Source organism: Zalophus californianus, chromosome 2 (assembly GCF_009762305.2).
Source record: "Zalophus californianus isolate mZalCal1 chromosome 2, mZalCal1.pri.v2, whole genome shotgun sequence".
Lineage (NCBI taxonomy): Eukaryota > Metazoa > Chordata > Mammalia > Carnivora > Otariidae > Zalophus > Zalophus californianus.
Window position 1 is genome coordinate 183,798,299 of NC_045596.1, and position 144,179 is coordinate 183,942,477.

The 144,179-nt window shown below is 36.1% G+C and overlaps 1 long non-coding RNA gene across 1 annotated transcript; it reads left to right on the forward strand.

Annotated features, from left to right (window-relative positions):
• The first annotated feature begins 62,071 nt into the window (after positions 1-62,071).
• On the forward strand, positions 62,072-113,450 carry LOC113925646. Its single transcript, XR_003521013.1, has 5 exons — positions 62,072-62,266; positions 107,045-107,265; positions 109,957-110,087; positions 111,287-111,422; positions 113,243-113,450. It is a non-coding gene; the product is annotated as an uncharacterized LOC113925646 (long non-coding RNA).
• The last annotated feature ends 30,729 nt before the right edge of the window (positions 113,451-144,179 follow it).

Consider the following 144,179-nt stretch of genomic DNA (forward strand, 5'->3'; position numbering starts at 1 on the left):
TTCATTCCAAATTTTTGTTCATACATGCAATATGCAAATAAATACACATTAATAAAGTTGTAGTTGATGAAATCTTTCAGAGTACTTTAAGAAGAAGAGAGTGATTATCCTGGGCTGGCTAATTTAAGCTGTATGCTAAAGGGCCAGTGTTCTGTATAGAACAAAGTTTAAAAAGAATAACAAGGATTTCTTTAAAAATAAAAGTGAACACTGTGTAGAGGGTCCACCATCTATCTTAATTTCTGAGGTCAGAAGCTAAATTCAGTTGTAATTCAAGATTTGGCAATAGAATGACCTTATAGGTGAGCTGCTCCAGTCTCTAACATAGCCTTGTATGTTTCTTAGTCTAAATGTTAACACTTTAAGTAATAAAATCTTTTTTGTTAGACATTTGTTACAATAATTACTTCTCAAAAAATAAATTCATATTCATTTTGGATATGGGGAACTTTTAAAAAGTAATATCTGTTTTTTATTCTAGTTTATAGTTTATGGCACATAGAGTAAGCTTAAATGTCATTGGACATATATTTACATAAGATGCAGTCATATTTCTTTGGGGAAATGTGAGTGATTCGTTGGGTCTTAAATTTGCACAAGATGCTGGTTCCCCAAGACAACAGTAATAGCAGATAAATTGGGTTTTCTCCTCTGGAACTCCCCATAGGCTCCTGCTATAATGCAGAGTAGAATGGCTGCCTTGGAGAATTTTCTTGCTAAAGGGCTTATATCTACACTTAGTTACTTGTAGGAAACTCTGCCATGAATCATGGAATATAGAAACTTAAAAGAATATCCTAACGTGTAACTATATTTTGAAGATTTAGCAATATATAAATATAGAAAGAAGCATGTTTTATACAAAAATTAGTCATTGAGAAAAGCAAAAATGTGCAATGGCTTAAATATGGACATATACTTAGAATATTTCCAATAAAAATTACCTTTTAGTGGCAACAAATAAGTTACTATTTAACTCGATGGAAACTTGAAGAGCCAATGTACATACCTTTAAAACTATCCAGGACTCAGGGGCACCTGAGTGGCTTAGTTAAGTGTCTGCCTTTGGCTCAGGTCATGATCCCAGGGTCTGGTCAGGCTCTGTGCTCAGCGGGGAGCCTGCTTGTCTCTCAACCTCTGCCTGCCGCTCCCCCTGCTTGTATGCGTGTGTGTTTTCTCTCTCTCTCTCTCTGTCAAATAAAATCTTTAAAAAGGAAAAAGAAAAAAACACCTTCTAGGACTCAATGGAACCTGAGGTAGAAGAATAAGTAATGACCATTTATTGCTTTGCTATTGATTGGCAGGTCTGGAGAGAAACAAATACAACTGATTTTAAATGAATATTGGTTTTTATTACATTCTAAGACATTGTAATCTAATAATTAGCTAATTGAACTTTACATTTTATTCAGTTGTGGCTCAATGCCAAATTCTTGAGGATAATCAGTTCTTTGAGTAGGCAGCAAGCATAGACAATTGAAAGTATCATTTTAATGATTGTAAAATAATCAGTTTTTTATTTCTAACTTTTATTTAGGCAGAAAATCTCACTGGGCTTCAAGAACATATTCCTATTCAGTTCCTATTTATTGACACATAGGTCACTTAGCTCTATGCTATATGATCAGTGTCAAAATGAGAGGTGCTGCTTTACCTTATTTCCATTTACAAAAAAGGAAAATACATTCATGATAATGGCATCATTATTGGACTCTCAAAGAGTGTAGCTTTTAAAAGTTATCGTTCTATTTATTTTTCCAAGCATTTAACTCTTTTGTGCTGTTCCTTCCTCCCCCTTTCCTCTACTATATATATATATATATATATATATATATATATGCGCTCACATAAATATGGTCTATACCTTATCTACCAAAAGCAAATAGCTTCCTCTTTATACCAATTAACCACAGATTCACAAACGGAATATTTGTTGTTCAGTGGGTTTATTCTGGAAAGTCATTTTATCATTAACATGCATCAAATTCTGTATTTCAGTTTTTCTCCTTAAGATGTTTTTATTTCAAAACTTAAGTAATGTTCGAGGTTTCATCCTAATACCCCAATTGTCTCAGTCAAGCCTGAATCTCACCGTTATGTCCCATAAGTACCAAAAGCTTATCTTTAGCAGTCAGTCTGGCCACGGTGTCTGTTTGTACCAGAAGAGTCAACAAAACTCAGTCCATCTTTTCTACCTCTTCCATATTCTAGGCCTAATGTTGGTGTGGAGAAAAACTTTTTTTTTTTTTTTTTTTTTAAATAACATCCATGCATGCTAAACAAAGAAATTCTTGCTCAACCTATGAGGTATTTGCCAACAGTTCTCTCTCTGCTTTTGATACCTGGTTCTGCTTAAGCTACTTTCCTCTCAAAAATTCTGCTATGTAGTGTGATTCTTTTCCAGAAATGCTATTGCAGTTTATGTTTGCTGTAGCTTAGGTAAAATTAACTTTGAAAGACTCATCCCATAAATGTCCTTTTCTAAATACTCTGGTCCTTATCACAGACATTGAAAGAGACAGGGAGTCAGGCCAGAGGGAATTGTCACTTGGATAAACACGTCTAAAACATTTCTTTCTTTAGACACATTTGTGGCTTTGTTCAGCATATAAATGTGACTTATTACTATGGGCTCAGAATATATATCACATTTGAAATTTGAAAGTACTTATCAGCCCATAGTCTGCTTCATCCAATATCCATGTAATAGCCAAGGAAGCTTAGAGCAGTCATTTTGAAATTTGCTGTCACCATTTACAGATCAAGTGACTGCGTGAAAGTAGGTTTTAATTCTGAATATCAGATCTGTAAGCTTGAATGAAATTCTGTAGTACCTGAACAACACTGACCATTTATGTAGCCTCAGGACATTGCTAAATATGCTGACTTAAGAAAGGCACAAAGTTATCCTCTGGTATTTCCAGGGTCTGAAAGTCCCTCTTAGTCAGTTTTTTGTATTAAGCCCCTGACTTTAGGAGATTATTATTAAAATATGTTCTTATGTAAGTAGAAGGAGAAAGACATAAAAGAAAAAGAGCATAGATTTTTTTAATGATGAAAGTAGTGGTAGAAGACCTGAAATCTGAGTTATTACACAGGGAAAAAGCATAATGGGGTAATAAAGGGAGAGAGAGGAGCAAAAAGGAGCCAGGACATTGGGTCTGGCTAAAGATGGGGTGGAGCTGGAAAGAAATGGACAAAGATCTTTCCAAAGGATGAGGGACATTCAGTGTCTCAGGTCAGTAATTATCCAAATCCATGATCCAACTTTTATAATTCTCCCCAACCCTGACAACACAATTTAATCCTTTCAAATAGTATTATTTTAAAGAGAGGAAAACCAACTTAGAAGGTTCTTTTTTTGAGATCAGTGTGTTTTATTTACATCAGTGTGTTTTTGAAAATGTATGGTCCATCGTCTCATCATCTTCATTACTATTTGTCCTTTCTAAGATCCAAGAGTGTAAATATCTCAAGGTAATTGTTAAAAAAAAATAAGCATCAGTGCAAAGATTGAAATAATCTATGTGGAAATAAGAGCCTAAAGAATTAGTCTCAGCAACATGTTTTTGAAAACGTTCCAATTCGGGACTTCACAGGCAAAATCACGGTGTCATTTTTGCTTAAGTAAAAGTACATGGAGGCTACGACAGATAAAAATACACTAAATAAAAAGATACCCTGTGAAGGTCAATTGAACAAATCAGTCAAAAGTATATTTCTCAAAGAATACTCTAATACCAAATGTCTGAAAGAGGTTGAGACCTGAGTATTGTTTTTTAAGGAGTCCAGAGGACAGAAGAACGTGTTAAAAACATGCAGACTGAAATTACAAAACAGAAGATTCAATGTCTTCAACAAACACATTGCAGGAGGGGATTGGGAGGGGAGAGAGAAGGAAGGAAGGGGGTGGAGGAGAGAAAGGGACCTATAGAAAGACTTAATAATAATTACACTGTGTGGATTTTAGTTTGATTCTGATTCCAAAGGACAAACTGAACGTTGTATGTGAAGGAATGTATATAAAATAAAATCTATGAAATAATTATTAGAAACTTGAACACTGATTGCATGCTTATTAAGAAATCACTTTTAATGCCTTTTCAATATGACAGTGGTTGTGTGTGTGTGTGTGTGAAGTTTTCATCTTTTCAGAGGTAGTCAATGAATAAGCCAGATTTTCCATGAGTTGGAACTATTCAAAGATGGGTAAAAGGTAGATGGAATTTCATTATACTATTCGGCTTACTTTTGTATTTGTTCGAAATTTTCCAGAATACCGAAGTCAAAATATATATGCCCATTGTAGAGTATATGAAACACTATAAAAATGAAACCTATTTTATTTTTTGGTGGCAGGGAGAATCACATATTCTCTAACTCCTTTTTTTTTTTAAAGTGTTTATTTCCAGTTAGCATATAGGGTTATATTAGTTTCAGTGTAGGATATAGTGATTCAACAATTCCATACATCCCCTGGTGCACATCACAGCAAGTGCCCTCCTTAATCCCTAATACCTGTTTCACTCATCCCCCGCCCCCCTCCCTCCCTTCTGGTAACCATCAGTTCTCTATAGTTAAGAGTCTATTTCTTGGTTTGCCTTTCTTTTTTTTTTTTTTCCTTTACTCATTTTTTCCCCTTAAATTCCATGTATGAGTGTGGTATTTTATTTGTCTTTCTCTGATGGACTTATTTCGCTTGATGTTATACTCTCTAACTGCATCCATATCCTTGCAAATGGGAAGATTTCATTATTTGTTATGGCTGAATAATATCCTCTTGGATATATATACAGCATTTTCTTTATCCATTCATCAATCTATGGACACTTGGGCTGCTTCCATATCTTGTATTGTAATTAATGCTGCTATAAACATTGGGTTGCGTGTATCCCTTTGAATTAGGGTTCTTGTATTCTTTGGGTAAATACCCAGTAGTGTGATTGCTGGATAATAAGGTAGTTATATTTTTAACTTTTTGAGGAACCTCCACACTGTTTTCCACAATGGCTGCACCAGTTTGCATTCCCACCAACAGTGCAAGGGGGTTCCTTTTTCTCCACATCTTCACCGACACCTGTTGTTTCTTGTGTTGTTGATTTTAGCCATCCTGACAGGTGTGAGGTGATGCCTCATTGTAGTTTTGATTTGCATTTCCCTGATGGTAAGTGATAACATGTGTCTGTTGTCCATCTGTATGTCGTCTTTGGAGAAATGTCTCTTCATGTCTTCTGCCCAGGAAAATACAACCTATTTTAGAATCATCATTTTCCTAAGGACAGTCCCTTTATAAAAGAAAAAAAAGTGATTTGAGAATTCATAAATCCTCTCCCCTCAATTCTTCTTTGACAAATAATCTTTATAACAAGGTATTTATTGACTAAAGATACACATTACATGGAGATACATGCATTATAGAACAGTCTCTAACCATTAAAAATTATCTTGGAGAAGAAAAAAAATAGAAAACTTTAATGATGTTGAACTCCTCCCAAGGAGATAGAGTATTTCATGCTTATGTCAAGAGAATAATCACAGTATACAATGTCTTTAATATCTGATAATTATAAAATCTCAGATATTTTTAAGTGAACATATTAAATGCATTTAATGTATTCTAACTTAATTTCTTGGTCCTCAATTTTATATTTTCTGTTCTTTGTTTAAACTTCTTTGTGTCCAAATCCTGGAACACTTGCAGTGCAATGCTCATGAGCTTCACAAGACCTCATTCTTGATAAAGCAGTATATAATACAATAAAAATCATGTCTCATTTATTTCTTTCTGTACTTAGCTATGTTTTGTACATTTTCATAATCTTTCTAAGGCTTAGTTATTTTTGTATTTATGTATTGGAAAAACAAAACAAGGACAAAAAGGTTCCCAAGAAAATGAGTGTGCACATTCATTGTCCTCACCCGGAAACATTTTGAGGATCGATATAGAACTTTAAAAGAAGGATCCGAGAAATGTGCTTCAAGTATAAAATGATAATAACAATCTTGGTATAGAAGCTTCATTTGCTTCGTCTTTTAGTCATGAAAAATCCCTTTATATATATAATTGTGTATTTACCAAGTTGATCAAAGATAACAGATTAGTAAAGATTGCAGATTCTGAACAAATAATTAATAGAACTATTTTGGCATTATATTTTCAGAACAGTTCCTGGATAGTGCTGATAGAATGCTACTTAATCTTATCAGAGTTTGACATTTGTAATTTGCAATACAATGGTATACTCTTTAATCTCTAAGTTAAATATAATATTTAATGTACCATCCCAATTTGAGGACACCAAAAAGGAATAATTAAGTTGGAACTGTGCAGGAGGCTTGTCCCCAGAGGCTTGGATAAGAGGACCAGATTGGCTCTGGACTAGAGAGAAATGATAATACATTCAAGTAACAGCGTTGTTGTTTGATGCACTATTAACTGATGCAGAGAGGTACAATAGAATTCCAGAACATTCTTAGTCATATACTTAGAAAATAATTTCTTCTCCTTGAGCATTTATTGTCTGACAGTTTTTGTGCTATCTTCTATCAATGAGAAAGACCTATTTGCATGCCACTATTTGTCTTAATGTGTGTCTTTATGGCTTTTGCATTTTACATGTTGCTTAAGAATGTTTTGCCTATTTCAAAGTATCATAAGTGTTTTCATATATTTTCTTTTATATATTTTTTGTTTCCAAAATACTTAGCTCTTTAAACTTTTGGTGGGAGGGGCTCATTTTCAAAGTAGCATGATAAGATGACTTGGAAAGAGAAGATAAAATGAAGGAGATGACATTTTATGAAATTCTATCTGGAGCCCAGTATTTTGAGATTGTCTCTATATGAAAACACTTACTGATGATTGGAACATGCTAGGACAGCACCATGCACTGGAGAGGGAAACTCAAGATGGCTAGGGAGCTGAAGTTTGGGTAAGGGGGCACAATATGCTACAGTAGTAGCAGATCTCCCCACAAGATGGCGTTCATGGTTTAGCAGTTGGTTTAATTAGTATGTTCAAAATCTACACTGTTGACACTACCAAAGACAAAACAGATACAGGAAAGCTGCGTATATGAGTGTGATTTAATTTTCTGCAGTGTTTCAAAATCTAGTGTGTTTTCAACAGATACATACCTTTTTTCCACCTCTGTGACACTGAAACATTAAATTACAGTATTTAAGGAGTATATTATGCAGGCAGTGTACACTCCTGTAGTCTCTTCTTGATTGCGTACTGTTGGGCAGGTACTACCACCCCAGTCAAAGAAATGGAATGAATGGCAAGTGGGTCACTGATTCTAATCTTGAAAGTGGAAAGGGAGAGAAGATAGGCAAGATCACCTAACAATCAGAATATGAATCAGGGGCACCTGGGTGGCTCAGTCTTTCGGCTCAGGTCATGATCCCAGAGTCCTGGGATGAGCCCCACATCGGGCTCCCTTGGCGGGAAGCCTGCTTCTCCCTCTCCCACTCCCCCTGCTCGTGTTCCCTCTCTCACCGTCTCTCTCTCTCTCTGTCAAAAGATAAATAAAATCTTAAAAAAAAAAAAAGAGAATATGAATCAAACCTAGGCAAGACCTAAGCCCTTAAAATAATCGGTGGTAGAGCTCACTCCTGAGCAATGGTTTTTAGCTCTGATTATTAATAAGACTTGGAGGACAAAACTAGGACAATACTGTTCTTAGATCCTTTGTAATCATTGTTTATTCCAAGTTATCCTATGTTCTACTTCTGACTGACAAGATTGACTCACATATAAAAGTAACCTGTGCCTGACAGTTGACGTGAATCATCACATGGGGTTGATGGCAAAGGAAATTAATCAGGAGCTGATATTAAATCTGACTACAATTGATTGGAATCCCCAATGAGAGATAAATATGGATCTACATCATGTTCTATTGTAATAAATTAATGTGAAAACCATGAAATTTGTCTCGAATTTGACAAAATTTGGGTATTTTTATATTATTTCTTAAACTTCTAATTTTTCCTTCCTATAAAATAATGGGACTATATTAAATGGCAGCTATTCATAAAGTTTGAAATTCTCCAATCTATATGTAAAATAACATTTTAAGAAATTTTATTAGAGAATAGCATCCCAATGAGTACTGTTTCAGAAGTTGATAGTTAATGATGATGTTAGTAATTTCCATCAAATTTACTCATAGTTATAATATCTAAAGAAGATTGATTTTCAATAAATATATCTAATGTATATGCATATGAAAATGCAATCTATACAGCACATTAAACTGTGAAAATGCATTTTCTTTTTTTGAAAATGCATTTCCTAGATTTGAAAAGTTCCTGAAGAGATCAAGAAATGCATTGATCTTCCCTCTTTTGCGCTTATTATCTGGCAAAGCCTGTATCTAATACATTTACAGTATACTTAACTACAGGATATTTTCTCTAACCAAATCTCAGTTTTAGAAATTGCTTAAATTTTAATTAACAAATCTCTTATCCTATGCTCATTAATTCTACACAGAGAATCTTACATACTGAACAAAACACTTACCTCTTACACTAAAATTTAAGGTCACTTCTAAATCTTTCATTCTAAAACAACGTTCTACTGCTTGTTCTCCAGTCAATTTGTTTTTTTTTTTTTTTTTTTTTTGACTGAGCTCTGGCTTATTGACAGAGCTAAATACTACTAACCTTTCTATCCTTGCTATTTTGTATGTTTGCCTATTTTTTGTTTGTTTAATGCTTCTCTGGAGTCTCCTTATATTAGTTTTTTAAATATATAGACATGCACATGCTAATAAGGTTCTGACCAAAGCCAGGGGCAGTATAATAAATAGATCACTGGTTTTTAATTAAAACTAGATATAGATATGTATAAAAATTAAATTGCTTTTTGTATAAGTGCCCTAAATAAAATTCTTCTCCCATAAATAGTCCTCTTTCCCACCAAGACCAGAAATATGCAAAGCAGATCATCATTCCCCTAGAATATTCATTAAATTTCCCTTTTACCAACCCTCAGATCTTTGGCTCTAGTATTTTTTCAGGCTCTCTGTATTCCCTTAATGACTTTAAAATTAGTCTCCTGTTTTCCCAGTCTAACTGTCCCTGCCTTAATCAAGTCTTTCAACATCCCTTTTTTAATTTTTACAGGCATTTTGCATTGTTGACTACCAGGTTTTTATTCGTAATCTAGGCCAGATGAACTCCATTTTCCATATATTCACATAAGAGTATATTTTCCAGAATAGAAATATCATATTACATTAAAATTATTCAATAAAACCCCATTCATTTTTGCTGTAACCTCCAAATGTTTTAGCATGGAGTAAAGTCAATTCATTCAGTTTTAGAACTTAATCTGTCAACATTCATGCATCCTCTCAGAGAGAAATATCTTCAGTGCTTTGACTATTCTTTACCTCCAAGATTTCACACCTACTATTGCCCTATTTTTCACTGCCTTATCCTCTGTCAGATTGATAAACTAAATTAGTGTTCGCTAAACATCATTTGTTTATATTAACTTAGCAATTACTTTATTTTATATGAGTAACACCAACATTCTTATTAACACTTTTCTTGGAATATGTTCACTCTTTTAAATTTAGTCTTATTCTAAACAAAACACACTGAAACTAATGGGTTAAAATAAAATAGAAACTTCTGGTCATATTGGAGAAACTGGTGCTATACTGGAATTTAAATAAAAACTTGAAATTAAAAAAAAATAGCTACTGTAAATATACCCAAAGACTTAGATGTAAGTATAGATTAAAGAAATGGAAGATAATGTAAGTATGGATTAAAGAAGTGGAATTTCTAGAGTTTGAAAACATAATACCTGAAATAAATTCACTGAATGGGTCAAATAGTAGATTAGACTCTACAGGAAGTAAAGATCAGTTAACTTAAGGATATAAGAATAGAAACTATTCAAACTGTAGCACAGAGAGGAAAAAAAAGATAAGGAAAACCATTTTAAAAATCTCAGTGAACTGTGGGAAAATATTGAGCATTTCCATATTTCATGTAATTGAAGTCCCAGAAGGAAAAGAAAGAGTAAGGGAGTGGGGCAAAAGGAAATACTTCAAGAAATAATGCTGTTGTTTTTTTTTTTTTTCCAAATTTGACAAAAAAACTAAACTCAAGGATCTGAAGATATTAATGAAATCAAAGGAAATAAGTATGAAGCAAACCACACCTAAATACACCATAATAAAAACTTGTGAAAAAAGATGATTAAAAAAATCATAAAAGCAATAAAGGAAGAAAAGACAACCTTCCTATAGGGAAACAAATAAGCAAATTGCAGACCCTTGATCAGAAATAACGAAATTCTGAAGTCAGAGGAGTGGGATCTCCAAGGTGCTGAGAGAAAAATAAAAATTGATAACCTAGAATTCTCTATCCAGTAAACTACAGAAATGAAAAAAAATAAAAATTTGAGGGCACATGATAACAGAGAATTTGTCTCTAATGGATCTATACAATATAAAATGTTAATGATACTTCTTCAAGCTGAAAAGAAATGAAAAATAAGAGTTGGAACAGAAATAGCATAGATAATGTAAAGTATTTTATAATTTTAGAAGTCCATTTCCTTATTCTTGAAATTTCTTTAATTGAAAGCAAACATAACAATATATTTTAGTTTCTGACATAGGTAAAGGTAAAAGTATAACAAAAGTTAAACACAGAAGATGAAATGGAATTATGCTATTTGTAGATCTCTTACATGTATATGCAAAATAGTATAGATAATATGCAAATATTTGGAAGTATACTATGTAATGTAAAAATGCAGACAGTAAAGTCTAGAGCAATCATTAGAAAATTAAAATAGGATAAACCAATACTAGAGATAAAATGGAATCCTAAAATATTTTCAATTGCCAAAAAAGGAAAGTAGGAAAAAAAAAAGAGTATATGAGAAAACATAGAAAACAAAATAGCAAAATGATAAGGCAAAATGTAACATAAGTAAGTGGAGATGATCTAAATCCAATTAAAATATAGAAATTCAGACTAGATATAAAATAAGACCAATTACAGGCTATCGAAAATAAATAGCATTTCAATATAAAGATAGTGATAATTAAAAAGTAAAAGGATTAAAAAGGTATATCATGAAATATTGATCAAATACAGTGATATAGCTAAGATCAAAGTAGACTTCATAAAAAGCAATATTACCAGCAATAGCCATATAAAATGTTTATACCGTTCAGACTTGCTAAGATTTTTGAAATGTAAATACATATCTTACAAAAATTTGAGAGAATTTTTGGCCATATTTATACATGTTTTGTCTGTCTCATTCTCTTTCCATTTGGGAATCCAATTATACATATGTTAGACTTTTTGTTCCATAGGTTTCTGAATCTGTCTTTAAGTTTTTCTGTTTTCTACAGATCTAGTAATATCTTTTAAACCATGTTCATATTTGCTGATACACTCCTTTGTTATCTCCATTTTGATCTTGACTTCAGTGGAAATTTAATTTCAAGTGTCCTATTTTTCAGTGCTAAAATTTTCCATACAGTTCTTTTTAAATTTTGTGTTCTCTCCTGAGATTTTTCTATAATCTTCATTGTGAGCATATTTTCTTTTATGTCTTTTATGTTTTTTTTTTATCATGGACATCATGAATAATGTGGAGAATCTGGGTTTTGCTATATTCACAAAAGAATCTTGATGTTTTGTTTTAGGAAGCAACCAGCTTGTGTAGAGTGAAACCACAAACTCTATTGCTTGGAAAGGAGTTTAAATCTCTGTTCATTAATTTTTCACTGCTCTCAGTCTGTCTTGCAATTCTATGATGTGAGAGTCAGCCAAAAATTGGAAAGATTTCCTAAGTGGAATATATAGCTCCTTATCAGGGTCTTTTCTTTCTGGGACTTGCTCCTTCCTTTCCAGAGCTGGCTCAGGTCCTTATAATTACATTATGAGGTAGTTATTATTTTCCCTTTTTACAGAGCAATAAACTGAAGCATGTAGTAATTAAGTCATTTGTCTGTGTTAACACAAGTAAAACAACAGTTTTTAAATTTAGGTTTTTGTGATTTCACAAGGCCCCCAGGCATCTAACCACAGTATTTTACAGTTTAATGTACCTGAACAGTAGATAAATGTTTTGAATTCTAGGATTAGAAATTTCCCAAAAATATTTTGAGAAAATATATTTTATCAATATGAGAAATTCCAAAATTTAGGAACTTCAAAATTAACTTCTATTTGAAGGCAGACTGACTTTCTACATTTTGTAAGATTCTAATTATCTGAAATACTGAATTGAACATGACAAAGGCCTAGGAAAGCAATATATTAAATATAAAAATCATAAAACTGTATAATCCTCTGTAAAAGACCAATGTTTCATGAAAAGATCTTGGGTTTTAAGATCTATCGTTTCCTAAGCATGTGGGGCATTGAATAGCACATAAAATCCTCCATTTTTTGAGGTAAATACAAAGACTTAGTAAAATAACATAAGAAGAACCAAATGTCAAGGAAATTGGTCTCAATAAATAGATTTTCCAAATCTGTCATAAACGAAATTTTCCACCAAACTGCTTCCTTCCTGCAATTTATATAGGAGAGAGAAATCTTGAATTAATCACCAACTGATTCCTTTCTCAATACCACTTCTGGAGCAATTTTGATCCATTCCTCTTGCATCTGTGTCTGGAGACTAAGTGATAGTAGTTTCCTGAATACTTGGTGGGCTATGCAGCAAAGTCGGGTAAAAATAAGATCAGAGAAAAGAAGAATGAAAGTTGAAATGCAATCGGTGTTCCATGATTAGAACTCATTGAGTATAACAACAGCTTTGAGAATAAAAAGACGGAGACTGAAAGCACAAAGAATTTTTATTTTAAATAGAAAAGACAAATGAAGAAAATGAATACAGTGTTAACAAGGGAAGAGTGTGTGTTTTGTGGAGGTAGATTAAATTATATAACTCCAAAAAATAAGTAATTATTTTTTATAATGAATTACTTTTATATATTATTTTAAACCTTATAATTATTATAAGGTTTCTGCCTTCCATGTGTGGTTTTCCTGTTTTGGTTCTTAGATATCTATTGACCTGTAATATATTTGAAAATCACAATAAATCATTACTGTTCTCTTTACCTTCCTGCTAATATAACTTCCCTCCTCTTAAAAGCTCCTACTATATATTTTTAAAAATACAAGTTGAAAAATACGTGTCACTATGTACAATAGCCTTAGGGAGACTAGTGTAAAATATAATTTTTTAAATTTTTTCCTCATTTAAAACCATATTTTGAGTGTTTCTATGGCCTACTACTGGTATAGTTGTTTGGAATAGATGGACACATTATATCTTATTGCCAAATAAAATTTGCTCCTGTTGTCTACAAGTATTTTAACATTCTTGAACAATTTTATTATCTGGTATAATCACTATTATACTCTAGACATAAGTATATTTTTTTCAAAAAAATCTGAAAAGATATATTTCTATAAAATCCTTGTATGGTTATCCCTCTAAGTCATGAGTTAGGCAAATAGTCATATTTCCTCCCATGGTTTTCCTAATATCAAAACAGAAATTTTTTACATGCAGGGATGCCTGGGTGGCTCAGTCGGTTAAACATCTGCCTTTGGCTCAGGTCATGATCCCAGGGGAGTGGCAGGCAGAGGGAGAAGCAGGCTCCTTGCTCTCTCTCTCTGACAGATGAATAAATTAAAAAAAAATTTTTTTACATGCATACAACATTTTAAAAAATATATGTATTGACACTAATTTTTTTTAGAAAAAATTTTTTTTTAGATTTTATTTATTTGACAGAATGAGAGAGAGAGAGAGCACACAAGTAGGCAGAAGAGCAGTGAGAGGGAGAATCAGGCTCCCTGCCGAGCAGAGAGCCCAATGTCAGCCTTGATGTACTGCTCAATCCCAGGACCCTGGGATCATGACCTGAGCCAAAGACAGATGCTTAACTGACTGAGCCACCCACGTGTCCCTGATACTAATTAATTTTAATCTACAAAGGGAATGGCTGACTTACAAGTTGTTTTAATTGATTTAATTTCTCATTGAAAGTTTTATAATTAAAAATAGATTTTCTTGAAGACACAAAATTTCATTTTCTTAACATGAAAAATTAATTTTAAGCATTCAATAAATTAGTATTATAGGAAGCATTAATTCAGTGAACCCGAAGCTTATTAGAAATCTTTTGCCTAGACTTCTACTTACTGAACCACCAGGGATATTTAAGTTCTAATTTAACAGTTTGGGCATATTTTTACAAAGTATAAGTGATGATAAATTAGAAGATATAAGAAGGGGTACTCTGGGGAGAACAGAATAGATGAAAATTCTGAGAAGCAAATATTTCTACTTTCAGGTAGATACGAAGAATTACCAGTTGAGATGATTACAGCCGTAAGATTACTTTAAATTTCAAAGACTACCTTGTAATAAACAATATTGTAAAGATGCCCCTGTTTTGTTTCAGTGAGCAGAAGTATCTACTAAAAAAGACTTTCTGGGTTTTTTATTGTTCTTTTGTGGGTGTTGTGGGGATGGTGGTAAGTTGCCTTAATAAATTTGTATACACTATTGTTTTTTTTGAAAAATGACCTAATTTCAAACCAAAAGGAACTATGAAAGTGAAAGGTTTAAGAAAAAAATTGAAGTTTTAGAAAACATAGCTGTTTTTTAGGCAAATACATAAAACAGTTACATGTTCACCATCTTGATTGTGGTGGTGGTTTTACTAGTGTACAAATATACTCAAACATCAAATTGTACACTTTAAATATGTGTGGTTTAATGTTTATCAATTGTATCTCAATGCAACTATTAAGAAAACAACAGGCACAGTGGAGTCTCACTTTAATATAAAAGTTTCCTGAGGTCTTGGCCATTAAAAAGGCCCTTTGGTGCCTTTTTAAAAAAAACCTCACCAGTCACTCACTTATAAAAATCCCTTGACCAGTTTTATTCAGAATTACACACTGTAATAAATAGTTTTGTAGTGAAGTTGCAGTGAATGAATGAATGCTCATGTTAATTTTAGTATATTTTCATACAATGTGTAATTGTCTTTGGGGTAAGTCAGGAATTTTAAAGATCTTATTAACAAGTTCATGTTCATTGAAATAATTTATAATTATCTGGATAATGTAAAATCAAATATGTACAAATTGATAATAAAACAGTAAAAGTATTTCATTTGTGAAAATATTTTAAATTATTAAATGCAAGTGGAAATAATTAGTAAAAGGACTCTGTTGTGGGGAATTAAACAAATCTGGAGAATAAGAATATTCCTTGTGAATGTTCCTTGAGATGACAAATTAACATAGGACTACAGGCAACTCTTGATTAGTTTTCTCCTCTTATGTGGGAGATTCATAAAGAGCTGGTCTTAATGTACCACCTAGTTTAGGAAACTATTATACTTACATACAAGGTCTCATACGGTTATTAGAGAAAATGGGAATATAAAAAAAAAGGGGGTCTCAAAGACCATAACTCTGTTTACAGTTTATAGATCCAAGAATAGGTAAGTCTTGCCTTAAAATAATTTATACAATTGACACCTTAAATAAATGTTAGAAAAATAATTTCTGAGATTGTTAATGGAAATAATTGAATAGTTAAACTATGTATTAGATTTAACTTCCCATTTTATTATACTAAAAATGGGTATATATCGGTCATTTCATATGGCTTCGTGTGACATTTGAGAGTAGGGTTTGGACCACTGAATTAATGACACAATGGGTCCCGACAGAAAACCAAGTGGATTAAACAGAACTATAGACCAAACAGACCTAATAGACCAGCCCAAAACATTCTGTCCAAGAGCAACAGGTACACATTTTTCTCAAGCACACACAAAACTTTCTCCTGAATAGATTACAAGCTAGGTGACAAAACAAGTCTTAACAAACTTAAGAAGTTGGAAATCATTCCAAGTATCTTTCCTAATTATAATGGAATAAAACTAGAAATCAACAATAAAATGAACATGAGACATATCATGAATATATGAAAATTAAATACACTCTTGAACACTGGACCAAAGAAGACCTCAAATGGAAATTAGAGTATATCTTGTGACAAATTGAAATGAAAATATAGCTTATCAAAACTTATGGGATACAGCAAAAGCAGAATAAGAATTTTATAGGACTAAGTCCCTACATTAAAAAGGAAGACAAATCTCAAATTACAACCTAACTTTACACTTCAGGGAACTTGAAAATAAACCAAAGCGTAAGCCCAAATTAGGAAAAGGAAGGAAATACTGAAGATTAAAGTAGGAATAAATGAAATAGATAATGTAAAACTGAAGGAGAAAGTTGTCAAAAGAAAGTTGGGTTTTGGGGAAAATAAGCAAAATCAACAAGCACTTGACCAAATATTTTTTTTAAACAAGAGAACTCAAATATGTAAAAATCAGAAATGAAAGAGGAGACACTGAAAATAATGCTACAGAAATTTTAAAAAATGAGGGATTGTTGAGAATAATTATACATCAATAAATTAGAAAGTCTAGAAGAAATGGATAAACTCCTAGAAATACACAACCTCCCAAAAATGAATCACAAAAAAATAGTCTGAAGAGTGACAAGGAGATTGAATCAGTAATCAAAAACTTTCCAACAGGGGCACCTATGTGGCTCAGTCAGTTAAGAGTCTGTCTTCGGCTCAGGTCATAATCCCAGGGTCCTGGGATTGAGCCCCACATCAGGCTCCCTGCTCAGCCTCTGCCTACTGCTCCCCCTGCTTGTGTGCTCGCTCGCTCGCGCTCTCTCTGAAAGCTAAAAAATAAAATAAAGTCTTAAAAAAAAAAAAACTTTCCAACAAAGAAAATCCTAGTACCAGATGGCTTCGAGATTAATTATATCAAATATTTAAAGAATTAATGCCAGTTCTTGTTAAAATTTTCCCCAAAATATAAGACACTGAGGCCAGTATCATCTTGCTATCAAAGATAGACAAAGACCTCATAAGAAAACTATCGGCCAATATGCTTGATGACCATGGTGCAAAAATTCTCAATATATTAACAAACCTAATTCTACAGCATATTAAAAGAATTGTATGGTTTAACATATGCTAGACAAGCAATGTGTTACACCACAGTAACAGAACATAGGACAAAAATCACAGGATCGTTTCAATAGGTGCAGAAAAACATGAAAAAGTTCAACACCATTTCAGGATAAAAACTCGGGGGGGGGGGGCGGAAATTCAGCCTAGAAGAAACTTACCTAAACACAATAGAGGTCTTATGTAAAACCTGCATTAATATCATACTGAATTATAAAAAGCTGACAGCTTTTCCTCTGAGAAGCAGGGATGCCTACCCTGACCACATCTGTTCAAAAAGTGCTGGAAGTCCTATACAGAGCAATTAAATAAGAAAAATAAACAAAAGACATCCAAATCAGACAGGAAGAAGTAAAAGGATCTCTGTTAAAAAATGCATGATTTGATATGTACAAAACCGTAAAAATTCCACAAAAATATTAATAGTTTTCTAATAAAATTTTTTTATTAGTACTAATAAGCCTGTTAGGTCACATAATACAAAATCAATATACAAACATCAGTTGTATATTACCATATGTTACCATGTTACCATATGTTAACCATGAACTATGTGAAAAGAAAATTGTTAGCATATAGTTTGAAAATGTTTTTTATAATAGCATCAAAAACAAATACTTAGAAATAAACTTAACCAAAAAGGTGAATTACCTGTACACCAGAAACTATAAAACATTGATGAAAGAAATAAAAGTAGACACAAATAAATGGATTGGCATGCCATGTCGTGGATTAGAAGAATTAATATTGTAACAATGAACATACTAAAACCAGTCTTCAGATTCTGTTCAACCTCTATCCAAAACCAGTGGCATATTTTACAAAAATAAAAAAATATTCATATAGAAGCACAAAATACCTAGATTAGTCAAAACAATTTTGAGAAAGAACAAAGGTAGTGTCCTTATGTTTCCTTATTTCAATATATATTACGAAGCTAAGTAATCCAAGCAGTAAGATACTGGAATTAAAAAAAAAGACTATATATAGACTAATGGAATGAAATAGAGCCCAGAAATAAACCCACACATATATGGTGATGAGAGTGCTAAGAATACACAATGGGAAAAAGACAGTCTTCAACAAATGATGTTGAGAAAGCTGGATATTCACATGCAATAGAATGTAATTGAAACTTCATCTTATATGCAAAAATTAACTTGAAGTGGATTAAAGAATTACATGCAAGATCAGAAACTGTAAAACTCCTAGAAGAAAAGAAAAAGTAAAACACTGGTGTTGGGAGCGGAGCAAGATGGCGGAGGAGTAGGAGACCTAGATTTCGTCTGGTCTCAGGAATTCAGCTGAATAGGGATCAAAACCATTCTGAACACCTACGAACTCAACAGGAGATCGAACAGGAGAGTAGCAACAACTTCTCTGAACAGAGAAGCGACCACTTACTGGAAGGTAGGGCGTGCGGAGAAGTGAATCCGAGGCGATATTCGGGAGGATAGACAGCGGGGGAGGGGCCTCCGCCAGCCGCTTCTGGAAAGTGATAGAGCCGCGGAGCACAAAATCCGACCTTTTAGAAGTTGGCTCGGCGGAGGGACGTTGCTGCAGTGGCTAAGCGGGGGGTGGAATCCTCCCGGGACAGTGTGGTCTCAGGACCCTTGGGGTCACAGAGAGACCAGGGGTGCCTGAGTGCGCCAGAGCTCCCAGGTCTCAGAGCGGGGAAGCCGGCTGCAGAGACGGAGCCGAGGCGCGGGCTCTCAGCTCGGGGTTGCCATAAACTGTGATCTGCGGCCCAGTCGGGGCACGGCTCCCCCAGCAGGGACCCAACAAGCAGCAGATCCGGGGAGACTCCCCTTCCTTCCCGGGGAGGAGCGGTGCGGGAACGCACTGCAGGGATCTGCTGGGTTTGGAGACTCCGCGCGGGGTCGGGTGCCAGAGATAGCAACGCTCGATCACAGGCCGGGTGAGCACAGAGTGCGGCCGGAGACCGGGGACACGGGAGTGACTGCTTTTCTCTGGGGGCACACTGAGGAGCGGGGCCCCGAGTTCTCAGCTCCTCCGGGTGGAGATTGAGAGGCCACCATTTCTGCCCTGGTCCTCCAAAGCTGTACCCAGAGCTTGCAGGGAACAAAAGCTCCTGAGAGCAAACCAGAGCAGCTTCCTTAGCCCAGACCGACAAGGGCGGGGCAATTCCGCCTCCGGCAAAGACATTTGGAAACCACAGCAACAGGCCCCTCCCCCAGGAGATCAGCACAAGCAGCCAGCAAGCCAAGACCAAGTTGATCGATCAAGGAGAATGGGAGAACTCCAGCGCTAGGGGAATACTGCACATAGATTCATGGCTTTTTTTTTTTTTTTTTACCATGATTCATTATTTCATCAAAGTTAATTTTTGTTGACTATTTTTTTTTATTTTTCTTTTTCCCTTTTTCAACCAACATCTTATCAATCCCCTTTTAAAAAAAAAAAAACATTTTTTATTTTTCATTTTTAGAGTCATATTTTATCCCTTCATAGTAGTTACCCTTATTTTTGGCATATATATATAAGTTGTTCTCTCTTTAAAATTTTGAGGTACAGTTTCTTCTAACAGATCAAAATATACCCTAAATCACTAGTGTATGGCTTTGTTCTAGTCTCCTGCCTGATCACATTCTCTCCCTTTTTCTTTTTTTTTTTCTTAAATCTTCTTTCCTTTTTCAAACAACTTATCTTACCAAGTCCTTTTATAAAATCTTTTATAATTTTCATCTTTACAGTCATCTTCCATCCCTTCATTGTATCAACCCTTTTTTTGTACATATATGTCTTTCTTCCTTTAAAATTTTAGGAGGCACTTTTTTCTAACAGACCAAAATACGCCCAAAATCTAGTGTGTGACACTGATCTATGCACTAGCCTGATCATATTTGATCATATTCTGCTTTTTTTGTATTGTTTTGTTTTTGTTTTTATCTTTTTTTTTTCTTTTTTCTCTTTCTTTTTTCTTTCTTTCCCTTTCTTTTCCCCTGGTTTGAGGTCTTTTCTGATTTGTATAGAGTATATTTGCTGGGGACGTTGTAAACCTGTTAGCATTTTGTTCTCTCATTCATCTATTCTCCTCTGGACAAAATGACAAGATGAAAGAAATCACCTCAGCAAAAAGAACAAGAGGTAGTACCGTCAGCCAGGGACCTACTCAATACGGACATTAGTACGATGTCGGACCTAGAGTTCAGAATCATGACTTTAAAGATACTAGCTGGGCTTGAAAAAAGCGTGGAAGTTATTAGAGAAACCCTTTCTGGAGAAATAAAAGAACTAAAATCTAACCAAATCGAAATCAAAAAGGCTATTGATGAGGTGCAATCAAAAATGGGGGCACTAAATGCTAGGATAAATGAGGCAGAAGAGAGAATCAGCGATATAGAAGACCAAATGATGGAAAATAAAGAGGCTGAGAAAAAGAGAGAGAAACAACTACAGGATCACGAGGGCAGAATTCAAGAGATAAGTGATACGATAAGACGAAACAACATTAGAATAATTGGGATCCCAGAAGAAGAAGAGAGAGAGAGAGAGGGGCAGAAGGTATATTGGAGCAAATTATAGCAGAGAACTTCCCTAATGTGAGGAAGGAAACAGGCATTAAAATCCAGGAGGCACAGAGAACCCCTCTCAAAATCAATAATAATAGGTCAACACCCCGACATCTAATAGTAAAACTTATGAGTCTCAGAGACAAAGAAAATCCTGAAAGCAGCTCGGGAGAAGAGATATGTAACTTACAATGGTAGAAACATTAGATTGGCAACAGACCTATCCACAGAGACCTGGCAGGCCAGAAAGGACTGGCAAGATATCTTCAGAGCACTAAACGAGAAAAATATGCAGCCAAGAATACTATATCCAGCTAGGCTATCATTGAAAATAGAAGGAGAGATAAAAGCTTCCAGAACAAACAAAAACTAAAGGAATTTGCAAACACGAAACCAGCCCTCCAAGAAATATTGAGAGGGGTCCTCTAAGCAAAGAGAGAACCTAAAAGCAGCAAAGAGCAGAAACGAACACAGACAACAGACAGTTAACAGTCACCTTACAGGTAATACAATGGCACGAAATTCATACCTTTCAATAGTTACCCTGAATGTAAATGGGCTAAATGCCCCAATCAAAAGACACAGGCTATCAGATTGGATTAAAAAACAAGACCCATCCATATGCTGTCTGCAAGAGACTCATTTTAGACCCAAAGACACCCCCAGATTGAAAGTGAGGGGGTGGAAAACCATTTACCATGCTAATGGACACCAAAAGAAAGCTGGGGTGGCAATCCTTATATCAGACAAACTAGATTTTAAAACAAAGACTGTAATAAGAGATGAGGAAGGACACTATATCCTACTTAAAGGGTCTATCCAACAAGAAGATCTAACAATTGTAAATATCTATGCCCCGAAATGGGAGCAGCCAATTATATAAGGCGATTAATAACAAAAGCAAAGAAACACATTGACAACAATACAATAATAGTGGGGGACTTTAACACCCCCCTCACTGAAATGGACAGATCATCTAAGCAAAAGATCAACAAGGAAATAAAGACTTTAAATGACACACTGGACCAAATGGACTTCACGGACATATTCAGAACATTCCATCCCAAAGCAACGGAATACACATTCTTCTCTAGTGCCCATGGAACATTCTCCAGAATTGATCATATCCTAGGTCACAAATCAGGTCTCAACCGGTACCAAAAGATTGGGATCATTCCCTGCATATTTTCAGACCACAATGCTTTGAAACTAGAACTCAACCACAAGAGGAAAGTCGGAAAGAACTCAAATACATGGAGGCTAAAGAGCATCCTACTAAAGAATGAATGGGTCAACCAAGAAATTAAAGAAGAATTAAAAAAATTCATGGAAACCAATGAAAATGAAAACACAACTGTTCAAAATCTTTGGGATACAGCAAAGGCAGTCCTGAGAGGAAAGTATATAGCAATACAAGCCTTTCTCAAGAAACAAGAAAGGTCTCAAATACAACCTAACCCTACACCTAAAGGAGCTGGAGAAAGAACAGCAAATAAAGCCTAAACCTAGCAGGAGAAGGGAAATCATTAAGATCAGAGCAGAAATCAATGAACTAGAAACCAAAAGAACAGTAGAACAGATCAACGAAACTAGGAGCTGGTTCTTTGAAAGAATTAACAAGATTGATAAACCCCTGGCCAGACTGATCAAAAAGAAAAGAGAAATGACCCAAATCAACAAAATCATGAATGAAAGAGGAGAGATCACAACCAACACCAAAGAAATACAAACAATTATAAGAACATATTATGAGCAACTCTATGCCAGCAAATTAGATAACCTGGAAGAAATGGGTGCATTCCTAGAGATGTATCAACTACCAAAATTGAACCAGGAAGAAATAGAAAACCTGAACAGACCTATAACCACTAAGGAAATTGAAACAGTCATCAAAAATCTCCCAAGAAAAAAAAGCCCAGGGCCAGATGGTTTCCCAGGGGAATTCTATCAGACATTTCAAGAAGAATTAATACCTATTCTCCTGAAACTGTTCCAAAAAATAGAAATGGAAGGGAAACTTCCAAACTCATTTTATGAGGCCAGCATTACCTTGATCCCAAAACCAGACAAAGACCCCATCAAAAAAGAGAATTACAGACCAATATCCTTGATGAACATGGATGCAGAAATTCTCACCAAAATACTAGCCAATAGGATCCAACAGTACATTAAAAGGATTATTCACCATGACCAAGTGGGATTTATTCCTGGGCTGCAAGGCTGGTTCAACATCCGCAAATCAATCAACGTGATACGATACATTAACAAAAGAAAGAACAAGAATCATATGATCCTCTCAATAGATGCAGAAAAAGCATTTGACAAAGTACAACATCCTTTCTTGATCAAAACTCTTCAGAGTATAGGGATAGAGGGTACATACCTCAATATCATAAAAGCCATCTATGAAAAACCTACAGCGAATATCATTCTCAATGGGGAAAGGCTGAGAGCTTTTCCCCTAAGGTCAGGAACGCGGCAGGGATGTCCACTCTCACCACTGCTATTCAACATAGTATTAGAAGTCCTAGCCACAGCAATCAGATAACAAAAAGAAATCCAAGGCATCCAAATCGGCAAAGAGGAAGTCAAACTCTCACTCTTTGCAGATGATATGATACTGTATGTGGAAAACCCAAAAGACTCCACCCCAAAACTGCTAGAACTCATACAGGAATTCAGTCAAGTAGCAGGATATAAAATCAATGCACAGAAATCAGTGGCATTCCTATACACCAACAACAAGACAGGAGAGAGACAAATCAAGGAGTCTGTCCCATTTTCAACTGCACCCAAAACCATAAGATACCTAGGAATAAATCTAACCAAAGAGGCAAAGGATCTGTACTCAGAAAACTATAAAATACTCATGAAAGAAATTGAAGAAGACACAAAGAAATGGAAAAACGTTCCATGCTCATGGATTGGGAGAATCAACATTGTGAAGATGTCAATGCTATCTAGAGCAATCTACACATTCAGTGCAATCCCCATCAAAATATCATCCACTTTTTTCAAAGAAATGGAACAAATAATCCTAAAATTTGTATGGAACCAGAAGAGACCCAGAATAGCCAGAGGAATACTGAAAAAGAAAAGCAAAGCTGGCGGCATCACAATTCCGGACTTTCAGCTCTATTACAAAGCTGTCATCATCAAGACAGTATGGTACTGGCACAAAATAGACACATCGATCAATGGAACAGAATCGAGAGCCCAGAAATGGACCCTCAACTCTATGGTCAACTTATTTTTGACAAAGCAGGAAAGAATGTCCAATGGCAAAAAGACAGTCTTTTCAACAAATGGTGTTGGGAAAATTGGACAGCCGCATGCAGAAGAATGAAACTGGACCATTTCCTTACACCACACACAAAAATAGACTCCAAATGGTTGAAAGACCTAAACGTGAGACAGGAGTCCATCCAAATCCTAAAGGAGAACACAGGTAGCAACCTTTTCGACCTTAGCCGCAGCAACTTCTTCCTAGAAACATCGCCAAAGGCACGGGAAGCCAGGGCAAAAATGAACTTTTGCGATTTCATCAAGATAAAAAGCTTTTGCACAGCAAAAGAAACAGTCCACAAAACCAAAAGACAACCGACAGAATGGGAGAAGATATTTGCAAATGACATATCAGATAAAGGGCTAGTATCCAAAATCTATAAAGAACTTATCAAACTCAACACCCAAAGAACAAATAATCCAATCAAGAAATGGGCAGAAGACATGAACAGACATTTCTCCAAAGAAGACATCCAAATGGCCAACAGGCACATGAAAAAGTGCTCAACATCGCTCGGCATCAGGGAAATCCAAATCAAAACCTCAATGAGATACCACCTCACACCCGTCAGAATGGCTAAAATTAACAAGTCAGGGAACGACAGATGTTGGCGGGGATGTGGAGAAAGGGGAACCCTCCTCCACTGTTGGTGGGAATGCAAGCTGGTGCAGCCACTCTGGAAAACAGTATGGAGGTTCCTCAAACAGTTGAAAACAGAGCTACCGTTCGATCCAGCAATTGCACTACTGGGTATTTACCACAAAGATACAAATGTAGGGACCCGAAGGGGTACGTGTACCCCAATGTTTATAGCAGCAAGTTCCACCATAGCCAAACTGTGGAAAGAGCCAAGATGCCCATCGACAGATGAATGGATAAAGAAGATGTGGTATATATACACAATGGAATATTATGCAGCCATCAAAAGGAATGAGATCTTGTCATTTGCAACGACGTGGATGGAACTGGAGGGTGTTATGCTGAGTGAAATAAGTCAGTCAGAGAAAGACATGTATCACATGACCTCACTGATATGAGGAATTCTTAATCTCAGGAAACAAACTGAGTGTTACTGGAGTGTTTGGGGGTGGGAGGGATGGGTTGGCTGGGTGATAGACATTGGGGAGGGTATGTGCTACGGTGAGCGCTGTGAATTGTGCAAGACTGTTGAATCACAGATCTGTACTTCTGAAACAAATAATGCAACATATTTTAAGAAAAAAGAAAAAGAAGAAGATAACAGGAGAGGAAGAAAAGGGGAGTATGTCAGAGGGGGAGACGAACCATGAGAGATGATGGACTCTGAAAAACAAACTGAGGGTTCTAGAGGGGAGGGGGTAGGGGAATGGGTTAGCCTGGTGATGGGTATTGAGGAGGGCACGTTCTGCATGGAGCACTGGGTTTTATGAACAAACAATGAATCATGGAACACTGCATCAAAAACTAATGATGTAATATATGGTGATTAACATAACAATAAAAAAGTTAAAAAAAAAACAAAAAAAAAAACACTGGTGTTGGCAATGATTTCTTGTAGGTAACACCAAAGGCATGGGCAACAAAAGCAAAAATATGCAAGTGTGACTGCATCAAACTAAAAAGATTCTGCAAAGCAAAAAAAAAAAAAAAAAAAAAAATGAGAAGGTAGTATATGGAATGGGAGAAAATATCCACACAGCATACATCTGTTAAAAGATTAATATCCAAAATATATAGGAAACTCCTACAAGTTAAGGGCAAAAAAAAAAAAAAAATTTAAAAAGGGGCAAAGATACTGAATAGACTTTTTTTCCAAAAAGGCATACAATGGCCAACACATAGATGAAAAAGTTCTCAGCATCATTAATCATTAGGGAAATGCAAATCTAAACCACAATGAGATATCCCTTGTTAAGATGGCTATTAAAAAAAGAAAAGAAAAAGTAACAAATGCTGTGGACTAAATGTTTGTATCCCTCTAAATCTGTATGTTGCAATCTAATCCCCAGTAGATGGTATTTAATGGTGGAGCCTCTGGAAAGTGATTGGGTCATGAATGTAGAGCTCTCATGAATGGAAATTGTGAAGGGAAAAAAAAAAAAAAGACCTCAGAAAACCCCCTTGCTTTTTCCACTATAAGTGTACAGCAAGAAAACAGCATCTTTGAACCAGGAAGCAGGCTCTTACCCCAGTCTGAATCAGCCAGCCCCCTGATCACCTTGCAGAAGCATGAGAAATAAATGTTTATTGTTTAAATCACCCACTCTATGGTATTTTTGTTACAGCAACCCAACCTGATAGACAATAAATGATGCCAAGGTTTTGTAGACAAGGGAACATTTATACACTTCATAAGAATGTATGTTGGTGCAGCCACTCTGGAAATTCAAGAAATTAAAGTTGTGCCATATGATACAGCAATTCCACTTCTGGGTCTATATCCAAAGGAATTGAAAAAAGGATCTCAAAGTGATAATCTGCATTTTCATGTTTATTGCAGAATTAGTCACAGTAAGCAATAAGCATGGAAATAACCTCAGTGTATGGAAGAGTAAAGAAAATGTGGTATTTATATAAAATGGAGTATTATTCATTCTTTAAAAAGAAGGAAATTCTGACATTTGTGACAACATGGATTAACTTGAAGTAAATTATGATAAATAAAATATGCCAGTAACAGAAGGACAGATAGTACATGATGGCACTTATATGACAAATCTAAAATAGTCAAACTCATAAAAGAGAAGTAGAGTGGTGGTTGCCAGGGGCTGTATACAGAGAGCAGAAAACAGGGAGCTATTACTCAAAGGCTACTAAGTTTAGCTGTACAATATGAATAAGTTGGAGAGATCTATTGTCCAGCATAGTGCCTGTAGTTTAAACACTGTATTACAGGGTGCCTGGGTGGCTCAGTTGGTTAAGTGACTGCCTTCGGCTCAGGTCATGATCCTGGAGTCCTGGGATCGAGTCCCACATTGGGCTTCCTGCTCAGCAGGGAGTCTGCTTCTCCCTCTGACCCTCTTCCCTCTCGTGCTTTCTATCTCTCATTCTCTCTCTCTCAAATAAATAAATAAAATCTTTAAAAAAATAAAAATAAGAAAATAAATAAACATTGTATTACATACTTAAAAGTTAGCTAAGAGGGTAGGTAGAACTTATGTTAAGTGTTCTTAAACACCAAATAATAATAATAATAAAGAGGGTAGGAGAAAATTTTTGGTGGTGATGGATACATGTATGGCATACGTAAATATATATAGCTTTTTGTATGTCAATCATAATTTAATAAAGTGGTTTAAAAATTTCTTTGTCCCTAGGGGCACCTGGGTGACTCAGTTGGTTAAGGGTTTACCTTCAGCTGAGGTCATGATCCCATGGTCCTGGAATCGAGTCCCACATCGGGCTCCCTCTGTGGGGAGCCTGTTTCTCACGCTCCCTCTGCCCCTACCCTTGCTTGTGTGCTCTCTCTCACTCTCTCTCTCTCTCTCTCAAATAAATACAACTTTTTTTTAAGATTTTATTTATCAGAGAGACAGAGAGACAGAACACAAGCAGGGGGAGCAGCAGAGGGAGACGCAGACTGCAGGACTCGATCCTGGGACTCCAGGATCATGACCTGAGCTGAAGGCAGTCACTTAACCAACTAAGCCACCCAGGCACCCAATAAATAAAACCTTTAAAAAAAAATTCCCTTGTCCTGAACGTGAACCATGAAATTGTGATAATTTCCATTTGTCTCAAATTAACATATAAATACAAACCTCAAAAACCTACCTTATGGTGCTTTTTAAAAAGTATTACAGAATGGTTCCAAAGTTGATCCACAGGAGCAAACAGGCAAGAATAACTAGAAAATTATTTGTAAAACATAAAGCTATGGAGGAGACATGAGTCCAGATGGTAAAAGATATCGTAAAGGCCCCATATGAAGAGGCTACTCAGAATGGAACAATGAGCAGAACAGAACATTGAACCCTGCTATAAAGCTACTATGTAAAAGTGATGCATTCTGAAATTAAGAAGGCTTACAGATCAATGGGGGTACTGATGCATTATGCATCCATTATGTTTGGAAATTGGCTAATTGAAAATTTTCTAAGGGATTCTTTACTCCACAAAATAGCATTATTGACCTTTTTTTTAATGTAGAAAATACCAGTATTGAATATGAATAAAGCTTACATGAATTAACTCCTATAAAACATGATGAAAAATTTAATACTTATCTAGTGATAGATAGAAGAGCTGCATTCCTAAATAACTATCAGAACTAGAGAAAGAAATACAATAAATAGATATTTACTAGAATAGGTAATAGGGTGATTTTGCTATGAAAACAATAAGTAATTTCCATTTATGATTATGAAAAATATCATTAATACTTACAGAACATAATTATCCTGATAGGTAACCTATGAGGTCCTAGTTATATTCGTTAGAACATCATAATTTATCTCAGTAATCACACATTAGTGTCAAATCCAGTCTTACAAATGGGCCTCATAAAGCAAGGTGCTTTCTATTGGAGCATTTTAATTAGAAATATGATGGACTACTTCTCCTTATCCCTTGGTATATATAATAGAACTGCAGTATGTTAGGCTTTTTTTTTTAAATCTCTAGAGAATTTTAATATGCATTTTTGAAAAAGTTTCTCAATGATTAAAGTTTAAAGCACGACAATTGAAGGCAATGTATTAAGTGTCTTATCTCAATGAGAAGTGAAATCAACACTTTCAAAATTCTAGGTAATTGGAATATATTTTGCTTTTTCCCCTCTAATATGAGAAACATTGGGTAACTCACTTAAAATAAATTGGGTAACTCACTTAAAATAGCAGCTTTTGTTGTTACTTGAAATTATTAGTCTAGATAAGTGGCAGATATTATCATACTGCTAAGGTAATTACAGAGTGTATTCAATTTTAACTTGTCGCTAATAACAGCCTTGTATTACATGGGTCAGTGTTGAGATGCATAAAAGATTTTTCTCTCTGCTTTCAAAATTGCCAAATGCACACACACAAAAATACAAAAAAATAAAAATTTATATTCTTTTATTTTCTTCCTCTTTTTTTCTGGTAAATATTGAGAGCACAGAGTATGTTGTAGCTGGAAAGAACATCTCAGGAAAGTGGCAATAGAATTCCTTAGAATTAACTTTCTATTTACAGGGAAAGAGTGTGAATTCATTTGTCTCAGGAAGATTTTTTTTAATTGAAATTTTAAATTATCTTAATGGTTTCCTGCTTGAAAAGTTAATGAGTTTGATGGATTAAGAATAATAGTGATTTTGTCCTGAAAGTGAAATAATAGATTTTCCATGTTTTGATGGAACTTGGTTTTGGCAGAGGGGTTAAGTGAGTATAGCATTGATCTGAAGAAAAGCAAAGAAAGAAGCTAATGCATTAGCTTTGTGTATTTGCCCTAAGCCTTTCTTCCCCATTACTAAAATGAAATGGAATAAGAACTCAAAACACACAGCCTGTGAGTTTGGATGGACTTGCTCTATTACCCAAATTAGTTCTCTTTATTTCCTTTGGTTTCGTATTTTAGAATAGCTTTAAGGGCCACTGGAAACTCCTGTCGGCCACATGTATTCTTCTACAGCACTTGAATAACTTATATTCTCAAACAGCAACGGATCTCCTATTAGGGACTTTGTGAACTAGCAAAAGATTTCCCTGGCTTATGAGAATGAGAGAACTTTCTTAAAACTGACTGAGAGTTTTGGCTTGCTCTGACTTAGACCCACCCTAGGGTAGTTCTTAGGGTCTAGAGACCATCAGGATATAGTGATCTGAACCACTGTTTTACCTCCAATGAGAATTGAGATACTTGGCTTAGACTATGTCAGTAATGTTAGTACTAAACAAGCTACAAAAATGGTAGTTGTATCATTCTGCTTCTTTCCCACCCATATCAGACTGTTAAAATTAGCTTTTACATTTTATTTAATAAAAAACTAGTAGTACTTTCTTGGGACACCTGGGTGGCTCAGCTGGTTAAGTGGCTGCCTTCTGCTCAGGTCATGACACCAGGGTACTGGGATGAAGTCCCCCATCAGGTTCCTTGCTCCGTGAGGAGTCTGCTTCTCCCTCTGCCTGCCGCTCCCCATGCTTGTGCGTGCTCTCTCTCTGACAAATAAATAAATAAAATCTTAAAAAAAAAAAAAACAGTACTTTCTGATTAAATGAAAGTCATAGTCATAACAGATTAGGATACTTAATGTGTATATAAGTATAATTTACTAGATTACCATTACCTGAATCTCAACACATTCCACATCCAGATTTTTAATCGCAGTTTGCCCCAAGATAACTCTCTTCTAATATTGGAAATGTTAACCCTCGACAATCTCTCTCATCCTAACACCAAGTCCTATATATTTTTTCCTGCTAACATATTCTAGGTAAAATATTTTAAAATATACCAATATCCCATTAAAATGGAAAAATCTATGTAACTGAAAAAAAGTAGAGTTTTAGGATAACAGAGTATAGTATGAAACAGAATTTTGTTAATTTGTTAACGTTTATATTTTTCTCAGAAGGGAAACCCTTATAAGCCAAAGTGAGAGCCAGAATTTCGCCAGCCACATGGTACAACAGGGCACAAAGAAATCTGACTGGATTGATAGGCCCCGTATCACTGGTGTGGTCAGACCTGTGTACTAGCTGAGTATCATCCCAACTTATGAATTATATAGTATACCATACTTTCAAGTGAGGTGTTTTGTCTCATTTTTGTTTGTTATTTTAAGCAGGCTACTTCTCCCCTACTCCTGTTAATTGCAGTTATTTTAATTAACTCATTTCTTCTCCCGCATTCCTTTATTAGGGATATGCTGTGTGATAAAAGCAAATGGAAGTGACTTTCCTGAAGTCTTACAGAAAAATGGATATACAAGTGCATGTAAATCTGTTAGACACCGTGTGTAAGAGAGGTGTGCAAAGGTTGTCATGCTGATAGATCAATCGAGAAAACATTCTGAGGGAGGGTCGGTCTTCCAGTAAATATTTGCAATACTTGCTACTACCTACTTCTCTAGAACATAAATACAAGTAAAGCATCTGAGGTTTAGTGATTCTGAGAGTAAAAGAATAACAATAACAGCTGTGAGCATTTAAAAAATTCCATTCTTTTTTTTATTATGTTAGTCACCATACAGTACATCATTAGTTTCTGAAGTACTGTTCCATGATTCATTGTTTGTGTATAACACCCAGTGCTCCATGCAGTACGTGCCATCCTTAATACCCATCACCAGGTCTTGGCTGCATGAGAAGAAATGCAAAATATAATGCAGGACAGCCATATGAAATCCTTCCAAGCAAGTGGAGTATTAATAAATATATCAGTAACAGAAACAAAATAGCTAAGATGTTGTTTATAAGCACTTATTGCTAGACTTTTTTCTCTTTCTCTTGATTCATAAAATTTACATTTCTCCTCTACAGCATTTGTTGGATTGTGAGTGAACAATGTTCAAAAAAGAAAACAGGCCTATCTGTGTAACGATAAGCTAGAACAATCAAGTGATTTTTTTTGTTTTCAAAGAAATGTGAGTCACTGATCAAGTGGCTAAGAGAATAGGGGAGCAGATGCTGAAATAATAAACATCTTGCATTATTTCATTTAGAGAAAGCTGTATAAATACCATCATAAAATAAAGTACTTGGTGCACTCTGAGAAATATGTCATCATCAAACAAATGCCATTTTTATTACTAGCAGGAAGAACACAGATGGCTTGGTCTGCTCATTTTGGTATTTATTAAAACAAATTCACTAAAGAGCAGGTAGGTGCCTCATTATTTTCAAGATACATTCAGTGTTGTGAAACATACTGAAATGTCTTTCAGAAAGGCTGTCCAGGACCCATATGACATTGTCATCTATTATGAAGATGTTGGAAAAAAAATTTTTTTTCCAAGTAATTCTAATAATCAGTATGGTTAAAATATTTTGACATTTTCAAATGGCACCAAGGTGAGAAGTACTAGGAAAAGTTTAAGGAATAAGTCACCTTACCATTCATTTTTTATTGCAAAAAAAAAAAAAAAAAGACAGGAGTATTTATCTTATAATTTTCATAGCCACAGCTCTTTTTAAACAGAATCACGGGCTGGAAAGAGGATTGCTTTCAGTTTTTACAAGGAAACCAACTCTGGAGGAAAAGAAAAAATACTTCCCATGCCTTTCTGGCTTGTCAGTGTTTCAGTATTGCTGCAACTAATTACCTTGGTTAAAAAAAAAATTCCTTCATTTCTATCATATTTTGTATCTTTCAATATTATATGATCATATCTTTGATTTTTAATGTTATATCTAGGCACCTTTAATCATTTTATTTTAAAAAATGCCTCTTTTGAAAATAAATGTCCAAAAAAAATACAAGCTGATTGCTTCAGAGTTTTAATCTGTAAAGTTATCCATTTCTATCCTGGGGGAAAATACAGCAATAGTTGATAAAAATGCACTGTTGAAAATAAGAATAGTTGAATAATGAATCACAAATATACTTTGGTTTGAATTTTTTAGATAATTGCCTTTATTCCCTGTTTCCCTGAAGCAAAAGTACATAGTCAAAAACAGACTCTACATTTTATGCCTCATGGGATTTAAAATGCAGTAGTCACTAAGAAAAATATTTCAATTGCATATTAGAGAGCATTTGTAATACAAATAATTCTGTATAATTATCATTGGTTTTGTAATTATTTTTTTGAGCCAAGGATTATATTTAATCATTTGTATATTAATAATTAAATCTGATGCAGTGTAAATTCAATTTCTTCTTGTCTATGAAATAGAACAATCATTCTTTTTTTCTTTAAATTTTTTTATTGTTATATTAATCACCATATATTACATCATTAGTTTTTGATGTAGTGTTCCATGATTCATTGTTTGTGCATAACACCCAGTGCTCTACGGAGAACGTGCCCTTTTTAATACCCATCACCAGGCTAACCCATCCCCCCACACCCCTCCCCTCTAGAACCCTAGGTTTGCTTTTCAGAGTCCATCGTCTCTCATGGTTCGTCTCCCCCTCTGATTTACCCCCCTTCATTCTTCCCCTCCTACTATCTTCTTTTTTTCCTCAACATATATTGCATTATTGTTTCAGAGGTACAGATCTGTGATTCAACAGTCTTGCACAATTCACAGCACTCACCATAGCACATACCCTCCCCAATGTCTATCACCCAGCCACCCCATCCCTCCCACCCCCCACCACTCCAGCAACCCACAGTTTCTTTCCTGAGATTAAGAATTCCTCATATCAGTGAGGTCATATGATACATGTCTTTCTCTGATTGACTTATTTCACTCAGCATAACACCCTCCAGTTCCATCCACATTGTTACAAATGGCAAGACCTCATTCCTTTTGATCGCTGCATAATATTCCATTCTGTATATATACCAATTCTTCTTTATCCATTTGTCTGTCGATGGACATCTTGGCTCTTTACACAGTTTGGCTAGTGTGGACATTGCTGCTATAAACATTGGGGTGCACATACCCCTTCGGATCCCTACGTTTCTATTTTTGTGGTAAATACCCAGGAGTGCAACTGCTGGATCGTATGGTAGCTCTATTTTCAACTGTTTGAGGAACCTCCATACTGTTTTCCAGAGTGGCTGCACCAGCTTGCATTCCCACCAACAGTGGAGGAGGGTTCCCCTTTCTCCAATCCCCGCCAACATCTGTCGTTTCCTGACTTGTTAATTTTAGCGATTCTGACTGGTGTGACGTGGTATCTCATTGAGGTTTTGACCTGGATTTCCCTGATGCCGAGCGATGTTGAGCACTTTTTCGTGTGTCTGTTGGCCATTTGGATGTCTTCTTTGGAAAAATGTCTGTTCATGTCTTCTGCCCATTTCTTGATTGGATTATTCTTTGGGTGTTGAGTTTGGTAAATTCTTTATAGATTTTGGATACTAGCCCTTTATCTGATATGTCATTTGCAAATATTTTCTCCCATTCTGTCGGTTGTCTTTTGGTTTTGTGGACTGTTTCTTTTGCTGTGCAAAAGCCTTTTATCTTGATGAAATCCCAATAGTTCATTTTTGCCCTTGCTTCCCTTGCCTTTGGCGATGTTTCTAGGAAGAAGTTGCTGCGGGTGAGATCGAAGAGGTTGCTGCCTGTGTTCTCCTTTAGGCTTTTGATGGACTCCTGTCTCATGTTTAGGTCTTTCAACCATTTGGAGTCTATTTTTGTATGTGGTGTAAGGAAATGGTCCAGTTTCATTCTCCTGCATGTGGCTGTCCAATTTTCCCAACACCATTTGTTGAAGAGACTGTCTTTTTGCCATTGGACATTCTTTCTTGCTTTGTCGAAGGTTAGTTGACCATAGAGTTGAGGGTCCATTTCTGGGGCCTCGATTCTGTTCCATTGATCGATGTGTCTGTTTTTGTGCCAGTACCATACTGTCTTGATGATGACAGCTTTGTAATAGAGCTGGAAGTCCGGAATTGTGATGCCGCCAGCTTTGCTTTTCTTTTTCAAGATTCCTCTGGCTATTCGGGGTCTCTTCCGGTTCCATACAAATTTTAGGATTATTTGTTCCATTTCTTTGAAAAAAGTGGTTGGTATTTTGATGGGGATTGCATTGAATGTGTAGATTGCTCTAGGGAGCATTGACATCTTCACAATGTTGGTTCTTCCAATCCATGAGCATGGAACCTTTTTCCATTTCTTTGTGTCTTCCTCAATTTCTTTCATGAGTATTTTATAGTTTTCTGAGTACAGATCCTTTGCCTCTTTGGTTAGATTTATTCCTAGGTATCTTATGGTTTTGGGTGCAGTTGTAAATGGGATCAACTCCTTAATTTCTCTCTCTCCTGTCTTGTTGTTGGTGTATAGGAATGCCACTGATTTCTGTGCATTGATTTTATATCCTGCTACTTTACTGAATTCCTGTATGAGTTCTAGCAGTTTTGGGGTGGAGTCTTTCGGGTTTTCCACATACAATATCATATCATCTGCAAAGAGTGAGAATTTGACTTCCTCTTTGCCGATTTGGATGCCTCTGATTTCTTTTTGTTGTCTGATTGCTGTGGCTAGGACTTCTAATACTATTTTGAAGAGCAGTGATGATAGTGGACATCCCTGCCACGTTCCTGACCTTAGGGGAAAGGCTCTCAGCTTTTCCCCATTGAGAATGATATTCTCTGTAGGTTTTTCATAGATGGCTTTTATTGTATTGAGGTATGTACGCTCTATCCCTATAGTCTGAAGAGTTTTGATCAAGAAAAGATGCTGTACTTTGTCAAATGCTTTTTCTACATCTATTGAGAGGATCATATGATTCTTGTTCTTTCTTTTGTTAATGTATTGTATCACGTTGATTGATTTGCGGATGTTGAACCAACCTTTCAGCCCAGGGATAAATCCCACTTGGTCACGGTGAATAATCCTTTTAATGTACTGTTGGATCCGATTGGTTAGTAGTTTGGTGAGAATTTTTGCATCCATGTTCATCAAGGATATTGGTCTGTAATTCTCCTTTTTGATGGGGTCTTTGTCTGGTTTGGGGATCAAGGTAATGGTGGCCTCATTATATGAGTTTGGAAGTTTTCCTTCCATTTCTATTTTTGGAACAGTTTCAGGAGAATAGGTATTAATTCTTTGTTAAATGTCTGTTAGAATTCCCCTGGGAAGCCATCTGACCCTGGGCTTTTGTTTTTTGGGCGATTTTTGATGACTGCTTCAATTTCCTTAGTGGTTATAGGTCTGTTCGGGATTTCTATTTCTTCCTGGTTCAATTTTGGTAGTTGAGACATGTCTAGGAATGTACCCATTTCTTCCAGGTTATCTGATTTGCTGGCATAGAGTTGCTCATAATATGTTCTTATAATTGTTTGTATTTCTTTGGTGTTGGTTGTGATCTCTCCTTTTTCATTCATGATTTTGTTGATTTGGGTCCTTTCTCTTTTCGTTTTGATAAGTCTGGCCAGGGGTTTATGAATCTTGTTAATTCTTTCAAAGAACCAGCTCCTAGTTTCATTGATCTGTAGAACAATCATTCCTAACAGTCGAAATATATGCATTTATTCTCTTTATTTAATGTATTTATTGAGCAAATAGCACAATTTTGAAAGAATTATAAGGTGCTTCTGATTATTTTTTAAAAATCTTATAGAACTTTCTCACTTCCCTCAAGGTTTTCATTTCTGAGATCAGTGCTTTTCCCTTTTAATAATACCACCAAATGTATATTTGATGAATTGCTCATAATATCTTTCCAGTGATGGTAACATGGCTTTTGATGATTGAATGTATATTCAAAAATATCTGTTCTGAGGTAGAAGGTATACATTACTGAGCAGTTTTAATCCATTGTTAATTCAGAAACTCCCCGTATAGCCTTTAGGTTTAGAAATGCATGGTCACGAAAGAAGATTTAATGTAACTTTGGTATCTGTCTGCTCTGGTGTTTATGTACTCGCAGCTCTAAATGTCCACTCTATAATACAGAGTATTGTATTATAAAATGTTAAATGTCATCCCTTAGAGGTGAAAGTAAAGGTTTATTTAAGATACCTTTTCTAAATTTAAGTTAAAAAAAAATGTAAAGCCTTTCTCTGGAAGACAGATGAAATGTAAGGGTGTTTTTTTCCCCCCACTGATTTTTTTATTCTTATATAAAAGTTTTTTTCCTTTTATTTATTTAAATTCCAATATAACTAATGTATATTATATTAGCTTCAGATGTACAGTATAGTCATTCAATAATTCTATGTTACTCAGTGCTTATCACAATAAGTGTACTCCTAATCCCCTTTACCTGTTTCACCCATTCCCCCCACCCACCTACTCTATGCTAACAACGAATTCTCTAGTTATGAGTCTTTTTTTCTTTGCTTGTTTGTTTTGTTTCTTAAATTCTAAATATGAGTGAAATCATGTGGTATTTGTCTTTCTCTGACTTACTTTACTTAGCATTATGCTCTCTATTTTTACCATGTTGTTACAAATGGCAAGATTTCATTCTTTTATATGGCTGAGTAGTATTCCATTATGTATGCGTCACCTCTTCTTTATCCATTCATCTATCGATGGACACTTGGGCTGCTTCTCTGTTTTGGCTCTCATAAATAATACTGCAATAAACATTAGGGTGCACAGATCTTTTTGAATTAGTGTTTTCATATTCTTTGTGTAAATACCCAGTGTAAAAATGCACGTTATGGTAATTCTATTTTTAATTTTTTGAGAAATCACCATACTGTTTTCCACAGTACAACAGTTTGCATTCCCATAAGCAGGCAAGGGTTCTTTTTCTCTACAGCCTCACCAACACTTGTTATTTGTGTTTTTGATTTTCACCATTCTGAGAGGGATGAGGTGATATGTCATTGTGGTTTCTATTGGCATTTCCCTGATGATAAATGATGATGAACATCTTTTCATATGTCTGATGGGCCATCTGGATGTCTTCTTTGGAGAAATATCTGTTCATGTCTTCCCATTTTTAATGGGATTATTTGGGGATTTTGGTGTTGAGTTGTATAAGTTCTTTATATATTTTGGATATTAACCCATTATCAGATACATCATTTGCAAATAACTTCTCCCAGTTAGTAGGTTCTCTTTTTGTTTTATTGATTGTTTCTTTTGCTGGCATAAGCTTTTTATTTTGATGTAGTCCCAATAATTTAGTTTTGCTTTTATTTGTTTTGCCTTAGGAGACATACTAGAAACAATTTTGCTACGGCTGGTAACAGAGAAATCACTGGCTCTGCTCTCTTTAAGGATTTTTATGGTTTCAGATCTCATATTTAATCCATTTTGAATTTACTTCTGTGTATGGTATGAGAAAGTGATCTCATTTCATTCTTTTGCATGTAGCTGTCCAGTTTTTCCAACACCATTTGTTCAAGAGATTTTTTCCCATTGTATGTTCTTGCCTCCTTTTTCGAAGATTAATTGACCATATAATCATAAGATTATTTTTGAGCTCTGTACTCTGTTTCATTGATCTTTATGTCTCTTTTGTGCCAATCCTGTACTGTTTTGATCCCAACAGCTTTGTAGTATATCTTGAAATCTGGGATTATGATACCTCCAGTTTTGGTCCTTTTCAAGTTTGCTTTGAGTATTCAGAGTCTTGTGGTTCCACACAAATTTTAGGATCATTTGTTGTAGTCCTGTGAAAAATGCTGCTGGTATATTAATAGGGATTGCATTAAATGTGTATATTGCTTTTTAGTAGTATGGACATTTTAACAATATTTGTTCTTCCAATGTATGACCGTGGAATCATTTTCCACTTGTTTGTGTCTCCTCAATTGTTTCATCACATTTATAGTTTTCAGAGTACATGTCTTTCACCTCCTCGGTTAAGTTTATTCCTGCCTATTTTATTATTTTGGATACAATTGTAAAAGGGATTATGTTCTAAATTTCTCTTTCTGCTACCTCATAGAAATGTAACCAATTTCTGTATATTGATATTGACATATATGGATTTTGTATCCTGTGACTTTATGGACGTCATGTATCAGTTCTAGTAGTTTTTTGGTGGAGTCTTTAGATTTTTCCATATGTAGTATGTTATCGGCAAAAGGTGAAAATTTTACTTTTTCTATACCAATTTAGATGCCTTTATTCCTTTTCCTTTTTTTTTTTCTTTCTTTTTCCTGTCTGATTGCTATGGCTAGGACTTCGAACACTATGTTGAATAAAATTGGTTAGAGTGCATGTCCTTGTCTTGTTCCTGATCTTAGGGAAAAGCTCTCAGTTTTTCACCATTGATGATGATATTAGCTGTGAGTTTTTCATAGGTGGCCTGTTTTATATTGAGATAGTTCCCTCTAAACCTACTCTGTTGAAGATTTTTATCTGGATTTGTACATTGCCAAGAGCTTTTTCTGCATCTATTGACATGATCGTATATGATGTATCACACTGATTGATTTGTGAATATTGAACCACCTTTGTATTCCAGGAATAAATCCCACTTGATCATGGTAAATAATTTTTTTAAATGTATTGTTGGATTTGGTTTGGGACTATATTGTTGAGGAGTTTTGTATCTATGTTCATCAGAGATATTGGCTAGCAATTCTCTTTTTGTAGTTTCTCTATCTGGTTTTGGTATCAGGGTGATGCTGGCCTCATAGGATGAATTTGGAAGCTTTTACTCCTCTTTTATTTTTTAGAATAGTTTGAAAATAATAGGTATTAACTGTTCTTTAATGGTTTGGTTGAATTCACCTGTGAAGCCATCTGGTCCAGGACTTTTGTTTTTGGGGAGTTTTTTGTTGTTTTGTTGTTGTTGTTGTTTAAAAACTTCAGTTATATATTTGACAGAGACACAGCGAGAGGAGGAACACAGCAGGGGGAGTGGGAGAGGGAGAAGCAGGCCTCCCGCTGAGAAAGGAGCCCGATGCGGGGCTCAATCCCAGGACCCTGGGATCATGACCTGAGCTGAAGGCAGACGCTTAGCGATTGAGCCACCCAGGTACCCCTGTTTGGGGAGAATTTTTAAATTACTGATTCAATTTCATTGCTGGTTATCAGTCTGTTCAAGTTTTCTATTTCTTTCTGCTTCAGTTTTGGGAGGTTATATGTTTCTAGGAATTTATACATTTCTTCTAGGTTATCCAATTTGTTGGAATATAATTTTTCATAATCTCATATAATTCTTGGTATTTCTGTGGTGTCGGTTGTTTCTCCTCTTTTATTTTTGGGATTTTGTTTGAGTCTTCTCTCTCTCTCTCTCCCCCCTTTTTTAATGAGTCTGTCTTAATGTTTCTCAGTTTTGTTGATCTTATCAAAGAACCAGCTCCTGGTTTCATTGATCTGTTATAATGTTTTTGTTTTTGTTTTGATTTTCTACTTCCTTTCATTCTACTCTAATATTTATTATTTCCTTTCTTCTGCTGGTTTGAGTTTTGTTTTTTTTCTTTTTCTAGCTCCTTTTAGCTGTAACATTATGTTGTTTATTTGAGATTTTTCTTCTTGAGGTAAGCCTGTATTGCTATAGACTTCTCTCTTAGAACAGCTTTTGCTGCATTACAAGGATTTTGGATTGTTGTGTTTTCATTTTCATTTGTGTTCAGGTATCTCCTGATTTGCTCTTGATTTCTTGATTGACCCATCCATTGTTTAGTAGCATGTTATTTAACCTCCATGTATTTTTCTTCTTTCTTGATTTTTTTTCTTGTGGTTGATTTCTAGTTACATAACATTGTGGTTGGAAAAGATGCACAGTATTTATTATTTGCCTTGTGACCTAACGTGATCTATTCTGGAGAATATTCCAATGCATTTAAAAAGAATATGTGGTCTGCTGTTTTAGGATGGAATGTTCTCAATACATCTGTTAGATCCATCTGGTCCAGTGTGTCATTCAAAACTACTGCTCCCTTGTAGATTTTCTGTGTGGAAGATCTATCCACTGATGTAAATGGGGTGTTAAAATCTCCTACTATTATTGTATTACTATCAGTTATTTCCTTGTTAAGAGTTGCTTTATATATTTGATTGTTCCCATGTTGAGCACATAAATGTTTATAGATGTTATAGGCTTTCCTTGGATTGCTTCCTTTTTGATTATGTAGTGTCCTTCTCTGTCTCTTGTTACAATCTTTGTTTAAAGTCTATTTTTTTCCAATATAAGTATTGGTACCCCACCTTTCTTTTTACTTCCAGTTGCACGATAAATGCTTTTCTATACTTTTACTTTTAGTCTGCATGTATCTTTAGGTCTGAAATGAGTCTCTTCTAGGCAGCATATAGATGGGTCTTGGTCTTTTATCCATTCACTTACCCTATGTGTTTCGATTAGAGCATTTATCCATTCACATTCAAAGTAATTATTGATAGGTATGTGCTCGTTGCCATTTTGTTACTTGTTTTATGGTTGTTTTTGTGTTCCCTGTTCCCTTTTTTCTTGGTTTCTTCTTTAATAATTTAATTGCATTTTTTTTAGTGACATAGTCAGATTGCTTTCTGTTTTTCACGTGTCCATTACTGCTTTTTAATTTGTGATTACCATTAGGGTTTATATATAACATCTTATACATACAGCAGTCTATATTAAGTTGATAGCCACTTAAGTTTGCACACATTCTAATAGCACTAAATTATTACTCCCACCCCCGAAGTTTTAGGTATATCATGTCATCCTTTACATTCTTTTTATTTTGTGAGTTCCTTGACTGATTTTTATAGATATACTTGATTTTACTGCTTTTGTGCTTCCTACTTTTCTTACTTCTACTTACAGTCTTCCTTTCCACTCAGAGAATCCCCTTTAACATTTCTCACAAGCCTGGCTTAGTGGTGATAAATTCCTTTAATTTTAGTTGTCTGTGAAAGTCTTCATCTCTCCTTCTACTCTGAAATAGCCTTGCTGGATAGAATATTCTTGGTTGAAGGGTCTTTGTTTTTGTTTTTCTCTTTCTCTCAGAACTTAGAATATATTATGCCATTTTCTTCTAGCCTGCAAGGTTTCTGCTGAAATATCAGCTGATAGCCTTATGGGGTTTCCATCGTATGTAACCATTTTCTTTTCTCTTGCTGCTTTTATCAGTACATTTTGCTATTTTCATTACTATGTGTCTTGGTATGGACCACCTTTGGCTGATTTTTGGGGAGCCTTATTGTGCCTCCTGGATCTGGATTTCTTTCCCAAATTTGTGATGTTTTAGCTTTTATTTCTTCAATAAGAAATTTTTCAATAAATTCAATAATTTTCAATAATTTATTCTTCAAATAAATTTTCTGTCCCCTTCTCTCTCTTTTCCTTCTGGGACCCCTATAATGCAAATGTTTTTATGTTTGATGGTATCACTGAGTTCGCCTAATCTAAACTCATTTTTTATTCCTCTCTTTTCTCCTCTGTTTACCTTGGTTGCTTTCCATTATTTTATCCTCTGGGTGCTGATCCATTCTTCTGTTCCTCTAGTCTACTATTTATTTCAGCTGGTGTATTTTTAATTTGATTGAACCTAATTTTAATTTAAGATGCATGTCCCTCCAGCACATGTTCTGAGATTCATAAATAAATCTTCCCATATATTCTGGGCATTTTTCAAACTGATTCTCCTATGCGTCTCAATGGGTTTGTTATGCTATTTCTTTAAGAGTGGAGAATCAGTTTCCTATTGCCTTCAACTCTCCCAGAACAGAGCAGAATTTTAAATTTCCTTGTGTCAAGCGTCACTTGTAAAAACTCACAGAGTTAAACCCCTCTGGTTATCAAAGCCAAATGTTAGAGGGATTCATCCTCCCAGTGCAGGTCCCCTGTGCCTGAGGTATTGGAGGTGTGGTCTGCTCATCTCCCTTCCCCATGCTTTGGTGTCCCTCCTTCCTAGGGACAATCTCATGTGTCATTTTGATTTCTGACCATCTCCACCCTCCTTACCTTTTTTCCAACATAGCCTCTTGTCTATGACTAGCTGTGGAGAGTTTGTTCTGCCAGTCTTTGGGTTATTTTCTTGGTTATTTACACCATGTGTAAATATGGTGTAAAATGATGTGGGGGTGTTATCTAGGTGTATCCATGGGAAGAGGTGAGCTTAGGATTCTACTACTCTGTCATCTTCCCAGAAGCCTTTCCACTCCTTTTGAGGTTCCAAACATTTTCTTTCCACAAAAAATGTCTTCATTGAATAGACAAAGGTATTTCCTCATTCATTTGCATTTTCATAAGACTTGGAAAAATTCTTTATAGAGGAAAGTCCTTTACTAGGTTTATTTAACCAATAAGCTAGCAAAAAAAAAGGGACTTAATAATTAGTAACAAAGAGGTCCTAATAGTTCCAATGTATTGCACAATTCATTTCATTAAAATAAAGGTAAAATGAGAAGTTTTACTCAAATTGAAGCATCTCAAATATTTAAAAAAATAAACTTTAAATATAATTATAAAAGGAAGTATAATAGCATTAAATAAAATTGAAAAAGTGAAGACAAAAGTAATAATCCAAATCTTATTTCCCTGAATGCCACATAACATATGGATAAGGACTCTACAAATTTGCATTGATATCAACTCTAAATGGTACTTAACCGTACACCTTTATTAGCACTGTGAAGCATTTTTTTTAAGTTAGCACATTTAATGGCTGTAAAAATAATCTATCACTTATATATTTATTTAGCAACTACTATGGGTGAGGCATTGTGGATAGTAAAGTAAAATATATTCTTAGGAAGCTTTGTATGTTCTTTGGTCAGAACTATTTTTTTCTTGATAAAAATTTCTGCAAATATTTTTACTTCACTTTTTTAAAAGTAATTATGTTGAGATAATTATAAATTCACATGAGAAAGAAGAAATAATATGGAAATCCTGTATACCCTTTACCCAGTTTCTTATAGTGATAACATCTTATAATACCAGGACATTGATATAGTCAGGATAAAGAACAATTTCCTCACCACCACAGGATCCCTCACATTGCCCTTGAGTAACTACACCTACTTCCTTCCCATGACAACTCCTTTATTAACCCCTGGGAAAAATTAACCTGTTCTGCATTTCTACAGTTTTGCTATTTCAGGAATGTGGTATAAGTGGAATCATATAGTAGGAAATACTTTGTGATTGGCCTTGTTTTTCCCACTCAGCTTAATTCTCTGTAGACTTATCTGGAGTGCTTTATGTTTTTATTTCATTCACTAATAGTATTCCATGGTTTAGATGTACCAACATTTTTTAAGCATTGACTCATTAAAGGACATCTGAATTTATTCTAGATTTGGACCATTACAAATAGTAGATATAAACGAAACAAAGACTAGAAAAACAATACAGAGAATCAATGAAATCTAAAGCTATTTGAAAACATTAACATAATTGACAATGTTCAGATAGACAGATTAAGAAAAAAAGAAGATTCAAATTATTAAAATCAGAAATTAAAGAGGGGACATCACTATGAACCTTACAGAAATAAAAAGGATAAGAGAATACTATGAACAATTAATATGCCAACAAATTAGATAACATTAATGAAAAGGACAATTTCCTACAAACAAACTACCAAAATGACTGAGGAGGAAATAGGATATTAGAACATATATTTAATAAGCAAAGAGATTGAATCAGTAATTTAAAAACCTGACAAAGAAAAGGCCAGTGTCAGATATTTCCCTGGTGAATTCGACCAAACATTAAAAGAAGAATTAAGAGCTTTTCTTCTCAAACTTCTCCAAGAAATTAAAAAGTATGTAATAATTTTTCTTTTTATTCTATGAGGTCAGCATTACCCTGATATCAAACCCAAAGACATCACAAGAAAACACACAATCACATATAATAAACTGTAGTCCAATATCCCTAATGAATGTAGACAAAATTCCTCAACAAGTTAAGAATGAATTGTATACGATGATCAAACAGGATTTATTACAGAAATGCAATGTTGGGAAAACATACAGAAATCAATGTAATATGCCACATTAACAGAATTAAGGTGAAAACTCACATTTATCTCAGTTGCAGAAAAGGCATTTGAAAAATCCAACATCTTTTGTGTAAAAAACACCCAAATCTAAAACACAAAGGAACTTATTCAACTTAATAAAGGATATTTATGAAATATTCACAGCTAAGATCATCCTCAGTGGCAAAAGACTGGATGTTTTCCTCCTAAGATAAGGAATAAGACAAGGATGCTCTTTTTTATCACTTTTATTCAACATCGTATTGGACAATTTAGCCAGAGCAATTAGATAAGAAAAAATTAAAGACATCTAAGTTGGAAATAAGAAAGTAAAACTAATTTTAACTAATTGTATTCTCACACGATATGATCAGTGTATTGTGCAATACATTGGAAGAATCTATGTAAACTATTAACATTCATAAATGAATTCAGCAAAATTGCAGGATACAAGATAAGTGTAAAAATTCTACTTCTACACACTAACAATTAAAATCAAAAAAGGAAATTAAGAAAAGAATTCCATTGATAATATTAAAAATAATAAAACCCTGAGGGGGTGGGGACATGGGAAAAATGGGTGAAAGGGAGGGGGAGCTACAGGCTTCAGTTATGGAATAAGTCATGGGAATAAAAGGTACAGCATAGGGAATATAGGCAATGGTAATATAATAGCATTGTATGTTGACAGATGGTATACACACTTGCAAGCATAGCATAATATATAAACTTGCCAAATCACTATGTTGTAACCTGAAAGTAATGTAGCTTTGTGTGTCAACTATATTTTAATAAAGTAATCAAAAAATAACCAATTCCGGACTTCCAGCTCTATTACAAAGCTGTCATCATCAAGACAGTATGGTACTGGCACAAAAACAGACACATAGATCAATGGAACAGAATCGAGAGCCCAGAAATGGACCCTCAACTCTATGGTCAACTTATCTTTGACAAAGCAGGAAAGAATGACCAATGGCAAAAAGACAGTCTCTTCAACAAATGGTGTTGGGAAAATTGGACAGCCACATGCAGGAGAATGAAACTGGACCATTTCCTTACACCACACACAAAAATAGACTCCAAATGGTTGAAAGACCTAAACATGAGACAGGAGTCCATCCAAAGCCTAAAGGAGAACACAGGCAGCAACCTCTTCGACCTCAGCCAGAGCAACTTCTTCCTAGAAACATCGCCAAAGGCACGGGAAGCCAGGGCAAAAATGAACTCTTGGGATTTCATCAAGATAAAAAGCTTTTGCACAGCAAAAGAAACAGTCCACAAAACCAAAAGACAACCGACAGAATGGGAGAAAATATTTGCAAATGACATATCAGATAAAGGGCTAGTATCCAAAATCTATAAAGAACTTATCAAACTCAACCCCCAAAGAACAAATAATCCAATCAAGAAATGGGCAGAAGACATGAACAGACATTTCTCCAAAGAAGACATCCAAATGGCCAACAGACACATGAAAAAGTGCTCAACATCACTCAGCATCAGGGAAATCCAGGTCAAAACCTCAATGAGATACCACCTCACACCCGTCAGAATGGCCAATATTAACAAGTCAGGGAATGACAGATGTTGGCGGGGATGTGGAGAAAGGGGAACCCTCCTCCACTGTTGGTGGGAATGCAAGCTGGTGCACCCACTCTGGAAAACAGTATGGACGTTCCTCAAACAGTTGAAATTAGAGCTACCATTCGATCCAGCAATTGCACTACTGGGTATTTACCCCAAAGATACAAATGTAGGGACCCTAAGGGGTACATGCACCCCAATGTTTATAGCAGCAATGTCCACACTAGCCAAACTGTGGAAGTCAAACACGAGCCAAGATGTCCATCGACAGATGAATGGATAAAGAAGAAGTGGTATATATACACAATGGAATATTATGCGGCCATCAAAAAGAATGAGATCTTGCCATTTGCAACGACGTGGATGGAACTGGAGGGTGTTATGCTGAGTGAAATAAGTCAAACAGAGAAAGACATGTATCATATGACCTCACTGATATGAGGAATTCTTAATCTCAGGAAACAAACTGAGGGTTGCTGGAGTGGAGGGGGCTGGGAGGGAGGGGGTGGCTGGGTGATAGGCATTGGGGAGGGTATGTGCTATGGTGAGCGCTGTGAATTGTGCAAGACTGTTGAATCACAGATCTGTACTTCTGAAACAAATAACGCAACATATTTTAAGAAAAAAGAAAAAGAAGAAGATAACAGGAGAGGAAGAATGAAGGGGAGTAAGTCAGAGGGGGAGGCAAACCATGAGAGATGATGGACTCTGAAAAACAAACTGAGGGTTCTAGAGGGGAGGAGGGGAGGAGGATGGGTTAGCCTGGTGATGGGTATTAAAGAGGGCACATTCTGCATGGAGCACTGGGTGTTATGAACAAACAATGAATCATGGAACACTACATCAAAAACTAATGATGTAATATATGGTGATTAACATAACAATAAAAAAATAAAAAAAATAACCTATACAACTTTTAGAAAAAAACAAATCTTCATGATGTGTTTGCCAATAGTTTTTTAGATATGACACTGAAAGCACAGAAACAAAAGAAAAATAACTTGGATGTTAAATTAAATATGCTTGTGCCCCAAAGGATAATAGCAAGAAAGTGAAAAAGTGCACAGAATGGAATAGAAAGATTTATAAATCATGTATTTGATAAGAGTCTAGTATCCAGAATTTGTAAATAACTCTTAAAACCAATTTAAAAAAAGACAATCTAATTTTTAAATGATCAAAGGATCTGGATAGCCATCTCTCCAAAAAAACATGCAAATGGTCGATAAGCACATGAAAGATCTTCAAAGGTAGTCATTAGGGAAAGACAATTCAAAAGCACAAGGAAATACCACTCATTAAGATGGCTAAAGTCAAAAATAAAAATGGAAAATAACAATTGTTGGTGAGGATGTAACGAAGTAAGCATCCTCATATATTGCTGGTTGGAATATAAAGTGGCACATAAAGTGTGCAAAACAGTTTGATGTTTCTCATTAAGTTCAACACAGAATACCATATGACCCAACAATTCCACTCCTAGGTATATACTCTGGAGAAGTAAAAATGGGTGTTCAAAAAAACTGTACATGAATGTTTACTGCAGTATTCCCAACAGCCAAAAAGTAAAAACTTACTAACTGTACATAAATAAATAAATGAATAAAATGTGATTTAATTAATACAGTGGAATAGTTTTTCAGCATTTAAAAGGAATGAATTCTAATACAACATGGATGACTCTTAAAAATATATGGTAAATGAAAGAAGCCAGACACAAAAGGTCAAATGTAAAATTCGTTTCAAGAACTATCTAGGATAAGTAAATCCAAACAGAAAGAAGCAGATTAGTGTTGCCAGAGGCTATGGTAAGGAAAAATGGGGAGTGACCGCCTAATGAATATGAAGTTTCCTGTTGGGGTGATGAAAATGTTATGGAAGTGGATAGTGGTGAAGTTGTACAGAACTGTGAATGTCCTAAATACAATAGAACTGTACATTTTAAAATTATTAAAATGGTGAATTTTGTGTATTATAATATTTTTTGAATATATTTGTAAGTCTATATTTGGATTTTCTGTTCTGTTCCATTGATCAATTGCCTATTCCTAGTCTAGATTATTATAGCTATATAAAAATCTTGATATAGAATATACTGATTTCTCCTACTTTATAATTCTTCTTCAAAATTGCTTCAGATATTCTGAAGGTTTCTTGATCTCCCCATTTACTTGGTAGAGTAATCTTGTCTATAGATCGAGAAATCTTACTGGAACATTGAATATCTTAACAGATGCAGAAAAGCATATGACAAAGTTCAACATCTTTCCATGATAAAAATTCTTACCAAATTGGATAAGGAAGAAATGTACTTTAGCATAATAAAGGCCATACATGGCAAGCCCAAAGCTAACATCATACTCAACAGTTAAAGGTTGAAAGCCTTTTCTTTAAGATCAGGAATAAGACAAAGGTATTCTCTGACATCATTCCTATTCTACATAGTGCTGAAAATCCTAGCTAGAGCAATTAGGCTTGAAAAAGAAATAAAAGGCATCTATATTGGAAAGGAAGAAGCAAAACTGTCTGTTTGAAGATGACATAACCTTATATATAGAAAACCCTAAAAAAATCCATTAGAAAAGTTAGAACTAATAAACAAATTTAGTAAAGTTGCAGGACACAAAATCAACTAACAAAAATTAATTGCATTTCTATACACTAACAGTGATTATCTGAAAAAGAAATAAAACAATCTCATTTACAATTGCATCAAAAACAATAAAATACTTAGGAATAAATTTAACCAAGAAGATGAAAGATCTGTACATGGAAAACCATGACACTGATGGAAGAAACTGACGAAGATATGGACAAATGGAAAGATACCCTGTATTCATGGGTCAGAAAAATTAATATTGTTAAAATGTGCATAATTCCCCAATCTGTAGAGTCAATGCAATCCCTATCAAAGTTCCAATGACATTATTCACAAAATAGAAAAAAAAATCTTAAAATTTGTATGGAACCACAAAAGATTCTAGATAGACAAGTTCTTAAGAAAGAACAAAGCTAGAGGCATCACACTTCCTGATTTTAAACTGTATTACAAAGGTACCAAAACAGTATGGTGCTATGGTCATAAAATCAGGCACATAGTCTGTTGGAATAGAATTGAGAGGCCAGAAATAAACCCATGCATTTATGATCAACTAGTATTTGACAAGGGAGTCAAGGACACTCAGTAAGGAAAAGATAGTCTTTTCAGTAAGTGACCCTGGGTTAAACTGGATATTCATACGTAAAAGAATGAAACTAGAGCCCTGTTTTACACTACTCATAGTAATTAAAATGAATTAAAGACTTAAATACAAGACCTAGAAGAAACCATAGGAAAAAAGTCCTTGACATTGGTTTTGGCAATGATTTTTTTTTTTTTGGATAGGACACCAAAACCCACAAGTAACAAAAGAAAAAAAATGGTGGCAAGTAGTTTCTGAGTCATATATATTTATCTTTTAAAGACCCTGTTTTTATCATTAATTCTGTGCGTTTATTAGCTGACAATTTAAGCTTTATAGCTATATATTGCTGAAAATGACAAATTTGTCTCATTTTCAAAACTCCTATCTTTTAGTTCTTTATCTCATTTTATTAAAATGTCAATATTGTGACAATTGTGAAGGTTTATATTCTTTTTGTATTCCTCATTTGTTGAGGAAAGTTATCTAAAAATTATTTGTGAATATAATGATGGCTATTGTTTTGAGGTCACCATTGTGTTAAATTAAGACATTTTCTAGTCCCATTTTATCATATTTATTATATGGAAAGAGTAAAATAGATATACAGACATATTTCAGCTGAGACTGGAACTAGAAGCCCTTTGACATTAAAGTCCACGCTGTAAAAACTTTACAATATGGTCACTTCTAATTATCTTTCAGTATATTAAAATATATTCTTTTAAAACATAATTATGTCATATAAACTGTGATGGCTATTTTTAACCTTTACTGATAGATCTAACTATGATATTACAGAATGTCTTATCTATAGTTGGGATGAAAGAGCAGCAAACAAGCCATTAAAAATAATTTGGACAACATGTGCATGTTTTTAATGGGGAAAACATCTTAGATTTAGAATTAGTTGTATATTTTCCTCATAAAATGAGCAGCTTTCAGTATGTTTCTAGGCTTTGGAAAATATTCATAATAGTCTATTACACTAGGGACTAACAAAAACTCTTTATTGGCCTTCTCATGAGAGTGGCCCAGATCTAGTCCTGTGAAAAGCATAGGTAATCTATGTGGAAGAATTGTGCCCCCAGAGTGGTTCTTCTATTGCTGGGGAGCCATATACCCAAAGTATATCACTGATCCAGAGCTGTTTTGTGTTAATTTTCTTAGTGTTAAGAATTTCCGTACCATGCAGGTAGTGTAAATTCATATTTCATAGCCAGCATATCATATTCCCAGTCCTAAGCACAGGGTGGGGCTTTGAATTATCATAGAACTATTAATATTTCCCCTACTCAGAGCCTAAAGGAAAGATAAGCATTTTGTCATCTCTCAGGCAGTTAACCAATATTTTCTGTTGTCCCTTTCATAGAAAAAGGAACACTTCAAACGCTCTCTTTTTAAGCAAGAGATGGCTTACAACTCTGCTTTAAATGGTCCCAAGAGCTTCCTGTCTATCTGTGGGCATAAAAAACAAAGCCCATAGCTATTAGGGTATATTTCTAGGTCCAATTTCCACCAAACTGCCTCCAACTGCCATAGTGTTTGATCAAATTCTTTGCAATTCATGCCCCCTTTGCATTCATTCCATAGAGATTTCACTTTTTTTTTTTTTTTGGAAGCAAGAACTATGATTTAAAATGCTTTGTTGTTATTATTCAGTTTTATCCAGAAGTTTATAGGAACAGAATTTATTTTTTTAGCATCTGATGCTATTTAGCTAGAAAAAAATATTCTATCTCATTATTTGTTGCATTTATTGTAGTGAGTTACAATTTTAGAAGTATAACAGACATAAAAAATACTATACTGCATGATACTAGTATAACTTAAAAGTTACTATGATATTATAGAAATTTAAATATATAATGAAAAGAGAATAGAAAACTCAAAGATCACACTGTATACATAAAAAAGGTAGTAGCTCAATAAATTAGGGAAAAAAGAGTAAGAGGTGATGGGCAACCTGAAATATTTAGAAGGAAATAAAAATGGATACTCATGTTATACTATAAGGAAAACTAAAATTCCAATAGGTGAGATTTTTAAATGTAAACAAAATAAAAATTATTACAGAACAATCTAAGAAATCACATCAGGGGAAGCTGGGTGACTCAACTGGTTAAGTGTTCAACTCTTCATTTCTGCTCAGGTCATGATCTCAGGGTCATAGGATTGGGCCCCATGTTAGGCTCCCCACTCAGCGAAGAGTCTGCTGGAGCTTCTCTCTACTTTTCCATCTCTCTCTGCCTCTCTCCCAACTCATGCTCTCTCTTTCAAAAATAAATAAATCTTAAAAAAAAAAAAACAACACATCATTTTAGAAGTGGTCCACCTGAATAATTCTAGGAAAGTATGAAAGAAATGGTAGGTAGTTTATAATATATTTCTTAAAAATTGAATTGTTAAAAGGCATCATATGCTCAGTAAATAGACAAACATTATTTGGGGATTATATAACAAAAAGAGAAAGGATGCGCATTTGTACATATGTATATGTACATATAAAGATCTCATACAATTGTGGAAATATCAGTCATCCAACAGATAAAGTTAATATATGTGACTTTTAAATTTATAAAAGCACAAATGGAAATGGTCAGCAATCATATGCAAATATATTTAAATTCATTTGTAAATCAGAAAATGCAAATTAGAGTAACAATGAAATACTACTTTATGCCCATCAGAGTGGTAAAATTAAGGGGAATTAAAATACTTTCTGTCATTGAGGATGTGTGGAAAGGGACAATATCAGTCATTACTATTTTTTTTTAAATTCAAACAGGCAAAATCAAGTACAATGAAAATAACTTTGTTCATATTTTGCCTATCTTGACATGTTTAAGCATATATGAATTTTTATTGAAGCATATTTATAGTGGTGAAAAATAAAACTGCAATAATATGATCATTGGCTAAAATACAGTCTCATTCATTTGTAAGAAGGTTAGGCAATAGCTCGTAGTCATTACATACCTAGGATAATGGTGAGATGGAAATGGGAAAAATTAGCACTACACTCACCATGTATGATGTCATCAGGTTTAAGTTTAGTGTGTGTGTATAAATGCATGTGCATAGATGTGTATAGCTACATGTAATTGACAAAACAATTTTACTTCAAGCAATCTACTGCACAAGTGCAAAATATACTTTTAAAAGTGTAAAAATACAAATGTAAAAGTTTATTCTGATGTTGAATTAAAAAGTGGAGAAAAAGCAAGTGGCCAACAGTAGGGAAATGATTGAATTGATTGTATTCATTCCTAAGAGAGAATTTTACAAGAAAAGCTATTCTAGATTAAGTTAATTACTAGTTTCAGAACTATATCCAAAATATTAATCATTTATGAAATAGGGAGATGCATATTAATATTCAACTGTTTAAAGACAGAAATTAGGCAAATAGAAAATGATGGTATTTTGATATATCTACAATTCACATGCAGGTTTACAAAACTAAAAGTAGATAGGAACTGTTTCCTTTTTCCCAGGAAAACATGAGGGAATCCAGGTTCTTCCAATTGCCAGTGATGTTCCAGTGCAGAAAGAATAATATGTCCAGGCAGATGGGCCTGTGGTTGCTCCTCAGGGCACTCTGCACTCTAACATGATATGGGGAAATGGAAGAATGATCTCCTCTGCATTTTTCTTTTTTCTTTTTTTTTTTTCAGATTTTATTTATTTGAGAGAATGAGAGCATAGAGAGAGAGAACATGAGTTGGGGGGAAAGGCAGAGGGAGAGTGAGAAGCAAGAGCCTGAGATCATGACCTGAGTTGAAGGCAGACACTTAACTGACTGAGCCACCCAGGCGCCCCATCCTTTGCATTTTTTTATTTTTATTTTTTTAAGATTTTATTTCTTTGAGAAAGAGAGCACATGGGAGGGAGGAGGGTCAGAGGAAGAAGCAGACTCCCTGCTGAGCAGGGAATCCGATATGGGACTTGATCCCAGGACTCCAGGGTCATGACCTGAGTTGAAGGCAGACACTTAACCGACTGAGCCACCCAGGTGCCCCATCCTTTGCATTTTTGAGAGAACATATGTGGACAAGAGAGCTCAGAGGCCAGGACATAACCTGTGGCCTTGTGAGGGAGGAAACAGCAATAGCCCCTCTCTGATCCATGGCCAATACTTGGGCAAAAATGAAGGCATTGCAATGTGACTGTGAGGGCTAGGTTTCAATGGCCGATGAGGAGTCCTGCTACACTTTCATCTCCAGCCATGTCCTGAAACTCTTTTCAGGGCCAAGGTGGACTCATTCCCTTTTGCAACTCTACCAACACAGAATATGACTCAAGGGAAGGGCTGCCATAGAGTTGACCTTTGTTCTAGCCTCAGATATCTAAGGATTTGGTCTTTGGTCAAATCCTTCCTGTAACACTCAGAAAATTAACACAAGATGCAGGATAAATGAGAATCCAAACAAGATCACCTGTACCTAATTGCTGCAATTATTTATCAAATAACAGCTAGAGCTGTTAAGAGTCCAGCTCCTCCCAGAGCTAATCACTACTTTGTACTGGATTACTCCACGTCTTTGTAGCCTCATCTCCCGTTTTTGCATTTGTCCTAATGTGGAATTACTAAGATATTTAGAAGTCAGACCTAACGCTACTAACACCTCTGATATATTTTCATTCATGTTGTGTTTCTGGTCTTGTATTCTTTCTTACAGTTAAGTAAATTAGTGCTGGGTTGAGCCTAAAATGTCTCATGAACCCAAGGCAGGCATATCACTTCTCCACCTTCCGGCTAGGATCAAGTGAAGCTGAGACCACCCAGTACTATTTGAGCAGATTAGTCATTTCCAGGAGTTATTTATTTTTTTAAAGGTGTTATTTATTTGAGAGAGAGAGAATGAGAGAGAGAGAGAGAGAGAGAATGAGAGGGGGGAGGGTCAGAGGGGAAGTAGACTCCCTGCTGAGCAGGGAGCCCGATGCGGGACTCGATCCAGGGACTCCAGGATCATGACCTGAGCCGAAGGCAGTCGCTCAACCGACTGAGCCATCCAGGTGCCCAGGACTTATTTATTTTTAATACATTGAGTGATAATTCTAAATATTAATTATACATCGGTTATGGCATTTTTTATATTTATTGTAATATCTCTATTAAATGGCTCTGTTTTATAAAATTCTCTTTCTCATTATTAAACATTTTGTTCTCTTTTTATACTACTGGGGAAATATCTTCTAAAAAATATTTTTGAGACCCAAGTACTTAGAGAATTGCGTGTAATGAAAAAGTAGTGTGGTTCTGTGAATGTTTTCTGTTAGTGAAGTACATATGGTCATGTACAACAAAACACTTTGACTACATTGAGGGTGTTTGTTCTTTGGTTTTACAGTTGAGTTATAGATGATTACATTTCCTTAAAAATTGTCAACCTCATATTTTCTGTTTTCTCTTACTAGTTTGATTAAAATGAAAATGCAAGAGATCATTTAAAGGTGTGAATTTTGAATGCTGATTGCATAGCTGGTAAGGCTTTAATATGTTAGCTTCCAGTACTGTGGTTTAATATGGAAACATAGAAAATAAACATAATGTGTTCAGGTTATAAAACAGTAAAACAAAAATTTCTTGTTAGCCCTTTGGAGATGTCCAAGATTATGGTTTCTAATTGGAAATGTGTGTGTATAATAGAGTTAAAATAGAGATTTGTCAATAATAGGCAGTATTCTCTAAAAATATCTAAAATAGGCTTGGGAATCATTGAGATAGTATACAGACATTGTTCAAATTAAAAACAGTCCACAGTCCATTTTTTTTATAAATTCTTATTCTAAAGCCATTAATTTTACTTTTTTTAATCCCACCAAAATTATCATATGGTTTTATACTACTTTCAGGTGTACATTATACTGATTCAACAATTCTTTTTTTTTTTTAAGATTTTATTTATTTATTTGACAGAGAAAGAGACAGCAAGAGAGGGAACACAAGCAGGCGGAGTGGGAGAGGGAGAAGCAGGCTTCCCGCTGAGCAGGGAGCCCGATGCAGGGCTCGATCCCAGGACTCTGGGATCATGACCTGAGCTGAAGGCAGATGCTTAATGACTGAGCCACCCAGGCGCCCTGTGATTCAACAGTTCTATATGTTACTCAGTACTTGTCATGATGTGTACCCTTAATCCCCTTCACCTATTTCACCCATTCGCCCACTAACCTCTCCTCTGGTAACCACCAGTTTGCTATCTATAGTTAAGGGTCTGTTTTTTTTTTATGTCTCCTTTTTTGTTTTCTCTTTTTTAAATTCCACATATCATTGAAATCATATGATTTTTGTCTTTCTATGACTGACTTATTTCAATTAGCATTATACCCCCTAGATCCATCCATGTTGTTGCAAATGGCAGGACTTCATTCTTTTTTATGGCTGAGTAATATCCATTATGGTTATAGATACATCTATATATCTATCTATGTAGATATAGATGTATATCTATATATATCTATATATATGCATTTATCTGTGCATAGACACTTCTTTATCCATTCATCTATGGATAGACACTTGGGCTTCTTCCTGACTTGGATATTGTAAATAATGCTGCAATAAACATAGGGGTACATATATCTTTTTTTTTTTATTTTTTACTTTTTTTATTGTTATGTTAATCACCATACATTACATCGTTAGTTCTTGATGTAGTGTTCCATGATTCATTGTTTGTGCATAACACCCAGTGCTCCACGCAGAACGTGCCCTCCTCAATACCCATCACCAGGCTAACCCGTCCCCCCACCCCCCTCCCCTCTAGAACCCTCAGTTTGTTTTTCAGAGTCCATCGTCTCTCATATATCTTTTTAGATTAGTGTTTTCAGGGACACCTAGGTGGCTCAGGTAGTTGAGTGGCCAACTCTGGATTTCAGCTCAGGTCATGATCTCAGGTTCTGGGATACACATAGATATAGATGGTATAGAGATACTGGCCTCTCTGTCCTCATTTTTTAAGTGTCTTTATCTGGTTTAGGTATCTGGGCAACACTGGCCTCAGAGAATGAATTTGGAAGCTTTCCTTCCTCTTCTATATTTTGGAATAGTTTGAGAAGAATAGGTATCAACTCCTCTTTAAATGTTTTGTTGAATTCACCTGTGGAAGCCATCTGGTCCTGGACTTCACTGGGATTTTTTTGATTACTGATTCAATTTCATTGCTGATAATCAATCTGTTCAAATTTTCTGTTTCTTACTGACAGTTTTAGGAGCCTATATGTTTTTAAGAATTTATCCATTTTTTTCTAGGTTGTCCAATTTTTTTGGCATCTTTTTCATAATTTTCATAATCCTTCAAATTTCTATGGTATTGGTTGTTATTTCTCCTCTTTCATTTCTGATTTTGTTTATTTGAGTCTCCTCTCCCCCTACTCTTTTTTTTTTTTTTTTTTTGAGCCTGACAAAAGGTTTTTCAATTTTGTTGTTTTTCTTTTCAAATAAATAGCTCCTGGTTTCATTGATCTGTTCTATTTTTTTTAATTTTGTTTTTTTTCTGCTCTAATCTTATTTCCTTTATTCTACTGGTTTTGGGTTCTGCTTATTTTTTTCTAGATCCTTTAGGTATAATTGTTGGTTCCTTATTTGAGATTTTTCTTCTTGAGGTAGGCTTATATTGCTGTTAACTTCTCTCTTGGAACATCTTTTGCTGCATCCCAAATATTTTGGACCATTGTATTTTCATTTTCATTTGTCTCCATGTAATTTTTATTTCCTTTTTGATTGCTTGGTTGTCCCATTCATTGTTTAGTAGCATGTTATTTAAGCTTCATGTATTTGTGTTATTTCCACATTTTATCTTGTGGTTGATTTCTAGTTTCATAGCATTGTTGAAACAGATGGATGATAGGACTTCAACTCTGAATTTGTTGAGACTTATTTTGTGGCCTAACGTGTGGTTTATTCTGGAGAATGTTCCATGTGCATTTCTAAATACTTTATTCTGCTATTTTAGGATGGAATGTTCTGAATATATCTGTTAGATCCAACTGGTCCAATGTGTCATTCAGAGCCACTGTTTTGCTGTTGCTTTTCTGTTTGGATGACTTATCCATTGTTGTAGGTGGCGTGTTAAAATCCCTTACTATTATTGTATTACTGTCAATTACTTCTTGTATGTTTGTTAATAGCTGCTTCATGTATTTGGGTCCTCCCATGTTGGGTGCATTGATATTTATAATTGTTATAACTTTTTTTTTTTTTTTTGAAAGAGTCTCCATGCCTAGCATGGAGCCCAGTGCTGGGCTTGAACTCATGACTGTGAGATCAAGACCTGAGCCAAGATCAAGAGTTGGACACAACCGACTGAGCCATCCAGGTGCCCCCAGTTGTTATAACTTTTGTTGGATTTTTCCCTTTATGATAATATAGTGCCCTTATTTGTCTCTTGATATTGTCTTTGTTTTTAAAGTCTATTTTGTCTGATATAAGTATGGCTATCCTGGCTTTCTTCTCACTTAACCTTATCATAATAAAGCCTTTTCTATCCCTTTCAGTCTGCATGTGTTTTAGATCTGAAATGAACCTCTTGTGGGCAGCATATAGATGGGTCTTGCTTTTGTATCCATTCTGTCACCCTATGTCTTTTGTTTGGAATGTTTAATCCATTAACATTCAAAGTGATTATTGATAGGTATATACTTACTGCCATTTTGTTGCTTGTTTTATGCTTTTTGTTTGTTTGCTTTTGTAGTTCTCTCTTCCTTTTTTCTCTTGCTTACTGATCTCACCATTTTCTGGCTTCCTTTAGTGATATATTTGGATTTTTTTATCTTTATTTTTTGCATATCCATTACCAGATTTTGATTTGTGGTTACCATTAGGTCTATATAGAACGTGCATATAGCAGTCTCTATTAAGTTGATAGTTGCTTAAGTTTGCATCCCTTCTAAAAGCACTAAATTTTTATTCCCCTCCCCTCCATGTTTTATGCATATGGTATCAAAATTTATATTATTATTTTGTGAATCCCTTGACTGATTTTTATAAATATACTTGATTTTACTGCTTTTGTACTTCCTGCTTTTCTTAGTCCTACTTATGGTATTTCCTTTCCATTTAAAGAATCCCCTTTAACATTTTTGTAAGTTTGGTTTCGTGGTGATGAATTCATTTAAGTTTTATTTGTTAGGAAACTCTTTTTCTCTTTTTAATGGTAGCCCTATAAGTATAAGCAATACTTATAGAATATTCTTGGCCACAGTCTTTTTGCTTGCAGCACCTTGAATATATCATGTCACTGCCTTCTGGACTGGAAAATTTCTGCTAAAAAATCAGCTAATAGCCTAGTTGGTTTCCCTTGTTTGGTAACTGTTTTCTTTTCTCTTGCTGCTTTTAGAGTTCTCTCTTTATCACTACATTTTGCCATTTTCATTACTGTGTGTCTTGGTGTGGACCTCCTTGGGTTGATTTTATTGGGGGTTCTCTGTGCCTCCTGGACCAACGTTTCTGTTCCATTCCCCAGGGTGGAACATTTTCAGCTATCATTTCTTTGAATGAATTTTATGCCCCTTTTGCTCTCTCCTTCTGGGATCTCTGTAATGTGAATATTCTAATGCTTGGTGGTGTCACTGAGTTCCCTTAATCTATTCTCATTGTTTATTATTCTTTCTTCTCTCTCCTTTTCGCTTAATTGCTTTCCATTACTTTGTCCTCTAGGTCACTGATTCATTCTACTGCTTTTCCTAGTCTTCTATTTATTCCCTATAGTGTGTTTTTAATTTCATTTATGTAGTTCTTCATCTTTTTTTTTTTTATGTTTTATATCTCTTTGTTGAGGGTCTCACTGAGGGCCTCCACTCTCTTCTGAAGTCCAATGAGTATCTTTATGACCATTTCATTAACTTCTCTATTGGGCATATTACTGATCTCTGTGTCATTTAACTCTCTTGCTGTGATTTTGTCCTATTTTTTCATTTGGGACATATTCCTTTGTCTTGTTAGTTTGTCTAACTCTCAATATATGTTTGTAGGTGTTAGGAGAGTTAGCCATGTTTTCTGCTGTTGAAAGAAGTGACCTTATGAAGAAGAGGTCCTTTAGTGCCCTGCAGTTCAATGTCCCCTTTTCATCATAATCTGGCACTTCAGATGTGCCTCCCATGTGTGTTGTGTGCACCCTACTGTTGTGACTGAGACAAATTTTCCTTCAGTCTAGTCATCTGCAATGGCTCTTTGACTGTTGTGGGCAGAGTTTGGTGCCAGTTAGTGGACCAGTCTGGGGCCACCCTGGGCTTGAGTTGGGTCACACAGGCATTTGCCAGAGTTGGAGTCCCATTGAACTCCAGGGAACTCTCCCTGTGTTTTCCCCTGAGAGGCTTTTGTTGGTAGGTGTGGCTTGCTGTCAGGCCAGGTATCTGCCTCCAGCCAAGTGATGGGTCCACATTCAGATTGGTATGTGTGATTATCTTCTCTTTCTAGTAGTCACTTTGGAGTAATTCCGGCTCCTGTCAAGCCTGCTTGCACAATGCTGTGTTTGGATGGACTCATGCCAAGGGTAGGTCGGTTGGGGTGGTTTGCAAGGTGTTAGCAATGTTTGCACTAGTCTGCTGTGGTAGGAGACCTACAGCTGCTTTGGAGAACTACAGTGGTAGGGTTGGAGGAGTCATCCACAGGAGACTGCTGTTAGCAAACTAGGTGGAGAGTATGCTGTGCTGTGCTGGTTCCCACAGTTGTCATTTTGTCTCAGATGGAGGGCAAGGGAAATGGCACCCAACAGCTCTTTGTTCTTGGAGAAGCTTCCTAAAGATCCCTTTCCCTGCAGCACATATTCTGAGATTAGTAAATAAATTTCATTCCCATATACCCCAGGTGTTTTTCAAACTGCTTAATGTATGCTGTTTCTCAGTGGAATTGTTTGTTTTGCTGTCTTTTTATGCGGAGGAGGGGAACTCAGCTTTTATTGCCCTCAGCTCTCCCAGAGCAGAGTAAAGTGCAGATTTTTAAAGTTTCAGGTGTTAAGGCCCACTTATTGTAAGAACTCACAAAGTTAAGCCCCTTGGTTTTCAAAGCCAAATGTTATGGGGATTTGTCTTCCCAATGTGGGTCCGCCATGCTTGGGTTGCCTCCTGTGGGGTCTATTCCTTTTCTGTCTCAATACTTGTGGTGTTCCTCCATCCTATGGAGGTTTCATGGGTCACTTTGGTTCCCAGCTGTATCTCTACCCTTCCTACCTATTTTATTTATTTTTTTTTTTGATAGGGCCTCTTCTCTATGACTAGCAGTGGAGAGTCTGTTCTAGTCTTTGGGTCATTTTGTTAGTTATTTACACTGATGTGTGTGTCATCTAGGTGTATCTGGGACTAAGTGAGCTTAGGATCCTCCTATTCTATTATCTTCCCCAGGAATCAGAAAAATGGATTTTTTTTTTTAAAAAGGAAACTGCCAAAATTTAACATCATCTGTAAGCAAAGATAGTAAATTTTAGTCATAAAGTTTAGATTGTAACAGAGAACAGTCTCTGTTAATAAAATTAGTTAATGACATGGTCTTCACTGAAAAAAAAATGAAACTGTTAATACTTTCTGGCATACATTTAGCATGAAACCACATTAACTGATTTCTCTCTATCAGACATTTTGGAATTGTGGTTTACTAAACAGATTGAAGTATTTTTAACTAGCAGTTGTTGATTTTTGTTAAATATGAGAAATTTAAACTACATAAAAATAAAAACGGGTGATGATTCTAAAAACTTTTTATTGTAAATTTATGATTTAGAGAGAAAGTTTAATAAGAAAACTAAACAATTGTAAACTAACACTTATTCGAGTAGTTTAATGAACAATCACCTCAGAAATCAATGAGGTTTGTTATCAGATTAATATAAATTTAGTGAACTGAAAAAATTAAAATGTTTTTACCAATTTCTTTATATTTTAAATAAGTCACAAAATCATGAAAACTAAAAAGTATTTCAGACAATATTGCTCCCATGTACTAAATATTTAGCCTGATATTTGCATTCTAATTCATCTCACTGAAAAATAGCTGCAAGGTAAGTTAATTTCCATGCTAACAAAAGTTGGCAGACCCCCTTACTGTTAAATCAGAGTTGACAAGGAAGCAAAATCGGAGGTTCAATTACAACACATTTTGCTCTATTTAAAGTCTAATACACATGCATTGAAATATAGCTCATATGTTTGGTACCAAAGTGTTCTAAACCATTTCTAATAGTCACAAATATTTTTTTTACTTTTGTTAACAAAAGCAAAAATTAACATTTTAAAAACCCAAATGGAAAGTTGCCTATTTATCTTTATGGAAAGAATCTACATATTTGTTTCTTGGGTTTGTTATCTGAAACAATCAGAATAACTTCCCAAATTCTCAGCCTCTGCAACCTCAGTTCTGTCTGATGTACAGTTCATCTGCATAACTGGAACACAGAACTACAGGGGGAAGACTTCTATTGAAGACAAATCTTCCTTTTGCTGAGGATCAGGGAGTAGGAAAAAAATTCCTTCAACCAACTATAACAAAATGTTTTAGCTGAACTTTATACTAGTGTTTAGGGTCTGGTTGTTTGCAGCACTGGTGGCTAGTCACCTATATGATGTGTACTTCCTTGTATTGATATACATGGGGGTGGAATGGGATTGGAGAACATAATTCTATGTAAAGATTCTGCAAAGCATGAATAAAGTACATATCAGGATGATGATAGACCTGTTACTAATGTTCCTGGACCTGTCCTAATACACTGATTTTTGAATGCCAGTGAAGACTAAGACTGCATCTTACAGAATATTTGTTTGTTTTAAGTGGGCATGGAGCCCAGTGCAGGGCTTGAACCCATGACAGTGAGATCAAGTCCTAAGCTAAAATCAAGAGTCAACATTTAACCGACTGAGCCACCCAGACACCCCCAAAATAGCTTTTTTTATAAGAGCCACTGTGGGATTCTGACACTTACAATGATGCATTGTTATTTCACTGTTCCACAGACCATGACACCCTAGGCATGGAGTACCATCTTTGGCCTTGAGCAGCAGGGTAGCATTTTTACTTGATGGAGTAACATATCATCTCTACAGAGAAGCATGAGCAGCCAAACATGAGATGTGGAGTCTCTCTGTCATAAAAGTAGGGACCAAGGAAACTTATGAGTTAATGTGGTCTCATTTTACCCAACTCAGTGAAGATGAAGGATATTCAAGTTACCTTTCTCTAATTGGCAGCTTGTAAAAGAACTGGAGGTGAGTTCTGTATTTTATAAAATACAGTCTTATCTTTTCAGATATTCCATTTATAATATTTTGGCCTTCACACATCCAAAGCTTAACTTATGATCTTTCTCTCCAAACCTGCTCTTTATACTCTTCCCATCTTGATTTAATAATGTCAACTCCTCCCTCCAAGTTGCTCAGACACACACAAAAAAATCTATAGTCATTCTCGACTTCATACTTTCAAACTCCATATGCAATCCATCTGTTGCCTGTACATTCTAGATGTATCCAGAGTCTAATAACTTCTCAACAGACCAGAGTTGGCCACGGAAAATACAATACAAGCCATGTATGTAATATAAAATTTTCTAGTAGCTACATTAAAAAAAAGAGGTGAAATAAACTTCAATAATATATTTTATATAACTTAGAGTGTCCAAATGTCATCTTGACATATAATCAATTTAAAAAAATATATTAATGAAGTATTTACTTTCATTTTTTTTCCATATTAGGTCTTTGCAATCTTGTATATTTTATACCTAGAGCCCATCTCAATTCAGACTTGTCACATTTCATGTTTTTAGTAACAACAGGAAGCTAAGAGCTCTCAAAGTGGAGAACCACAGCTCCAAACAATAGTTTTTTAAAGTCTCCCTCTACCCTTGCCTCTTACAGTTCATTCTCAATACTAGCGAGAATCCTAATGAAACCTATAAAAAGTTGAACAGACCCTTCTACATTTTATTCATATGATGCTTATTTCTTTAAATATGCAATTTGACACTTGCTATAAATGTTGGGCTTCAGGACACACTACCCCAACATAGCTCCTTGGCATATTCAAAATCTTAAGCTGAAGGAATTTGAGAAAACAGCAGAAGCAAGGTCACTCTGACCTTCCAACCCCTTGCTCTTCTTCCCTGAAAGCAAGAGAAAACTCTTCCATGTGAAAAGTACCCTCCCTGTGCAAGGAGGAAGGAAAACATTTTTTTAAATTTTTTATTGTTATGTTAATCACCATACATTACATCATTAGTTTTTGATGTAGGGTTCCATGATTCATTGTTTGTGCATAACACCCAGTGCTCCACGCAGAACGTGCCCTCTTTAATACCCATCACCAGGCTAACCCGTCCCCCACCCCCTCCCCTCTAGAACCCTCAGTTTGTTTTTCAGAGTCCATCGTCTCTCATGGTTTGTCTCCCCCTCTGACTTACTCCCCTTCATTCTTCCCCTCCTGCTATCTTCTTTTTCTTTTTTCTTAACATATGTTGCATTATTTGTTTCAGAAGTACAGATCTGTGATTCAACAGTCTTGCACAATTCACAGCGCTCACCATAGCACATACCCTCCCCAATGTCTATCACCCAGCCACCCCCTCCCTCCCACCCCCCTCCACTCCAGCAACCCTCAGTTTGTTTCCTGAGATTAAGAATTCCTCATATCAATGAGGTCATATGATACATGTCTTTCTCTGACTGACTTATTTCACTCAGCATAACACCCTCCAGTTCCATCCACGTCATTGCAAACGGCAAGATCTCATTCCTTTTGATGGCTGCATAATATTCCATTGTGTATATATACCAATTCTTTATCCATTCATCTGTCGAAGGACATCTTGGCTCTTTCCACAGTTTGGCTAGTGTGGACATTGCTGCTATAAACATTGGGGTGCACGTACCCCTTCGGATCCCTACATTGTATCTTTGGGGTAAATACCCAGTAGTGCAATTGCTGGATTGTATGGTAGCTCTATTTTCAACTGTTTGAGGAACCTCCATACTGTTTTCCAGAGTGGCTGCACCAGCTTGCATTCCCACCAACAGTGGAGGAGGGTTCCCCTTTCTCCGCATCCCTGCCAACATCTGTCATTTCCTGACTTGTTAATATTAGCCATTCTGACTGGTGTGACGTGGTATCTCATTGAGGTTTTGACCTGGATTTCCCTGATGCCGAGCGATGTTGAGCACTTTTTCATGTGTCTCTTGGCCATTTGGATGTCTTCTTTGGAAAAATGTCTGTTCATGTCTTCTGCCCATTTCTTGATTGGATTATTTATTCTTTGGGTGTTGAGTTTGGTAAGTTCTTTATAGAGTTTGGATACTAGCCCTTTATCTGATATGTCATTTGCAAATATTTTCTCCCATTCTGTCGGTTGTCTTTTGGTTTTGTGGACTGTTTCTTTTGCTGTGCAAAAGCTTTTTATCTTGATGAAATCCCAAGAGTTCATTTTTGCCCTGGCTTCCCGTGCCTTTGGCGATGTTTCTAGGAAGAAGTTGACGCAGCTGAGGTCGAAGAGGTTGCTGCCTGTGTTCTCCTTTAGGATTTTGATGGACTCCTGTCTCACATTTAGGTCTTTCAACCATTTGGAGTCTATTTTTGTGTGTGGTGTAAGGAAATGGTCCAGTTTCATTCTCCTGCATGTGGCTGTCCAATTTTCCCAACACCATTTGTTGAGGAGACTGTCTTTTTGCCATTGGACATTCTTTCCTGCTTTGTCAAAGGTTAGTTGACCATAGAGTTCAGGGTCCATTTCTGGGGTCTCAATTCTGTTCCATTGGTCGATGTGTCTGTTTTTGTGCCAGTACCATACTGTCTTGATGATGACAGCTTTGTAATAGAGCTGGAAGTCCGGAATTGTGATGCCACCAGCTTTGCTTTTCTTTTTCAAGATTCCCCTGGCTATTCGGGGTCTCTTCTGGTTCCATACAAATTTTAGGATTATTTGTTCCATTTCTTTGAAAAAAGTGGTTGGTATTTTGATGGGGATTGCATTGAACGTGTAGATTGCTCTAGGTAGCATTGACATCTTCACAATGTTGGTTCTTCCAATCCATGAGCATGGAACGTTTTTCCATTTCTTTGTGTCTTCCTCAATTTCTTTCATGAGTATTTTATAGTTTTCTGAGTACAGATCCTTTGCCTCTTTGGTTAGATTTATTCCTAGGTATCTTATGGTTTTGGGTGCAATTGTAAATGGGATCGACTCCTTGATTTGTCTCTCTTCTCTCTTGTTGTTGGTGTATAGGAATGCGACTGATTTCTGTGCATTGATTTTATATCCTGCTACTTTACTGAATTCCTGTATGAGTTCTAGCAGTTTTGGGGTGGAGTCTTTCGGGTTTTCCACATACAGTATCATAAAATCTGCAAAGAGTGAGAATTTGACTTCCTCTTTGCCGATTTGGATGCCTCTGATTTCTTTTTGTTGTCTGATTGCTGTGGCTAGGACTTCTAATACTATGTTGAATAGCAGTGATGATAGTGGACATCCCTGCCGCGTTCCTGACCTTAGGGGAAAGGCTCTCAGCTTTTCCCCATTGAGAATGATATTCTCTGTAGGTTTTTCATAGATGGCTTTTATTGTATTGAGGTATGTACGCTCTATCCCTATAGTCTGAAGAGTTTTGATCAAGAAAAGATGCTGTACTTTGTCAAATGCTTTTTCTGCATCTATTGAGAGGATCATATGATTCTTGTTCTTTCTTTTGTTAATGTATTATATCACGTTGATTGATTTGCGGATGTTGAACCAACCTTTCAGCCCAGGGATAAATCCCACTTGGTCGCGGTGTATAATCCTTTTAATGTACTGTTGGATCCTATTGGCTAGTAGTTTGGTGAGAATTTTTGCATCCATGTTCATCAAGGATATTGGTCTGTAGTTCTCCTTTTTGATGGGGTCTTTGTCTGGTTTGGGGATCAAGGTAATGGTGGCCTCATAAAATGAGTTTGGAAGTTTTCCTTCCATTTCTATTTTTGGAACAGTTTCAGGAGAATAGGTATTAATTCTTTGTTAAATGTCTGTTAGAATTCCCCTGGGAAGCCATCTGGCCCTGGGCTTTTGTTTGTTGGGCGATTTTTGATGACTGCTTCAATTTCCTTAGTGGTTATAGGTATGTTCGGGATTTCTATTTCTTCCTGGTTCAATTTTGGTAGTTGAGACATGTCTAGGAATGTACCCATTTCTTCCAGATTATCTAATTTGCTGGCATAGAGTTGCTCATAATATGTTCTTATAATTGTTTGTATTTCTTTGGTGTTGGTTGTGATCTCTCCTCTTTCATTCATGATTTTGTTGATTTGGGTCATTTCTCTTTTCTTTTTGATCAGTCTGGCCAGGGGTTTATCAATCTTGTTAATTCTTTCAAAGAACCAGCTCCTAGTTTCGTTGATCTGTTCTACTGTTCTTTTGGTTTCTATTTCATTGATTTCTGCTCTGATCTTTATTATTTCTCTTCTCCTGCTGGGTTTAGGCTTTCTTTGCTGTTCTTTCTCCAGCTCCTTTAGGTGTAGGGTTAGGTTGTGTATTTGAGACCTTTCTTGTTTCTTGAGAAAGGCTTGTATTGCTATATACTTTCCTCTCAGGACTGCCTTTGCTGTATCCCAAAGATTTTGAACAGTTGTGTTTTCATTTTCATCAGTTTCCATGAATTTTTTAAATTCTTCTTTAATTTCTTGGTTGACCCATTCATTCTTTAGTAGGATGCCCTTTAGCCTCCATGTATTTGAGTTCTTTCCGACTTTCCTCTTGTGATTGAGTTCTAGTTTCAAAGCATTGTGGTCTGAAAATATGTAGGGAATAATCCCAATCTTTTGGTACCGGTTGAGACCTGACTTGTGGCCTAGGATATGATCAATTCTGGAGAATGTTCCATGGGCACTAGAGAAAAATGTGTATTCCATTGCTTTGGAATGGAATGTTCTGAATATGTCTGTGAAGTCCATTTGGTCCAGTGTGTCATTTAAAGTCTTTATTTCCTTGTTGATCTTTTGCTTAGATGATCTGTCCATTTCAGTGAGGGGGGTGTTAAAGTCCCCCACTATCACTGTATTGTTGTCAATGTGTTTCTTTGCCTTTGTTATTAATTGCCTTAAATAATTGGCTGCTCCCATGTTAGGGGCATAGATATTTACAAATGTTAGATCTTCTTGTTGGATAGACCCTTTAAGTAGGATATAGTGTCCTTCCTCACCCTTAATACAGTCTTTGGTTTAAAATCTAATTTGTCTGATATAAGGATTGCCACCCCAGCTTTCTTTTGGTGTCCATTAGCATGGGAAATGGTTTTCTACCCCCTCACTTTTAATCTGAGGGTTTCTTTGGGTCTAAAATGAGTCTGTTGCAGACAGCATATCGATGGGTCTTGTTTTTTAATCCAATCTGATAGCCTGTGTCTTTTGATTGGGGCATTTAGCCCATTTACATTCAGGGTCACTATTGAAAGGTATGACTTTATTGCCATTGTATTGCTTGTAAGGTGACTGTTATTGTATATTGTCTCTGTTCCTTTCTGATCTATGCTGCTTTTAGGCTCTCTCTTTGCTTAGAGGACCCCTTTCAATATTTCTTAGAGGGCTGGTTTCGTGTTTGCAAATTCCTTTAGAGTTTTTTGTCCTGGAAGCTTTTTATCTCTCCTATTTTCAATGACAGCCTAGCTGGATAGAGTATTCTTGGCTACATATTTTTCTCGTTTAGTGCTCTGAAGATATCATGCCAGTCCTTTCTGGCCTGCCAGGTTTCTGTGGATAGGTCTGTTGCCAATCAAATATTTCTATCATTGTAGGTTACATATCTCTTCTCCCGAGCTGCTTTCAGGATTTTCTCTTTGTCTCTGAGACTCGTAAGTTTTACTATTAGATGTCGGGGTGTTGACCTATTTTTATTGATTTTGAGAGCAGTTCTCTGTGCCTCCTGGATTTTGATGCCTGTTTCCTTCCTCACATTAGGGACGTTCTCTGCTATTATTTGCTCCAATATACCTTCTGCCCCTCTCTCTCTTTCTTCTTCTTCTGGGATCCCAATTATTCTAATGTTGTTTCATCTTATCGTATCGCTTATCTCTCGAATTCTGCCCTCATGATCCGGTAGTTGTTTATCTCTCTTTTTCTCAGCCTCTTTATTTTCTGTCATTTGGTCTTCTATATCACTGATTCTCTCTTCTGCCTCATTTATCCTAGCATTTAGTGCCCCCATTTTTATTGCACCTCATTAATAGCCTTTTTGATTTCGACTTGGTTAGATTTTAGTTCTTTTTTCTCCAGGAAGGGTTTCTCTAATAACTTCCACACTTTTTTCGAGCCCAGCTAGTATCTTTAAAGTCATGATTCTGAACTCTAGGTCCGACATCGTACTAATGTCAGTATTGAGTAGGTCCCTGGCTGACGGTACTACCTCTTGTTCTTTTTGCTGAGGTGATTTTCTTCGTCTTGTCATTTTGTCCAGAGGAGAATAGATGAATGAGAGAACAAAATGCTAACAGGTTAACAACGTCCCCAGCAAATATACTCTATACAAATCAGAAAAGACCTGAAACCAGGGGAAAAGAAAGGGAAAGAAAGAAAAAAGAAAGCGAAAAAAAAAAAAGTAAAATATAAAAACAAAAACAGAGCAATACAAAAAAACAGAATATGATCAAATATGATCAGGCTAATGCATAGATCAGTTCCACACACTAGATTTGGGGCGTATTTTGGTCTGTTAGAAAAAAGTGCCTCCTAAAATTTTAAAGGAAGAAGGACATATATGTACAAAATAAGGGTTGATACAATGAAGGGATGGAAGATGACTGTAAGATGAAAATTATAAAAGATTTTATAAAAGGAATTGATAAGAGGTTGTTCGAAAAAAGAAAGAAGAAGCTTTAAAAAAAAAGGGAGAGAATGTGATCAGGCAGGGGACTAGAACAAAGCCTTACACTAGTGATTTAGGGTATATTTTGATCTGTTAGAAGAAACTGTATCTCAGAAGTTTAAAAAGAGTACAACTTATATATATATACCAAAAATAAGGGTAACTACTATGAAGGGATAAAATATGACTCTAAAAATGAAAAATAAAAAATATTTTTTTAAAAGGGATTCATAAGATGTTGGTTGAAAAAAGGAAAAAGAAAAATAAAAAAAAAACAGTTAAAAAATTAATTTTGGTAAACTAATGAATCATGTTAAAAAAAAAAGCCATGAATTCTATGTGCAGTATTCCCCCAGCGCTGGAGTTCTCCTGTTCTCCTTGATCGGTAAACTTGATCTTGGCTTGCTGGCTATTCGTGCTGATCTTCTGGGGGAGGCGCCTGTTGCCGTGGTTGCCAAATGTCTTTGCCAGAGATGGAATTGCCCCTCCCTTGCCCGTCAAGGCTAAGTGCTCTGCTCGGGTTTGCTCTCCGGATCTTTTGTTCCCTGCAAGCTTTCCGTACAGTTTTGGAGGACGAGAGTGAAAATGGTGGCCTCCCAATCTCTGCCCGGAGGAGCTGAGAACTCGGAGCCCCGCTCCTCAGTGCGCCCCCAGAGAAAAGCAGTCACTCCCGTGTCCCCCGTCTCCGGCTGCACTCCGTGCTCACCTGGCCTGTGACCGAGCATTTCTATCTCTGGCACCCAACTCGGTGTGGAGTCTCCAAACCCAGCAGATCCCTGCGGTGTGCTCCCGCGCTGCTCCTCCCGGGGGAGGACGGGGAGTCTCCCCAGATCTGCTGCTTGTTGGGTCCCTGCTGGAGGAGCAGTGGCCTGACTGTGCCGCTGATCACAGTTTATGGCAACCCCGAGCTGAGAGCCCGCACCTCGGCTCCGTCTCTGCAGCCGGCTTCCCCGCTCCGATACCTGGGAGCTCTGCCGCACTCAGGCACCCCCGGTCTTTCTGTGACGCTGAGGGTCCTGAGACCACACTGTCCTGCGAGGGTTCCACCCCCCGCTTAGCCACTGCAGCGATGTCCCTCAGCGGAGCCGACTTCTAAAAGGTCCGATTTTGTGCTCCGCGGCTCTAGCACTTGCCAGAAGCGGCCGACGGAGGCCCCCTCCCCCGCCGTCTATCCCCCCGAATATCGCCTCGGATTCACTTCTCCGCATGTCCTACCTTCCAGAAAGTGGTCGCTTTTCTGTTCAGAGAGTTGTTGCTATTCTTCTCTTCTATCTCCTGTTGAGTTCGTAGGTGTTCTGAATGGTTTGATCCCTATTCAGCTGAATTCCTAAGACCAGACGAAATCCAGGTCTCCTACTCCTCTGCCATCTTTCTTCGCCCCCCCCCCCAAGAAAACATTTTTATCATCACCAGAGACCAGAGATGGGGAATTGGGGGCTGAGAAATATGTACGAACAAACCTTGTTAAACCAACTGTTACCCCTTCCTCATTACTTCTTTACCATTTAATACCCTTAGGCCAAATCTTTCTGTCTCATCAACTCTTCTGAAATACACTGTTTCTTTGTCTGCTAAGGTCTAAAAGCTTCCTCCTCTGGTCATTTTTAAGACTCATCATTTTCTTGTGAAGGTTGCCACATAGATGTAAAAATTCAATAAAATTGGTATGCTTTTTGAGCCCCATATCGGGCTCCCTGCTCAGTGGGAGGGCCTGCTTCTCCCCTCCCCCTGCTTGTGTTCCCTCTTTCACTGTGTCTCTCTCTGTCAAATAAATCTTAAAAAAAAAAAAAATTGGTATGCCTGTTCATCTGTCTTAAGTCAGTTTCATTTTCAGACCCAGCCAGGAACTTTAAGAAGATGTAGGAAAACTTTTTCCACCCCTACATAAATCACTGGTGGTTATTAATAAATAAACCTATATTACCATTTCTCAAATAGGTCTGATTTTAATAATTTATTTTCTTTGACAGTATAGGCCATCACTTTAAAGGGGAAAAACCCTAACTAATGCATAAAATAAGGTAAAAACCATTTCACTGTTACAAAACAAAACAAAACAAAAATTTAAATAAATTAATTGGCAATTTTTTTTTTGTCTTTCTTGATCTACCTCATCCCTAGCTCACCCCACACGATGCACCTATCCATTTCAACCCAGCCATGAAGCTGTGTGGTCTTGACTTCTACAAAGTAGAGAGATTATTACCATATGTAGGAAGATACTCACAAAGAGATTTTCATGCTCTTTAGAATGAAGAAATACATCATAATTGTTTAAATAAAAATAAAATCAAGGTAAGATATAATTACAAATTTTTCTTTAAAACTTGGCTACAAAAAAAGAAGAGGCAGAGGAGCACCTTACTTTTTTGAATACATCATTTTTTTAAAGACTCTTTTTTTATTTGACAGAGAGCACTCAAGCAGGGGATCAGCAGAGGGAGGGGAGAAGCAGGCTCCTCACTGAGCAGGGAGCCAGATGCAGGGCTCGATTCCAGGACCCTGAGATCATGACCTGAGCCAAAGCCAGATGCTTAACCAACTGAGCCACCCAGGCACCCCAAATGAATGCATCATTTTTAAATGAAATTACAGTGAATAGTGTAGGAAAAGAGTATGAAATCTATAGACTCTTCTTAACACCACTTATTCACAGAAACTGAAAAATTTTATCAGCATGAAAAAAATTCTCAAGTCAGTATTATTTTTAAATCCCACATCTTCAAATTCTGATCTTTCAAATTAGAAAAAAAAATTGATGAAATATGCCAAATGATAATTTTAGGAGAATTTACTTTCTGGTTAGCTATATTTATTTATTTATTTTTAAGATTTTATTTATTTATTTATTTGAGAGAGAGAATGAGAGAGAGAGCATGGGGGGGGAGGGTCAGAGGGAGACACAGACTCCCTGCTGAGCAGAGAGCCCGATGTGGGACTCGATCCCGGGACTCCAGGGTCATGACCTGAGCCGAAGGCAGTCGCTTAACCAACTGAGCCACCCAGGTGCCCTCTGGTTATCTATATTTAAATGGTTAGTTTGTTCTTATCAAAATACATTTTCAAATATTGCTAAATTAATGCTTTACTTAATGCTTTACTTAGCTCTCTTACATGTCATATCTGAATTATCATAATTAAATAAAATTATATGATAGTTACCTTCATTAGCCAAACATGAAGGAGAAAGATATATTTCTTGGTTCTCCCAGTGGGTATCTGTTGTCTTCCTCTTGTCATCCTAAGGGTGTTTTCTGTGATTGGGAGTAGAATGCAATTGTTAGAGTGGAGATGAGTCAGTAGAACGCAACTGTGAAAAGATAGGAGTTCATTTTTATGTCCTTCATAACCAGGACCTACATGATGGAGGGAAATATTTTGGCAAAGCATAAACTAGTGCATCTGGCTTTGGACCATATGTTTTATCATTATTAGCAAAGAATTGACCAGATGAAAAATTTTATGAAATGATTTTCTGTGAAAGTCAGCTGTATCATTGAGTGGTGATTCAAGAGGAAAAAGAAAATATGTTGGCTCTCATATAAATGGAAAAATGAGTCAGAATAGATTCCTTTTTGCAGAACCATTTACCATCCTAGGGTGTTGTGCAGTAAGACATAAATTCTAAAAAAGTAATTTAAATAGTTTTGAATATTGAAGGTATGGTAACTCCATACCTCTTAGTTGTATGCATATAGTGCTATTAATTTAAACATCATCTTTTAACTTCTTTTTGAGAACTATCTTTTTTTAATGCTTCTTCCCATGGCTCAATATTGTTAAATCATTTTTTTTTGTTAAACCAAGAGTCATCATTTATATTAATATGACCTATAAATAATTGAATTTTTTTACCAACAACCATTTTTCCTTAAAAGTTATTAAATTTTTAATAATTTTCCATTGACTTCATTTTCAGTGTTCTTGTTACTATTCATTTTAGAACTACTCTCACATAAAACTACTCTGAATGTATTTGTTTTCATACCACAAGCTTATTCATCTATTTATTTCCTGAAGCCCCACCTCCTGTACCCCCTGCCTTAATCTAGACGAATCTACTACTCTAATCGTCAGGCAGTTTTCTCTGTCAGATTTTCTCTTTCTTGTAATCTATTTGTTTTATTTGTTCTGGGCATAGCCTATAATATTATAGATGTTATATGTATTTTAGCCCTAGGATATTTGAAAATATTTCTACTCTGTTATCAAATTTAAATGGTGGTATAAACAGTTATGGAATGCTAAATTAAAAATACTTTCACCTAGGGAAATAAATCTAGACTCCACAATTTCCTAGAATCTAGTTATACTGGCTAAACTTCTGATGCCATTTGGCTTCCCATTTGTATGCATGAGCTCCCCACCCACCCACCCCAAACTCGTGAGATCTTAATTTTATCTTAAGTGTTTTGAAATTTCATGATTTGCTCATGTGACAGTCTTTTTCTTTTATCATCCACCTTTTTGACCCTTTCAATATAAAAATTCAGTTAATGAGAAATTTATAATTTCTACATACCATTTCTTCTCTTTTTTTTTTTCTATAACACATGTCAGAGATATTGCACCTGTAGGATATTGATTTAAGATACAAATTGGTCATAGTTTTATTTTAAAACATTTTCTTCTCTGTCCTTTTTTTAAGTTTTAAAAAATTTTTCCATTTTATTCATCTTCTCTCTCCTTTCCTTTGTCTTTCTGTGTTTACTAATCTGCACTGTTCCTACTACCTACAAGCCTGAGCATCCAGGGGTTCTGCAGAGTGTCAGGAATCAGGCATTGTCAGTACCTTTCTTCCAAGAAAAAGCAGTAACTTTCTCTCCTCTGCAAAAGAAAGACCTGTTTTCTGTTCTGTTTTCCATCCTCTCAAGTTTTACTGAGATAGCTTTTTTTGCTATTGTCTCTTCTCATATTCACATAGTATGATCAAATGACTTTTTTTTTCTTTTTTCCCCTTTTACTAGAGATAGAGGCTATAAAATCATGTTTATTTGGAAGCTCCTTTTTAAATTTTTGGCTTATAGTAGAGTAATAAGAAAAAAATATCTAATTTACATTTCAGAAGATGAAAATAAGCCAAGAGTTAAAATTTTCCTTAAAGGACAAATATGCTAAGGGTGCAACAAGAACTGAACAATTTTAATTTATTTCTCAGGATATTTTTCACTTTGTGTTCTCAGTTCTTGATATTTTTTATCAAACAGTTACCCTCATAATTTTGACATAATTTTGTATATGTGTGAACTCACTCCAAAAGTTTAGGGACCACTTTTATCATAAGTAGTAGTATCTACCTCTTTTTAAAAACAGTTGACCCTTGAATAACATGGGTTTGAACTGTGCAGGTCCACTTTTATGCAGATGTCTTTTCAATACAGTGTATTTTCTCTATAATTCTTAATAACATTTTATTTTCTCTAGCTTTATTGTAAGAATACAATATGTAATACATGTATCTTACAGTATATGTGTTAATTAATTAAATCTTTGTGTTATTGGGAACACAATAACTTCCAGTCAACAGTAGGCTATTAATAGTTAAGTTTTTGGGAAGTCAAAAGTTATGTGTGGATTTTACCTGCACCAGGGTCAATGCCCCTAACCCTATAGTTGTTCAAGGGTCAACTGTACTTCCTTCCTTATAGTTACTCCTCCCACTTTATCTCAGTTCTATCCACCCATGGTAGTTGATGACCTGAAAAACAAATATCTATTAAACATCCATTATGTGTAAGGTAATATACAAAGAACTAATCAGTGTTTTAGGAACTGACAGTGTCCTCAAAAAGCATTATAATATGAAATAGGAGAAATAGGAGAAAATGCAGTGTTGGAGCCAGACAAACCTAGATGCAAAACTCAGCTCTTGTTAGAAAATACACAAAACTGAAATCTGTTTTCAAATTCGTATAATAAACTTAATAGTTTCTCCCTTATGAGATTGTATGTAGGTTAAATAAACTGACATATGTAAAATGTAGAGCATAATATATCCATTAGGTTTGACTTTGTTTACAGAAAACCAAAAATATCAGTGGTGTAATCGTGATAAAAGCTTTGTTTTTCTCTTACACAAAGTACAGGTATAAGCATTCAGGCCATGGTGGCTTTAAAAGGTTTCTGGGGATGTAGACCCCTTCCAGCTAACTACTCTGCTATCTCTACACATAATTTTCATGGTCATGTGTCAAGTTAGTAGCTCTAGCATTTAAATCCACATTCCTCAGATATGTAAAGAGCACACATGAGCTGTTTCTTAAGAGATTTTCCATAAGCGACCACCCAATACTTGCACAATTCATTGGCCTGAGCTTAGGTAGATGGTCATGAAACACAGAAGTGAAGGAGGAAAAAATAGTCTCTACACTTGTCAGTTATGTGCAAAAGAAAAAAAAAAGAAATTGGGACGGGGGAAGAAGGATGGACTATTAAGAAGAGTAACAGTAGGCTTCATCACACTTGGTGAATGGGATATAATAGCCAATCAATAAATGGCATTGTTATTGCTAAAGTGTTACAGGCTACTTTTATGACCTCCTGGGAACCACTTTTTGTGCTTTTAGGGATTACAAAAAATATAGACAGCTCTGAGAGAGCATATTTGATATACACTATTATAGGAATATAATATTAGCTTTGAAGTTTTGAAATTGCCCTCTTGTATTCGCTGTATCTATGAGATATGTATGTAGTATTGTCATTATTATTTAATTCCAAATAGCATCATATTATACTGTAATTATCATTGATTTCAAAATATCTAATTTCTGTGATCATTTCTCTGAAATATGGGTTACTAAAAGGTGTGTTTTTATTTCCAAACACAATTTTTGTTGCTGTTATCCTTTTGTAATTGAGTTCTATCTTAATATAAGCTGTAGGATTTCAGATATTGAAGTCATTGAGACTTCCTTTATGGTCCACTGGTTGGTCAAATTTTTTTTTTTTTAAAGACTTTATTTATTTATTTGACAGAGAGAAACATAGCGAGAGAGGGAACACAAGCAGGGGCAGAGGGAGAGGGAGAAGCAGGCTCCCCGCTGAGCAGGGAGCCCGATGTGGGACTCGATCCCAGGACCCTGGGATCACGACCTGAGCCGAAGGCAGACGCTTAACGACTGAGCCACCCAGGTGCGCCGGTTGGTCAAATTTTGTAAGCGTCCTCTACAAGCTGGCAAATGATATGTATTCTTTAGTAATTCTATGCAGTATTTTATACATATTAAGTCAAGATTTTTGGAATGTTTATCACATTTTCTGTAGTCTCGATGGCCTTCAGTATTACTGGTGATTTATTTTATTTTTTTATTATAACATTTACTGAGAGTCATGATAAATTCTTTCTGTAAGTTAGACTCTTTTTGATTTCAATTTTCAGTTTTTCATCTGCAGTTTTGTTGTTAGGTGCTTAAAATTATGTTGAAAATCTTAATGGTGAATTCAACTTTGTAGCATTGTGAAGTCTTTGTTTATTTTTATAATGCCTTTTCCTTAAAATCCATATTACCTAATGATATATTTCTCTTTTTTTATTATGTTCATTTAGCCAGCATATAGTACATCATAAGTTTTTGTTGTAGTGTTCAATGATTCATTAGTTGCTTATAACACCCAGTGCTCATCCCAACACGTGCCCTCCTTAATACCCATTACCCAGTCACACTACCCCCCTCCCCCCTCCCTTCAGCAACCCTCAATTTGTTCCCTAGAGTTAAGAGTTTCTCATGGTTTTTCTCCCTCTCTGATGACTTCCCGTTCTGTTTTTCCTCTTTCCCTTACGGTCCTCTGTGCTGTTTCTTATGTTCCACATATGAGTGAAACCATATGATAATTGCCTTTCTCTGCTTGACTTATTTCACTTAGCATAATCCCCTCCAGTTCCATCCATGTCGATGCAAATGATGGGTATTCGTCCTTTCTGATGGCTGAGTAATATTCCATTGTATATATGGACCACATCTTCTTTATCCATTCGTCTGTTGAAGGGCATCTCAGTTCCTTCCACAGTTAGGCTATTGTGGACATTGCTGCTATGAACATTGGGGTGCATGTGCCCCTTCTTTTTACTACATTTGTATCTTTGGGGTAAATACGTAGTAGTGCAGTTGTTGGGTCATATATTTCTACCAGCTTTAGTAAGAATTTTATAAGGGTAAATTTCCATTCTTAAAAATTATTTCTGTCTTCCAGTTTTAAATTTGTCTCACAAAATACACAATGTTAAATTATGGCTTGTTTTTCTGTTTTCTATTTAGTACAGTCTGACAATATTGTTATTTTAGTTGAACCACTTGGTACATTTAGATTTTTTCTAACTCTAGATATACTTGGATTTCTATTTACCATCTTTTAATTTCTATTGTCCATGCTTATTCTTTGCTTCTTATTCTTTCTTTCTTACCTTTATTTTTAGTATTTTTGGATTTTTGTTTTTGTTTTTATTTTCATTTTTGGGGGATTTGGTGGGTAGGGTCTCAAAGTGCCTGGTACTTAGAAGAGTGCCTGGTACAAAAATAGTGTTGTTGTTGTTGTTATTTTATTAAAGATTTTTATTTATTTGAGAGAATGAGAGAGAGAGTATGAGATGCGGGAGGGTCAGAGGGAGAAGCAGACTCCCCGCTCGGCAGAGAGCCCGATGTGGGACTTGATCCCAGGACCCCGGGATCATGACCTGAGCCTAAAGCTGACGCTTAACCGACTGAGCCACCCAGGCACGCAAAAATAGTGTTTTTTTAATCATTAATGATTATCACTGGGTATTTCCATTTGTCATTACAGTTTTTTTTTTCTCTATAAGTTTAGAAGTTAATTGCCCCATTATTCAGGCTCTTAGTGTCAGACAAATAATAATAATCTGTCCACTTAACAAAAATCTAAGATTAATCAACATTTGTACTGTTGTCCTAAACTATGGGACAACTTTCTCCCTTTCTCTTCTCCATCAGGAACACCAATTATATGTATGTAAATATTCTCACTCATTCGATCGTGTTTCTTAAGACCTCTTTGACGTCTTTCATCTTTTCAGCTCTCTTGGCTGCATTCTGTATAATTTCTTTATATCCATTTTCCAGTTCCCTTTCTTTTGAATTCTGATATAATCTATTTAAATCCTCTTATTTTTAAATTCTAGTTATAAGTTTAATTTCTAATAATCATATTGGTTATTTTATAAATCCCTTTGATCACCCTTTATAGTTTCTTTTTCACTCACATATTGTCAAACTTACCTTTACTTTCTCTCTATATTAAATATAGTATTTTTTTTAAAGACTTTATTTATTTATTTGAGAGAGAGAGAGAACGAGAGAGAGAGAGCACATGAGAGGGGGGAGGGTCAAGGGAGAAGCAGACTCCCTGTCGAGCAGGGAGCCCGATGCGGGACTCGATCCAGGGACTCCAGGATCATGACCTGAGCTGAAGGCAGTCGCTTAACCAACTGAGCCACCCAGGCGCCCTAAATATAGTATTAAATAATATATGTTTAATAATTTAGTTATAAAAAGTCATTGCAAATACTTTTCTCTTCTTGGTTGTTTGTGCTTATTCTCCTTCATTGTCTTCATTTACTCAGGCAGTTAGAAGTACATTTTTCAGGGAAGGGGGCGGTTACTTGTGAATATTTTAAATGTTGTTTTAAAATTTGGTTGTTTTGCCTCTTTCATGTTGCTAGGCATCTAGGGATACCTAGGAAAAGCATTAATTAAAAATTTCATCATTAGTGTTTTAGTCTTAAGATTTGGAGCTATAAGCTGAGCTGTGGATTCTAAAATCTCAGCTGGAATTTCCCACCTCTCCATACATAACAAAGCTTTTACAGAGTTCAGTGACAAGGCTAAGATAGCAGAATTTTCATTCTTTTCTTCTGGACTGGTTAGAATTAAGATAAACTTTCAGAAAAAAATGTAAGAAATGTCATAGTTTTAAGTAATTTTTCAGAAATGCTCAGCTCCTATTTATATTTTATATTTTTGATGGTTATGTCAGAATTATTTAAACATAGAGAAATTCCTAATAAACATAGTATTATTAGTAGGAAATTACTTAGTCATATCTTTTTTAAATGATAATGTGTCAGTGTAGAATTCTTCAGATAACTGATAGCCACTTAAAATTCCTAGTACAATCCCTCATGTATATACATAGGAAAAATTATCCATACCAAATGTGTACTTGAACTATCATAGGTGTGACTGATATAACCAAGAATAGTTAACCTGTATAGTCTTACTCACTGGATGAATGCCATATAAATACAAAACATACAGTTTTATATCCCCCAGAAAATACATTATCTTTGGATTTCTTACAGTTTTCCAATTTTAAGAACGTTCACAGTGAAAACATCTACTTAGTACATAAGTAAATTATTTTTATCTGGATTTTTCATAGGAAAGTAGGGTGATTGTGATTCCTTTCATATTCTTACAAAAATTATTTTAGTGCCTGCAATATGCCAATTATGTAAACAGAATAACCGGTGGCTTTGCCTTTTTAAAACCTACAGCTTAATGAAAGCAATACATTTTAAATAAGTGAAAACGTATAGTATGAATTATGAAATATGCTAAAAAGGAAATGAAAGTAAAGATTTATTTGAAAAAGATGGTCTGATAAAGCTTATCTGAGAAAATTTCACTGTATTGGAAATCCAAGGATGACCAAGAGTTGCAAGAGAATATTTGAAAATGGTTCAGAGCAGAAAAAAATATCAGGTGAACTATTGCCAAGACAGGAAAGAGTTCAGCATGTTTCTGGGAACTGAACCTGGTTGCCTAATAAGTACTGAGTGGGGAGGAAAATGAGTTCTAGGAGGTAGCGTTGGAAAATTAGTCTGAAGCCAAATTCCAAAATGACATCTAAGCCATGTTTTGGCTTTTGAGAATTTTGAAAATGTGAGAAAATATAGACATTCTAAGTTCAAAATTATATATTCTATTTTCCTAAGGATTTATTTTTTTGATAAAAATACATCTCATAGCCACATGGCTTACCCAAAATTCTTGACCATACAGGCAAACTTTATGTTAAAAATACATAAATGCACAGGTATACACACACACACACACACACAAGGACCACTTGAAAAAATGTATTAGAAATTCAATGTGTTACGCTACTTTCAAGGCAGGAAGAAAAGGCTGTTTGCAGGAATATTATAACACTATATGTGAAGTTTTAAAAATTGTTAGTCTTTCTTGCAGTTTCAAATCAACAAATATCTATCTATCTATATATATAGTTTTTCTATAGTTCTTTTACCTATTTATTTTATTATTTTCTTCCTTTTTTTAATTTTTACTACCATATAATGTATTATTTGTTTCAGGGGTACAGGTCTGTGATTCATCAGTCTTACACAATTCACAGCACTCAGCATATAGCACATACCCTCCCCAATGTCTATCACCCAGCCACCCCATCCCCCCCACCCCCTCTACTCCATCAGCCTTCGTTTGTTTTCTGAGATTAAGAGTCTCTTATGGTTTGTCTCCCTCTCTGGTTTCATCTTGTTTGATTTTTCTCTCCCCATATGATCCTCTGTCTTGTTTCTCAAATTCCTCATATCAGTGAGATCATATGATACTTGTATTTCTCTGATTAACTTATTTAACTTAGCATAATACCCTCTAGTTCCATCCACATCATTGCAAATGGCAAGATTTCATTTTTTGATGGCTGCATAATACTCCATCATATATATATATATATATATATATACACACACACCTCTTCTTCTTCTTCATCCATTCATCTGTTGCTGGACATCTAGGCTCTTTCCATAGTTTGGCTATTGTGGACATTGCTGCTATAAACATTGGGGTGCATGTGCCCCTTTGGATCACTACATTTGTATCTTTGGGGTAAATACCCAGTAGTGCAGTTGCTAGGTCGTATGGTAGCTCTATTTGTAACTTTTTGAGGAACCTCCATACTGTTTTCCAGAGTGGCTGCACCAGCTTGCATTCCCACCAACAGTGTAGGAGGGTTCCCCTTTCTCCACATCCTCGCCAACATCTGTCGTTTCCTGACTTGTTAATTTTAGCCATTCTGACTGGTGTGAGGTGGTATCTCACTGAGGTTTTGATTTGTTATTTCCCTAATGCTGAGTGATGTTGAGCACTTTTTCATGTGTCTGTTGGCCATTTGGATGTCTTCTTTGGAAAAATGTCTGTTCGAGACTTCTGCCCATTTCTTGATTGGATTATTTGTTCTTTGGGTGTTGAGTTCGGTAAGTTCTTTATAGATTTTGGATACTAGCCCTTCATCTGATATGTCATTTGCAAATATTTTCTCCCATTCTGTCAGTTGTCTTTTGGTTTTGTTAACTGTTTCTTTTGCTGTGCAAAAGCTTTTTATCTTGATGAAGTCCCAGTAGTTCATTTTTGCCCTTGCTTCCCTTGCCTTTGGTGATGTTTCTAGGAAGAAGTTACTGCGGCTGAGGTTGAAGAGGTTGCTGCCTGTGTTCTCCTCAAGGATTTTGATGGGTTCCTGTCTCACATTTAGGTCTGTCATTCATTTTTGAGTCTATTTTTGTGTGTGGTGTAAGGAAATGGTCCAGTTTCATTCTTCTGCCTGTGGCTGTCCAATTTTCCCAACACCATTTGTTTGAGAGACTGTGTTTTTTCCACTGGACATTCTTTCTTGCTTTGTTGAAGATTAGTTGACCATAGAGTTGAGGGTCCATTTCTGGGCTCTCTATTCTGTTCCATTGATCTGTGTATCGGTGTTTGTGCCAGTACCACACTGTCTTGATGATGACAGCTTTGTAATAGAGCTTGAGTCTGGAATTGTGATGCCACCAGCTTTGCTTTTCTTTTTCAACATTCCTCTGGCTATTCGGGGTCTTTTCTGGTTCCATACAAATTTTAGGATTATTTGTTCCACTTCTTTGAAAAAAGTGGATGTTATTTTGATAGAGATTGCATTAAATGTGTAGATTGCTCTGGGTAGCATAGACATTTTCACAGTATTTGTTCTTCCAATCCATAAGCATGGAACGTTTTTCCATTTCTTTGTGCCTTCCTCAATTTCTTTCATGAGTACAGTTTTCTGAGTACAGACTTTTTGCCTCTTTGGTTAGATTTATTCCTAGGTATCTTGTGGTTTGGGGTGCAATTGTAAATGTGATTGACTCCTTAATTTCTTCTTCTGTCTTGCTGTCTTCTGTCAATGCATAGAAATGCAACTGATCTCTCTGCATTGACTTTATATCCTGCCACTTTATTGAATTCCTGTATGAGTTCTAGCAGTTTTGGGATGGAGTCTTTTGGGTTTTCCACATAAAGTATCATATCATCTGCAAAAAGTGGGAGTTTCACTTCTTTGCCAATTCAGATGAGGAAAGACACTACATCATACTTAGGGAGTCTATCCAACAAGAAGATCTAGCAATTTTAAATATCTATGCCCCTAACATGGGAGCAGCCAATTATATAAGACAATAACAAAAGCAAAGAAACACATTGACAATAATACAGTAATAGTAGGGGACTTTAACACCCCCTCACTGAAATGGACGGAAAATCTAAGCAAAAGATCAACAAGGAAATAAAGGCATTAAATGGCACACTGGGCCAGATGGACTTCATAGATGTATTCAGAATATTCTATCCCAAAGCAACAGAATACACATTCTTCTCTAGTGCCCATGGAACATTCTCCAGAATGGGTCACAAATCAGGTCTCAACAAATACCAAAAGATTGGTACGTTCCCTGAATATTTTCAGATCACAGTGTTTTGAAACTAGAACTCAATTACAAAAGGAAAGTTGGAAAGAATGCAAATACATGGAAGCTAAAGAGCATCCTACTAAAGAATGAATGGGTCAACCAGGAAATTAAAGAAGAATTAAAAAAATTCATGGAAACAAATGAAAATGAAAACACAACTGTTCAAAATCTTTGGGATGCAGCAAAGGCAGTCCTAAGAGGAAAGTAAAAAGCAACACAAGCCTTTCTCAAGAAACAAGAAAGGTCTCAAATACACAACCTAACCCTACACCTAAAGGAGCTGGAGGAAGAACAGCAAATAAAGACTAAACCCAGCAGGAGAAGAGAAATATAAAGATCAGAGCAGAAATTCAATGATATAGAAGCCAAAAGAAGAGTGGGACAGATCAACTAAACTAGGAGTTGGTTCTTTGGGGTGCCTGGATGGCTCATTCGTTAAGCATCTGCCTTTGGCTCAGGTCATGATCCCAGGGTCCTGGGATCGAGCCCTGCATCAGGCTCCCTGCTTGGCAGGAAGCCTGCTTCTCCCTCTCCCACTCCCCTTACTTGTGTTCCTGCTCTCACTGTCTCTCTCTGTCAAATAAATAAAACCTTAAAAAAAAAAAGGAGCTGGTTCTTTGAAGGAATTAAGATTGATAAACCTCTGGCCAGACTTATGAAAAAGAAAAGGGAAAGGACCCAAATAAATAAAATCATGAATGAAAGAGGAGAGATCACAACCAACACCAAAGAAATACAAATAATTGTAAGAACATATTATGAGCAACTCTATGCCAGCAAATTAGACAATCTAGAAGAAATGGATGCATTCCTAGAGATGTATAAACTACCAAAACTGAACCAGGAAGAAATAGAAAACCTGAACAGACCCATAACCACTAAGGAAATTGAAGCATTTATCAAAAATCTCCCAACAAACAAGAGCCCAGGACCAGATGACTTCCCAGGAGAATTCTACCAAACATTTAAAGAAGAATTGATACCTATTCTTCTGAAACTGTTCCAAAAAGTAGAAATGGCAGGAAAACTTCCAAACTCATTTTATGAGGCCAGCATTACCTTGATTACAAAACCAAAGACCCCATCAAAAAGGAGAGCTACAGACCAATGTCCCTGATGAACATGGATGCAAAAATTCTCACCAAAATACTAGTCAATAGGATCCAAAATTACGTTAAAAGGATTATTCACCACAACCAAGTGGGGTTTACTCCTGGGCATCAACGTTGGTTCAACATCCGCAAATCAATCAATGTGATACATTACATTAATAAAAGAAAACAAGAACCATATGATACTCTTAGTAGATGCAGAAAAAGCATTTGATAAAGTACAGCATCCTTTCTTGATTAAAACTCTTCACAGTGTAGGGACAGAGGGTACATACCTCAATATCATAAAAGCCATCTATTAAAAACTCACAGCAAATATCATTCTCAACGGGGAAAAACTGAGAGCTTTTCCCCTAAGGTCAGGAACACGGCAGGGATGTCCACCATCACCACTGCTATTCAACATAGTATTAGAAGTCCTAGCCTCAGCAATCAGACAACAAAAAGAAATAAAAGGCATCTGAATAGTTCTTACAAAAAAAAAAAAAAAAGAGGGAATGCAAGCAGGAGGCGGGCAGAGGGAGAGGGAGAGAGTCCTCAAGCAGACTCCCAGCCGAGCAGGTAGCCAGTCATGGGGCTTGATCCCAAGACCCTGAGATCATCACCTGAGCTGAAATCAAGAGTCAGATGCTTAACTGACTGAGTCGCCCAGGTACCCCTTTCATTAGTTCTTGAAATTGATAAACTTTTAGTATCATTTCCCTCAAATCTAAACTATTTCTGTAATTAACTGACAAGACTCATCTAAAATGAATCTGTAAAACAACATCTTCCTTTAGATATCTACTCTCTTGATCCTGATATACTTTTTTCCTGTTCATTCGGTCACAATAATAGCTGAATAGAGGCTATACAACCAATTTAATTAGTTACTCTTGCTATGTGCTAAAAACAAAAAGCATGAGATTATGGTGAGAGATGTATCTGTATAATGACATTTTATCTGATCAGTAGAGACAGAAAGATAAGGGAAGTAGATTATAGTTTGCCTACAGTGATTCTAGTGGTCTTTCTCTATCATGAGGACCACCAGCAGCGCTAGAGAGCTTCTGTACTGTGTGTGTTCTTAGCTACATTCTGTCTCTGGGTTTGATTAAAATAAATATGGTTTATTGCTGAACACTGGTACTCTCAAGTTGGAATTTCTCTATAAAACCACCAATCTATAAAAAGCATTGCTGCCTACCTGGACATCTCCAGCTGCATAATCAAAATCATTGATTAGTTTCCATACATTTGGTATCTCACCGTAATATATTTTAAGGTTTTTTTATCCAGACTTTAAAAATATAACTCAAGGACTAGCTGAAAATAAATGCCTTCATAATTAAAGAATAAGTATAGTCACAATATGTCATAAGTAAAGTTATACATACATTACTAATTGCATATATGAGCAATACAACTAGCATACTCTAGAAGCCTGTTTCTCTAGGATGATGGTGAAATGCTATAGTAGTAGCTAGAGAAGAGCTCCCTGGTCATGATTGGGTTAGTCTTGCTACATCTTTCTGTTTTTTATGTCTAACCTTTAAACTCCACTCTGATTTATGAATATTTGGGTTAAACTTATTTCCTTGAATCAGAATGAATTACTAATTGCTAACAGTTCTGTCCTCTATCTAGAGTTCTTCAAAGCTCAACATTTAAATTATTGAGATGACCTGTCTCAGATAATATTAATCAACCTTATATAACTACCCTATCTATAAATATTCCTGTCATTACACAACTCTGTGTAATACACGGGATGTTAGTGAGAATGAGCATACAAAGATAATATAAAAATGTGCTCTCACTTGCAAATGTCTGTAAATAATATCTTAAGTTTAGCAAGAAATTGTATAAAATTCTATGATTTGAGGGGTAATAAAACATATCTTCCAGAGATAATAAGAGCTTTGGGTAGGATCCAACCTCAAAGAGAGTGGCAACTTGTGGATAGACTATGTACTATGGTACTCATTGAGCAGATCTTAAAGGCAAAGCATTTTCTGATGGGTTAGTGGTCTGAGTCATGGAACTATTAGCCAAGAAAAACCCCATTTTATTTCAAATTTCTCAGTCCAAAGAGGTGGGTGTTGTTGGGTTGGCTGGATCTGACAGGAAACCATGACCCTGGTGTAAGAAGTTAAAGAAAGATATAGTGAGATTTACAACAGCACGGGGACTGTGTGAGAGGGAGAGAAGTGTTCAGAGGACATCAGACCCAAAGTAATTAACCAAATTCTGCCACTTTCTTTTTAATAGATTACCTACAACTTCAGGTAGAGATAAACCCTGGATATTTGAGAACAGACAATCCTCCAGATTAAAACACTTAGACTTTCCACAGTAATCTCTGATTCTCTTGCCTGGATATTTCCTTATGCCCTGCTCGAATAGACCTTAGCATAAATACAGTAAAATAGGGTGCAATACAGTTGTAGAAAAAAAAAATTCGACTTGAAACACTGGTTCAAGTGTTCACTCCACTATATGTCTGGATGACCTTAGGAACATTATTTAAACCGTCCAAGCTTTAGTTTTCCCATCCTGAAAATAATGATAATAATAACATCTATGACATAGGGATGTTAAAAGAAAAAAAATAGTAATTCCAAAGAATTGCTTAGTGAAAAACTTAGTGAATTACCGATATGCAAAACATTTTAGCTACGTTTTTTCCATCATAGGAAGAAGATTTCAGTCCTGGCTATTTTGGAGACATATCATCTTCACCATTTTTATTTCAAAAGGGAACACTGAATTCCATGGTACTTCTTTGTGTTTAAAATTTAATGAAACTACTATTTAAATTAATCAAGAGATGAGTGTAGTATTTTATAGTCTCAGATTTATAATGCAAATACTGTGGCAGAGTTATACTTTGTTACTGTGCTAATTAAAAATCTCACATACAGTAATATGCTGATTCTACATTTTGGATCTTTGATAATAAATATTGGTTTTGATGTAAAATCAAATTATAGAGAAATAATTTTATACTCTTTTTACCATTAACAGAATCTGCTACAGGAAAAATTTTGAAAATGCTTACTATTGTTTATATTATGTTTCCATTTTGTTATACCTTATTATACAATATTTATCATACTAAAAGTGATAACTCTCTAAAACTGATATTTTTCTTTACATTTTATTTGCTTGGATTATTCTGCAAATGTCTGCATATATATAAATATATTACAAATTAAGACTTTTTATAATCTATAATCTGACTGAAAATGCCTTTCCGAATGCTCCTGTTACAAATACTTAATGTCTTGTTCACTTTTGTTGTATTTCTTGAGAAGTTGTCCATTCTTACATGTCTTGGTATCAAAAGAGGAATGAATAACAATACGAAATAGTAAATGTTGAAAGCTGGATAAGTAATGATATGCAGTATGGTCTTTGAAACAATTTGGAAAGTGAGATCGAATCTGTATCAGTTTTCTTTGCTATTTTACACATGCGATAAGTTGTGGATTTGTGAACAAACCTTAAAGAAGCCAGGCCTATGTAAAAATATGAGATGATATGAAATTATTTTTGTTGAAGTTCATAAACTCCATAGACTGAGACAAATATCCTTAAACCATTTATTTTAACAAGTACTGAGTGTCGCAGTTCTGTACCATAACATGATACTCCAAATTAAACTTTTGCATCTCAAGTGACCTTTATAGCAGTTTTACAGTTCATAAATTCTGTACAATGTTGCTCTGTGGAGTAGTTTTAATAAATCTTGATTCTGCTGTAGACATTAGTGCACTTACTTGAAATGGCAGTTTCAGTCCTAACAAACACAAATGCAGGAATGGGTCTCCTCTGCCATATGGAGTATTTGCCATAGGGTTTATGAAATATTAGACATAACTTCAGTAATGAGGTGAAGCACCACAAGTTATTTACCATTGCCATAGAGAAAACAAATCTGGTGCTTATTACTCACATATATTTAAAACAGTTTGAAGAAGTCTACCATGGGGGGGGTACTAATTTGTTCATGTTATGAAGATTTTAGATATGGGATGGAGAGAGAGAAAACAGTTTGTTAACATACTAAAGTCTTTACCCCTTATCTGTTGTAAACTTTCTGTATTCAGCACATGAGTGTTTAGCACATTGGTTATTTGGTTGGTAGAACTTCAGTCATTCCATTCCTTCCATCATGATTTGATTTCCCTGGAATTTTAAGTTTGTAATTATATATTGGAGAGAAATTATGGAAATATCTATGTTGGCCAAGTAGAGTACACTCTTTCATATTTGAGCTCCATGGGACCAGGAGAACAGTGTTAACTGAAGGGAAATTAAAAGGCTGAAATTTAATTCAGTACTAGCTTTACCATTGTGTTCATTATTATATTTTATAAGACTATTAAAAAATCAGGGAAATAAATATCATTTGATTTCTGCAGACTATGCAAAAGATGTTAACATGGAGACAGTTTTTAGGATGGACTAAAAGGGAAAAGCAAAGGACTTGGATTATTGTTTCTTTTATTTTTTTTCAGGGAGTCCTCCCCCATCCTTCTTATTTTCTCTTCCCCAACTTTAATTAGATTTTTGGGTTTCTGGATACAGCATCCATGTCTCTTAATTTATCACTTATATACATCCCTTTTCCTTCTCCTCTTGCCTGATATCCTGAGAAAATTCCTAAATTTAATCATTTTACTTGGCCAATTTTCTCTTCATGGCTGTCCATTCTGCTATTTACTCTACCTGTTGAACTTTAAAGGTGAAAATTTCAATTTCTGAAACTTGTGTTTGTGGAGTCTTTATTGTGGGGAGACATACCATGTTTTATATTTATGAAGCTATATAACATTTATATATATTTTAAGTCTTTATTGGCTCTATTAATTTCATTGAGTATGACTTCTGTTGAAATTGGTTTCTTCCTATGGTGTTGATTTTCTTCCAGTGTTGGGAGTTTGGGGCTGTCTGCTCATATTTGTATTTGAGAAACCCTATTCACCTTCTTATGTTTACTTAAGTCTGAATTGGTAACTGAAAGTTGGGACTTGACTTGTATATGTGAGACATCCCCGTCCTTTCCAGGATCCACAATTACCTGGGGAATTGTCGTGAATCTCTAGTCCAGTCCCTGCATTTGTGTTGAAACCTGGAGATAAAGCGGCCACTATCTGCTACTTAGCACAAATATTCCTATAGGTGTCCACTTGTATAATTTTTCATGTTTTTGTCAGATGTTCTAACTTCTCTTAATTTAGCCTCCATTTAATCATGACATCTTCCAGCACATGTCTCATTTCTTTCATTCATTGATTCCAGATCTAAGCTTCCACATATCATTCCTATGTTTAAAAATGACCTTCTCCCGCACTTGTTTTAGACATTTATTTTTCCATAGATTAGAGCCCTGTGCATTTTCTAACCTTTAAAGGATCCTATGAAATCCCTATGCTTTAATAACACTGTTTCTTGTTTTCTCATTTGGCATTGGATTCATCATATTCAGTTTTTTTGTGTGTCACATCATGGAATTTGGGGTTGGGAGATGTATGCCCTATTTTATTCCAGTGTATTAATTAGTTTATAAAATAGCTAATCAAAATGGCAATCCTTATATCACAGATTAGTATAGCAACCTTCTAGCATAAAGTTTTACGATCAGGCATTGTGTCTTATTATTTATTCAGTAGTATGGAAACAAAAACCAAAAAGCTCTTTGAGCATAGTGAGGATTATTTAATATGGGGCATTTGAGGACCAGATCACAAAATAGACCCACAGAAAAGGATTTGGCTATTAAATGTCATTCAGGTGAGATTGGTGATTGATTCAGACCAATCTCACCCACAAATACAGATAAAAAACTCCTGAATATAGATAGATGTAAAAGTTCTAAATAAAATAATAGCAAATAGAATCCACATGAAATTCTAGAGGCATTTTCATTAATGTCAGGAACAAGATTAGGATGCTTGCTATCATTGTTATCACTCAGTATTCTAGAAGTTCTACCTTAGAGAATAAAATAATAAAAATTAGAGGTATAAATATTTAAAAGATAATGACAGAATTATAATTGTTTTAGGTGTTTTTGGATTAGGAATACATACTCAAGTTCTCTTAAATTATGAAGATTTATTATAAGGAATCAAATTAAGGAACTAGGAGTAGCAGCAAAATGTTCAATTATGATAAAGGGTATCTATAAAAGAAATCCTACAGCAGCATCATACTTAAAAGCTCAACTCCTAAAGTGAGCTAAGTATCCCCTCTATTACCATTGTATTGGAAATCCTAGCTAAGACAATAAGAGAAGAAAATGAAATAAGTTTAAAGATTTGGAAAGGAAAAAATAGCCGTCATTATGTGTAGAAAACGTTTGTGTACATAGACTATCCAAAAGAACTGAAAGAAATATTTGAATTGATAAATGAATGAAACATTGCTGGATATGTCATCAGTATTGAAAATTAATTGTGTTTCTGTATATAAGCACCAAGAAGTTGAAAACTTAAAAAATATATAAAGTCATTTCAATAGCATAAAAAATTACCTAGGGATAAATCTAGGAAAATGTGTGCAAGGACTTTACATAAAAAAACTATAAAAGATTATTAAGAAATATTAAAATCCAGTGATATACTGTATTTATGGATTGGAAGACTCAATAAATAACTTTAAGATATCAATTCTCAGGGTGCCTGGGTGGCTATCAGTTTAGTGTCCAACTCTTGGTTTCAGCTCAGGTCATGATCTCAGGGTCATGAGATCAAGCCCTGCATCCAGCTCTGCACTCAGTGTGGAGTCTGCTTAAGATTCTTTCTCCTCCCTCTCCCTCCCCCTCTGCTTCTTTCCCTACTCTTGCTCTCTCTCACTTTCTCTAAAATAAAAAAAAAAATAAATAAAATCTTAAAAAAAAAAGATGTCAATTTCTGTACAAACTGATTCACAGATTCAGGGAGACCCCATTCAAGATCCCAACAGTTGTGTGTTGGGGGGGGTAGGAGTGGGGAACTTGACAAGCTGATTTAAATTATATGGAAATGATAATGTCTAATAGCCAAGGCACTCTTGAAAAACTAGGTGGGAAGACCTGTTCTAATAGAGATTATATTATTTAGTGAAAGTAGTAAAAACAACATACTAGCCTGGCGATAGGCAAATAAATCAATGGGGCAGAAGAAAGTACAGACAGAAATAGACCCACACAGATATTACAGGCATACAACAGAGGTGTCACTATTTTTCAGTGGGGAAAGAACTTTTGTTTTCAGGAAACTTTGCTAGGACAATTGTCTATTTATATGGTAAAAAGAAAACTTCACTACCTCATTCATCCACAAAAATAAGTTTCAGGTAAATCATAGATATAAAGGTGCAAGGTAAATATATACATATATTTAATATGTATTAAATATAAATACATTTAAGGTATTTATTTAAATTATATATATAATCTAAATATATACTTTAGCACCTTAAATATATAAATATAGGATATAAATTAGTTGAGATATATATATCATTCAGAAAACCTTGATCTTATTTTAAATTTGTTTTAATTATTATTCATGCACAATTATTTGCCTATATACTAGTCTTTAAAAAGTGGGCTTTTCTAAAGGAGGACATCACAAGCAGTTTCATTAGGTAATAAAATTTTTTATTAATGCCATTTACAAATTTCTCCTCCTGAAAAGGGTATTTGAGTCATGAAAATGTTATGTTGGTTAAAATTCAGAAGATTTACAGTGTCAAAATTAAGGGGATTCTTAGTCTGCATTGTTAAGTTATATAAAGTACTTTTCAATAACTTTACTTTTAATTCGAGTAGTAAATTAATTCAGTACTCGTCATATCTGAAGATTGACTTCTCTCATGTAGAAATAAAAAGTTCAGTGAGGTGTGTGATGGTCTTAAGGATGATTTTTCTTGAACTATAAGAGAAAGGTAAGCCTGCTGATGGATTCTAGCCAAATGATACCAAATGATGAAGTGGGATCAATTAATACTAGAATTGTTTCTAGTGAAATAATTCCTTTGTTTATATTGGTACTATGCCTGGCCTTTCCTATCAGGCCCCTACAAATCCAGGAAGCTTCTTGAATATAGAGTCATACATTATATAAATTCATAATTTCTGTGTTTACTAGTAAAGACCCTGAGTAACAGTAGACAACGACTGTACTGAAGCTTCTTACCTTCTCATTTCTGGACCCATGTTCTCCAAGGGAGCGAAAGACTAGAGGACAGATTTTCTTAGCCATTCTTTCTTGTACCAGACTAGGGGAGCATGGTATATCCACGTTTCAGAGAGCCAGCTGGAAAATTTCTAATGTTGTGAATGTTTGTATGGTGGTGAAAATGAGATCTTTCTTGAACATGATGTCTGGGTTTTTGGTTCCCAAAGACTCTTTATGATCCACGAATGAGAGGAAGATATATGGGCTGAGGTTTCTGGGAGAACTGCTAATAAGCAATCAAGAGGCGGGTCCTGGGAAAAACAACATCATCCTCTAGGTTATGTGAGAATAGCTGAAAGTACCTTGGCCTCCTGAACTCCTCCAAGACTCTGTTGGCATATGAAGCTTGTAGATAATGTGAGATTTATTACATTGATTCATAACTTTTCTGTTTCCATCTTAAAGTACAGAGGGTGCTCAAAGTTTCATTGCGGATTTAACATTCAGATTAAAAAAACAAATTTTCTCTTCATTGCTGTAACAAGGATAAACTCATAGGCCATAGACAGGGTGAACTAAAAATAGAATCAAGGTTATTAGAGGTCAGTGCCTTAGATGGTGAACTTACCATTTCAGGTGTAGCATGATGTGGGGTGGAAAATGGTATGGTGACTGCATGTTATATAAAGATCTGTTTCTGTTCATGAATGGAATGAAAAATCAAAATGCAGGGCCAAGTGAATCTCCTTACACCGAGGGTGCTGATGTCCCGAAGACAGACAACAAGCTCGTGTGTGAGGACACTTGCACATGGTAGAAAAGGCAGCAAGGACCAGCAGCACCAGTAACTGTAGTCTAAGTAGCTCCCAAACTGTGCAGCACGCTGGGATCACCTGGGCTCTTTAAAACTTAGTGATGCCTGGAACCCACTCCTAGACAATCTGATTTTTTTTTCTTATTGAACATGACCTGGGTCTTGAGGATTTTAAAGTTCCCCTGCTGATTCTAATGTGCAGCAAAGATTGGGGACACCTGGCATAAGCCACTATGAACGTGTGCATTTTCAGCATTTCCATGTTCTCATTGGCAAAAGGATGACTAACAAAATTCCCACCTTGTAGGGTTGTTGAGACAAAGAAACTATGTGAAAGTGTTTGGAAAGGGGTAAAGTGATACTTCAAAATAAAGAATCAACTAATAGCTCATGGGATTCTGAAAGGATTATTAACATATTCTAGGTAAGTTTGCAGTTCTGGTGATGGTCAAATATTGATAGGTTTAGGTTCTTTAAAAAAATTTATAGTTCTAACTGCTTTGAAATGTGTTTCTCTTTATGCTGTACTCATATTCTGATACTGAGTTATTACCTCAAAACGTATGCAGCATGGTACAGCAAGACCCAGGCAGGCTGGCAGGCAGAGGTTGGTCCAGCTCTCTTCCGCTCACGTTGACATCTTGGGAAAGTCATTTAACATGTCTATGCTTCATTCTTTTGTAAAATACAGAGAACAATATGTACCCTAAGTATTTCTCAATTGTATAGGGAGAATCAAATGTGCTAATAGATGAAAGTCCTTTGCAAAGTAAACTTACTATTAACCTTTCATAAAAATAAAAATCAGCAATAATTCCAAGCTGAGAGACACAGCAGGGTTTTGTGAATAGAATATCGACCTGAAAAATCAGTATTCTTTCTTTTTCTCTTTTCTTCTTTTTTTTTTTTTTTAAAGATTTTTTATTTATTTTTTGACAGAGACAGTGAGAGAGGGAACGCAAGCAGGGGGAGTGGGAGAGGGAGAAGCAGGCTTCCCGCTGAGCAGGGAGCCCGATGTGGGGCTTGATCCCAGGACCCTGGGACCATGACCTGAGCCGAAGGCAGACGCTTAATGACTGAGCCACCCAAGCGCCCCCTTTCTCTTTTCTTCTTAAAGACAGAGATCTGAAACAAATATGACAAAAATCTTAGCTGTTCAACACCCCAGCAATTGGTATATAGCTGGGTTTTATATTATTTCCTATACTTAGTATCTGTTCACAGTATTTTATAATTAAAATTTTGAAAACTAAAATTAGAATATGACTTCCAATATCAGAGTTGTTTGATCTTTGACAAGTCACATAACCTTTCTGGTCCTTTGCTTGTCATCTTATGAACAGGTGGTCTTGCTCTCCTTTCCAAATGTAACATTCAGATTCAAGTGACTAGTTGATAATATGATTATAATAAAATTCATTAAATATTTATGTTGATTGTAATAAATGTATTTCCATGTTTTGAAAAAAAAGTTTTTATTATGCAAGTCAATTGAGAATGAATTCAGAAATGTGAACACCTAAGAAGAAATGGCCACACACAGTGGTGACTCCTTCACAATAAAGACATAAGATTTTGAAAGTAAACAAGAGAGATTGAATTTAGGCTAATATAATATATATAGGATAAAGCTGATGTCTCTGGACAATCAAAGGCTTAGTCGACAACCTCCATCCAAAAAAGATCTTAGGGACACACTGGAAGCCATCAGTTACAAACAGGATCAGTGGACTTCTGGTTATTCTTGGTATGTGGGTATGTATAATTAAAAGTAAAGCATGCCTATGAAAATAAGCATAAATATGTTTATCAGTGTATAATATAGATATAAAAATTGTGGATATATTCAGTTCCATTCTACTCAGCAACGTTTACTTGTATGGCCTTAGGCTAAAACCAAGCCCCCCAAACAGTGTCTAATTATCAACATTATACACCTTAGCTTGATTTTTGCGATTTTTTTTCCAAGCTTAATGCACAGATGCTATCTTTTAGTAAGTGTTTCACTATTGTTTCTCTTTGATTTCAATATAGTGAATGTCAAATTCTTCAAGGATTTCTGAGTGAATGTGCTATATTCATTATTTTCTGGAAATAACAAACACACATCACATACTGTAATGTATTCACTGTCATAAAACTATTTTTAAATAGTTTGTTATTGTAAGGACTGCACTGCTATCTTATGCTAAAACAAATGTCTACTGTTTTTGCATATTTTAGTGGCTTAAGATAATAAGCATTTAATGTTCACAATTTTTGTGGGCAGGAATTTGGGCAGGACTTGACAAAGCCTTAGATTCAATTTTTCCAGGTCACTTCAATTATGATTCTTCTTGATTTTCTATCCCTTTTACCTTCAAATATATGCCAAAGAGGAATATTTTTTAAATAAAGTTGGATTGTTCCTGAAACTTCCATTTGCATATATGTTTCTTGCAGTGTGTTTAAGGAGATATATCCTTTTATAATTGCTCTGTTGGCATTTAGTACCAAAGGTGGGCTTTCATTCAACAAGCATTTTTAAGCTTCAGCATATGCACATTGTGCACTTAGGGGAATTCAAAAGTGATGGAAGAAATACTTTTGCAGTTTATAATCTATTTCAAGAAATCAGACAAATATGATAATAATAGAGGACATTTCCAATAATAAAGAAAAATGTACTGTCCATGCATGAGTGCTACAAAATATAAAACCAAATGATTAGTTTGTGTATCGAGAGAACAGGCAGGAGATTGTCTTGAGGCAGAGGACCCAGAGCCAGTTATTGAAGTAATGCTGGTTGTGAGCCATCTCAGAGGAAGATGGGGACAATCAGAAAGGAGGGGAAGGGAAAGGGCGGTGTCATGGGTTATAGCCAGAAATAGCATGAATAATTGTGACAACAGTGTGTCTAAAGGAGATGTGGAGAATGAGTAATGGGCTAAGGGGTTTATATGGCAAAAAAACAAAGAGTAAGTTTGCCTCATTTTCATGTAAATTTAAAGTCATTTATTACCCATTCTTCCATCTTTATTTCAAGGAATGAAACCATATCTATCATTCTGTGTATCTTTTATCTTTCTATTTTTCTATCATTTACCAATCATCTGTCTATCATCTATCTATAACTTAAAAATTTACCTTTGCCTCTACCTGACTTAATATTATTGCACCTCTGTTAATGTCCTGATTTTGACAGTGTTGTTTGGTATTGGAGGTACTGGAACTAGAAACAGCTGGATAAAATGTACACAGGAATTATGTACTATTTCCATGACTTATTTTGAGTTTCAATCTACCTTAAAATAAAAAGTTATGTTTAAAAAATTTTTAAAGCCTTTTTCTTGAGTATGGACATAGGTAACAAAAATGCATTGGGAAGAAAAGAATTATTCACTTAGATTAATAGGTCATAACTGAGGATAATTTAGTAAACCGTTATCCTTTATAGAGGAAAAGGTTATAGGTTGTAATATATCTTTATTCCAGCTTCATACCTAAGTTCCTAAAGAATTCTCTGAAAATCTCGTAGTCTGAAGAAAATAATCCAACTCTGTGCCAAAGAGAAATTTAGATCAATGCATTTTTGTTTACTAACATGATAAAAACAAAAGATAATACTTTTTACCCACCTTTACAATTATTATGGTCTCTTTTCCAATACTTAATACAGAAATGGAATCTCCTATGTTATTTTATACCTAAAATCTACATTGAAGTATCTGGGAAATGGAATGTGTTTCATGATCTTATTTTTATGATTCTTTCTTTAACAACACAAAAGTGTTGTTATAAAACGTGCTTATTTCTGCTTTCTTTGAAACTTTTTTGTTGACCTCCATACAGAGTAACCAGTCTTACTACATTTTCAATTTAGGAAACAGAATCTGATTTTTAGCAAAGTTGACATGTTTATGACTTGCTTATTTGTTTTCGATCCCAGTTGGCATTTTTTAAAGTCCTAAAATAATCACTTGGACTTTAAGAGCTAAATCGAAGCACTTCTTTAAGCACTTCTTAGAATTAAACCTCTCGTGTGAATGACTATTAAATGGACCGTTTCCCTAAAATTCTTATCATCTTTGCATCTCACAGCAACTTTTGTCTGCAAATCTGCTAGTGTCTTAGAAATCATTATTTCATTATCTACTATCCCCCAAACTCTTCTGAAGTGTTAGGCAAATATTTCTCTCCTAAATCTTTCTTAATTTCCCAAGTGAAAAAGTTAAGACACAAAAATAAGAAGTGACTTTCCTGGAACAGTACTCATTTTCTGCAGGAGCAGGATATTATGAGAGCATGAGGGCCCGTTGGTTTATTCAAAGGAGAGAAAAGAGGATATAATGGCTTTTGTGTGTCTTCTACCTAGCGACAGCAGTCATGAAAGAGAATTTATCAGGGAAGATTAGTGTTCTCTCGGTGACCTGAGCAAACTTAATGTCCAAGAATAGTGTGTACTTTTTATACAGGCAACAAAAGAAAGGCAGGATATAGCAGGCCCTTAATTAATTTAATTAGTGAACATTTATATAAGCAGTATATTGTATTCAGCTCCTGACTTCTACCCATTATAATTCTTGCATGACATCTTTATTATAATGTCTATTTAAGAGAAAGCACACTACTGAGAGTTCGTTCATTCCTTAACCAACATTTATAGAGTGGGTGTTGTGTACCAGACACTGTGTCCTAGGAATAAATATAATTTAGCAGTTAAGAGTGTGAGTTTGGGAATCCCATTTCTTGTGTTTAAATTCTCCCTATGCCATTTACTGTGTGACCTTTGTTAGTTTTGCATTTTTAATTTCCCTAAATTTATTAATCTGTAAAAGGGTGTGTAATAATAAGAATAACTTCTTTATAAGCTTGTTGTGAGGATTAAATGAAGTTATATATGTTAATTAGTATTATAAGACATAAACTCAGGGTACCTGGGTGGCTCAGTCGCTTGAGCATCTGCCTTCAGCTCAGGTCATGATTCCGGGATCCTGGAATCGAACCCCACATTGGGCTCCTGGCTGGGCAGGGAGTCTGTTTCTCCCTCTCCCTCTGCCCCTACCCTCTTGCTCATGCTTTTTCTAGTGCTCTCTCTCTCTCTCTCATGCACACTCTCTCTCTCTCTCTCAAATAAATAAAATATTAAAAAAAAGACCTAAGCTCACACTGAACGATAACCGTGTCAATATAGAGGTAGAGAAAAATCAGTGCTGTGATAATGTGCGTAGGATACAATGCACGAGGTGGAAAATGCACAGACATGCATACGCTGCAGAACAGAGAAGTCTGAGTGCATTGACACTAGAACTGGTTTGAAGGAAGATAAGAATTAACTAGATGAAATGATTGAAGAATAAGTACAAATGAATGCCAGGTTCAGTATCTGTGAACACAGAAGTGTAAAATCCTGCCAAATCGGAGAGTTGCAGGAAAATCCATTCTACTGAAGAAAGTATATATATGTAGAAAGTGGACGGATATAACGCTAGAAAGGTAGGAGCAAATGGAGGCTGCCTGTAGAAAGCAGGAGGCTTATAAAACAAAAATTGACTGATAGAGATTGTGTTTTAGAAAAAGCAGTCTGTCAGCAATAGGCAGCATGTAGGAGGGGGAGGGGCGGGGGAGGTGCCACACTGGATGCAGGAAAATTGCTCGCTGCAATTTAGCAATTGTTTAGATGAATGGTTCAGGTCATCAGAGCATGGAGAGAGAACTTTCTGAAAGTTGTTAATATAGATGGGATGTGGGGATTGAATATGAGGTGATGGAGTCGCAAAAGGACTTGAAATATTGAATCTGAGAAACTTGGAAGTATGCAAATGAAGATGTCCTGGATAATGGAGTATGGAGAGGGGTCTGGAGTTCAGAAAAACATACGGGGCTAGGGGTATGGATGTGGGAATCTTTTTTTTTTTTTTTTAAGATTTTATTTGACAGAGGGAGCATGAGCAGGGGGGAGAGGCGGAAAGAGAGGGAGAAGCAGGCTCCCTGCTGAGCAAAGAGCCAGACATGGGGCCCGATCCCAGAACCCTGAGATCATGATCTGAGCTGAAGGCAGACGCTAACCGCCTGAGCCCTGTGCAGGCGCCTCCAGATGTGGGAATCTTAAGCAATTAAGTGGTTGTTGAGGCCAACTGAAAGCATCAGAAGGCTAAAGATAGAGCTCTGGTGAATACTGGTATTTGAGTTGAGAAGGCCAGTGATACAAGAAAGGTCCAGAAAACATCAGTGTCAAAAAGCTTAAAAGACATGGCCCTACTTAATTGGTATTAAATGGTGCCAGGAAGGTACATATTCATTGGATGGGCCAATTTGGATGTGACTGTATACCTATTAAGAGTAGCCCCCCTGATATAAGAAAATAAGTAGCAAAAATGTGCATTTTTTCCGTGTATGTTATAAAGGTAAATGTTTGTTTCTGGGTTTTGAAAGTGTTTACCCTTCTTCACTGTTGTATTTTCTTAAAAAAGAAAAAAAGTCAACTAATCTTTAATCCTTGTTGTAAAACTAAAACATTTGTAGAGCCTGGACTTTGCTTTATTACTGACCACCAATGGTTGCAAACAAAATGAACCTCTGGGGGGGGGGGGGGGAGTATGACTGAAATTTCAAAATATAAATAAAATTTATCCGGACAAATATGATAACAAGTTAGCATTTGGTCTTGGCTAATTTGGGTATGCTACCTGCTTTTATTTTTTGAAATTCAGACCGCAATTTCAAGCTTCCTTACATCACACCCAAAGTTATAATTGTGAGATTAATTTCTTCCTCATGGAGTTGAAGACCATGCCAGATTCTCAGTTCTACACATCAGATCCATTAAAACTTGAAACATTACTATATTCATTAGAATAAGATTCAGATATTTTCCCCAAAAATACTCTTTAAATGGAGACCCCCCCCCGAGTGCTTTTACACAACTCAAAATGTATTAGCTATTCTCTACATATAGTGGATATGATATTCAAAGAATATGATGGAAATAATTCCACAAAATAAACACTATCATTTAAATCTAAGGGGTTTTCTCCTGAATAGTGAAATTTAAATTTAACTGTAGAACTGATTATTTTCAAAGGAAGCCATTTGAATGCAGTTTTAGATATACAAACATTGAGCAAGCAGTCTTTTAAAATGAAATATTGGAGAATTATTGCTCTTAACACCTTTCAAAAGGAAAGGAAGGATGGAAGGAAGAAAAAAAGAAAAGAAAAGAAAAAGTGTTTTGAGGGAGACCAAACGGTGTCTTAGCTGTAGGGTAGGCAAAGGTGACCAGCCCCTTGATATGAGCAATCATGTTTCAGGAGTGAGGATAAGAAGTTAGTGGAACTGTTTTCATGCAATAGAAAGTGCATTTTGAGGCTGGGGTGGGGAACAGACATGCATGTAACTCTTTTCATGCGACCCTTTGAAACATTAGGCATACATAGGCTGAGCTACTTTGGGGCCCAGCCACTCTCTGGCTGAGCCAAAGTTAAAAGTTTAGAGATGGTGTTTGGCATTCCACAGGGGGCATCCTAAGTGGGATTCCTGCTATAAGCTTCATGAGCAATTGCAGCATCAAGGGAATGACTCAAAGAAAGATTGTGAAGTTCATCCAAGTAAGAAAACACACCGAATGGGAAAGAGAATCGAGGTTCTTGGTGTTTTGATCCACTAAAATGTTGCTGGGCACAGTTCTGTGCCTGAGAATTTAACTACAGCCTGGATATGGACAAATGCTTTGATCTAAGACACTCACCCCTTCCTTGTTCCCCTCTCCATCTTTACCCCTGCAGACAAGGCCCCTTCACACCAGCACAGTGGTTCACCTTAGAGTTGTCCCATTGGCTCTCTATCTCTTTTTATCTAAAAAAAAAAAAAAAAAAAAAAAAAAAAAAGGAGTTGGCCAATTGGTCTTGTCTCTTTCAATTAATTGCAGGTCTATGTGAAGGTCTTCTTTGCCTTTATCTTCCATAGTGACATGACAGGGACCACCTGGGACAATTCGTAGTAAGAGTCTCATATTTAGGCTCCAGGCAAACAGGGCTGGGTATCTGCTAGAAGTTTGCTGAATTCCATAGGCCAACCGGCTTCTCTCTCCAAAGAGCTCACATAACCAGTTAGAAACACTGTTGCTAAACCTGAGGAAGGATACTAACACCCTTCCTACACAGTACTTTGTTCTATTTTGTATAACTAGGAGATGCAACTCCTGGTGCAGACACTATTTTAAAAGCAAGTAAAGAAGCACCAACAAAACCTTAAAATATCACTGAGCTCTGTTCTTCCTCACCCAACACTGGAGTACCTGGAAACCAAGTAGATGAAACCAAAATAATGAAATGTCATTTGTTCCTTATTAAAAACTGGTGAATTCATCTTGGGGACTCCACATATAAGGTAGCAGTTTTATATATAGGCATACATATAAATCCAATGAAGTTGTATTCCAAAAAGTTTTTTTTTTCTTTTAAAGTTAAGACAGATTTGTTTCATTTATTTTTGCAACTTTCTTTAGGTGAGTGGGTATTATGAATGAAGTAAAGTCTGTACTACATTTGAACAGCCTCCAGGTGCCCAGAAATGCACAAAAGGGGTTTGGAGTCATAGAATTTCCTACATAAAAACCTCGCATGGCAAATTCTGCTTTCCCAGGAAATGGCCAGTGGGACCTCGGGGTGACTAAATTCTCCTGAAAAAGTTATCCTGTTATCACAGATTCTGCCTCTTGTGAAAATTAGTATTTAAAAAAAAAACAGCAATATAAAGAAATGTGAAGGGGAAAAATAGTATAAAATGCAGGTGTGTTTGCTTCTTAAATTGTTCATTTAGACTGCTTAATAGAAATGTACCAGCTCATTTTTGAAGTTATTTAAGATGCTACATTAGCAATGATTTGTAGCAAATGTTTCATCCCACAAACTGTAAGTAATTGTGAAAAGATTTAATGAAGTACCAATTGGATATTAGAGTGTTCTGTGGGTTGTTTCAGTTTGCAACTCAAGTTACTCTTATTTCAAAATAGTTCAATTCTCTCTACACATAAATGCAGTGAATGAGTAATTGTCTCTATATAATTCCAATTAATAGCTTTAAGCAAAGGCAAATCCATTAAAAATTTGCTAAAACTCAGTGTCTATATTGACCGAGAAACCAGAATCTAAAAGTGAAATAAAACATATTCTTGGAGAAATACTTTACTCTCTGAGAATTCTACATTGTCTCTTCTCAAAAGAGAATTACACAAATATTTTTCCTCCAAAATGCAATAAAGGGCAATTATTTCTGGCAAAGATCAAGATATATATAGTATGTCCTTCATTCCTTGTATAAAGAGAGAATTACCTCAACCCTCCATTTGGCGGATATGGGGGATATTGCTTTCCTTTATTACTAATAGTCTGCCTTATAACAGCAGTAATTGCCGAGGATAGACTCTCAGGTGAGTGAGCCTGTTCTGCACTTTTCAAGAGCAGACTATGACCTAGAGAAAATCCTGTTCTCAACTTAAGATGAATAAATGAATACAAACTGATCATTTGAGTTCACTAACAGGTTTTGCAGCTCACCTCAACACCTCTAGAGCTAAATTGACCTCCGTGTTTCACATGCATTTTTCCAATATTAACCTTTGGGGTGATCAGACCTTCCTTCTCCTGAAGATGGAACAGGTCCTCATTTGACTGAGTCCTGTACCTCTCAAAAGATTTGGAGTCTGACGCAAAGTGGCAGGGATTTGCTTCTCTACATTTGGAGAAAACGCATCTAGATTTTCATATCTATTAGGCCAGTTTTGAGACCCAAAAATACAGCTTCTGGATTCTGCGTGGATTTCTTTCTGCCGTTAATTTATGTACAATTCTTCAGGTACAATCTAGCTCTTGTTTTATTATTTTGGAATTTTGAATTTCTCTGACGGCACAGTTGAACCTAACCTATAGTTTTGGCATAAGCATCTTTTCCTTGACTGACATTTTTACTACATTGACTGCTAAATAACATCTCCAACTTATTGACAGAAGTTAAGTTATAGATTTACTCATAAACATAAGCACATCTTTTCATAAAATATTCTACATTTGGACTAATGCCAGAGATTGTAACAAAATTCTGGGTTTTTTTTTCCCTAGTGGAAACCATATAAAATTTTACTTGCACTTGGAAAATATGACATGTTCTACTTTATTGGGTTTTTTGATGTATCAGATAATGTACAAAATCAGTTAATAAAGAGGCCCTTTAGGGGCACCTGGGTGGCTCAGTTGTTAAGCATCCGCCTTCGGCTTAGGTCATGATCCCGGGGTCCTGGGATCAAGCCCCGCATCGGGCTCCTTGCTCTGTGGTGAGCCTGCTTCTCCCTCTCCTACCCCCACTGCTTGTGTTCCCTTTCGCTGTGTCTCTCTCTGTCAAATAAATAAATAAAATCTTAAAAAAAAAGAGGCCCTTTATTCTAGTAGCAAACATTCAACTAAATTCATAGATTTTAGGTAAAAGAACATATATTAAGCATACCTGATTAGAAGAACAAGGAGTATTCAATTTTAATAGATGTAGAATCACCAGGATCTAGATTTTGGCCCATAATTAAATAGCCAGTCATATCTCAAGATTGTTTACGACTTGTTTGGAAGAATACATTACACAGAATTTTAAAATATATTTAAACTAATATGTTTTATTCCCTAGAACACAGTCTTCCTATTTGTAGAAAGGACACACACAGGAGAACTCTGTTTATTTTCTGTGGACCGCTAGCTTCTAGTTCAGGGTCTCTCACCCTCAGGACTACTGAAATTTTGGGCCAGATAATTATTTGCTATGAGGGAGCTGCCCGGTGCATTGTGGGATGTTCAACCCTATCCCTAACTTCTACCCACTATATTCTAATGGCATCCCTGTCATGTTATGGCAACCAAAACTGTCTCCAGACATTGACAGATGTAGCCACGTGGGGAAGAGGGTCAAATTAGCGCCAACTGAGAATCACCCTAGTCTCATGGTTTTATGCATATTCCCTTGGCTATTTAAGACGTCCTCGGCTACCTCTTTAATGTTAAACAGATATATATCCCATTCCCTCTGCCCATTTACCTATCAGTTCTCAACTCAAGAAAGTTTATGGTCATCACCAATGCCTGTAAAATTCCAAGGTATCCTGGGGATGCCTCAGTGGCACAGTCAGTTAAACATCTGACTCTTGGTTTCAGTTCTGGTCTGATCTCAGGGTCATGAGATCAAGCCCTGCCTCAGGCTCCTCCCTGCTCAGCAGGGAGTCTGCTTGGGATTTTCTCTCCCTCTCACTCTGACCTTCCCGCACCCCTTTTTGAAAATAAATAAATAGGGCGCCTGGGTGGCTCAGTCGGTTAAGCGACTGCCTCCGGCTCAGGTCATGATCCTGGAGTCCCGGGATCGAGTCCCGCATCGGGCTCCCTGCTCGGCGGGGAGTCTGCTTCTCCCTCTAACCCTCCCACCTCTCAGGTACTCTCTCTCTCTCTCATTCTCACTCTCTCAAAATAAAAATAAATAAATCTTTAAAAAAAAGAGAAAAGAAAATCTCTTAAAAAAATTTTAAGGTAGCCTGCTGAATTCATGCCATGTGTCTTCACAAGTTATAGCCTTAATCATAAATATTATTCTATTTAGTTTTGTATTCATAGGCCCACAAAAGCAAATGGTTGGGTATTATATAGTAATCAAATTAGCCTTGGGCGCCTGGGTGGCTCAGTCGGTTAAGCGACTGCCTTCGGCGCAGGTCATGATCCTGGAGTCCTGGGATCGAGCCCCGCATCGGGCTCCCTGCTCGGCGGGGAGTCTGCTTCTCCCTCTGACCCTCCTCCCTCTCGTGCTCTCTCTCTCTCAAATAAATAAATAAAATCTTTAAAAAAATTAGCCTATTATGATTTGTAAGACTCACTAATTTCTAGTTATATAGCTAGGCTGTTTATAGAACCGGTTTTATGGTGATACTTATTTAGAAAACTTTTATTGAAGACCTACTTTACATCAAATACCATGTAATTTGTTGAGAAATGAATGAATAAGACATGTCTCTGCCCTTATGGAACTAACTCATATTGAATACAAACATAAAACCTTCATAGTTTTATAATCAATTCCATTAATAAGATATGTATGAGATGTTAATGTTTAACATACTGAGTAAAGAAAACACCCTGAAAGTTTTTTTTTTTAAGATTTTATTTATTTATTTGAGAGAGAGAGAATGAGAGAGAGAGAGAAAGCACATGAGATGGGGGAGTGTCAGAGGGAGCAGCAGACTCCCCGCCGAGCAGGGAGCCTGATGCGGGACCCGATCCCGGGACTCCAGGATCATGACCTGAGCCGGAGGCAGTCGCTTCACCAACTGAGCCACCCAGGCACCCCACCCTGAAAATTTTTAAACAGAAAATATTTTTAAGATAATTTCAAAATATTTCGGCTGAGAAATTCAAGCCTAATTTCGCATCGTTATCCTAAACTATCATATTTGTGCTGCCTCATAATCCTCTAAAGAACCCAGCTGAAAGGAAAGAAAAAAAAACTTGCCATTATGGGATTACTGAAAATATTCCTGATTACATCAATGATAGTTCTGGGAGAAATGTCTCATTAAATCACAGGAGGTTAAGTAACAGTTGATCATAAAAAATTTTAAATTATACTTTCTAAATAAGGATTTAAAAGATGTATATCTGTTTCCAGAGGCCCCCTCTCATGACTTCATTACCCGTATAAAGTACATTGGAATACATATATAGGAATTGTTTATAGTATCCCAGAAAGGAACACAATTGTTTAATTGGTGCTGAAGTTCAACACATTAGATAGCAATGTTAGATCCATCAATTCCCAACCATGTTTTAATAAACAATTTGTATTACCTGAATGATCTGAATTATTACTTTATTATTATATCCCCCACATTATCCGTGACCTGAAAGCTGAGCATTCCTGTCGGATGAAATGCCACGCACACGCCAAGCCACCTGATTAAGACATCTTTTTCTTTTATTTTAAAATTTTTTAAAATTTTATTTGAGATAGAGTGCATCTGAGTAAGGAGAGGAGCAGAGGGAGAGAGACAAGCAAATTCTGTGCTGAGCACGGCGCCCCATATGGGGCTTGATCCCATGACCCTGAGATCATGACCTGAGCTGAGATCAAGAGTCGGCTGCTCAGCCAACTGAGCCACCCAGGCCCCATTTTCCCTTTCTGTCATCACCCCTCCTCATGTTATACCGATTCCAACAAACACAGGAGGATGTAGAGTGAATCTATATCACTTGCCATAATACATATTTTATTTTTAAGTGAAATGTCCTAAGCTTGAAAAAAATCCGTTTTATTATTTAATAATATATAACTACAATCCTACATCATCAATCTAATTCAATGTTGAAGCAGGATTCTCTAGGGTTTCAAGAATTTAGCATAGTCATGTACAGTGGTAATAACTTTTCAACTGGAGAAACTGAATATCATGTTTAATCTTAAATCTGCAATATCTCATTGATAAAAGTAAGCTGAAAAATAATCTCAATTCCTTAAGGGAGAAGTAAAGAGGGAGGTTATATGTATTCAGGAGGACAATAAGAGAATGTTCAGACTAAAAGTGGTGATAGTTCAGGCTGACTGAGATTGTTGAAATGTTCTGAGAGCAGACTGAAGGTCAGGAGATAATCTTTTGGCTGCCAAGATATGAAACTATCTTTTATCTCATAGATAAAATAATTTAAAAGTTCCTCCAGCTGGGGCGCCTGGGTGGCTCAGTCAGTTAAGCGTCTGCCTTCAGCTCAGGTCATGATCCCAGGGTCCTGGGATCGAGCCCCGCATCGGGCTCCCTGCTCAGCGGGAAGCCTGCTTCTCCCTCTCTCTCTCCATCTGTGTGCTCTCTCTCTCTCAAATAAATAAATCTTTAAAAATAAATAAAAATAAAAAGTTCCTCCAGCATCCTAGGCACTCAAAAGGAGAGACGTGTATGTGTCCGTGTATATATATATACACGGACACATACACATATAAATATATATGTATGTACACACACTCTTTTAGATTATACAGCCTATTCTCAAAGGAACTTAAGAAATTAGGAAAATAAAGGCATAAGGCATATGGCTACATCTCAAGAAAAGCTGCACAGGAAAATAAAATTTTTGTTCCCATTTTTTTTCCTTGGAGATGGTAGCTTACAGAATGCCCGTTTATGTTTACTTTGTGGTAGTGTGTGTGTGTGTGTGTGTGTGTACATGAAACTAATTCATAGTAGGTAAATCGTAAGTAGCTAGTTTTTTTTTATATCAGCAAATTTTAACTGGAAAGGAATGAGAAATTTGAATTTATTATCAAATTTGAATTTGATGTTTCTTCTTTAATATCCTTTTAGGATACAGACTATTTGGGGGATGAGAAGGAATTGAAAATATGCTCGTTCAAGCAATCCTCAAGTGGCTACCAGATACTGTTACAGATGCTTAAGGAGTTGACAACCATGCATATGATCACCATCAGGGAGCTAAGAAATTCACATGGCTCTAGTGAATTCTAGTCATTAACAAGGACTGGACAACCTCTATCCTATTGCAGGAAGCAACTCCTGGATGCACAGTAAGTACTGTTACGTCCCATGTATGTCACTTAAGTGCCACATATAGCTTAATTGAGCCATATTAACTAAGATGTTGAAAAAAATTATGCAGTTCATATCTAGGCAATGTGAAAACACTGTTCTATATTCAAGGTGTTTTTTAAAGATTTTGGGAACATAATCAAAAGTAGTTTAAAAGCATTCTAGCTTTTGCTCCGAACATCTCAAGTAGACACTGAGGACTAGGCAATTGCGGCAGGTAGAATTATAATCCCCCCCAAAGATGTCCATGTCCTGATCCCCAGAATCATTAAACATGTCTTGCATGACCAGAAGGACTTTGCAGATGTGATTATGTTAAGGATCTTGAAATGGGAAATTATGCTGGATCATCAGAGTGGGCCCAATGTAATCACAAGGGAAGAGGGAAGCAAGGGAGGCAGAGAAGAAAACGGAATGATGGAAGCAGAGACTGCAGTGATTCAAGGCCAGGAGCCAAGTGACGTGGCAGCCTCTGGAAGCTGGAAGAAGTGAGGAAATGCACTGTTTTTGAGCTTCCAGAAGGAACGCAGCTCTGAGTGCCCACTTAGATTTCTGATCTCCACAACAGTAAGATAATAAATTTGGATTCCTTTACTCTACAATGTTTGTGGTAATGTTGCAAAAATGTAGAGACATTTTTAGTATTTGAAAATGTCCATCTCTAACTATGGGATAGGGAAGATGCAGCCTATTCAGAGAGAATCTGTAGGTGTTTAGAGAGTATAAATAATATGATATTTGGCATAGTTGAAAAATGCTAACAATTCATGAAAAAGTAAACTACTTTATTCTCTAGACATGTTCAGTTATGAAAATAATGTAAAAATTTTTCCATTTGTTTTTTAGTCCGGAGGTAAAAATTCTGAAATCTTAGTTCAAAGGAAGGAAAATATTGAGAGCCACATCTCAAAAAAGATATAAAATGATAATCCTTTCAGTGTGATTGTTTTGATAATAAAAATATCTTTACCTTATAGCATTGTAAAGATAGTGTGGACATCAAATTTTTATATGCCATAAGAAATTTAGATTTTTAACAGAAGATTTGGAAAACAGCAAAAGGAAATATTAAAGATTTATCAGTGTATCACCATATAAATCACATCCTTATGTCATTTTAAAACCGAGATTGCTTTTTAACTAAGTGCATCTTCAAAACAAGCAAACAAATGACTAAAAAAATTTGTAAAATATGATGCTGTCAGGTAGGCTATGTCTAAAGAGTTTGTCATATAAATCACTTGCTGCTAATTATGCATATTTCCCTCAGACCTACAAAAAACCTTCATCTCTGAAGGCTTTCTGCTTCCTCACTTTAGTAGTGTGTGTGTATATAATATATATTATATACACACTTAGCACTCTTTTCTTCCAGTTTCATTGAGAAATAATTGACATACATCACCGTTAAGGTTACGCTGTACAGCATGATGGTTTGTGGTAATTATTTTGCATTATGTGTAAATCAATCAATTTAGCTAACATCCATCTTCTCATGCAGATAGTATAAAAAGAAAGAAAAAAGGGAAAAAATGTCTTGATGAAAACTCTTAAGATGCACCCTCTTAACAACTTCTGTGTATATCATGTAGCAGGTGTTAGCTATTGTGACCACATTGTACCTTACGTTGCTAGTACTTATTTATCTTATAACTGGAAGTTTGGACCTCTTGACCTTTCTTCTGCTCTGGTAACTGCAAGTCTCCTCTCTTTCTCTGAGCATGTTTTTTGTTTTTTGTTTTTTTTTTTTAATTGCACGTGTGAGATCGCACAGGTTTGTCTTTCTCTGTCTGACTTATTTCACTTAGCATAAGGCCCTCAAGATCTATTATTTTAACGCTCCGGACTGCTTTATGTGTCTCTGAACTATAAATCCTTCCTTTCTCTCTGTAAGTCTTTAGGTACATTCTTGTTTCTCTTAAGCACCTCCAGAATATCATGACAAATATTTTCATTTATTTTTAAGATTTTTTATTTCTTTATTTGACAGAGAGAGACATAGGGAGAGAGGGAACACAAGCAGGGGGAGTGGGAGAGGGAGAAGCAGGCTTCCCACTGAGCAGGGAGCCCGAGGCGGGGCTCGATCCCAGGACCCTGCAATCATGACCTGAGCCGAAGGCAGACCCTTAGCGACTGAGCCACCCAGGCGCCCTCATTTACTTTTTTTATGAGAAGATAGTTGTTTCTTTAAGAGAAAGTGATAAAAAGCTAAGATTGTACTTAAGAGTCTTCCATATTTCATAAATATTTATATCATATGGATCCTAAATAAAAGATGTTCGGACACTATTTATTTATAAATTACTAAAGAATCCAAAACTTTCTCTCATTTTCTCCCATGTTCCCTCTCCCATCCCACCCTCAAAATTTTCCAGTCTCTGGAAATTCTGTATTTCCAAGGAAAAAAAAAAAGGCTTTCCTCAGTGCAACCTAGAATGTCAATGCAAAGATACAGGCCAAGGACCCTCAGGCCTCTGGCAGAGACAGCAAGGGAAATATTCAAAATGGATGAGTGGGGATGGAAGGGTTTAAGTATCATTTTATCAGAAATATTCTGCAATTCTTTCCATCATATTTTTGGGTGGGGATATTATGAGTAAATGCCGACTCTAAATCCTAGAGTCCTCTATGTCCTATATATCTAAATATATATAATTTCTTTTCCACAGGGATAATGTACCATGGCCTTTTGCCAAGAAACAACTTGAATAAAAACAGGACCATGTTTGCATCAGTTGCCTGGTTGCATTGACGTTCTCTAGGACACATAATAATAATTAGCTCTACATTTCTCACAGAGGTGATTGTCTTATCACTCTTTTAACAAGCCTTAATGTTAATACCGTATTGTCAAAAACATTTTTATGATACTTGAAATCTCCCCCCAAAAGAAAACATTTATGAATCTGTCATTTGGTTGAGTTTTATGTCTTTATATCTTCTAGAGTCAACAAGTAGCAATTTTCTTTACTTATGCCTTGACAATTTTCAATACCTGTATTTTTAAATATCCCACTGTAGAAGAGATCTGAATATAGAAAGCCATAATAAACAATTAGGGTTGTATGCTTAAGACCTCATTCACTCAACAGGAAATTATTTCATCCAGTTTCATATGTACATAATGCTAACTTTAAATTGTACTTCTGGTGAAAATAGTGAGAGTTCTCTAACAAAGAAAAGAATATATCTGTAAAGGTAATAACTCTGGTCCTAAAAGACCAAATTTCCTATAATTAGCATTTAACGAAATGCTATTGTGAATTAATTATAGATTGGGAGAAATTAATAGTATGTACAATACTGATCACAAGCTCATTTTGAAGTCTGTTACTAATTGCAAATCAGTGTTACTTGTACAATTAGAAGTTAAATACTACAGATTTGCTCTAATTGGAAAGATCCAAGAAGAGTTCTTGCCTGGATGTGGTATGTGACCGAAGCATCCATATGGAAGCGAAGAAACAGCAGGACTCTAGCAAGGAGATGGAAGATACAAATTAAAAGCACAGAAGTATGTTAGGGAATTGAAACTTGATGTTCGTGAGGCAGAGGTTAGGCAAACACTCACTGGCAAAGTTACAATAAGAGTTAAACACAAAAACATATTCTACAAACCTTGGTAATCAAAACCAGATCTGAACCTCTGCCATGTCTTTGACCCCAATTTCACCACACCTATAATTGAGCCCATGTAAACTAGACATACGAAAACTGCTAATTTATCCGAGGAACTTGATCTAAATGATGTGAACATTGTTGACAGAACTGAGTGGTTTCTAACCAAACTGTGAATATATCTGCTGTTGTTTTATTTCTGCAACTTTAAGTGGAAATTTTTTTTTTACTTCACTGTTTTTTATAGAATTGTATAAGAAAATGATGATTTCTTGACCCTCGTGGCTGGGATTCAAAGGAGAAAATTTTCTGGTCATTTGCATGAGTTTTAATCTTTCCTATAGATGCCTGACAGTTTGCCCCATCTTCATTGTTCCCCAGAACTGTGAAAGACAGTGGTTTTGCAGATGCTGTAAACCAGACAGTGTCAGATTTTGATGAAACCCTCACAGACCCGCACTTCCTGAAGGATTTTGCCCCCTGAGGTTGTCAGAAAATCTCACTTTAGCCCCACGAGGTAAGAGCCCTAACTTCGGCTTTTTAGGCTTAGATTTTGAATCTTCCTTGACTCTGAAAATGATGGAAAAGTGTTAACTGAAGAAAGAGTTATCTATTTTTACCTTTGGATGGTCCTCACAGGCTTTCCTAGAACCAGTGAGTAAAATAACTTGATGAATCCAAAGGGAAGCCACTACCTGTGGAGGAGAGCCGGGTATCCCAGCCTTGAAGACAGATCTTGAGATTGCTTTGTGCTATGAAGCTGAAACTCAGTCTACATGTAGGAACTTAGCTTCCAATTTAGTTCAGGAGCGATCTGCAACTACATTGCTTCTTGCAAACTTACCAGTTGGGAAGTGTCTCTGTCTGCTCAGGCTGCTCTAACAAAGTACGGCAGACTGGGTGGCTTAAACAAAAGAGGTTATTTCTCATGGTTCTAGAGGCTGGGAATACTAAGATCAAGGTGCTGGCAGATTCATTCCCTGGGTGCAAGCTCTCTCCCTGCCCTGAAGATGAAAGCTTTCTCACTGTGTCCTCACATGGCGGAGAGAGAAAGCAAAAAAACTCTCAGCGTCTCTTTGTATAAGGTCACTAATCCCATCATGAGGATGCCATCCTCGTGGCTTCTCTACAGAATTGTCTTTGAAAGTCTAGTCCCCAAATACCATGATAGGGGTGGTTAGGAGTTCAACATAGGAATTTGGGGCGGGGGGGGGACACAATTCGGTCTGTAGCAGGAAGGCATCCCAGATTTTTCAGTTATGGTCTCTGAGTTACCAGTCCAACACAAAGTTGAAGAAGAGATGTATGAACAGTTCTATCAGGGTGAGTCAGACGTAACTCATGCTCAGGCATAATTTTAGCTAAAACTCATGTGATACTTCGTTTAACAAAAGCTACTTTCAGTAAAGCACAAAAGGAAATCAATGCTAGAGTTCTTACAATTCATTTTGACCTAGCCTATGAACAGAAAACTCCAGTAACTTTTCCATCAAGACAGCACTTTAAAAGAGAGCATTCTGGGGGCACGGGGGTGGCTGAGTTGGTTAAACGGCTGCCTTCGGCTCAGGTCATGATCCCAGGGTCCCGGGATTGAGCCCTCGTTGGGCTCCCTGCTCCACGGGGAGCATGCTTCTCTCCCTCCCACTCCCCCTGCTTCTGCTCTGTCTCTCTCTCTATATCAAATAAATAAATAGATTCTTTTAAAAAAATAAATAAATAAATAAAAGAGCATTTTATACTTACCATTAACTAATTTCCTTGAAGAGAGAAAAAGTGAACCTGCTTTGTATCGTCTTCAACCTACCCTCCTGCCGAAGTGATTTCCTAACAGAAGATTTGCTATTTTTATGAAAACAGGGTTAGACATTTATTTTGAGGTTCCTTTATCATTTTTTAGCTCTCTGAAAGCCCTACGGGAAATGGGGGAATTTGCAACATAATATAACCAGACTAAACAACCAAGAACTGTTTTAACCCAGATACTGTCCCGGACAGATGTTGCGGGAGCTGCGAAAACCACTAAGACGCAGATCCTGCCTGGGGTTCCGTCCCCAAGGAAAACACAGAGAAGGGCCCTCCCTTTTAGGAAGAGGGCACCATAGTAGCTGAAATAGGACACAAAAGTGTGTCAGGGCACTGTGTTTGAAAATGGTGAACAGCCCCTGTGGTTTCAGAAACAGTCTTTCCTGGACTGGTGGAGAGAAGGGAAAAAAAAAAAAAAAGCTGAGATCAAAAATATGTTTGATGTAAGACTGATATACCTTAATAAGAAATTATCCCTCATAGACTATATTTAATTAAAGGAAGACATTTAAAATACATGTATTTTTCTTTCAGGCAATCAGAGCAAACACAACAGAGAACAAGTTACTTCAAGAGTATTAAATTATATGTTGTCATTCAAAACAATCGTAGACATTTAAAAGGAAAGCTGTGTGTCAGGCAAGAAACATATTGGACTTTTTTTTTTTTCTTTTCAAGCATCACTTACTGCTTATTAGCCACAAAATGTTGAAACAGTTTGAGATATATTGTAATTAAACTGATGCAGTGCCTAGCATGGTATGTAGCACATAGTAGATACTTAGTTTTTTCCTCTTCCTATTGGGACAAGTCTGAGGAGGGGGCGGGAAGGAAATGGTGGAAAAAGGAGCGCAAGGTACTTTATTACTATAAATTATTTCCCACGCTGGTCTTTTCCTTGGAGACAGGAGCTGATGCACAGCTCTTATATATCAATTGTAGCAGCCACTTCACTTACAGATTTGGTGTGCTCTCTCGAGAGGCAAAACTTTCTAAATAAAAAGTGTGAAGCATAGACGTAAGGCTAATGAACTTAAGGCTAAGGAACAACCCACTTCCGAGGGGATGTATATGTGCATAAACATGTATCCCCTCAGAGGATATAGACTCCAATATAACAATTTTATAATATCCAACCACTCATGTGTCAAAGAAAAGAAATGTTATATCCACTCTACCTTTAATATATATATTTTTTCATTACTAGGTCTTTTTAGTTCTTGGGAAATAAAGTCTAATTTTTCAACAGGCCTTCTAATAGAGTCTTTGAGTAATTTTCCAAACTCATGTTGTTATTTGTGCATAGGAACAAGAATAAGTTTTCATTCTGAGAATGAAGTGTAAATGCATAAACTTACGGCTCTAGTCAATATTACTATTTTTAATTCTAGTTCAAATAAAAATATATTACAGACCTTTTTCTTTTAATACTGCAATAATTTTAACTTCTGACAAGAACTATTTTTCAGTGTTTCTTTACAGAATAGAAACAATAAATTTTAAAGTACAATGGCTCTCCCTTTCCTAGCACAGAGAAACATGCTCTAGTAGCCATTGTCTTTGGTCCACCGGTTTACCAAAATGCTGTGATTTCACCTAGAGAGCTAAATCTGGGTGTTCAGAACAAACACATTTGTTCTTAATAACTTTATTTTTCAGGAAGCTGTAAATCGGACATAAGCATTTTCCTTTAAAACCTTCTTTTAGATGAAGGTTCTTGTGTATGTGAACTAGTATTCTTTTGTAAGTTATCAAAAAAAAAAAACTGTATGGAATTTATTTTTTCCCTACTACAGAGAGAAAAAGCATCCTAGATTTAGAGATAGAGTCTCACCTTTTTTGTGAAAAAGTAGAACTTTTTAAATAAAAATATGTACCCAGTAGACCTCAAATGTAAAATTGACTTTTAAAAATATATTCAATTTCTGTACTATGACAGTTTAATATCTTGAGCTAATACACTCACTCCTGAAGGACTATTTTCCCAGGACATTTTGGTGCCAGGGTTACTTTTGAGTAAAAGTGTTCACAGAATTTACGGATGGGCCAGACGGTTTCTGAAGCAATTCTACACTTCCCTTAAATGGAACATGCACCATTTAAAAACCACTCTGTTTATCAGATAGTATAGGATGTGATTTGCTTCAAGCTGTGAGGCAAATCTGGCAATCCAGTTAAAATCAACATGAAAGTTTGTAAAGCAATTTGTGGTCTGCAGTAAAAAGTGCTGGGTTGATCTCTAAATAAGTAAAGATGTTGCTCCCCAGGGCAAAAAGTACAGGATAATGCACAGATAATGTTTTGATTTTCTTTACGTTTCCCAGTGGGTGCAAGTTTTAATAAATTAACCCAGCACTGGTATGAATGTCCCAGGTACTGCAGAGTTCATATTTCTAATTTTCATTCATTAACCCATCTCTCCCTTGGCTTTGTTTTTCTAACACATAGAGTTGACCAAGATATCATTATTTGCTTTAGTTCTTCAAAATGAGTATGCTTTTAATCTGTTCTCATGAGATGGGAGAATCGTTCTCCCTCAATCAGTCTCCTGGTTCTGCATACGCATTCCCTACTTAGCTAAGTGTGCCAGCCTCAGAACAACCAGCACTCCAGCGCTGTTCATTATTTCAGTTGTCATATTAAGTGCTTCTTTAAAATTGCTCCTGACTTTGTGAATAATAATCCTTTTTAAAATTAGCTCTTTTCTTTCTGTAGTGCTGGCTTGCATTGCTATGTATTGTAGCTTTCATTTTTTTCATCATTTACTCACAAGGCTACCCATCAAATAAAATAACATCAATCAAAAAAAAAAAGACCACATTAATCAGAGAAAAACTTGACTAAAGAGTAAATATCTCTGTATATGAACACTGTCAGGCTAGCTGACTAGATTTCCTCAGAGGCATGCATGGCCTATTCTAATTCTAAAAATTTGTTTTAGCTCAGTTACATAACAGCAAGTTTCGACTTAAAAAAAAAAAAAGTCTTGGGTGCCTGGGTGGCTCAGTTGGTTGGGCGACTGCCTTCGGCTCAGGTCATGATCCTGGAGTCCCGGGATCGAGTCTCGCCTCGGGCTCCCTGCTCGGCGGGGAGTCTGCTTCTCCCTCTGACCCTCTTCCCTCTCGTGCTCTCTATCTCTCATTCTCTCTCTCTCAAATAAATAAATAAAATCTTTAAAACAAATTAAAAAAGGCTTACTCATTGATACTTTAGTCTATATTTCCTTAGATGACTCATGTTGAGACAAATAAGGTGGCACTTGCCGTTTTTAAAGAAAATAGGTGATCACGTAACTCAGGTTGTTCTTTTATTAATTTATACTTGTGAAGCTTGAATCAATTGCTGAAAGGTAGCCTTAAGGTTTCAGTCTCATGAGAGAGTGAGTCCTGGCCTGGGTGCACCAACTTTCACTGTGTCCTGATCAGTTTTACCAACAGAAGTTGAGGAATCCAGTTTTAATGAATTTTGATCCTAATTCTCTACTGGATGAATCTGGTTGAGCTCTTTCTCCTTCTCCAAGGCTTAGTTTAACGTCCTTTGGCAAACAGCCCACTCTCACAGATATGCCAGTTGGAACGTGAAAGTGGAGCCCATTACCCTTTTCATCTGACGTATTTCTTTAGGACTTGACGTAAGTCTCAGGCTCTGCACACATTGCAGTGCACCTACTCAGGAACAGTGAGGCCATCCTCTACAAAGAGGAAGTCATGGATGATGTCTGGACGTGGATGGTGTGCTATGATGTACCCTGCAGATTTGTACCCCAGAGTGTTTTAGCCGCTGGCATGTGCCAAACACAACCTAAAGACACTGCTCCGGTCCATAGCACATGCTACTTATATGTCTTTATTTTCTAGCTGAAGGCAGTCCGAAGACTGCTTATTTGCAAGCCCCACAATAGCATTCAGACCCCTTGGAGGATCTGGTTTTTGTTTGTTTGTTTGTTTGTTTTTTTCACTGCAGGTGCAGGGAAATAGCATTCAGCTGATCCCATCCAGTCTGACATTGACCTTTGCTGGCTACCTAGAAGGGATGCTGGCTTCTTAGGAAATAATGATAGCACAGTATGGTGGGGAAGAGTGAACGTTTTGGAGCCAGACTTCCCAGGTTTGAATCCAAGCTCCCACACTTGATTGATGCTTAACTACGGACCCAATACTTAACCTCCCTGTGCCTTAGTTTACTTATTGTGAAATGGGACATAGTTCCATTGCCTAAGTCAAAGAATTATCGAGGGGATTAAATAAAATGATGTCTGTAAAGTCCTCAAAGTAGAGCTTGGCCCAAAGAAAGCACTTACTAAATGTTAAATATTATTGTTGCCATATACTACATTATTATTATTATTATTATTATTAAGGTAAAGTAACTTTCGTTTCACAAATCCATACAGTTTCATTTAAGCATCTTCTTCTGAGTACACAGGCACTTCTGAACCCATGCATTCACAAAAGAAATTGGAATTCTGATCTCAGCATTGATTTTGTGGCTATATTCTCAGACCTACACTGATTGTCCCCTACCTGTTAAAATTTTATTATTTGTAGCATATTCCCCCAAAATCAGATGGTCATGGTTGATGAAAATTCTTGGCTCAATGTGAGGCAAAGCTTCTGAGATGCAGCCAAATGCTGCAGTTTAAGTCCCAAATCCTAGATATTTACCTCCTCCAATGTAAGGTTTAAAAAACCAGCAACTCACAGGGACCAAACTTTGCAGAGTTCCTAAAGCAGCACAGTCCAGTCAGCAAAAAATTGTTTTTTTAAAAAGGCATTCCAATACTTGAATTGCGCTTCTAGGGAAAGGTCGGTAAGACTAAGTCACAACCCACAGCAGCAGTTCTCAAAAGCACTTTTTTCTCCTCACTGTTCTTTCCCAGCCTGAACCCCCTTGCTTTTACTTTCTCCTTTTTTGTAATGTAGATTGATTTAGGCTCTCAAACCAGGGAACCTGTGGGATAGAAACTTAGTCTCCCCAGAGTGTGCTGGGGGGGTGGGTAGTAGAGGGAGGGAAGGGACAGGCATAGGGCAGTCACACATATGTTAATGAATTCGGTCCTGAAATCAACTTGGCAAACCATCAAGTGTAAAATGTAAAACCAGAGAGCTTATGAATTGTAAATCTACTTAAACCTGCTTTTTTTTGAAACGTAGAGATGACTCAGTTTCTCAGGGTGTTTTGAGCATCTACTGTGTGTTAGAAATTAGGAAGATTTGGTCTCTTTTTCTCAATTAGGTCATAATACAGTGGGAGAAACACACAAGTAAAACAACAGTAATTTGATGATAGAATTATGCATAGGGTGATATGAAAGTGTGGGCCAAATGCCATCTTGTGGGCTCTATTTTAGTTGGGATGGCAGACGGAACAAAAGCTTTCTCGAGGTGACTCTGAAAGTAACTATCTTTGTCATTTATTTCAGGCTGTTATTGTCTCATATTCTGAGAGATCATATGATTTCTATTTGATTTGGTGTAGGCTCTTTCAGTTTTTTGTTTCTGCCTTTTTTTTAAAGATTTATTTCTTTTAGAGAGAGAGGGTGCAAACAAGGACGAGCAGGGGAGAGGGAGAGAGAGAATCTCAAGCAGACTCTACACTGAGTGCAGAGCCCAATTCAAGTCTTGATCTCACGACCCCGAGTTCATGACCTGAGCCAAAATCAAGAGTGCTGCCGCTTAACCAACTGTGCCACCCACGCGCCCCTTGTTTCTGCCTTTTAACTCTGTCATAGTATATTGTTTGTTCATTACTCTAATTTGTAATGAACTCATCTGAAAAAGCATCTTTTTCATAATCATTGTTTGTGTATGATTGTCCAGATACACGATGCTCTGGTACAGTATTGTCCCCAAAATCACATTATAGATTAAATTAGCTTCCCTGGGTTGACTTATACATCAAGCCATCATGTGTGGCATTGTTTCTAAGGAAAACTTGTTCTCAGTTGAAGAAAATTCTACTTAGAAGGGAGTGGTGGAGACCCTAAATCTAGAATGTCAAGTCTTAATATCTTGTTCTCTCTTTGCATAATGCTAATTACCTTGCAGGGGAAGCCTGTTTTGCTCTACTTTATAGCCTGCTAGTTTTATCCAAAATATATGGCTGCATATTTTCTTGTATTTTCCACTTAATATGCTGAAATTAAAAAAAATAGTATTTTATTTTGCTGTGGGTTATTACTTAGGTGCTGAATTTATTTTGTCCTCTGTGCCCTTAGTTGTCCCTTATGCTGGTTTTAAGTTTATTTACTTACTTTGAACTGTGGATGGTGAGAAAAATGAATTGATGCAGGTGAAATCTAATCACAGATAATATAACAGCTGCTGCTAATAAAAATGGTCAAGTAAGCCTCAAGCAAAATAAGACTCTACCCCTGGCAAAAGTGGAACTTAAAAACATGCTGACATTAATAGAAAAAAAGTGATATAAATTCATTCAAAAAGTATAGCAAAGAAAACCCTGAATGTTCGTGGAGAACTCAGAAGAGACAGTCGCAAATCCTTCAATCAAGATTTATGGTATACTTCTTTAAAATGTAACCAGGCTTGCAAAACATGTACTTTACAACAATTTGGCCCTTTCTGCACTTTGCCAAATTCATTAAAGGAAATAATCAAATTAATATACAATTTTGAATTGCTCATGTTAACATGAAAATGAAAAATGATTGAAAAGGGTTTTAAAGAGTCTCATCTCTTCATGAAGATTTCATTTTCTTATCACAATCTCTTAGTCTCTCTGTTTTTGTAACACATTTAACATTTTATGCTTCTATATTTCCTCTTTGTTTCTTTTATTTGTCGTCATTAGAATGTAAATTCCAGCAGGACAGGAACCATATCTATTTTGTTTAGCTTTCAATGTCCACCTCTAGAAAATGACTGGCACATAGGAGATCAGTCAAAACTTGTTAAAAGAATGAATAAATCAATGTGTCATTCGGCAGACCCTGGGACACCCTAATGGTTGCAGATAATGGCATCATATAAAGGATAAAACTGTTTCAGATTCTGAATGCATGTACAGAAGATGTTCAATAGACAGAACTCAGAGGGCCTAGATTTTGTAATAAAGAGAAGGGATGGTGGATTTCCGGTATGTCACAGTCAATCACTAGGAGCCATTTTATAACATAATTCACAGATGAAACTCTGTGGAAACAAATTCAGTACCCACTGAGTAGTTGATGAGTCTGCTCAGGGGAGAAAGGGAATTTTATTTGTTTTAGGTATGTATTGTAAAACCTGTAGCTTATTTTAGGAATGCTGATGTAATTAGCCTTAATTGGAACTGTAATTGGAACTTTGAGAGAAGTTCCACAAAGAAAGAAATATCCGTCTAACCCCCAACGCACTGATTACGACGCAGGCAGGCTGAGTCCGAGGACCCAGGGGAGGATCCCAAAGGACCCGCCAAGAGAATCCTTGGTATCATGAAGGACAGAAATCAAATCCGAGCCAGAAAAAGTGAAAACAGAGTTTACTGAACAGTGTGACAGAGGATAGCAGACAGAGTGGGAGACACAGAAAAGAAAGGGAGTGAATCTCGCTATTGCTTGGGGCGAAGGGTTTGTATTAGAAAAAAGGTCTAGGGAACATGTCCCTCCGGGAATCCAGGGTAGGATCCAATCAAAGGTGAGTGTCAGGTGAACAATAGGTCATTTCATACCACATGGGGATATTGATGCCAGCCTCAGCCGAGGTGTGTTTGAAGCTAACCTCTGGAACATGTTTGGGATCTGACTCTTAGGCATTATCAGGTGTTTGGGGCCTAGGACAAAACTCAGAGAATGATTCACTTTTTTTGCTTCCCCCTTGAAGTGGGAACATAGCTTCTTTGGCTTGTTCCAGGCAAATACGGAACATGAATAAATGGGGCTTAGTGGAAAAACAGCAGAGAAGGAGCCTTTCTAAAAATGGATCCCTTCAGCTTCTCTACTTCAGTGAGAGATGTAAATTTTTCTAAGGGTTTCAGGGTGAGAAGAAAGAAGGAAGCATTTCACACATCAAACCACAAAACACTCCAAACATGCCTGTGTTAGCCTTTTCTCTTATTTACAAAATTTCTTCAGGCCTTTAGAGCTGCCACAAATCTCTCTCTCCCTCTCTTCCTTGTATGCATGTTTTTTTCTTCTTTGACCCACATTCTAATCCTCTTATATCTTTCTTCTACCTCAACTTCTTATCATAGGATTTTTCTAATTCTTTTTTTTTCTTTCTTCTAAAGCTGGAAAAATTCAGCCATCTGTCCCCACCCCAGTTTTTGTCTGCACCCATCACCTCTCTTAGCAAAATAGTTTTCCTCAGAATTCGTCCTTCTTAAAAGGCCTGAGAAAAGGAAGAAGAAATTACAAATGGTGAGAAAAATAAGAAAACCACATGTATTATAGAGAGTGTCCTAGAGGAAATCATCAGCAATCTCATCTTGGAATCTCTAGATACTTAAACTCTGTTGCAGGAGAATAGGGCATGAAGGATTCTTTGTATCGGATCCGCTTAATCTGCGGGAAGAATTTACAAAGCGGAAACTTAGAATAATGGCGGATGTGCATCTAAGCGATTAAGGGATGGGGAAGAGCTAAAAGATGCCTCAACTTTTTGAGGAAAAAGTGATGTAGATAGAATAATTGAGGTTGGTTATTAGCTGGTTATTAAAGGGAGGGACAGTTTTTATTGTGACATTGAGTCAAATGAGGTAAAAGAGGAACTGAATTGGCCACGAATTCTTGAGGAAGTTGGACTAAATGCTAGAAGGGCCATGATATTCTTCAAGACCTTAATAAAAAGTTGTATTCAGTGGTGAGCAGAGCCCATCCCCATCCATGTATTAATGAGAAAACGAAGACCAGTTTCAGGGAGAGGTACATTAGCAGCTGTCTTAGTCCCTTCAGGCTACTATAACAAAATACCACAGACGGGGCGGCTTAGAAACAGAAACTTAAATCTTTCAGTCCTGGAGTCTGGAGGTCCAAGATCAGGGTGCCTGCATAGTCAGGTGAGGGCCTTCTTCCAGGTGGCAAGCTTTCTGTTTTATCCTCACATGGCAGAAGGGGCGAGGGATCTCTTTGGAGCCTCCTTTATAAGAGTGCTAATGCCAGTCATGAGAGTGGATCCCTGCCTCCTAACCTTCCCCTGCCCCCAGCCTGCCAATACCATCACCTTTGGGAGTGAGAATTTCAATATATGAATTTTGGGAGGACACAAATATTCACACCAAGTTGACAATTGGCAAAATTGCCACTTGCACCAACCAGATAAATCTGGTTATTTGCATAGCCCTTGAGATTTTTTTTTGTTTTTTAAATCCAGATTACTTTTCCCAAGGTCAGGGTAATTTCTCATTCAAAAAGAAATGTTAACTCTTCAAAAATTCTTCGTATCTGTCATCACCAAGCATGTGGTGTTGAGGGTGGAACAAAGCTCCCTGAACTGTCAAAATCCATTACACAAAATTTATGTGGTTATTCATACCCATTATATTAACATCATTTTTTATACAGCATTAAATTATAATTGGTATTATTGAATTGATACTAAATGGATCCAAGCATCTTTGATTTTTCTAAATATCTTTGACTTTTCAAATATCTGTAATTTTTCAGATCTTGTGACTGTTTTTGATACATTTTTGTTCTTTTATCTGCTTTCAAACCACTGTCATTTTTGTTTTGTCATTACATATATAGTCTTTTATATATAAAATCTATATATAATGCATATAATTCTTTCCTTCTGAAATGCGCTTTTTTAAAAGATTTTATTTATTTGATGGAGAGAATGCGAGAGAGAGAGCAAGAGAGAGCCAGCGAGAGAGAGAGAGAGAGAGAGAGAGAGAGAAAGAGAGAGAGAGAGAACGCGCGCACGTGCGTGCACGCAAGAGACAGGGGAGGGTAAGAGGGAGAAGACTTCCTACTGAGCAGGAAGCCAGATGCAGGACCTGATCCTGTAACTTCAGGATCATGACCTGAGCTGAAGGTAGTCTCTCAACCAACTGAGCCACCCAGGCGCCCCTCTTCTGAAATGCGCTTTTAGATGTATTGCAGCTTAGGTGACATTTTTACTATGCCCATTGAAATGATTTTAAAATAATGTGATCTAAATGGAAACAAAATGTACTCTTTTTTAAGTAAAATGCTTATGTTTCAAAGCAAGCAACTTGTGAGATGAAATTTGTCTAGAAGTTCTCTCTTTCTCATGCATACACACATACATACACTTCTATATAGTTCTCCCCACCCCCTTTGAAGCCATAAATAAAAATAGATTTTAAAGATTACTTTTACATCAAAGGATATATTCAGATCATTGTAAAAATGCACTAAAACAAGTATCATCAGTCCCCAAATATATTTTTGATGATTCATATATTCTTTTTTTTTAAAGATTTTATTAATTTGGCAGAGAGAGACACAGCGAGAGAGGGAACACAAGCAGGGGGAGTGGGAGAGGGAGAAGCAGGCTTCCCACGGAGCAGGGAGCCCGATGCTGGGCTCGATCCCAGGACCCTGGGATCATGACCTGAGCCGAAGGCAGATGCTTAAGGACTGAGCCACCCAGGTGCCCCAGCATACATTTATTTTAGAGCTTTTTTATTTAGTTGAAATAACATTGATCTGTTTATTTCCGTTGAGTTCAATGTGAAAATCCATGAAAGACACATATTTTTGTTCTCCAAAAGTCAAATAATTCATTATTAATTGAAGTCAGATGTTTATTTTCTATTAATTATAGTTTTGGTAGATGAATGAACAAGTTGCATGGTTAGAAGTTCTTTAAAACATCTGTCCTTTTAGAAGGATATTACTCGTAATCTTAGCTCGTTTACTTGGACTTTTACCGTTTCTCTGGAGAGAGGTAAATAGCTTTTTATGAAATTCATTTTGTCCTTCACAATTTCAGGAATTTAATGGTTAATAAAGTTTAAAGAGAATATAGAGCCTGAGGGAAAACAGAAAGATTTTTTTAGGTTAAACATTAATAAAATTTTAATATAAGATATTGTTTTCCAAAATTACTCTTACTTGTCATTGTTACAGATATCTTTGTTTATTGAACCATAGTCTTAGCATATGATCACTCTGAGTTTATATTAATCACATGTGTACATATAAAATCATCTGTACATAAAGATTCAAATCTTATTTTTCAGTTATAAAAATGCTTAGGCTATATTTAAAGACTGGGAAAAGTACTTGTGTAAATAATTCATTTTTTAATATTTCTTAAGCTAAGATTTCTTTACAGAGTAGTTCATATCTCACAAATATTTACAGTTCAAGGGAAACAGGCAATTAAAATTTTATCTATTATAATAATGAATATTTGAGCAAGCGAAAATGTGTTTCCTGCATGTTACTGCCATTCTTACACTAATCTTACTGATATTACAGTGAATGCCCCCCGTGAGGTTAAGACATCAACACAGGCTCCTCACTGCTTCCCTTTCTGTAATATTATATTTTTATTTGTGTATTTCAAAATTTACTGCCATGTACTTTAAATATTAACTTTTGTGCTTTTATGATTATAGTGAAAAATCAAAGCAACTAGATGTCTGTCATTTTATGACATTTACAGACATCTCACAGAATAAACTTAGAACCTTTCATGAGATCTCTTAGAACATATTTAATTTAGATGACAAATTTGCAACTTGCTCTTTTTTAAAGTATCTATTTTCCTTTTGTGATTTGGTTGTTATATTTGGAGAAGCTGACAGAGCATTTTCAACTGCAAGGCATATTTCTCATGGTTTATATTTTACATTCTGATTTGTAGTCCTTTTCAATCAATTTGATTAAATTGGTTCTGTACTAGGTTGCCATTTAAAAGAACATCAAGCCAATTCTGCTTAGTGTCTAAGCAGTAGTAATTTAGATGTGCAGGGAAGTACATGATGTCTTCCAGAGAAATAAGTTACCACCAAAGAATGACTTAGGAATAAAGAATGGCAAAGTAAAGTATGATTATATAACAAAAAATGTTATACATTATTTTACATTCATAAATGTATATGCTTCAGGGGCGCCTGGGTGGCTCAGTCGGTTAAGTGGCTGCCTTTAGCTCAGGTCATGATCCCAGGGTCCTGGGATCAAGCCCCACGTCGGGCTCCCTGCTCAGTGGGGAGCCTGCTTCTCCCTCTCCCTCTGCCTGCCGCTCTGCCTACTTGTGATCTCTCTCTCTCTCTCTGTCAAATAAATAAAATTAAAAAAAAAAGTATACGCTTTTAAAAAGGAATAGTTTGTTAAATGACAAAATTAATTTTCTTCATTCTTGGAACAAAATTAGGTGATTCATTTTTCCTTTTTTTTTAAAAATGTCCTTATCTGAATCTCCTTTATCGTAGTATATTATAGGTTTACCTGGTACATATGGGCCAGCATACTTACATAATGAGAGGTCAGCATCTGAACAAAACATATTGATCCATATGGTTGTTTTCCCACAGAGGAGTTCTGTGAAGCTCCTCATATTGTCAGTTCAGATATCCTAGAGGTTCATCCTTACCTCTACAATCTGTGAAGATTGAGGGAGAAAAATTATTCACAATGGCTTTAGAAAACAACAGGAATTTTGCCCACTGTTCAAGGATATGATGGGGGGGGCAGGAAATCAAAGAAATTAAGAAGTGTCCCCAAATGAGTCAAAATCTCACTGTCTGGTAGGGCCCCCAGTGCCTCCAGTAAAAGCAAAAATGTTAGAGTTGCTCATGATACTTCAGTACAACCACCTAGGCTCAGGTAACTGCCACAAAACATAAAACCCAGCTGAATTTAACGTCACAATTTAAATATTAAAAGCCTCTAGGGAGCTACATAAGAAAATGTTAGAACAATTTGAAAGAATTTTAAAAATGTGAGAAAGGAGAGAAATGTCAGCAGGAAGGAATGAAAAGAGGGCTTGATCTGTACCTGAGTTGTTTATTAAAAAATAACAGGGGGTTCCTGGGTGGCTCAGTCATTAAGCTTCTGCCTTCAGCTCAGGTCATGATCCTAGGGTGCTGGGATCGAGTCCTGCTTTGGGCTCCCTGCTCGGCACGAAGCCTGCTTCTCCATCTCCCACTCCCTCTGCTTGTGTTCCCTCTCTCATTGTGTCTCTCTCTGTCAGATAAATAAAATCTTTAAAAAAATAAAAAATGAAAAATAACTGAAACAAAACAAAAACAAAACAAAAAAACCTGAACCAAATACCTGATTGTTCACATTTGTTAAAATTTCTTGGCACATGTGTTCTATTCTCTCCACTTTTCTATTTCAAATATTTCATTAAAAAAAATCTAACCAGCAATACAAATTTCATTCTTATCCTCGTCTACGGCCGTACCACCCTGAACGCGCCCGATCTCGTCATTCTTATCCTCAATGTTATTATTTTCAAATATTTTATACATAATATATCTGAACTATAATCATTGGTTTATAGGGAAGATGTTTTTCTATATGGAGAAAGTAATTTATCAGTTTCAGTGTTAACTGCCAAAGGACAAAAGAATGTGCAATACTATTTATTTTCTCTTCTGGAGAAAAAAAAAAGGCTTCCTATCAACAGATATTAGATAATCTAAAAGTAGCCTTGACTACTCCCAGCTGACTTGACAGTCTGTGGAATTGATATGATAAATATTGCCTGGAGGTTAATTCCTGGCAAAGTTATAGGAACAACACCTCAAGTGAAACTCTCTTGCAGGCAGCTGAAGACTTGATAAAAATCAAATAATACTGGGTTTCAAGAACAAGAATGAGAGCATGATTATGATTATAATAAATTTCAATGGGGGAATTTGTATTACCTATCAAAGATTTTAATTTTGGCAAGAATTATTTCTTTTGAAAGAGGAATCCTGTTGCTATTCATACTCCATTGAACACTAGAGAGAACATTCACTCAAAAATGCAGCTCTACAAAGATTCCTTTGAACTTTTAGGATCCTGTGTTCTTTTAATAAGATCTAGTGATTTTAGTCCCTCAAGAATATCTGATCTCTGATAGCTGAATTACTGTAGTCCATTGGGAATTGGATTATTTTTGATTCATTTGTGAAAGGTACACTTAATCTTCATGAGTTGAAGAGACTCCTTCCCCTAATTGACTAGTCCCCAGGAGCAGTTTCTTTTTAAAAGTTAAAATGTGATCTAATTTTCAGAGATACATACTTGCCATTCTCTCATCAGATCAAAAGAATTCTTACAGCACTCATTATCAATTTTGTAAGGATAGAAATTTAGATTCTGTAGATACAGTTCGTGTGATATTAATACTTCCTCAAACCTGGTCTACTAAAATCCCAGTTGACTAAAGTCTTAGTAGATCTTACATTAAGTGATATTTACACCTGAAAGGACCATGTTTTAGCCTAGCCTTTCAAAAAGCACATTGGAAACAACTTAAGACAGCTATTATTGAATGCATGTACCCCAGATATACCAAACAAGAAAAAAACATCTTCTGTGCTGTTAACATCGTTTTATTGTTTCTAAATGGGAGAGAATGAAGAAATCTCTGAAACACTTAAGGAATTACTGTCAAAAACAGTGTATTATCAATTACACTAAATTAAAGTCGTTACATTTTGTAAATGTGTCCCTCAGTAATATGTATAATACTAAGTAACTCTACTCAGAAATCTTTTTATTCAACAAGTTGAGGCCACATTGTAGGGTTAAAAACATGCCTGTGTTCCGTATGTGGCCTTTCCATTAACTTTGTGACTTTAGTTAAACTATTTTCCTTTATATTCCTCAGTTTCCCCAACTGTAAGGAGTAAAGGGCAGAGTCTTGTCTACATTATGTGACTCTGATAGCAGAATGAGAGAATAATACAGAAAGATTTCGATCTGTGGGAGATATTCAGTAAATAGCTGCTGTTTTCATTTAACTCACAGTTAATGATGTGGGAAACAAAGGCAGAAGAAAAATTATTGATTTCCTCACTACTTACAGCTCAATGACAAGTCCTTGAAAACAGGCAAAGTGACTTTCCTCTAGGGACTCTGCTGCCTCCATGTTAATACTTTGCTAAGGGCAACAGGTAATCTTAGCCCAACTCCCAGGATCCTGTAAGTCTACTTTAACATATAAAAATTCCTTTGGAAACTTCCTTTATCTCTACCCCCCAAGATACATGTTGGCAATCATCCCCCAAGCAAATGACTCACCGATATACATCTGAAGAGTCTCACGACTCAGGTTTTAATAGACAGTAATAAATCACCATTTCCCAACAATAGCTAGCCCCCTCAAGGTCTTGGAAACCTTGCTTCCAAAATTCCTTAGACACTGGTGCTATCCTTAGCCCCCCACACCTTGAAAGCATATAATGGGCCACCCCTCATGACCCCAATGCAGCTCTTTCTGCCCACGGGTTCTGTCCCCGGGCTTTCATAAAAGCACCTTTTTGCACCAAAGATATCTCAAGAATTCTTTCGATACCCTAATGCCTTTTCCTACTTCAGTTAACACCTGATGGAAAGTCCATCTTAACAAGAATGTGGTTCTATTTTGATTAAATTTAAAAATATTTAGACTAAATCTGTCAATTTTATATTAAATGGCAGTGTTCTCCATGATTTCAAGCAAATTCCTGCCTCAGTTGTTTGACCATGTTTTATATTTCCTTCCAAGGATAAATTTTGATCTGTTTTTGGCCACATCTAGAAAGAAGTAGACTGATCCAGGCAATTCCATAAGTCTAGATCTCAGAGTTCCACAACATAATGAGAAATTCTGCCAAAGGCTATTTTAAACATGTGATATTTGAGAATGTCAAATAAACATTTTAATTCACCTTTTCTTCAGATTCCCTGAGGTCTGTTCGTATCTTAAGACATCACAAACCAAAATGCTTGGACCATATTATCTCAGGTGCTCAAAATATAATGCCTTTGCTGAGTTAAGATTTAGAGTATACTCAACACACAAATAGTGAAGGTGGCCATAAGAAATGTCCCTTTGAGCCGTTGATTTTGAAGTCCACAACTTGTCAAGGTTGTTTATTTTTTCCCCAACACCCCAAATGCAAGTGCCTTCTTCATAATACATTCCTCTTTGAACTCAATTGGCAGGGTAAAATGCTTGTTTCTTGAAATGAATTTATAAGTTCCTCCCTCCTCCTCCTTCTAACTGAATTTATTTATCCTTGTGCTGTAGGTTCCAGAAAAACTAGAGCTAATGTCAGTACCTGAAGGCATCAGCTCAGCCCAGATTTCCTGGTAGCAGTACTTTCTCTGCTTTTCTTGTTTTATTTACCTAAATATTCTGATATCAGGATATCAAAGTGTGTAAGCTGCCCCAAGACTCCAAAGTGTATAACAGGGGCGCCTGGGTGGCTCAGTCAGTTGGGCATCTGCCTTCAGCTCAGGTCATGATGTGATCTCGGGGTCACGTGTGGGGCTTCCTGCTCAGTGGGGTGCCTGCTTCTCCCTCTCCCTCTGCCCCTCCCCCTGCTTGTGCTCACGCAGGTATACTCTCCAGTGCACATGCATTCTCTTTCCCAGATAAATGAATAAAATCTTAAAAACAGAAGTGTATAACATCTAAAATTCACTGCGAAATTAATAAGTTCTATATGATACAATTTTAGAAAAGTTTTATTTCTTTCCTTTCCTTCTGTAACTTCTGTGGGAGCCCAGGGCAAACTTCTCTGCAGGGTAGTTATAGGTTTGCCTCACTGCGATCTGAAATACTTTCTCTCCTTCATGCTGTCATTACATGCTTTCACCTTTTCCCCCTGCTTTTAATTTCTCCCACTTCTTATTACATGCCTCTTGATTCTCAAATAGAAAGGCTAAGATTTCTAAAACTACAGCTGAATGAGCTTGCCAGATACCTTCCTAAGAAATGGAGCGGAGAAATACTCCCTCATCTTTCCCTTCCAAATCGACAGACCTACTACCTACATTTGGAATCCTGTCTCCCATCTTTGCTTTTATTTGATAAACTAATGCTGGCATCAGAAGTGAGTCTCTCCGCTTCCACCCCCATCCTTTCATCTTCTCTAAGACAGCATGACTGTGGTTATCCTCTGTGTGTCCAAGCATTGCTCTCTCTGTCACACAGGCCTTATGTCCGTTCACTCATTCAACAAATAGCTTATCATAACCTACTATATTCCAGACACTCTTCAAAGTACTGGGAATACAACATGGGACAAAAAAAAGAAAGAAAAAAGTCCTTCTTCAAAAACCTCCATTCCACCTGAGAGTAGTAGGTAGCAAACGTTTATTTTTAGAGAAAAATAAAGATGTGAATACAACTAGTGAGTGTCAGGAGTATGATCAGGGAAATTAGTATGATCAGGGAAAGTTCTTCCCTGGTAAAGGTGTTATTTGTGCAAAGACCTGAAAGATGACAAGCAAGTACATAACAAATAGGGCAAAGAGCACATACCAACATATGCTATTCTGTGTTTAAGGGAAGAGAAAGAAATCTGGTTTGGCTGGTGTTGAGTTAATTAGGGACAGAAATACAGGAAGGGCCAGGAAGAACAATATAATGACTTAGACAGCTGCTCTTACATTTTCACAGAATCATCCTGGTGGTTCTGTTTAGGAAAAACTGAAGTAGAAAATGTCAGCATTGAATGAATGCTTGTGCATATATAGAAAATGAATTAAAGGGAAAAAAAAAAGAAAATGAATGAATCAGTTTCTTGTAAGATGACCCTAACAAGATAATGACTGCCATCAATGAACAAATAGTATAGTAAATCTTACTTAAAACATGTTATAAGTTTCATCATGATTAATGACTGTGAGCAATAATCAGCCTACCTACTATGTGTTCTTAAATTTTTTAAAATACACTCATTTTGGGCGCCTGGGTGGCTCAGTTGGTTAAGCGACTGCCTTCGGCTCAGGTCATGATCCTGGAGTCCCGGGATCGAGTCCCACATTGGGCTCCCTGCTCCGCGGGGAGTCTGCTTCTCCCTCTGGCCCTCTTCCCTCTCGTGCTATCTCTCATTCTCTCTCTCTCAAATAAATAAATAAAATCTTAAAAAAAATACACTCATTTATTTCTGCATTAATCCCAAATGCTACTTTTTTTCTATTCCCAATACCAATTTCCTCATCGTAGGCTCCAAATTTGGAATGGTTACTGAGCAGCAAAACAGTGGCAGGTCATCATGATCCGCAGAGATTTGGGTAGAGTATATCAGACTTAAAAAAAATCTAGGAGCCCAAGTATACTGGGATCGTTAATGAAAATTCATAAAATGGAGAAAAGAGTAAGGAAGCAACTTAAGCTGTTTCTAAATTGCTGTGTAATATTTTATTATAGGAATATATCAACATTTTTTTCCATCTTATTTTTAATAATATTTTTCATTTGGAGCTATTATAAGTAATTCTTTAATGTTTTTTTAAAAGATTTTATTTATTTATTTGAGAGAGAGAGAGCACATGAGAGGGGGGAGTCAGAGGGAGAAGCAGACTCCCCACCAAGCCGGGAGCCCGATGCAGGACTTGATTCAGGGACTCCAGGATCATGACCTGAGCTGAAGGCAGTCACTCAACCAACTGAGCCACCCAGGCGCCCCTCTTTAATGTTCTTATACATGATTTTTGGTGCACAGTTGTATGCATTTCTGTAGAACATATGCAAGGAAGAAAAACTTTCAGATCAAAGGCTATGTGTATGTTTAGTTTTGGTACTCACTGAAGTTCTCCAAAGAGTCAACTGTTTTTTTTTCAATACAAATACTTCCAGTAATGGATGACATTCCCTACTGGTCCAATACTTTTAAATACTTCTTAGTATGAACAGGCTGAATATTCCCCATTCTGATTATGGCTAATCATATCTCAGTTTTGGATTTTGTTTACATTTCCCTCACCACTGATACTATTGTGAAGCTTTTCATATTTTTGCTGGCCTTTAGAAAATGTTCTTTTGTGAAGCTCCCATTTGTTTTAGTTCTTTTTTCATTTTTCTATTATACTGTCTTTAAATCTATGAGTCTTTATATATCATGGATATGAGTCCTTTGTCAGAAATATGGACCACAAATATCTTTCCCATGCCGTGGTTTGCTTTTCATGCCCTCAGTGATATCTTATGATAAAAAGATGTTCTTCATTTTGACAAAGTCAAATTTTTCAATATCGTCTTATATGTATTTTGTTCTGTGAGATGTTTATGAAATTTTGCTACTCTAAGGTCATAGAGTATTCCTCTATGTTATCTGGAAGAAGTTTGACATTTAGATCTCGAGTCCATCTAGAATAGATCTGTACAGTGTGAAGTAGGGATTGAGGTTCATTTCTTTCTGTTGAAATACCGAGTGATAGATTGCTGTTGTTTTAAAAAATCATGTATCACCTCTGCATTATAATGCTGCTTTTGTCATCAGAAGACCATATATGTGTGGGTCTATTAATTTAATTTTTTATTCCATTAGTCTGTCTTTTCTTTCACTAACACAACACTATGTTCAATACTGTAGATTTTGAGTTAGTATTGTAATATAATTTCTCCAGATTTTGATATTTTAAAACTGTTATAGCTCTTCCCAACACATTATTCCATATAATTCTTACATCATTCTGTTCATTTCCACAAAGTTTTAATTCTGATTTGAACTTAATTGAATATATAGAAAAATTAGGAGAGCCTTGACACTTTACACTATTGAGTTTTCCAATCTATTTAGGAATTTTTAAAAGTTTCAGGATTGTACAGAGCTATTAGACTTTTATTTTTTAAAATCTAGTATAATTAACACACAGTGTTATATTAGTTTCAGATGTATGATATAGTGACTCGACAATTCTATACATTACTCAGTGCTTATCAAGATAAGTATACACTCTTAATGCCCTTTACCTATTTATACCATCCCCCTCCCGCCTCCCCTCTGGTAACCACCAGTTCTTTATAATTAAGAATCTGTGTTATTGTTATTTTGTCTCTTTTTTCCTTCTACATTTGTTTTATTTCTTAAATTCCACTTAAGTGAAATCATACGGTATTTGCCTTTCTCTGGCTTATTTTGCTTGGTATCATACCTTCTAGATCCATTCATGTTGTTGCAAATGGCAAGATTTCATTCTTTTTTTACCGTTGAGTAATTTTTCATTGTATATATGCACCAGTTCTTATTTATCCATTCATCTATCAGTGGACAATTACTTGGGTTTCTTCCATAATTGGGCTATTGTAAATAATGCTGCAGCAAGCAGAGCAGTGCATATATCTTTTCAAATTAATTTTTTCATATTTTAGGGGAAATACCCAGTAGTAGAATTACTGGATCATGTGGTAATTCTATTTTTAACTTCTTGAGGGACTGCCATACTGTTTTCCACAGTGGCTGCACCAGTTTGCATTCCCACCCACGGTGTACTAAGTTTCCTTTATCTCCACATCCTCATCAATATTTGTTCTTTCTTGTTTTTTTGATTCTATTCACTTTGAAAGGTTTGAGGTGATATCTCAGCTCAAAATTTGATTTGCATTTCCCTAATGATGAGTAATGTTGAGCATCTTTTCATGCATCTCTTGGCCATCTGTTTGTCTTCTTTGGAGAAATGTCTTTTCATGTCTTCCACCCATTTTTAAATTGGATCATTTGTGGGGATTTTTGATGTTGAGTTGTATAAGTTCTTTATATTTTGGGTACTAAGCCTTTATCAGATATATCATTTACAAATATCTCCTCCCATTAAATAGGTTGCTTTTAGTTTTGTTTTTTTTTTTCTTTGCTGTGTAGAAGCTTTTTATTTTGATGTAGTCCCAGCAGTTTATTATTGCTTTTGTTTCCCTTGCCCCAGGAGACATATCTAGAAAAATATTGTTACAGCCATTGCCATAGAAATTACTGTCTGTGCCCTCTTCTAGGATTTTTATGGTTTAAGGTTTCACATTTAGGTCTTTAATCTATTTTGAGTTTATTTTTCTGTATGGTGTGAGAAAGTGGTCCAATTTCATTCTTTGGCATATAGCTCTCCAGTTTTCTCACCACATAAAGAGACTGTCTTCTTCTCATTGATATTCTTGCCTCCTTTGTCATAGATTAATTAACCATATAATCATGGCCATTTGAGCCCATTCTAAAAGTACTGTATTTTTACTTCTCTTTCCCCCCGACACTGTATGTACATGGTGTACATAGTCAAAGATATACTTGATATCATTTTATTCTGTGAATCCCTTGATAAATTTTCATAGATGTATTTGATTTACTGCTTATATTCTTCCTGTTTTTCTTACTCCTATTTATGGTATTTCCTTTCCACTCAGAGTCCCCTTTAACATTTCTTGAAATGCTGGTTTAGTGGTGATGGATTTCTTTAACTTGTTTGCCTGGGAAACTCTTTATCTCTCTTTTTTTTTTTTTTTTTTTTTCTGAATAATAGCCTTGCTGGATTGAGTATTTCTGGCTGCGTTTTTTTTTTTTTTTTCTTTCAGCTCTTTGAATGTATCATGCCACACTCTTTTGGCCTGCAGGGGTTCTGCTGAAAAATCAGCTGATAGTTTTATGGGGTTTCCCTTGTATGTAACTGTTTTCTTCTCTTGCTGCTTTTAAAATGTTCTCTTTATTACTACTTTTTGCCAGTTTAATTATTATGTGTCTTGGTTGGGCTGATTTTGTTGAGGGCCTCTCTGTATCTCCTGGATCTGGAGATCCTTCCCAGATTTGGGTAGTGTTCAGCTGTTTTATGTTCTAATAATTTTTCTGCCTCCTTTTCTTTCTTCTTCTTCTCGGACCCCTATAATGCAAATGTTATTACGCTTGATGGTGTCACTGAGTACCCTTAATCTAATCTTTTTTTTATGTTATTATTTTTTTTCCCTCCTGTTCAATTCAATTTCTTTCCATTACTCTGTCCTTCAGGTCACCTATCCATTCTTCTGCATCCTCTAGTCTACTGTTTATACCCTCTACAGTATTTTTAATTTGAGTGACTGAGTTCTTCATCTCTGATTAGTTCTTTTTTCTGTTTTCTATCTGTTGAGGCTCTCAGTGAGAATCTCTACTCTTTTCTCAATTCCAGTGGGTATCTTTATGACCATTACTTTATATTCTCTATCAGGCATATTACTTATCTCTGTTTTGTTTAGCTTTCTTGCTGTGAATTTGTGCTGTTCTTTCATCTGAAACATATTCCTTTGTCTCCTCATTTTATCTAACTCTCTGTATCTGTTTCTGTGTTAGGAAAGTCTAGCTGCGTCTCCTATTCTTGAAGGTAGTGGCCTTATGAAGAAGCAATCCTGTAGTGCCCTGCAGTTCAATGTCCCCTGTTCACCAGAACCTGGTGCTTCAGAGGTGTCCCCTGTGTGTTTTGTGTGTTCCCAACTGTTGTGGCTGAGCTGTATTGGCCTGCAGTCCATTCATCTGCATTGCTCTCTTTGCCTATTGTAGGCAGGATTTGGTGCCTGTGTTTGTTAGCAGGCCACTCTGGGGCCATCTTGGGCTTGATTTGGGTCGGCTCAGGCATCTGCCAGAGCTGTGGTCACATCAAAGTGCAGGGTGCTCTCTCTGTTTTGTGTCCTGAGAAGCTTTCTTTGGTGGGCAGGGCCTGCGGTCAGACCAGATATTGCACACAGCAGTGAAACTGGTGTGTGTGGTTATCGTCCCCTCTCCCTGGGGCAGAAATCACTTTGGAGTGGTGCTGCCCCTGGTGGGGATACTTGCACACTGTCAGGCTTATGGCACTGCCTTGGATGGACTCCTGCCAAGGATGGGTTGGATGGGGTTTGACTACAGGAGAACTAGGGGGCAGAACATGCAGTGTTTGCAAGGTTTGTACAAGTTTACTGTGGGAGGAGACCTGAAGCTGCTTTGGAGAACTTCTGCCAAGGGTAGGTTGGAGTGGTCAGGCTGCACGACAGTGTGGTGGCAGGACATGTTGTTAGCAAACTAGGTGGAGAGTGTTTGCACTAGTTCCAACAGGTGGCCATCTATCTGGGCTGGGAGCAGGGGAGAGAAATGGTGCCTGACAGCTCTTTTGTTCTTGGAGAAGTCTCCTAAAGATCTCTGCTCCTCCAGCACATATACTGAGATTAGTAATTAAATCTCCTTCCCATATAGCCCAGGCATTTTTCAAACTGCTGCTTCTATGTGGCACAGAGATACTGAACTTTTAAATATTTATTTATTTATATTATTTCTAGGCATTTGATTAATCTTAGTTGCATTTAAAATTATACCTTTTATATACATTATTATTTGTCACAGTTTTAAACATAGAAAAGTTGCTTAGTCAAAGAATTCCTATATGCCCTTAATTCAGATTTGCCAATTGTTTATGTTTTGCTACAGTTGCCATATTTTTCTCACTGTTTCCCTTTTCTCTCATATTATTTTCCTCTGAGTCAAATGCAGTTCATATTCAAATTTTATCAATTGTCTCAAAAAGTGTCTTCTGTAGTCACTTTTTCCTAATGTAACATCTAACCAGGGATAATACATTACATTTATTATAATCTCTCTTTTTAATCTTTAATTTTACACAGTACTTCAGCTATACTTCATTTCTTAACTTTGGCATCTTTGAAAAATAGAAGCCAGTAATTTCAATTGTTTCGTAGAATGTCCTTCAATTTGAATCTACCTATCATTTCCCCATTATTAGCTTTATTTTATGGGGTTTTGAGGAGAGGGGTTAGGCTGGGAGGGTCAGGAATGCCGAACAAGTAGAGTTACGTCCTCAGTGCATTATATAGAAGGTGCGTGATGACAGCTTGTTCTGATTTTAGTAACATTAACTTTGATCACTAGATTATGGTGCCGTCAGTTTCTCCACTAGAGTGTTTATTTTTCACTTAATAATGAATAAGAGAGTTACGAGATAATAACATATGAATGCCCAGTTCCTCATCAAATTTTCACCCACTATTTTCATATACATTGCTAATTTCCTAAATCCATCATTTCTTCTGTATTTATTAGTTGGTGTTCTACTGTAAGAAAGTTTTTCCAGGGTACCTGAGTGGCTCAGTTGGTTAAGCATCTGCCTTCGGCTCAGGTCATGACCCTGGGGTCCTGGGTTCGAGTCCCCCATTGGGCTCCCTGCTCAGTGGGGAGCCTGCTTCTCCCTCTTCCGCTGACCTTCCCTTACTGGTGCTCTCTCTGTCTCTCACTCTCTCCCAAATAAAATCTTAAAAAAAAAAAAGAGTTTTCCCTTCTTTGCCATTTACATATTTATTTATTGACTTTATTTATTTACATCAGCATGGACTTGTGGATTTACATTTTATTTAGTTGGTTATTTTCCATTACCAGTATTATTTACTTGCATGTTCTAATTGTCCTGGACTCAGCTGGTGGAAATCTGTAACCTGTATGCTTTTGACAAGTGCCTGTCATTTTCTGAGCACATCTTTACATTCTAGAAGCACAAGATGTCCCTTCATCCTTCAGCCTTTTCTTCAGGAAGCTGAGATTTCTCTCCATGGAGAATATTGTTTATAAAGATTTGGGTACTATGAGGGTTCATGTGTCTAAGGCCTCGGAGGTGAGAGGATTGGGAATATGTTCATGTATACAACCTATGCTTTTATTATTTTATCTATCATCTATACACATTAGAATATGTATGTGTGTGTGTATATATATATATTCAAAATTTGCAAATATGTATACATTTAAATATATACTGTGTGTTTATATAAAAACACTATAAATTGGAGACCCATCTTCATATTTTTAAGTGTCTTGTTTGACAGTGGTAACTCTGATTCCCATTCTCAGTGAATTTATTCATTTCCATAAGCCTCAGTATATAGAAATAAGTTTCAGAATTGTTAATAAAGACCACCACCAAAAAGTAATCCTACTAACTAGAATCAATATTTGTTTAGATGATTTTTTCCTTATTTGTTTGTTTGTTTTCAGTAAAATGAACCTGTAGTGAAAAGCAAAATTCATAATTTTAAAAGCATAATTTAATGAGTTTCAACAAACAAATACCATATCCCTGTCAAGATATACAACACCCAGAAATTTCCCTCATGCCCTTTCCCAAGAAATGTTTCCACACCTGTTCCCTCATGCACACATATACACACATGTGTGTGTATGTATATGTGTACATTATATATACATGCACGTGTGTATGTATATATAATACTCTGTAAGAGGTGACATTTAAAAAAAATTTTTTTATTAACATATAATGTATTATTTGTTTCAGGGGTACAGGTCTGTGATTCATCAGTCTTACACAATTCACAGTGCTCACCATAGTACCTACCTTCCCCAGTGTCCATCACCCAGCCACCCCATCCCTCCTGCCCCCCTCCACTCCAGCAACCCTCAGTTTGTTTCCTGAGATTGAGTCTCTTATGGTTTGTCTCCCTCTCTGGTTTCATCTTGTTTCATTTTTCCCTCCCTTCCCTTATGATCCTCTGTCTTGTTTCTCAAATTCCTCATATCAGTGAGATCATATGATACTTGTCTTTCTCTGATTGACTTACTTCGCTTAGCATAGTACCCTCTAGTTCCATCCACATCATTACAAATGGCAAGATTTCATTTTTTTGATGGCTGCATAATATTCCATTGTGTGTGTGTGTATGTGTGTCTGTGTCTGTGTCTGTGTATAGCACATCTTTTTTTTTTTTTTTAAAGATTTTATTTATTTATTTGACAGAGAGAGACACAGAGAGAGAGGGAACACAAGCAGGGGGAGCAGGAGAGGGAGAAGCAGGCTTCCCGTAGAGCAGAGACCCCGATGAGGGGCTCGATCCCAGGACCCTAGGATCACGACCTGAGCCAAAGGCAGACGCTTAATGAAATATACCACATCTTCTTTATCCATTCACCTGTTGATGGACATCTAGGCTCTTTCCACAGTTTGGCTATTGTGGACATTGCTGCTATTAACATTGGGGTGCATGTGCCCCTTTGGATCACTACATTTGTGTCTTTGGGGTAAATACCCAGTAGTGCAATTGCTGGGTCATAGGGTAGCTCGATTTCTAAGAGGTGACATTCCCAGGGTCACTGTTAAATATCCTGGATATTCAGTGAGGTTCTTGTACTGGTAAAAACTTGAATGGCTAAAGCCACAATTGCATAATTTATGAACTGAATATTTTTCAACAGTCTTTAGTTAGACTTTTGTAATCAAATACTACACAATGCTAAATTTTTATTTAGTTACTCTAGAGAAGGTCAAGTCTTAGAATTGTAGAGTTCAAGTGAGCTAAGAATATTATTTCTTAGATTGCTGTACAGTGATATTTAACCATACATAATGGTTAATGAAGATGTCTCAGAGTTTGCCAAAATGTAATTTCAATGGATGTAATTCTGTTATCTATTGAATAGTTAAAAGAAGAGTCACTCTTTAAAGTCAAGTTATAGAGCATGTTGTATATTCAGCTTCTTATGCCAGAATAGAAACAATTTTATGTATATAATACCAATCCTTAACTTGGCTTTTCTGCCATTGATTATTGTAAGTGGTCTTTAATAGAAATCCTTGGAGTACACCTGCCATTTTTTTTTCCACCAGACTAACACCTAGAGTGTTGGTATGTAAACATTGTCTTTATTATCTCTCTCACCTCTTTTAAGTTCCCACATATTCCTCCTTGACCCTCTCTCTTCTATTTGCCTTGTATGTTTATTCTGTTGCTGCTGGGAAGCCTTATCCCTGCCTTTTGAAAATGTCCCCGCACACACAAAACTTAACAGATCCATTATTTTGGGAGCATTCTTAAAGTTACCAGTCAAATACAGAATAGGTTATTCAAGTGAAGGTTCTAATAAATGTGTCAGCCAGAATTTTTATATATATTTAAAAAGCATTTTAAATACTTTGAATAAAAAATGTTAATACAGGGTGATAGAAATTTATAAAACTGTTGGAAATGCATAAGGTATGAGTTACAAAGTTTGTTTTAGAAAACCCCAAACTGCTAGAACTGCAGCACTGAAGTGGGTAATTCACTGGAGGATGCTTGAAAGTCATGGACAAGACCCCATATCTGCCATCTGCTGATGCTCACTTGTAGTATCTACAGGAATATAACAAAAGTTGTGACTTTTCTTCTTTTTTATCTTCCACATCTCATATGCTAACTCACATTGTTGTATTCTAATGGCTATAGGGTTGGGAACAGAGTTTTAAAAGTGTAGTTTCAAGCTTTCTTCTCTGTTGGATATCAGAGGAGTTATCGCTGATCATCAGCACTACATCTCACATAGTAGACTTTTAAGTACCTTCTCTCACATAACTTTTTTGTTTTGAAATCTGTCTTTATTATTTTAATCCATGGAGATTTAGTCATCTAGTCATGCAAACTGGGATGAACTGCCCTGTATTGTTTCCTTAATGACTCAAATTAAAAACTAGGTTTTAATATCCTAATCAATGGTTTTCTTTTAAGACACCTCTAGGATTTGATGACACCAGATGCTATTTTTATTTATTTATTTTTTTATATCAGAAGCTTGGACAGGTCTAACTACATTTATTTATTTTTTTTTTTAAAGATTTTATTTATTTGACAGAGAGAGACACAGCGAGAGAAGGAACACAAGCAGGGAGAGTGGGAGAGGGAGAAGCAGGCTTCCCAGTGAGCAGGGAGCCCGATGTGGGGCTTGGTCCCGTGGGATCATGACCTGAGCCGAAGGCAGACGCTTAATGACTGAGCCACCCAGCCGCCCCGTAACTACATTTAGAATAATGAAAAATGTCCAAAACTCTAAGTGCCATCTTTTCTGCGGAATATTTATTAGCAAAATGGATTAGATTAGAAAATACAATATGGCATTTTAAGGAGAACTTCAGATTTAGATGATTAATGTGGTTTAGTTAAAGATGTGGCACATGAGGGTAAATCTATGAAAAAATGCCAAATGGGGAGATTATTTTATGAGTGGGAAAGATAGTTACAGGCTTAGAATCATTAGCACAAATTGTCTAATTCCAAGATTCAGTGGCTGTGCCAGTGGCGGCACAATTAGTGGATATCCACAAGACCAGCGAGTGACGAAAGTACTCAGGTCAGTGACTCAGATCCTGGGAGGTTTGTCAGCAAACATTACAGACACTTTTATTAAAATTGTAGAAGATCAAGTGTTCATGAGCAGAAGAAACAAGTCTCAGGATGAACAAGTAGAGGGGGCAGAATGAAAGACCCTGATATGCTATATGAGATACCAGTTGGAAAAGAAACATGAAATCAGTGAAGAATTGGAGTAAATGCACCAGTTTTATTTCTGAGGAAATGAGTTATCAGAAGCACCTTCAAAAGAAAAAAAAAAGGGGGGGCGGGGGGAGAGAACAGTATGACTACAGTTGCAGAGAAATTACATTTCCAAAGTCAGAACAGGTGAGTGGGGAAGTCACATTGATGCTGAATCACTGAGCTACTAACTTCAACCTCTCCTTAAAAAAAAAAAAAAAAAAGAATAGCAATGGTGTTGGGAAAATTGGACAGCCGCATGCAGAAAAATCAAACTGAATCATTTCCTTACACCATATACAAAAATAGACTCAAAATGGATGAAAGACCTAAATGTGAGACAGGAATCCATCAAAATCCACAGGCAGCAACCTCTGTGACCTCGGTCACAGCAACTTCTTTCCAGACCCGTCTCCAAAGGCAAGGGAAACAAAAGCAAAAATGAACTATTGGGACTTCATCAAGAATAAAAAGCTTTTGCACAACAAAGGAAACAGTCGATAAAACCAAAAGACAACCTACAGAATGGGAGAAAATATTTGCACATGTCTTATCAGATAAAGGGCTAGTATCCAAAATCTATAAAGAACTTATCAAACTCAACACCCAAAGAACAAATAATCCAATCAAGAATTGGGCAGAAGACATGAACAGACATTTTTCCAAAGAAGACATCCAAATGCCCACAGACAACATGAGAAAATGCTCCACCTCCCTCGGCATCAGGGAAATATAAAGCAAAACCTCAGTGAGATACCACCTCACACCAGTCAGAACGGCTACAATGAACAAGTCAGGAAACAACAGATACTGGTGAAGATGTGGAAAAAGGGGAACCCTCTTACACTGTTGGTGGGAATGCAAGCCGGAAAACAGCATGGAGGTTCCTCAAAAAGTTGAAAATAGAGCTACCCTATGACCCAGCAATTGCACTACTGGGTATTTACCCCCAAAATACAAATGTGATCTGAAGGGGCACATGCACCCCAATGTTTATAGCAGTAAATGTCCACAATAACCAAACTATGCAAGGAGCCTCGATGTCCATCGACAGATGGATAGAGAAGATGTGGTGTATATACACAATGGAATACTACTCAGGCATCATAAAAAAAAAGAAAGAAAATTCTTGCAACAACATGGATGGAACTAGAGGGTATTATGCTAAGTGAAATAAGTCAGAGAAAGACAATTATATGATTTCACTCATATGTGGAATTTAAGAAACAAAATAGGGGATCATAGGGGAAGAGAGTAAAAAATAAGATGAAACCAGAGAGGGAGACAAACCATAAGAGACTCTTAATCATAGGAAACAAACTGAGGGTTGCTGCAGGGGAGCGGGGTGAGGGGGATGAGGTACCTGGGTGCTGGGCATCGAGGAGGGCACGTGATGGAATGAGCGCTGGGTATTAGATAAGACGGATGAGTCACTCACCTCTACCTCTGAAAGCAATAATGCATTATGTGTTAATTAATTGAATTTAAATTAAAATAAAAGAATACTGAAAAAAAATAAAAAGAATAGGATCCTCACAAATTTTTTGTGGAGTAAATAAAGCTCTGTCTAAAAGAGTGATGATGGTGGTTAGCAGCAAAACAAACTAATATACACTCACATACAGGAAAAAAATTAAGATGTCAATTGTATAATGACAAAAGGCATAAATTGGGGGGAGCAGATAGACCTAAATTCACAAGTGGGATGCCTTAAATAAACTTTTTGAACTTCAGGATTATAACATCACGTAACAGAATTTTCTAAATTAAAATGGCATGATATATGTAAAGCATTCACCACAGTGCCTGGCACATAAACAAGACATCATAACTGTCAGCTACTGGTAGTAATAACACAATGATTTTGCTAGAGTAATTATTATAATTATTACAATCACCAATTAAAATGAAAAAAAATAGTTTATTTTTAAAAAAAGTGAAACAAGCCCACACTGATGAAGTTAATTATGAACGGCTGTTATGATTCTTATTTTAAGCCAAGTAATATTTATTAAAGGATATTAATACAGGTGAAAGACTTGTATACTGAAAACTACAAGACATTAAGGAATGAAATTGAAGACACAAATAAATGGAAAGATATTCCATACTCATGGATTGGAAGAATTAATGTTGTTAAAGTGCCCTTACTGCCCAAAGCAACCTATAGATAAATGCAACCCCTATCAAAATTCCAATGGTATTTTTCACAGAAATAGAAAAAAAATGATCCTAAATTTTGTGAAGAGCCACAAAAGATACCAGATAGCCAAAGCAATCTTGAGAAAGAAGAACAAAAGTGGAAACATCATACTTTCTGATTTCAAACTATATCAAAACTCTAGAAATTAAAACAGCATGGTATTGGCGTAAAAACAGACACATAGATCAATGGAACAGAATAGAGAGCTCAGAAATAAATCTATGTATGTAAGGCCAATTAATTTATGACAAAGGAGCCAGGACTATATAATAGGGAAAAGACAGTCTCTTCAATAAATAGTGTCAGGAAAACAGCCACATGCAAAAGAATGGACTTGGACCACTTACTGACAGCATACACAAAAATCAACTCAAAATGGATTAACAACTTGAATGTAAGACCTGAAACCATAAAACCCCTAGAAGAAAACACTGGCCATATACTCCTTGACATAGGTCTTGCAATAACTTTTTTTTTTAAATCTAATCTGATACAATAAAAGCCAAAAGAAACTAGTGAGACTACATCAAACTAAAAAGCTCTGCACAACAAAGGAAACCTTCAACAAAATTAAAAGGTAACACACTAAATGGGAGAAAATGTTTACAGATCATATACCTGACAAGGGAATAATATTCAAAGTATATAAGGAACTCCTACAACTCAATAGCAAACAAACGGTCTGATTTAAAAAATGGACAGAGGATCTGAATAGACTTTTTTTTTTCAAAGAAGACATACAGATAGCCAACAGGTACATGAAAAGGTAATCAACATCATTAATAATCAGGAAAATGCAAATCCAAACCACAATGAGACATCACCTCACACCTGTTACAATGGCTATTAGCAAAAAGACAAAAAGAAGAGTTGGTGAAGCTGTGAAGTAAAGGAAACTCTCATGCACTGTTGGTGGGAATATAAATTGGTATAGCCACTATAGAAAACTATATGTGGATTCCTTAAAAAATTAAAAAGAGAACTACCATATGACCCAGCATTCTACTTCTGGGTATTTATCCAAAGAAAATGAAAAAACTAACTTGAAAAGATATATGCACCTCCATGTTCATTGCAGCACAATTTACATTAGCTAAGATATATAGAGATGTATATATAAATAGACATAAAT